At 41.8% G+C, this 144,179-nt stretch overlaps 8 protein-coding genes across 8 annotated transcripts; 4 read left to right on the forward strand and 4 right to left on the reverse strand.

The window, feature by feature from the left end:
• Positions 1-25,629: 25,629 nt before the first annotated feature.
• On the forward strand, positions 25,630-29,611 carry LOC306734579 (E3 ubiquitin-protein ligase TRIM39-like; the record flags this gene model as incomplete). Its single annotated transcript, XM_079215939.1, has 8 exons — positions 25,630-25,674; positions 26,205-26,777; positions 26,869-26,964; positions 27,800-28,033; positions 28,202-28,349; positions 28,466-28,492; positions 28,915-29,060; positions 29,180-29,611. Exons 2-8 carry the CDS (start codon positions 26,208-26,210, stop codon positions 29,609-29,611), a joined length of 1,653 nt encoding a protein of 550 aa, XP_079072065.1. The 5' UTR covers positions 25,630-25,674; positions 26,205-26,207.
• A 698-nt stretch (positions 29,612-30,309) lies between these two features.
• Positions 30,310-42,315, forward strand: rpgrip1 (RPGR interacting protein 1; the record flags this gene model as incomplete). Its single annotated transcript, XM_079215280.1, has 29 exons — positions 30,310-30,342; positions 30,906-31,017; positions 31,385-31,438; positions 31,513-31,633; positions 31,971-32,176; positions 32,278-32,380; positions 32,532-32,672; positions 33,013-33,118; positions 33,295-33,318; positions 34,240-34,386; positions 34,471-34,544; positions 34,830-35,050; positions 35,258-35,367; positions 35,485-35,535; positions 35,619-35,798; positions 35,923-36,045; positions 36,244-36,402; positions 36,495-36,822; positions 37,027-37,187; positions 38,771-39,003; positions 39,244-39,359; positions 39,547-39,740; positions 40,009-40,065; positions 40,555-40,609; positions 41,115-41,209; positions 41,347-41,536; positions 41,625-41,709; positions 41,850-41,977; positions 42,092-42,315. The coding sequence occupies 29 exons, from the start codon at positions 30,310-30,312 to the stop codon at positions 42,313-42,315; spliced, it is 3,831 nt and encodes a 1,276-aa protein (XP_079071406.1).
• A 3,301-nt stretch (positions 42,316-45,616) lies between these two features.
• LOC306733963 (PC-esterase domain-containing protein 1A-like) lies at positions 45,617-50,088 on the forward strand (the record flags this gene model as incomplete). Its single annotated transcript, XM_079215281.1, has 6 exons — positions 45,617-45,689; positions 45,873-45,952; positions 47,593-47,825; positions 48,209-48,359; positions 48,896-49,136; positions 49,949-50,088. 6 exons carry the CDS (start codon positions 45,617-45,619, stop codon positions 50,086-50,088), a joined length of 918 nt encoding a protein of 305 aa, XP_079071407.1.
• Positions 50,089-53,867: 3,779 nt separating this feature from the next.
• On the reverse strand, positions 53,868-65,686 carry LOC306733964 (dynactin subunit 1-like; the record flags this gene model as incomplete). The annotated part of the gene is made up of 27 exons (XM_079215282.1): positions 53,868-54,420; positions 54,520-54,609; positions 54,703-54,776; positions 54,895-55,090; positions 55,184-55,305; positions 55,646-55,812; positions 55,901-56,043; positions 56,160-56,285; positions 56,399-56,530; positions 56,844-57,005; positions 57,281-57,493; positions 58,405-58,473; positions 58,761-58,929; positions 59,065-59,225; positions 59,387-59,539; positions 59,631-59,744; positions 59,863-60,054; positions 60,289-60,393; positions 60,633-60,792; positions 60,945-61,023; positions 61,134-61,338; positions 61,470-61,667; positions 62,168-62,191; positions 62,404-62,541; positions 65,152-65,346; positions 65,471-65,536; positions 65,624-65,686. The coding sequence occupies 27 exons, from the start codon at positions 65,684-65,686 to the stop codon at positions 54,283-54,285; spliced, it is 3,654 nt and encodes a 1,217-aa protein (XP_079071408.1). The 3' UTR covers positions 53,868-54,282.
• A 4,302-nt stretch (positions 65,687-69,988) lies between these two features.
• tdrd7b (tudor domain containing 7 b) lies at positions 69,989-87,960 on the forward strand (the record flags this gene model as incomplete). Its single annotated transcript, XM_079214905.1, has 19 exons — positions 69,989-70,195; positions 70,447-70,591; positions 74,307-74,556; positions 77,724-77,806; positions 78,942-79,150; positions 80,104-80,472; positions 80,580-80,890; positions 80,969-81,161; positions 81,265-81,376; positions 81,468-81,670; positions 81,758-81,892; positions 83,504-83,587; positions 83,807-83,941; positions 84,111-84,221; positions 84,363-84,511; positions 84,626-84,849; positions 84,931-85,114; positions 85,248-85,408; positions 86,305-87,960. The coding sequence occupies 19 exons, from the start codon at positions 69,989-69,991 to the stop codon at positions 86,523-86,525; spliced, it is 3,486 nt and encodes a 1,161-aa protein (XP_079071031.1). The 3' UTR covers positions 86,526-87,960.
• A 482-nt stretch (positions 87,961-88,442) lies between these two features.
• Positions 88,443-90,805, reverse strand: LOC306734953 (calcium-binding protein 2-like; the record flags this gene model as incomplete). The annotated part of the gene is made up of 7 exons (XM_079216366.1): positions 88,443-88,471; positions 88,662-88,809; positions 89,019-89,128; positions 89,212-89,355; positions 89,536-89,566; positions 90,391-90,517; positions 90,744-90,805. The coding sequence occupies 7 exons, from the start codon at positions 90,803-90,805 to the stop codon at positions 88,443-88,445; spliced, it is 651 nt and encodes a 216-aa protein (XP_079072492.1).
• Positions 90,806-98,191: 7,386 nt separating this feature from the next.
• On the reverse strand, positions 98,192-103,866 carry tmem88b (transmembrane protein 88 b; the record flags this gene model as incomplete). Its single annotated transcript, XM_079214860.1, has 3 exons — positions 103,834-103,866; positions 100,784-101,188; positions 98,192-98,476 (listed from the first exon to the last, which is right to left on the reverse strand). The coding sequence occupies exons 2-3, from the start codon at positions 101,180-101,182 to the stop codon at positions 98,192-98,194; spliced, it is 684 nt and encodes a 227-aa protein (XP_079070986.1). The 5' UTR covers positions 101,183-101,188; positions 103,834-103,866.
• A 4,799-nt stretch (positions 103,867-108,665) lies between these two features.
• kdm6ba (lysine (K)-specific demethylase 6B, a) lies at positions 108,666-120,953 on the reverse strand (the record flags this gene model as incomplete). Its single annotated transcript, XM_079215617.1, has 20 exons — positions 108,666-110,228; positions 110,386-110,556; positions 110,751-110,877; positions 111,131-111,272; positions 111,359-111,546; positions 111,890-112,004; positions 112,126-112,274; positions 112,421-112,489; positions 112,578-112,693; positions 112,894-113,099; positions 113,461-113,566; positions 113,819-113,945; positions 114,172-117,809; positions 118,394-118,957; positions 119,231-119,404; positions 119,564-119,737; positions 119,912-119,989; positions 120,111-120,396; positions 120,561-120,656; positions 120,835-120,953. The coding sequence occupies 20 exons, from the start codon at positions 120,951-120,953 to the stop codon at positions 110,214-110,216; spliced, it is 6,660 nt and encodes a 2,219-aa protein (XP_079071743.1). The 3' UTR covers positions 108,666-110,213.
• Between the last annotated feature and the right edge of the window lie 23,226 nt (positions 120,954-144,179).

A 144,179-nucleotide genomic window follows, 5' to 3' on the forward strand; every position in this document is an offset into this window, starting at 1 on the left:
AAGTGAACCCCAATGTCAGCTTCATTCTCCAGTTTAATGGCACAGAGATAAATATCAGTGCACCAGATGGAGACGGACCAGTGACTCACACAGTCTCATCTCTCAATGCTGGAACTAAATACACATTCACTCTCTTCTCTGTGTTTGAGGGCGTCAGAAGCAGTGGAGTCAACATTAGTGCAGTCACTGGTAAGATTTAGGATTTCAAAAAGATGCACTGTATTAGCTCAGTTAGCCATCATGCTTTTTTCAGTGTAACAGTGTGAAGCTAACATCTATTTGCGATGTGTGCCATTGTGTCACTAAGTTTCCTGCTTCTCTACTTACAAATAGTATGAATTTCAAATCAAGGACTGTTGCACTTTTCCATCTCTCTTTGTGCACATTCAATTTCATGTGATGCAAAATAATTATTTGAACACCCAGAGGGTGTGAATTCATCAAATCCTTCACTGTTCTTTTTCCACTTTAGCTCCTCCAAAAACAGAAAGCTTCAGGTCAACAGGACAAGATGAGATCAGTATCACTCTGCAGTGGATTCAAGTGAACCCCAATGTCAGCTTCATTCTCCAGTTTAATGGCACAGAGATAAATATCAGTGCACCAGATGGAGACGGACCAGTGACTCACACAGTCTCATCTCTCACTGCTGGAACTAAATACACATTCACTCTCTTCTCTGTGTTTGAGGCCGTCAGAAGCAGTGGAGTCAACATTAGTGCAGTCACTGGTAAGATTTAGGATTTCAAAAAGATGCACTGTATTAGCTCAGTTAGCCATCATGCTATTTTCAGTGTAACAGTGTGAAGCTAACATCTATTTGCGATGTGTGCCATTGTGTCACTAAGTTTCCTGCTTCTCTACTTACAAATAGTATGAATTTCAAATCAAGGACTGTTGCACTTTTCCATCTCTCTTTGTGCACATTCAATTTCATGTGATGCAAAATAATTATTTGAACACCCAGAGGGTGTGAATTCATCAAATCCTTCACTGTTCTTTTTCCGTCTCAGCTCCTCCAAACACAGAAAGTGTCAGGTCAACAGGACAATATGAGACCAGTATCACTCTGCAGTGGATTCAAGTGAACCCCAATGTCAGCTTCATTCTCCAGTTTAATGGCACAGAGATAAATATCAGTGCACCAGATGGAGACGGACCAGTGACTCACACAGTCTCATCTCTCACTGCTGGAACTAAATACACATTCACTCTCTTCTCTGTGTTTGAGAGCGTCAGAAGCAGTGGAGTCAACATTAGTGCAGTCACTGGTAAGATTTAGCATTTTAAAAAGATGCACTGTATTAGCTCAGTTAGCCATCACGCTATTTTCAGTGTAACAGAGTGAAGCTAACGTCTATTTGCTATGTGTGTCATTGTGTCACTAAGTTTCCTGCTTCTTTACTTAGAAATAGTATGAATTTCAAATCAAGGACTGTTGCACTTTTCCTTCTCTCTTTGTGCACATTCAATTTCATGTGATGCAAAATGAATTATTTGAACACCCAGAGGGTGTGAATTCCTCAAATCCTTCACTTTTCTTTTTCCACTTTAGCTCCTCCAAAAACAGAAAGCTTCAGGTCAACAGGACAAGATGAGACCAATATCACTCTGCAGTGGATTCAAGTGAACCCCAATGTCAGCTTCATTCTCCAGTTTATTGGCACAGAGATAAATATCAGTGCACCAGATGGAGACGGACCAGTGACTCACACAGTCTCATCTCTCACTGCTGGAACTAAATACACATTCACTCTCTTCTCTGTGTTTGAGGGCGTCAGAAGCAGTGGAGTCAACATTAGTGCAGTCACTGGTAAGATTTAGGATTTCAAAAAGATGCACTGTATTAGCTCAGTTAGCCATCATGCTATTTTCAGTGTAACAGTGTGAAGCTAACATCTATTTGCGATGTGTGCCATTGTGTCACTAAGTTTCCTGCTTCTCTACTTACAAATAGTATGAATTTCAAATCAAGGACTGTTGCACTTTTCCATCTCTCTTTGTGCACATTCAATTTCATGTGATGCAAAATAATTATTTGAACACCCAGAGGGTGTGAATTCATCAAATCCTTCACTGTTCTTTTTCCGTCTCAGCTCCTCCAAACACAGAAAGTGTCAGGTCAACAGGACAAGATGAGACCAGTATCACTCTGCAGTGGATTCAAGTGAACCCCAATGTCAGCTTCATTCTCCAGTTTAATGGCACAGAGATAAATATCAGTGCACCAGATGGAGACGGACCAGTGACTCACACAGTCTCATCTCTCACTGCTGGAACTAAATACACATTCACTCTCTTCTCTGTGTTTGAGAGCGTCAGAAGCAGTGGAGTCAACATTAGTGCAGTCACTGGTAAGATTTAGCATTTTAAAAAGATGCACTGTATTAGCTCAGTTAGCCATCACGCTATTTTCAGTGTAACAGAGTGAAGCTAACGTCTATTTGCTATGTGTGTCATTGTGTCACTAAGTTTCCTGCTTCTTTACTTAGAAATAGTATGAATTTCAAATCAAGGACTGTTGCACTTTTCCTTCTCTCTTTGTGCACATTCAATTTCATGTGATGCAAAATTAATTATTTGAACACCCAGAGGGTGTGAATTCCTCAAATCCTTAACTTTTCTTTTTCCACTTTAGCTCCTCCAAAAACAGAAAGCTTCAGGTCAACAGGACAAGATGAGACCAATATCACTCTGCAGTGGATTCAAGTGAACCCCAATGTCAGCTTCATTCTCCAGTTTAATGGCACAGAGATAAATATCAGTGCACCAGATGGAGACGGACCAGTGACTCACACAGTCTCATCTCTCACTGCTGGAACTAAATACACATTCACTCTCTTCTCTGTGTTTGAGGGCGTCAGAAGCAGTGGAGTCAACATTAGTGCAGTCACTGGTAAGATTTAGGATTTCAAAAAGATGCACTGTATTAGCTCAGTTAGCCATCACGCTATTTTCAGTGCAACAATGTGAAGCTAACATCTATTTGCGATGTGTGCCATTGTGTCACTCAGTTTCCTGCTTCTCTACTTACAAATAGTGTGAATTTCAAATCAAGGACTGTTGCACTTTTCCTTCTCTCTTTGTGCACATTCAATTTCATGTGATGCAAAATGAATTATTTGAACACCCAGAGGGTGTGAATTCATCAAATCCTTCACTGTTCTTTTTCCACTTTAGCTCCTCCAAACACAGAAAGTGTCAGGTCAACAGGACAAGATGAGACCAGTATCACTCTGCAGTGGATTCAAGTGAACCCCAATGCCAGCTTTATTCTCCAGTTTAATGGCACAGAGATAAACATCAGTGCACCAGATGGAGACGGACCAGTGACTCACACAGTCTCATCTCTCACTGCTGGAACTAAATACACATTCACTCTCTTCTCTGTGTTTGAGAGCGTCAGAAGCAGTGGAGTCAACATTAGTGCAGTCACTGGTAAGATTTAGGATTTCAAAAAGATGCACTGTATTAGCTCAGTTAGCCATCACGCTATTTTCAGTGCAACAATGTGAAGCTAACATCTATTTGCGATGTGTGCCATTGTGTCACTAAGTTTCCTGCTTCTCTACTTACAAATAGTATGAATTTCAAATCAAGGACTGTTGCACTTTTCCATCTCTCTTTGTGCACATTCAATTTCATGTGATGCAAAATAATTATTTGAACACCCAGAGGGTGTGAATTCATCAAATCCTTCACTGTTCTTTTTCCATCTCAGCTCCTCCAAACACAGAAAGTTTCAGATCAACAGGACAAGATGAGACCAGTATCACTCTTCAGTGGATTCAAGTGAACCCCAATGCCAGCTTTATTCTCCAGTTTAATGGCACAGAGATAAACATCAGTGCACCAGATGGAGACGGACCAGTGACTCACACAGTCTCATCTCTCACTGCTGGAACTAAATACACATTCACTCTCTTCTCTGTGTTTGAGAGCGTCAGAAGCAGTGGAGTCAACATTAGTGCAGTCACTGGTAAGATTTAGGATTTCAAAAAGATGCACTGTATTAGCTCAGTTAGCCATCACGCTATTTTCAGTGTAACAGTGTGAAGCTAACGTCTATTTGCTATGTGTGTCATTGTGTCACTAATTTTCCTGCTTCTCTACTTACAAATAGTATGAATTTCAAATCAAGGACTGTTGCACTTTTCCTTCTCTCTTTGTGCACATTCAATTTCATGTGATGCAAAATGAATTATTTGAACACCCAGAGGGTGTGAATTCCTCAAATCCTTCACTTTTCTTTTTCCACTTTAGCTCCTCCAAAAACAGAAAGCTTCAGGTCAACAGGACAAGATGAGACCAATATCACTCTGCAGTGGATTCAAGTGAACCCCAATGTCAGCTTCATTCTCCAGTTTAATGGCACAGAGATAAATATCAGTGCACCAGATGGAGACGGACCAGTGACTCACACAGTCTCATCTCTCACTGCTGGAACTAAATACACATTCACTCTCTTCTCTGTGTTTGAGGGCGTCAGAAGCAGTGGAGTCAACATTAGTGCAGTCACTGGTAAGATTTAGGATTTCAAAAAGATGCACTGTATTAGCTCAGTTAGCCATCATGCTATTTTCAGTGTAACAGTGTGAAGCTAACATCTATTTGCGATGTGTGCCATTGTGTCACTAAGTTTCCTGCTTCTCTACTTACAAATAGTATGAATTTCAAATCAAGGACTATTGCACTTTTCCATCTCTCTTTGTGCACATTCAATTTCATGTGATGCAAAATAATTATTTGAACACCCAGAGGGTGTGAATTCATCAAATCCTTCACTGTTCTTTTTCCACTTTAGCTCCTCCAAAAACAGAAAGCTTCAGGTCAACAGGACAAGATGAGATCAGTATCACTCTGCAGTGGATTCAAGTGAACCCCAATGCCAGCTTTATTCTCCAGTTTAATGGCACAGAGATAAACATCAGTGCACCAGATGGAGACGGACCAGTGACTCACACAGTCTCATCTCTCACTGCTGGAACTAAATACACATTCACTCTCTTCTCTGTGTTTGAGAGCGTCAGAAGCAGTGGAGTCAACATTAGTGCAGTCACTGGTAAGATTTAGGATTTCAAAAAGGTGCACTGTATTAGCTCAGTTAGCCATCACGCTATTTTCAGTGTAACAGTGTGAAGCTAACGTCTATTTGCTATGTGTGTCATTGTGTCACTAATTTTCCTGCTTCTCTACTTACAAATAGTATGAATTTCAAATCAAGGACTGTTGCACTTTTCCTTCTCTCTTTGTGCACATTCAATTTCATGTGATGCAAAATAATTATTTGAACACCCAGAGGGTGTGAATTCATCAAATCCTTCACTGTTCTTTTTCCGTCTCAGCTCCTCCAAACACAGAAAGTGTCAGGTCAACAGGACAAGATGAGACCAGTATCACTCTGCAGTGGATTCAAGTGAACCCCAATGTCAGCTTCATTCTCCAGTTTAATGGCACAGAGATAAATATCAGTGCACCAGATGGAGACGGACCAGTGACTCACACAGTCTCATCTCTCACTGCTGGAACTAAATACACATTCACTCTCTTCTCTGTGTTTGAGAGCGTCAGAAGCAGTGGAGTCAACATTAGTGCAGTCACTGGTAAGATTTAGCATTTTAAAAAGATGCACTGTATTAGCTCAGTTAGCCATCACGCTATTTTCAGTGTAACAGAGTGAAGCTAACGTCTATTTGCTATGTGTGTCATTGTGTCACTAAGTTTCCTGCTTCTTTACTTAGAAATAGTATGAATTTCAAATCAAGGACTGTTGCACTTTTCCTTCTCTCTTTGTGCACATTCAATTTCATGTGATGCAAAATGAATTATTTGAACACCCAGAGGGTGTGAATTCCTCAAATCCTTCACTTTTCTTTTTCCACTTTAGCTCCTCCAAAAACAGAAAGCTTCAGGTCAACAGGACAAGATGAGACCAATATCACTCTGCAGTGGATTCAAGTGAACCCCAATGTCAGCTTCATTCTCCAGTTTAATGGCACAGAGATAAATATCAGTGCACCAGATGGAGACGGACCAGTGACTCACACAGTCTCATCTCTCACTGCTGGAACTAAATACACATTCACTCTCTTCTCTGTGTTTGAGGGCGTCAGAAGCAGTGCAGTCAACATTAGTGCAGTCACTGGTAAGATTTAGGATTTCAAAAAGATGCACTGTATTAGCTCAGTTAGCCATCATGCTATTTTCAGTGTAACAGTGTGAAGCTAACGTCTATTTGCTATGTGTGTCATTGTGTCACTAATTTTCCTGCTTCTCTACTTACAAATAGTATGAATTTCAAATCAAGGACTGTTGCACTTTTCCTTCTCTCTTTGTGCACATTCAATTTCATGTGATGCAAAATGAATTATTTGAACACCCAGAGGGTGTGAATTCCTCAAATCCTTCACTTTTCTTTTTCCACTTTAGCTCCTCCAAAAACAGAAAGCTTCAGGTCAACAGGACAAGATGAGACCAATATCACTCTGCAGTGGATTCAAGTGAACCCCAATGTCAGCTTCATTCTCCAGTTTAATGGCACAGAGATAAATATCAGTGCACCAGATGGAGACGGACCAGTGACTCACACAGTCTCATCTCTCACTGCTGGAACTAAATACACATTCACTCTCTTCTCTGTGTTTGAGGGCGTCAGAAGCAGTGGAGTCAACATTAGTGCAGTCACTGGTAAGATTTAGGATTTCAAAAAGATGCACTGTATTAGCTCAGTTAGCCATCATGCTATTTTCAGTGTAACAGTGTGAAGCTAACATCTATTTGCGATGTGTGCCATTGTGTCACTAAGTTTCCTGCTTCTCTACTTACAAATAGTATGAATTTCAAATCAAGGACTATTGCACTTTTCCATCTCTCTTTGTGCACATTCAATTTCATGTGATGCAAAATAATTATTTGAACACCCAGAGGGTGTGAATTCATCAAATCCTTCACTGTTCTTTTTCCACTTTAGCTCCTCCAAAAACAGAAAGCTTCAGGTCAACAGGACAAGATGAGATCAGTATCACTCTGCAGTGGATTCAAGTGAACCCCAATGTCAGCTTTATTCTCCAGTTTAATGGCACAGAGATAAACATCAGTGCACCAGATGGAGACGGACCAGTGACTCACACAGTCTCATCTCTCACTGCTGGAACTAAATACACATTCACTCTCTTCTCTGTGTTTGAGAGCGTCAGAAGCAGTGGAGTCAACATTAGTGCAGTCACTGGTAAGATTTAGGATTTCAAAAAGGTGCACTGTATTAGCTCAGTTAGCCATCACGCTATTTTCAGTGTAACAGTGTGAAGCTAGCGTCTATTTGCTATGTGTGTCATTGTGTCACTAATTTTCCTGCTTCTCTACTTACAAATAGTATGAATTTCAAATCAAGGACTGTTGCACTTTTCCTTCTCTCTTTGTGCACATTCAATTTCATGTGATGCAAAATAATTATTTGAACACCCAGAGGGTGTGAATTCATCAAATCCTTCACTGTTCTTTTTCCGTCTCAGCTCCTCCAAACACAGAAAGTGTCAGGTCAACAGGACAAGATGAGACCAGTATCACTCTGCAGTGGATTCAAGTGAACCCCAATGTCAGCTTCATTCTCCAGTTTAATGGCACAGAGATAAATATCAGTGCACCAGATGGAGACGGACCAGTGACTCACACAGTCTCATCTCTCACTGCTGGAACTAAATACACATTCACTCTCTTCTCTGTGTTTGAGAGCGTCAGAAGCAGTGGAGTCAACATTAGTGCAGTCACTGGTAAGATTTAGCATTTTAAAAAGATGCACTGTATTAGCTCAGATAGCCATCACGCTATTTTCAGTGTAACAGAGTGAAGCTAACGTCTATTTGCTATGTGTGTCATTGTGTCACTATGTTTCCTGCTTCTTTACTTAGAAATAGTATGAATTTCAAATCAAGGACTGTTGCACTTTTCCTTCTCTCTTTGTGCACATTCAATTTCATGTGATGCAAAATGAATTATTTGAACACCCAGAGGGTGTGAATTCCTCAAATCCTTCACTTTTCTTTTTCCACTTTAGCTCCTCCAAAAACAGAAAGCTTCAGGTCAACAGGACAAGATGAGACCAATATCACTCTGCAGTGGATTCAAGTGAACCCCAATGTCAGCTTCATTCTCCAGTTTAATGGCACAGAGATAAATATCAGTGCACCAGATGGAGACGGACCAGTGACTCACACAGTCTCATCTCTCAATGCTGGAACTAAATACACATTCACTCTCTTCTCTGTGTTTGAGGGCGTCAGAAGCAGTGGAGTCAACATTAGTGCAGTCACTGGTAAGATTTAGGATTTCAAAAAGATGCACTGTATTAGCTCAGTTAGCCATCATGCTTTTTTCAGTGTAACAGTGTGAAGCTAACATCTATTTGCGATGTGTGCCATTGTGTCACTAAGTTTCCTGCTTCTCTACTTACAAATAGTATGAATTTCAAATCAAGGACTGTTGCACTTTTCCATCTCTCTTTGTGCACATTCAATTTCATGTGATGCAAAATAATTATTTGAACACCCAGAGGGTGTGAATTCATCAAATCCTTCACTGTTCTTTTTCCACTTTAGCTCCTCCAAAAACAGAAAGCTTCAGGTCAACAGGACAAGATGAGATCAGTATCACTCTGCAGTGGATTCAAGTGAACCCCAATGTCAGCTTCATTCTCCAGTTTAATGGCACAGAGATAAATATCAGTGCACCAGATGGAGACGGACCAGTGACTCACACAGTCTCATCTCTCACTGCTGGAACTAAATACACATTCACTCTCTTCTCTGTGTTTGAGGCCGTCAGAAGCAGTGGAGTCAACATTAGTGCAGTCACTGGTAAGATTTAGGATTTCAAAAAGATGCACTGTATTAGCTCAGTTAGCCATCATGCTATTTTCAGTGTAACAGTGTGAAGCTAACATCTATTTGCGATGTGTGCCATTGTGTCACTAAGTTTCCTGCTTCTCTACTTACAAATAGTATGAATTTCAAATCAAGGACTGTTGGACTTTTCCATCTCTCTTTGTGCACATTCAATTTCATGTGATGCAAAATAATTATTTGAACACCCAGAGGGTGTGAATTCATCAAATCCTTCACTGTTCTTTTTCCACTTTAGCTCCTCCAAAAACAGAAAGCTTCAGGTCAACAGGACAAGATGAGATCAGTATCACTCTGCAGTGGATTCAAGTGAACCCCAATGTCAGCTTCATTCTCCAGTTTAATGGCACAGAGATAAACATCAGTGCACCAGATGGAGACGGACCAGTGACTCACACAGTCTCATCTCTCACTGCTGGAACTAAATACACATTCACTCTCTTCTCTGTGTTTGAGGGCATCAGAAGCAGTGGAGTCAACATTAGTGCAGTCACTGGTAAGATTTAGGATTTCAAAAAGATGCACTGTATTAGCTCAGTTAGCCATCATGCTATTTTCAGTGTAACAGTGTGAAGCTAACATCTATTTGCGGTGTGTGCCATTGTGTCACTAAGTTTCCTGCTTCTCTACTTACAAATAGTATGAATTTCAAATCAAGGACTGTTGCACTTTTCCATCTCTCTTTGTGCACATTCAATTTCATGTGATGCAAAAATAATTATTTGAACACCCAGAGGGTGTGAATTCATCAAATCCTTCACTGTTCTTTTTCCATCTCAGCTCCTCCAAACACAGAAAGTCTCAGATCAACAGGACAAAATGAGACCAGTATCACTCTGCAGTGGATTCAAGTGAACCCCAATGCCAGCTTTATTCTCCAGTTTAATGGCACAGAGATAAACATCAGTGCACCAGATGGAGACGGACCAGTGACTCACACAGTCTCATCTCTCACTGCTGGAACTAAATACACATTCACTCTCTTCTCTGTGTTTGAGGGCGTCAGAAGCAGTGGAGTCAACATTAGTGCAGTCACTGGTAAGATTTAGGATTTCAAAAAGATGCACTGTATTAGCTCAGTTAGCCATCACGCTATTTTCAGTGCAACAATGTGAAGCTAACATCTATTTGCGATGTGTGCCATTGTGTCACTCAGTTTCCTGCTTCTCTACTTACAAATAGTGTGAATTTCAAATCAAGGACTGTTGCACTTTTCCTTCTCTCTTTGTGCACATTCAATTTCATGTGATGCAAAATGAATTATTTGAACACCCAGAGGGTGTGAATTCATCAAATCCTTCACTGTTCTTTTTCCACTTTAGCTCCTCCAAAAACAGAAAGCTTCAGGTCAACAGGACAAGATGAGATCAGTATCACTCTGCAGTGGATTCAAGTGAACCCCAATGTCAGCTTCATTCTCCAGTTTAATGGCACAGAGATAAACATCAGTGCACCAGATGGAGACGGACCAGTGACTCACACAGTCTCATCTCTCACTGCTGGAACTAAATACACATTCACTCTCTTCTCTGTGTTTGAGAGCGTCAGAAGCAGTGGAGTCAACATTAGTGCAGTCACTGGTAAGATTTAGCATTTTAAAAAGATGCACTGTATTAGCTCAGTTAGCCATCACGCTATTTTCAGTGTAACAGAGTGAAGCTAACGTCTATTTGCTATGTGTGTCATTGTGTCACTAAGTTTCCTGCTTCTTTACTTAGAAATAGTATGAATTTCAAATCAAGGACTGTTGCACTTTTCCTTCTCTCTTTGTGCACATTCAATTTCATGTGATGCAAAATGAATTATTTGAACACCCAGAGGGTGTGAATTCCTCAAATCCTTCACTTTTCTTTTTCCACTTTAGCTCCTCCAAAAACAGAAAGCTTCAGGTCAACAGGACAAGATGAGACCAATATCACTCTGCAGTGGATTCAAGTGAACCCCAATGTCAGCTTCATTCTCCAGTTTAATGGCACAGAGATAAATATCAGTGCACCAGATGGAGACGGACCAGTGACTCACACAGTCTCATCTCTCACTGCTGGAACTAAATACACATTCACTCTCTTCTCTGTGTTTGAGGGCGTCAGAAGCAGTGGAGTCAACATTAGTGCAGTCACTGGTAAGATTTAGGATTTCAAAAAGATGCACTGTATTAGCTCAGTTAGCCATCACGCTATTTTCAGTGCAACAATGTGAAGCTAACATCTATTTGCGATGTGTGCCATTGTGTCACTAAGTTTCCTGCTTCTCTACTTACAAATAGTATGAATTTCAAATCAAGGACTGTTGCACTTTTCCATCTCTCTTTGTGCACATTCAATTTCATGTGATGCAAAATGAATTATTTGAACACCCAGAGGGTGTGAATTCCTCAAATCCTTCACTTTTCTTTTTCCACTTCAGCTCCTCCAAAAACAGAAAGCTTCAGGTCAACAGGACAAGATGAGACCAGTATCACTCTGCAGTGGATTCAAGTGAACCCCAATGCCAGCTTTATTCTCCAGTTTAATGGCACAGAGATAAACATCAGTGCACCAGATGGAGACGGACCAGTGACTCACACAGTCTCATCTCTCACTGCTGGAACTAAATACACATTCACTCTCTTCTCTGTGTTTGAGAGCGTCAGAAGCAGTGGAGTCAACATTAGTGCAGTCACTGGTAAGATTTAGGATTTCAAAAAGATGCACTGTATTAGCTCAGTTAGCCATCACGCTATTTTCAGTGCAACAATGTGAAGCTAACATCTATTTGCGATGTGTGCCATTGTGTCACTAAGTTTCCTGCTTCTCTACTTACAAATAGTATGAATTTCAAATCAAGGACTGTTGCACTTTTCCATCTGTCTTTGTGCACATTCAATTTCATGTGATGCAAAATAATTATTTGAACACCCAGAGGGTGTGAATTCATCAAATCCTTCACTGTTCTTTTTCCATCTCAGCTCCTCCAAACACAGAAAGTCTCAGATCAACAGGACAAGATGAGACCAGTATCACTCTGCAGTGGATTCAAGTGAACCCCAATGCCAGCTTTATTCTCCAGTTTAATGGCACAGAGATAAACATCAGTGCACCAGATGGAGACGGACCAGTGACTCACACAGTCTCATCTCTCACTGCTGGAACTAAATACACATTCACTCTCTTCTCTGTGTTTGAGGGCGTCAGAAGCAGTGGAGTCAACATTAGTGCAGTCACTGGTAAGATTTAGGATTTCAAAAAGATGCACTGTATTAGCTCAGTTAGCCATCATGCTATTTTCAGTGTAACAGTTTGAAGCAAACATCTATTTGCTATGTGTGCCATTGTGTCACTAAGTTTCCTGCTTCTCTACTTACAAATAGTATGAATTTCAAATCAAGGACTGTTGCACTTTTCCATCTCTCTTTGTGCACATTCAATTTCATGTGATGCAAAATAATTATTTGAACACCCAGAGGGTGTGAATTCATCAAATCCTTCACTGTTCTTTTTCCATCTCAGCTCCTCCAAACACAGAAAGTTTCAGATCAACAGGACAAGATGAGACCAGTATCACTCTGCAGTGGATTCAAGTGAACCCCAATGCCAGCTTTATTCTCCAGTTTAATGGCACAGAGATAAACATCAGTGCACCAGATGGAGACGGACCAGTGACTCACGCAGTCTCATCTCTCACTGCTGGAACTAAATACACATTCACTCTCTTCTCTGTGTTTGAGAGCGTCAGAAGCAGTGGAGTCAACATTAGTGCAGTCACTGGTAAGATTTAGGATTTCAAAAAGATGCACTGTATTAGCTCAGTTAGCCATCGCGCTATTTTCAGTGTAACAATGTGAAGCTAACATCTATTTGCTATGTGTGCCATTGTGTCACTCAGTTTCCTGCTTCTCTACTTACAAATAGTGTGAATTTCAAATCAAGGACTGTTGCACTTTTCCTTCTCTCTTTGTGCACATTCAATTTCATGTGATGCAAAATGAATTATTTGAACACCCAGAGGGTGTGAATTCCTCAAATCCTTCACTTTTCTTTTTCCACTTTAGCTCCTCCAAAAACAGAAAGCTTCAGGTCAACAGGACAAGATGAGACCAATATCACTCTGCAGTGGATTCAAGTGAACCCCAATGTCAGCTTCATTCTCCAGTTTAATGGCACAGAGATAAATATCAGTGCACCAGATGGAGACGGACCAGTGACTCACACAGTCTCATCTCTCACTGCTGGAACTAAATACACATTCACTCTCTTCTCTGTGTTTGAGGGCGTCAGAAGCAGTGGAGTCAACATTAGTGCAGTCACTGGTAAGATTTAGGATTTCAAAAAGATGCACTGTATTAGCTCAGTTAGCCATCACGCTATTTTCAGTACAACAATGTGAAGCTAACATCTATTTGCGATGTGTGCCATTGTGTCACTCAGTTTCCTGCTTCTCTACTTACAAATAGTGTGAATTTCAAATCAAGGACTGTTGCACTTTTCCTTCTCTCTTTGTGCACATTCAATTTCATGTGATGCAAAATGAATTATTTGAACACCCAGAGGGTGTGAATTCATCAAATCCTTCACTGTTCTTTTTCCACTTTAGCTCCTCCAAAAACAGAAAGCTTCAGGTCAACAGGACAAGATGAGACCAGTATCACTCTGCAGTGGATTCAAGTGAACCCCAATGCCAGCTTTATTCTCCAGTTAAATGGCACAGAGATAAACATCAGTGCACCAGATGGAGACGGACCAGTGACTCACACAGTCTCATCTCTCACTGCTGGAACTAAATACACATTCACTCTCTTCTCTGTGTTTGAGAGCGTCAGAAGCAGTGGAGTCAACATTAGTGCAGTCACTGGTAAGATTTAGGATTTCAAAAAGATGCACTGTATTAGCTCAGTTAGCCATCACGCTATTTTCAGTGCAACAATGTGAAGCTAACATCTATTTGCGATGTGTGCCATTGTGTCACTAAGTTTCCTGCTTCTCTACTTACAAATAGTATGAATTTCAAATCAAGGACTGTTGCACTTTTCCATCTCTCTTTGTGCACATTCAATTTCATGTGATGCAAAATAATTATTTGAACACCCAGAGGGTGTGAATTCATCAAATCCTTCACTGTTCTTTTTCCATCTCAGCTCCTCCAAACACAGAAAGTTTCAGATCAACAGGACAAGATGAGACCAGTATCACTCTGCAGTGGATTCAAGTGAACCCCAATGCCAGCTTTATTCTCCAGTTTAATGGCACAGAGATAAACATCAGTGCACCAGATGGAGACGGACCAGTGACTCACACAGTCTCATCTCTCACTGCTGGAACTAAATACACATTCACTCTCTTCTCTGTGTTTGAGAGCGTCAGAAGCAGTGGAGTCAACATTAGTGCAGTCACTGGTAAGATTTAGGATTTCAAAAAGATGCACTGTATTAGCTCAGTTAGCCATCACGCTATTTTCAGTGCAACAATGTGAAGCTAACATCTATTTGCGATGTGTGCCATTGTGTCACTAAGTTTCCTGCTTCTCTACTTACAAATAGTATGAATTTCAAATCAAGGACTGTTGCACTTTTCCATCTCTCTTTGTGCACATTCAATTTCATGTGATGCAAAATAATTATTTGAACACCCAGAGGGTGTGAATTCATCAAATCCTTCACTGTTCTTTTTCCATCTCAGCTCCTCCAAACACAGAAAGTTTCAGATCAACAGGACAAGATGAGACCAGTATCACTCTGCAGTGGATTCAAGTGAACCCCAATGCCAGCTTTATTCTCCAGTTTAATGGCACAGAGATAAATATCAGTGCACCAGATGGAGACGGACCAGTGACTCACACAGTCTCATCTCTCACTGCTGGAACTAAATACACATTCACTCTCTTCTCTGTGTTTGAGAGCGTCAGAAGCAGTGGAGTCAACATTAGTGCAGTCACTGGTAAGATTTAGGATTTCAAAAAGATGCACTGTATTAGCTCAGTTAGCCATCACGCTATTTTCAGTGTAACAGTGTGAATCTAACGTCTATTTGCTATGTGTGTCATTGTGTCACTAATTTTCCTGCTTCTCTACTTACAAATAGTATGAATTTCAAATCAAGGACTGTTGCACTTTTCCTTCTCTCTTTGTGCACATTCAATTTCATGTGATGCAAAATCATTATTTGAACACCCAGAGGGTGTGAATTCATTAAATCCTTCACTGTTTTTTTTCCATTTTAGCTCCTCCAAAAACAGAAAGCTTCAGATCAACAGGACAAGATGAGACTAGTATCACTCTGCAGTGGATTCAAGTGAACCCCAATGCCAGCTTTATTCTCCAGTTTAATGGCACAGAGATAAACATCAGTGCACCAGATGGAGACGGACCAGTGACTCATACAGTCTCATCTCTCACTGCTGGAACTAAATACACATTCACTCTCTTCTCTGTGTTTGAGAGCGTCAGAAGCAGTGGAGTCAACATTAGTGCAGTCACTGGTAAGATTTAGGATTTCAAAAAGATGCACTGTATTAGCTCAGTTAGCCATCACGCTATTTTCAGTGTAACAGTGTGAAGCTAACGTCTATTTGCTATGTGTGTCATTGTGTCACTAATTTTCCTGCTTCTCTACTTACAAATAGTATGAATTTCAAATCAAGGACTGTTGCACTTTTCCTTCTCTCTTTGTGCACATTCAATTTCATGTGATGCAAAATAATTATTTGAACACCCAGAGGGTGTGAATTCATCAAATCCTTCACTGTTCTTTTTCCGTCTCAGCTCCTCCAAACACAGAAAGTGTCAGGTCAACAGGACAAGATGAGACCAGTATCACTCTGCAGTGGATTCAAGTGAACCCCAATGCCAGCTTTATTCTCCAGTTTAATGGCACAGAGATAAACATCAGTGCACCAGATGGAGACGGACCAGTGACTCACACAGTCTCATCTCTCACTGCTGGAACTAAATACACATTCACTCTCTTCTCTGTGTTTGAGAGCGTCAGAAGCAGTGGAGTCAACATTAGTGCAGTCACTGGTAAGATTTAGGATTTCAAAAAGATGCACTGTATTAGCTCAGTTAGCCATCACGCTATTTTCAGTGCAACAATGTGAAGCTAACATCTATTTGCGATGTGTGCCATTGTGTCACTAAGTTTCCTGCTTCTCTACTTACAAATAGTATGAATTTCAAATCAAGGACTGTTGCACTTTTCCTTCTCTCTTTGTGCACATTCAATTTCATGTGATGCAAAATCATTATTTGAACACCCAGAGGGTGTGAATTCATCAAATCCTTCACTGTTCTTTTTCCGTCTCAGCTCCTCCAAACACAGAAAGTGTCAGGTCAACAGGACAAGATGAGACCAGTATCACTCTGCAGTGGATTCAAGTGAACCCCAATGCCAGCTTTATTCTCCAGTTTAATGGCACAGAGATAAACATCAGTGCACCAGATGGAGACGGACCAGTGACTCACACAGTCTCATCTCTCACTGCTGGAACTAAATACACATTCACTCTCTTCTCTGTGTTTGAGAGCGTCAGAAGCAGTGGAGTCAACATTAGTGCAGTCACTGGTAAGATTTAGGATTTCAAAAAGATGCACTGTATTAGCTCAGTTAGCCATCACGCTATTTTCAGTGCAACAATGTGAAGCTAACATCTATTTGCGATGTGTGCCATTGTGTCACTAAGTTTCCTGCTTCTCTACTTACAAATAGTATGAATTTAAAATCAAGGACTGTTGCACTTTTCCATCTCTCTTTGTGCACATTCAATTTCATGTGATGCAAAATAATTATTTGAACACCCAGAGGGTGTGAATTCATCAAATCCTTCACTGTTCTTTTTCCATCTCAGCTCCTCCAAACACAGAAAGTTTCAGATCAACAGGACAAGATGAGACCAGTATCACTCTGCAGTGGATTCAAGTGAACCCCAATGCCAGCTTTATTCTCCAGTTTAATGGCACAGAGATAAACATCAGTGCACCAGATGGAGACGGACCAGTGACTCACACAGTCTCATCTCTCACTGCTGGAACTAAATACACATTCACTCTCTTCTCTGTGTTTGAGAGCGTCAGAAGCAGTGGAGTCAACATTAGTGCAGTCACTGGTAAGATTTAGGATTTCAAAAAGATGCACTGTATTAGCTCAGTTAGCCATCACGCTATTTTCAGTGTAACAGTGTGAAGCTAACGTCTATTTGCTATGTGTGTCATTGTGTCACTAATTTTCCTGCTTCTCTACTTACAAATAGTATGAATTTCAAATCAAGGACTGTTGCACTTTTCCTTCTCTCTTTGTGCACATTCAATTTCATGTGATGCAAAATAATTATTTGAACACCCAGAGGGTGTGAATTCATCAAATCCTTCACTGTTCTTTTTCCGTCTCAGCTCCTCCAAACACAGAAAGTGTCAGGTCAACAGGACAAGATGAGACCAGTATCACTCTGCAGTGGATTCAAGTGAACCCCAATGCCAGCTTTATTCTCCAGTTTAATGGCACAGAGATAAACATCAGTGCACCAGATGGAGACGGACCAGTGACTCACACAGTCTCATCTCTCACTGCTGGAACTAAATACACATTCACTCTCTTCTCTGTGTTTGAGAGCGTCAGAAGCAGTGGAGTCAACATTAGTGCAGTCACTGGTAAGATTTAGGATTTCAAAAAGATGCACTGTATTAGCTCAGTTAGCCATCACGCTATTTTCAGTGCAACAATGTGAAGCTAACATCTATTTGCGATGTGTGCCATTGTGTCACTAAGTTTCCTGCTTCTCTACTTACAAATAGTATGAATTTCAAATCAAGGACTGTTGCACTTTTCCATCTCTCTTTGTGCACATTCAATTTCATGTGATGCAAAATAATTATTTGAACACCCAGAGGGTGTGAATTCATCAAATCCTTCACTGTTCTTTTTCCATCTCAGCTCCTCCAAACACAGAAAGTGTCAGATCAACAGGACAAGATGAGACCAGTATCACTCTGCAGTGGATTCAAGTGAACCCCAATGCCAGCTTTATTCTCCAGTTTAATGGCACAGAGATAAACATCAGTGCACCAGATGGAGACGGACCAGTGACTCACACAGTCTCATCTCTCACTGCTGGAACTAAATACACATTCACTCTCTTCTCTGTATTTGAAAGCGTCAGAAGCAGTGGAGTCAACATTAGTGCAGTCACTGGTAAGATTTAGGATTTCAAAAAGATGCACTGTATTAGCTCAGTTAGCCATCACGCTATTTTCAGTGTAACAGAGTGAAGCTAACGTCTATTTGCTATGTGTGTCATTGTGTCACTAAGTTTCCTGCTTCTTTACTTAGAAATAGTATGAATTTCAAATCAAGGACTGTTGCACTTTTCCTTCTCTCTTTGTGCACATTCAATTTCATGTGATGCAAAATGAATTATTTGAACACCCAGAGGGTGTGAATTCCTCAAATCCTTCACTTTTCTTTTTCCACTTTAGCTCCTCCAAAAACAGAAAGCTTCAGGTCAACAGGACAAGATGAGACCAATATCACTCTGCAGTGGATTCAAGTGAACCCCAATGTCAGCTTCATTCTCCAGTTTAATGGCACAGAGATAAATATCAGTGCACCAGATGGAGACGGACCAGTGACTCACACAGTCTCATCTCTCACTGCTGGAACTAAATACACATTCACTCTCTTCTCTGTGTTTGAGGGCGTCAGAAGCAGTGCAGTCAACATTAGTGCAGTCACTGGTAAGATTTAGGATTTCAAAAAGATGCACTGTATTAGCTCAGTTAGCCATCATGCTATTTTCAGTGTAACAGTGTGAAGCTAACATCTATTTGCGATGTGTGCCATTGTGTCACTAAGTTTCCTGCTTCTCTACTTACAAATAGTGTGAATTTCAAATCAAGGACTGTTGCACTTTTCCTTCTCTCTTTGTGCACATTCAATTTCATGTGATGCAAAATGAATTATTTGAACACCCAGAGGGTGTGAATTCATCAAATCCTTCACTGTTCTTTTTCCACTTTAGCTCCTCCAAAAACAGAAAGCTTCAGGTCAACAGGACAAGATGAGATCAGTATCACTCTGCAGTGGATTCAAGTGAACCCCAATGTCAGCTTCATTCTCCAGTTTAATGGCACAGAGATAAACATCAGTGCACCAGATGGAGACGGACCAGTGACTCACACAGTCTCATCTCTCACTGCTGGAACTAAATACACATTCACTCTCTTCTCTGTGTTTGAGGGCGTCAGAAGCAGTGGAGTCAACATTAGTGCAGTCACTGGTAAGATTTAGGATTTCAAAAAGATGCACTGTATTAGCTCAGTTAGCCATCATGCTATTTTCAGTGTAACAGTGTGAAGCTAACATCTATTTGCGATGTGTGCCATTGTGTCACTAAGTTTCCTGCTTCTCTACTTACAAATAGTATGAATTTCAAATCAAGGACTGTTGCACTTTTCCATCTCTCTTTGTGCACATTCAATTTCATGTGATGCAAAATAATTATTTGAACACCCAGAGGGTGTGAATTCATCAAATCCTTCACTGTTCTTTTTCCATCTCAGCTCCTCCAAACACAGAAAGTGTCAGATCAACAGGACAAGATGAGACTAGTATCACTCTGCAGTGGATTCAAGTGAAGCCCAATGTCAGCTTCATTCTCCAGTTTAATGGCACAGAGATAAATATCAGTGCACCAGATGGAGACGGACCAGTGACTCACACAGTCTCATCTCTCACTGCTGGAACTAAATACACACTCACTCTCTTCTCTGTGTTTGAGAGCGTCAGAAGCAGTGGAGTCAACATTAGTGCAGTCACTGGTAAGATTTAGGATTTCAAAAAGATGCACTGTATTAGCTCAGTTAGCCATCGCGCTATTTTCAGTGTAACAATGTGAAGCTAACATCTATTTGCTATGTGTGCCATTGTGTCACTCAGTTTCCTGCTTCTCTACTTACAAATAGTGTGAATTTCAAATCAAGGACTGTTGCACTTTTCCTTCTCTCTTTGTGCACATTCAATTTCATGTGATGCAAAATGAATTATTTGAACACCCAGAGGGTGTGAATTCCTCAAATCCTTCACTGTTCTTTTTCCACTTTAGCTCCTCCAAAAACAGAAAGCTTCAGATCAACAGGACAAGATGAGACCAGTATCACTCTGCAGTGGATTCAAGTGAAGCCCAATGTCAGCTTTATTCTCCAGTTTAATGGCACAGAGATAAACATCAGTGCACCAGATGGAGACGGACCAGTGACTCACACAGTCTCATCTCTCACTGCTGGAACTAAATACACATTCACTCTCTTCTCTGTGTTTGAGGGCGTCAGAAGCAGTGGAGTCAACATTAGTGCAGTCACTGGTAAGATTTAGGATTTCAAAAAAGATGCACTGTATAAGCTCAGTTAGCCATCATGCTATTTTCAGTGTAACAGTGTGAAGCAAACATCTATTTGCTATGTGTGCCATTGTGTCACTAAGTTTCCTGCTTCTCTGCTTACAAATAATATTCATTTTTAATCAAAGACTGTTGCACTTTTCCTTCTCTCTTTGTGTGCATTCAATTTCATGTGATACAAAATGAATTATTTGAAAACCCAGAGGGTGTGAATTCATCAAATCCTTCACTGTTCTTTTTCCATCTCAGCTCCTCCAAACACAGAAAGTGTCAGATCAACAGGACAAGATGAGACTAGTATCACTCTGCAGTGGATTCAAGTGAAGCCCAATGTCATTTTCATTCTCCAGTTTAATGGCACAGAGATAAACATCAGTGCACCAGATGGAGACGGACCAGTGACTCACACAGTCTCATCTCTCACTGCTGGAACTAAATACACATTCACTCTCTTCTCTGTGTTTGAGGACGTCAGAAGCAGTGGAGTCAACATTAGTGCAGTCACTGGTAAGATTTAGGATTTCAAAAAGATGCACTGTATTAGCTCAGTTAGCCATCATGCTATTTTCAGTGTAGCAGTGTGAAGCTAACATCTATTTGCTATGTGTGCCATTGTGTCGCTAAGTTTCCTGCTTCTCTACTTAGAAATAATATTAAATTTTAATCAAGTACTGTCTTCGGCAAGACAATAAACATTTTCATTTCTTGTCGTCATCAAACCTAAAAGGATAGTTTGGGTTTTTGGAAATGTGATTATGTGAGGTGCTTATCCATAATCAGTGTATTACTAGAATATTTTAACGGGCTCACCACCTGTTTCACTTTTCCTTCTCTCTTTGTGTGCATTCAATTTCATGTGATGCAAAATTAATTATTTGAACACCCAGAGGGTGTGAATTCATCAAATCCTTTACTTTTCTTTTTCCATTTTAGCTCCTCCAAAAACAGAACGCTTCAGATCAACAGGACAAGATGAGAACAGTATCACTCTGCAGTGGATTCAAGTGAACCCCAATGCCAGCTTTATTCTCCAGTTTAATGGCACAGAGATAAACATCAGTGCACCAGATGGAGGCGGACCAGTGACTCACACAGTCTCATCTCTCACTGCTGGAACTAAATACACATTCACTCTCTTCTCTGTGTTTGAGAGCGTCAGAAGCAGTGGAGTCAACATTAGTGCAGTCACTTGTAAGATTTAGGATTTCAAAAAGATGCACTGTACTAGCTCAGTTAGCCATCACGCTATTTTCAGTGTAACAATGTGAAGCTAACATCTATTTGCTATGTGTGCCATTGTGTCACTAAGTTTCCTGCTTCTCTACTTCCAAATAGTATGAATTTCAAATCAAGGACTGTTGCACTTTTCCTTCTCTCTTTGTGCACATTCAATTTCATGTGATGCAAAGTAATTATTTGAACACCCAGAGGGTGTGAATTCATCAAATCCTTCACTGTTCTTTTTCCATCTCAGCTCCTCCAAACACAGAAAGTGTCAGATCAACAGGACAAGATGAGACCAGTATCACTCTGCAGTGGATTCAAGTGAACCCCAATGCCAGCTTTATTCTCCAGTTTAACGGCACAGAGATAAATATCAGTGCACCAGATGGAGACGGACCAGTGACTCACACAGTCTCATCTCTCACTGCTGGAACTAAATACACATTCACTCTCTTCTCTGTGTTTGAGAGCGTCAGAAGCAGTGGAGTCAACATTACTGCAGTCACTGGTAAGATATGTCACTTCTTCATTGCGTTTTCAACCAGGCGTAACACTGATGTTCTCTTATCCATTTGGCAGTTTACCTGATGATTAAATATACATTTGCAATGCAAGTGTAACACAGTAGTGGTTTTAATGGATAACTCGTGGTTAAAGGTGTTAGTAACCATGTATTATTGGTCACCACCTAATGAGTTCAACTGGCATCAACAAAATTACTTTGGATTAACAAAAGCTGAAATGGAATAAAATGTTTGTTAAAGGGGATTTTTTTTTTCATGTTTTTCTTTAAGTATGAAATGTTTTTTTTCATGAAACTATTTTATTGTATTTTCACGAAAGATATCATGAAACAAGAGTTTAGATAATATTATTATGTTTTATTGGAGATTTATATATTAGACTTTCAAGAGTAATTAACAAAATATTAATTATTCTTTCCGTTTTCCTCTCCATGTAAACAAACACCAACTCTCTGACTGTGTCCTACAACAAAAGGGCCTTGTAAGTATATGCATTTGATTTTTGTTGATATCTTAATCACAAATATATTATTTTCACCTTATACTTCTGGTATTTGTCATTATTTCTTTGGATCTACTTTTGCTGTTTCCAAAAAGAGAAACTAAGCCTCTCTTTCCTAGGTTTACATTGAACCAGGAAATAAATCCCTGCTTTACAATTTTGTAACTACATAATATCTAAAAGTGATTCTAAAGTTTTTTAAATGTTATTGAGTACAGAAAATCAGACATCTTTGGTAAAGCTACAGTACAAATATTTGATGTGTGTCATTTCTTTTGGGAAGCATCATTTCTTTAATTACAATACTGTATTGATATTATATTCATAATTATGTTGAACTTGGTTATATCAATGGAAAACTACCCATTTTATCATCGTGTGTTTTATTTATTTTTTGTGTCAACAGATTATGTTGTTGGGTTGAACATCAGATTAAAGTCATTCATTCAGCTGTCAGATTTGGACATGAAGCGTTTGTTGACAGAGGTGAGACTAACAGCTGTTTTATGACTTTGCAGTTAATTTGAATATTGTACAAATTATTTTGCTCTATAGTAAAAAAAAATAGCCTTTTTTGACTGTCTGTTTTTTTGTTTTTGTTTATTAAATCTAGTTCTTAAAACAAAACGGATCGTCGCCACAGTTTTCCCTGAAGATTCGATCTGTGAAGCCATGAGACCAGCGGATGAGATTACATACCTGCAAACTTGTCACCTTACGGCGAAATTCGCCGTTTTGAAATCAAAATATGTCATCCACGTGAATCACGTAGATCCGAAGAGTTTTTGTTTTCGGTAGAGAGAGGGGTGTGTTCAACTGGCCGCCGTTTCTGAGATTGGAGTGGGACACGGGAAAAAACTGAGTTTGTGATCATTTTAGCAATAGAAGATCTGTGACGTGTCAAGTCTTGGCCAATCAGCATTAAGATGTCTACAGCGGCTTCATTTCCCTCCCACCAGTTTTTAATGGCAAGCTAGTCCGCTTGCTAACACGTTAGCTAACGTTGTTGAAGAGACAGCGAGTGAGATTACTGGCAGCGGCGAGTCCGTGGCAGCATGTGACGTCAGTCAGGAGAGCGCGAGTCAGCGGCACTGCAGTTCTATCTACCGACACCTCACTACATATAAGGAGAGGACAAGTGGAGATTTTATCCAACTTTTATTTTAATTAAAAAAACGAAATTAGTTTCCTCCGTAGGGTGGCCGGGCTACTGTTTATATTTAAGGGTTTAAAGATAGATAGATATACATACACAGACAACCGTTAAAAAGTTTGGGGTCAATTTCCTTATTTTTCAAAGAAAAGCACTGTTTTTTTCAATGAAGATAACATTAAATTAATCAGTAATACACTCTACATTGTTAATGTGGTAAATGACTATTCTAGGTTTGGTGCTTCCTTTCGGTGCCTGAGCCGATTAAAATACTTTTTTTGCACTACTTTGTAATGTTAACGATACTAAAAAGGTAGGGCGGACCCCTACGTTAAAAAGGATACGATTTTGCATATTTTTAGTAATGATTTTCTCTTAAAATAGCGCGGATCAGAGGCACTCACTGCTCCCTCTCTCTCATGCAGAGACGGGGCTCAAGGGGGCGGGGCTGCGTGCGCACACAGCAGCTCGCTCACAGAGTGATCAGGGGAGACATGCAGGAGCTTTTGCCGACCGTCCTCGGCTTGTTGGAACAAAGCTCTCCCAGTTGATATTAATGATGACATGTAGTCCAGTAAAGCAGGAGAGTTTGCAGAATCCAACAGTTTCTGAGTGAAGTTCTGTTGCACACGGTCCCAATCAGGCCACCTGATGCTTTGTGTTTGTTTTTTTAAATATATTGTTTACAGTTTGAATTTTAAAAGTTTGAAGCTGTAGTTTGAAATCAAGTGTTTTGTATTTATTTATTTATTTTTATAGTATAAACAAGAGGAAAAAATTGCACCGGTTTAGGCACCGGTATCGGAAAAAACCCAAACGATACCCATCCCTAATAATAAAATACTGAATTGTATTAATAAGATGTCCTTATTATGTCAGTGTTGGAATAAATGTTAAATATTTAACTGCAAAGTAGTAATGCATGATATCTTTTTTTTGCATTGAATCATACTGGGATTAGATGGCCCTACCAAAAAAAATTGCCACCAGCCGCCACTGGTTGTCTATTCCATTCTCGGGAACATGATATCTCAGAAACGCCTCGAGGGAAGTTCTTTGGCACAAATCTCTACTCTACTCTCTACAAACAACATCTTCTATCCTTAGACCCTCGACTTGTGTTCGGAATAACACTGAGGCTTTAATCTTGTCCTTCATCCTTCTCTCTGCAACAAGCTGCCAATCTGCCACAGCTTGTTGTACAGAGGAGGAGAAGGATTATCCAAGATGGCTTTCATTTAGTCCCTCATCCTCCTCTGCTCTGTTCCTTCTGAAGGCTGGTCAAGTCCAGTTTTTAATTTATTTAGCCCCTAAGGTAATTGTACGTATGAGTCCACCAACTTAACCTCCTCTCCCTGGGTGATAACCACATTTTGACATTTTTTTTTGTTGCCTCATTTGGCTTTCTACCACAAGCTCATTGGTTTTGCTGTTATTGAGATTCAGGTGATTATTGTTGCACAATGTCATAAAGCTCTCTATCAGTCCTCTGTACTCCTTTGTATAAATAGTTTCTAAGTGTAGACAACATGTTTGTCACTGGATATTTTTTACTGGAATCTTACATGTCAATACAGTGATAACTTTCATTTCCCCAAAAATACACTGAGTATCTTTTAAATAAATGTATTATTGTTACAGTTTTGTGAAAATGTGTGTGAATATGTGTTGTATGTTTCTGTCCATTTGAAACAAAGAGCCTTGGAATGGTGAAGTGATGAATGTGACTGAGCTTTATTCAAGTACTTCCTTGTTGTTGCTCAGTCCAATACAAAACAATACAAAGAAAATGTATTATACAATACAAAAAAATTCTATACAAACCCAGTAAGGCACCTGATCTAGGCATTACTCCTCCCACCCTGGAGCAACATGGCGGTTGATAGCTCTAGAGGAAAAAACGACCCAGAGGGAGTGGTAACAGAGAAACCCGGGAGGACTTTGGCTTCACAGCCGCAGTGCCAGTGTTTGCCTTTGCTACCTCAGAGGTCACGTTTCACATTCAGCGACAAGGTAAGACCAGGACAATTAAGCAGATGGTATATGTTAAAATGTTGATAACACAAATACAATCATTTCAAGAATGTTTCAGTTTTTGTCTTGTCAGCCAGATTAAATGGAATATAAAAGGGAATAATATTTGAGTGAATTATGTGGGGTACTTTCAAACACTCGCAGGCCGATGCATGTTAGTCTTTGAATTTTAACAGACCGGTTCAATCAATGTTTCAAGCTAAACTTACAAAGTTAGAGAGGCTGAGTCATGTGACCATGTAGCTGGACTTTGGTCAGTGTGCTTTGAGTTGTTTAAAGTTAATGGTAAAGAAGGTAAGCTGTTTATGTTATTAAAGTAATTACATTACCTGCATTAAAGACCATAAGGACAACAGTTCTTAAATGTTCTGTGGCCTACACTGTATGTTTTGTAGATGTCTTTATTTTTGAGAGGATTGTAAATCTCACCAAAACACATTTCCTCTGTGACTCAGAATGTAAATAATTAATTTCTTATTCATAATCAGTGAACAGATCGTCTTTCTGAGGCCATGGCCTCCCCCAGCGTTCTCCTGTCAGAAGTGCAGTTTAAGTGTTGCATCTGTCTGGAGGTTTTCTTTGAGCCCGTCTCCATCCCCTGCGGTCACAGCTTCTGCTTCCCCTGTATCACATCACACTGGGACAACAGCCATGCCGTCAGTTGTCCCAAATGTCAGACAGCCTTCGAGGGACGCCCAGAGCTTTGTGAAAACTCCTTCGCCAAAGAAATGTCAGAGCAGATCCGAGCAAGAAGGCAGAACGGCGTGATGTCAATGGCTGGAAAATTCATATTTTGTGATGTGTGCGTGGGGATGCAAACGGAGGCCCTGAAGTCCTGCCTTGTATGTCTGACCTCATATTGTGAGAGTCACCTGGAGCCCCATCTGAGAGTTGCCACCTTGAAGATACACAAGCTGATCGAACCCGTGGCGATGATGGAGAACCGGATGTGCAAAAAGCACCAGAGGCTTCTGGAGTTGTTCTGCAGGAGCGACCAGAGATGCGTGTGCGTGCTGTGCACCGAGACCGACCACCGCTGTCATGACACCGTCCCGGTGGAGCGAGAGAGTAGGGAGAAGAAGGTGAGGTCCTAAAGTCCTCATCATCATTGTGCCATCATCCCATCAAATACATTAATATATTTTTGGTTTGAATTTCCGTTGTAATATTCAGGCTCGGATGAAAAGGATCGAGGCTGATGCTCAGCAGATGATTCAGGACAGACTGCAGAAAGTGGAGGAGATCAGACACTCGGTGGAACTCAGCAAAGTGAGTGGACATAAGATCATAGAACAGCTTCAGTGAATGTTACCTGTTGGATAATTTTGGCATTTGCAGAACAGTAAAAGCAACCTTCTATATATATCCTTCTTATAATCTATAAGAATGTAAGAAAACAGGCTGAACACATTCAAGAGTGTATACATAGCATAAAAATCATTATTCTGCTTGGAAACTGTGCATTTATACTAGTACTACTGCTACGTATTCTTCGTATTGCCTCTACTTAAAGAAGCTGTATTTAACATTATGAACATTAATATAGCAGCAAACAGCTCTCATCTATGTAAAGTCTACCTGAGCAGAGAAGGACGTCACTCTCCCTCTGTGTGTCATGTTATCCAAGCTTCTCCTTGCTTGGTCAACAACTTGAGGAAACCAGACAGGCAGTTGAATGTTAGTCGCTAGTCGACATGTTGAGAGCCGTTGAGAGGCAATCTGAATGCTCCCAATCTCGGATGCTGCACTTTTTAAATGTCCCCTTCAGACATGTTTGAATACTTAACAATATTTTTTCAATAACAATGCTAAGTTTCAAAATTCCACATTGCAACATGGAAGGGCTCTTACTCTATTGTGAAGTCTGTTTTCAATGTATGTGCGCTGGAGATTTCAAGTGTCCTCAAGAAACTAAGTTGCATACTGGACCATGGATGGCTTCCACTCTAGTTGTGATGTCAAAAAAATCCTCCTTGTACATCCAAGTTATAAACTGAGCACAGAGAAGCTTTCCTCCTTTAGCAGATGAATGTAAAAACAGTTTGCTGGTGTCAAAGATGAACTTCAACAGTCAACCTTTTTTTTCATTATTCAATGTCTTCAGGAAAGCTCCAAGAGGGACATAGTGGAAAGCCTGGAGGTCCTCTCCACTCTGTTTCGCTCCTTGGAGAGTCGTCAGGCAAAGCTGGTGGAGATGATCCAGAGGAAGCAGGCAGCAGCAGAGCAGAGGGCAGAAAGGCTCATCACAGAGCTGGAGCTGGAAATCCATGAGCTAGAGAGGAAGAGAAGTGAAATGGAGCAGCTTTCTCACACTGAGGACCACCTTAAACTCCTGCAGGTGAGGAGTCGTCTCACAGCAAGATATTTAGTAGTCGTACAAACAGAGATTCCAAAGAGCGTTCAAAGAAAATGTACAGACTGGAGTGAAGTTATGTTTTATCTTTATTCCCATCTCATCTGGTCTGGCCTCTTTTCGGCTTGTTTTTTCCCTTATTTGACTTGTCAGAGGTTTCCAGTTCTGAGTTCTCCTTCATCTGCCAAAGCCTGCAATGACATCATCGTCCATACAGACGCATGTTTGGGGATTGTAAGGAGCGAGGTTGCCAACATTGAACGGCAGCTTCAGTCAGTTTTGAAAAAGCTTTCCATTCAAGGTCAACCTCTAAAAAATTTTTTTTGTCAGCATCACTACATTCTGTGAGGAAACAGCTACTTACATTTAATACAAAAAATAGCATTTGTTTGATCATGTGTTCTTATTAACTTACAGAGCATAAGAAGATGCAGCAGTATGCAGGTACAGTGAAACAATAATAGTCTCACATCGTTCAGCATGTCAGTGTTCTCTCTCTCTCTCTCTCTCTCTCTCTCTCTAACTCTCTAATATACATTGTGTCCTGTTTCTTAACTAAATTAAAACATAGTAACTTGAATAAAAGCAACGAGAAGGCAAAATTAGTATAATGGACTAGAAATCGGACTTAGTTACAATAACATCTGAAAAAGTTTAGAGCTGAAAGTAACAACGATTTTCACTTGATCAATCCATTTTTTTTTATCATAACAATGCATGCCACAGGATACTTAAAGATACTGCTAGCTGGCGTGCAACCGGATATTTCTGAACACCTCAACTAATGGATACAACCAACAACAAGAACAATTAAACCTTTGGAGAAAGGGGATAATTAAGTTAAAATTCCTATGTCTGTCTAACAGTTGATGTTCATCTGGACCCCAAGACAGCCAACCCTTGGCTGGTTCTATCAGAGGATGGGAGACAGATCCGGGACGGAGATGTTGAACAGAACCTGGTGAACATACCAGAGCGTTTTGACACGGCACCATGTGTCCTCGCTACAAGGGTAAATAAGGATGTAGTTTGAATGTGTTTGTCCATGTAGGGATGTTATGTCTTTCTGTTTCACTCTCAGTGAAGAGCTGATGAACAGTGTCAGTGACCTGAGCCTCTCTTGCTATGCAGGGTTTCACCACAGGGAGGCACTACTGGGAGGTGGACGTGGGAGATAAAACAGCGTGGGACTTGGGTGTGGCTCAACAGTCAATCAACAGGAAGGGTTTAGTCACACTGAGTCCAGAGGACGGTTATTGGACTATTTGCTTGAGGAATGGCAGTGAGTACCGGGCATGTGCAGGACAGGCAGAGCTTCTTTGTCTCTTTCAGAGGCCCCAGGTTGTCGGGGTGTTTTTGGATTGCGAGGACGGCACCGTCTCCTTCTATGATGCAGATGCCAAGTCACACATCTATTCCTTTACACAGTGCCAGTTCACTGAGACAATGTTTCCCTTTTTTAACCCAGATATGTGTGACAGCGGCAGCAACACATCACCACTTATCGTCCGCCCGCTCAGTGGAGTCAATGGAGGCAGGGATTTAGATGACATCACAATATGATGTGAAATGTATTTGCAGTGTCTGTTTCTACACCATGGTATTTTATTTCAAACACTATAAAACTGTTCTCTCTGTTGATTAAAAACAATAAAAAATATATTAGAAAAGTTGTGTTCAGTTTCCAAAAATAACTTTCACACATGGATCATACAAATACTGTTTCTGACTTGCACCCCTCCCCCCCAAAAATGTATCTGTTGTATATGGTTTCCACTCCTCCTTCTTCCCTTCACTTGTGCTCAGTACAGATCTTAGACCTGCCTCACTCCAATAATATCCATCCTCAGTCATCACAGGCTAACCACAAAACTGACTTCAGACCACCTCTTAGACTCTACAGTTTACAACTGCTAATCAGATTAGCAAAGGGATAGGATTAGCCTCCAGCCAGATGGAGCACTGAGACAGCTTCAGGATTTAGTCTTTGGTGGAGGCATTATGCACACATGGAGTACTGCACACTCAGGTATGTTGCTGAACAAAATGCATGCACACAAACGCACAGTGATTGCAAGTAATCAATTAACACTCGTGAATTCCTTAAAGAATATAGGAATTCGGAAACATCTGTGAAGAGAGAGCTAAAAGGTGTCGGGGAAGGAGTAAGGGATGAAGAGGGATTAAAGCCGCTATCATTCAAGCACAGGGCAGAGAGCCGAGAGCCTACATGTTGCACTTTACTCCATACTAAAGCAAGAATGCCCCTTAAACCTCTTGGTCGACAGACGAGGGTAAGTAAAATATTTTGTTAATAGTTGTTTAGGTCTGTCGATTACTGTAGGAAGGAATATCAAAATGTAAACCAATGTCATACTATTAGGTTTCCTGGCATTTCTCACTAATTGTGCAGCAATGTAGACCTTAAAATGGCAGACACATATAGGAATTGCTTATTTTGCTAATAACTTAATTGAAAAGTAACAGGGAAGCGTGGGAATGACAACACAAAGTGTTTTTCTGCAACTGAGAAATATACAGACCTTAATTTCCTGCCTTGTCATTAACTGGGTTTAAGTGTATCTGCAGTTGTGTAATAGAACACTCTGACTCCAAGGATCCTTGGATCTGGTTGACCCCCACATTGCTTGAAATACTAGGACAGAGTGATTTTTTTTAAAGCCCTATAATTACACAAATAAAAAGGTGATAAATTACGGTCACAATATTTTAACTTCCTGCAGTCCTTTCATGTATCGTTTTTTCCACATTCCTGTCCGTAGCGTCACCTGGATGGAGGCCAGCAAACCAGCAGTGGAGATCAATATGACAAGTTTACTACTGTGACGTTTCAAAGGCCGGAGCTGAGTGGAGAGGTGTGAAGTCGCCAGTGATGGATGAGACAGCTGGGGACCTCCCAGTCAGAGATGTGGGACTGATGAGGTCGGGACTGATGCCAACTGTACCAGGTTTGTGTGTAGTCTTGGCAATAAGATGAACTATACATTTATTTGCTCTGCTGTGCTATAACTTGCATTATCCTCAAGCCATGACATATATTTACTGTGGAAACTGGAAGGGTTTAATATCATAAATAATGTGACAGTGTTACCATAGTTCAACCGAGCAAATTATCTAATGAAGACACATCAGTGATGTGTATATTCTTAAGAAATATCCAGTGAGCTACAGTATTTTAAGTTAAGGTTAAGTTGGGGTATTTAGTTACAAAAGGGACTTTTATGAGGTTTGGGGCATTTATTGACTCAAAAGTCCTTGTGAATTCTGCAATAGAAGTGCATTTGTTGTTTGTCTAAATCTGTATGTTTTCTCCAGATACTCTACGGGATGTGAAGACATGGAAGAAGCATAATGCCATGAAGACAAAAGGTAATGTGTGTATATATAAATAATTCACCCTTTCACTTTTTATTTATTTTTTGGCTCTCGCTCTCTCTCATCAGCAGAGCCTCAGCGCCTGTTTCGGTTTCCCAGGGAGCACCTGGAGGACCTGTGTCTCAGACTGCAAGAGGAAAACAGTGTGCTAAGACAACACACTCGTACACAGGAGATGAGGCTACGCAGGTAATAGAAACATTGAGACTGACTGTAACTAACATAAGACACTTGAGCAGAATAGGGCACATCAATGTGCCGTCTCACAGTATCTTTCATCATCATCATCTCTTTTGTGGCCCTGGGATGGGATTTAAAGATATATATGATAAAGACAAGTTGGTTGGTTGGTTACTTTATTTGTACCCGTAGGTAGACTTATTTTGCAATAGAAAACGAGGCATCTATATCGATATACATTACAACAGACAGCCAGACAAACATGATAAACGTACTCAAAGCTGCAGATCAGTGCGCAGTCCCCAAATATTGTTGTGCTTGTTTGACCTCCTCTTCCTTGACTCAGGATGTCTACCAGACTGATGCGTCTCCGTCAGCTCCCTTCTGGATCCATTGGTGTGAAGGAGAGGGACATGGAGGATACCATACAGGAGCTGGAAGCCCGTGTGGCTACGCTGGAGAGCCAGAAAGGCTTGCTGCAGAACAAACTCAGCCTGGCCAAGCAGCACATTATGGACCTCGGAGGACGCACGCCATACAAGTTCAGTAAAGGTGTGTATGTTTTTACATGATTGTAAGCTAGGGTACTACTGCGTCCTCTTCCATCTCTGACCTTCCTCTCTTTCTCTACTTCTTCTTCTCTTGCTTGTCAGGTAAATGTATGGAAGTGGAGGGCGGAGTAAGGAGGGCAGCCCAGACTGCCCCGCCACGCTACGGCCCCACATTGGAAGACACCAGGGAAGAGATGGAGAGATTGTACGTGTGTGATGTTCAGAACACTGAGCAGATGGTTTCTAACCTCTGATCATATCGTCATCCTGCTACCTGACTCTTTCTTTCTCCTCTCTCCCACCCTTACTTCCAAACCCCCTCATGACTCCATGCTGATCTCCCTCTAACCTCCCAGCAGATCCAGTGTAACCGAGCAGGTGAGGGCTGCAGAGCTGGACCTGACTGCGCAGGCGCTCCGAGACACGCTGCGAGAGAAAGAGAAAGAGATAGAGGGAACTGTGAGAGACATAAGGAAGCAACAGGCTGACAGACACAGGTGGCTACAGCAGACATGCAACTGTTAATATAACGGCTTTTCTTGTGTTTTCCTACTTTTTGGAGTATACAGGATAAGCGGTTAAAGATAATGGATGGATGAATACATTTCAGTGTACTTTGCTAAAGTTGAAATAAAATATAAATCATACCATTCTCAGTCAGGCAAGAGGAGATGTGTAATCTGCTTTTACTGCCAATTTCCCTCCTTAAACAATCCTGTTTAAAAGCTGTTTTCTACTACATAAGCAGAACATTGCAGTACTCTTTCCACGACTAGACAGCCGCTTGTACAACACCCATGTCAATTAAAATAATAAATCCTGTTGTCTCCATGTCAGAATAACTATTAAAGAGAATGTGGATCTGATCCGTCTTCAAAAGCAACTTTCAGACAAGAGCACCGCTCTGAGAGTCAACCAGGAGAAGTTCAACAGCCTGCAGGAGGTTAGATGACCTTATTTGTCGATAAATCATGAATTTATTTATATATATTATTATATGTATTTATTTAGTTACAGTAGATTAATAATTTGGGTTCAGTACTTTAGTCACTTACACACATATATATCATTGATGCTCAAAAGACACATGTTTAAATGTCCTTTCTTCTTTCCTTCCAGGCATATGAGAATCAGCTCGATGAGGTAACTGCCTCGTTACACAAACAGTTTTATCAGAATCAGAAACCGTTTATTTGCCAGGAATGTTTACACAAACTAGGCGGAAGGTGAATACATTAGACATGAGACATTGGATGAGACAAACAACAATCAACAATCATCGACAACAACAGTGCAATGGGTATTAAATTAAGCATAAGATAAAGTGCTCATACAAACAGATAACGTTAATGTAAGTGTATGTTAAAGTGACATGTGTGTTTAAGTTAAAGTGCATGTTAAGTGACATGAGTGTTTTAATATGAAGTGTGGAGGGGAGTGACCGGTAAGAAGAAAGAAAAGAAAGAGTCAGTCAGCGGGGGGGACACTGACTGACTCCACAGCGTCGACGGGGGAGTCACACAGGGTGAGAGGGGCGGGTGGAGCTGCGTTCTTTCTGAAGTCCACAACCATCTCCACTGTCTTTAGAGCGTTGAGCTCCAGGTTGTTTTGGCTGCACCAGGTCACCAGGTGGTCAGACTCCCACCTGTAGGCGGACTCGTCCCCACCAGAGATGAGTCCAATGAGGGTCGTGTCATCCGCGAACTTCAGGAGCTTGACGGACTGGTGACTGGAGGTGCAGCTGTTGGTGTACAGGGAGAAGAGCAGAGGGGAAAGAACGTAGCCTTGTGGGGAACCGGTGCTGATGGTCCGAGAGCCTGAGACGTGTTTCCCCAGCTTCACGTGCTGCTTCCTGTCAGACAGGAAGTCTGTGATCCACCTGCAGGTGGAGTCAGGCACGTGCAGCTGGGAGAGCTTGTCCTGCAGCAGGGATGGGATGATGGTATTAAAGGCAGAGCTGAAGTCCACAAACAGGATCATGGCGTCCAGATGCTGGAGGATGTAGTGGAGGGCCTGTAGTAGTCTGATACTTAATTCATTTTGAGTGTCATGTTTTCACCCCAGCGTCAGAGGTCACTGAGGGAAAGCCAGGGAGCTCTGCTGGAGAAAGTGGAGGAGCTGACTGAACAGCTGAAGCAGGAGAGACAGAGAGCACTGGAACTGGAGGGACAACTTACCACTACTACCCTGTCTCTACAGACCCTGGACAAGGTACCGCATCTGGCATGTATAAATCCCGACTAAGACTCGAGATAATGTAACGTGTTGTACATTTTTAATATAATTCATTTTCAGCTACAGGACCGTTTATCAGACCTGGAGGGAGAGAGGGATCTAATAAAAGAAAACTATGACTGTCTATTAGAAAGGTGAGAGTTAAACTCTTCTAGGCCCTAAAATACAACCTTTAAGATGTTATGGTGCACATCAACCGGGAGGTTTTAGAGATCATACCTTGGCTTCTCTGGAAATTGAGATGAACGCTCAATGCATGTTGCCTTGCAGAAGCAGCAGAACCTGACTTTAGATTTGGTTCATGTCCTAATGAAAATGTCTTTATTTATTCAAGGACTACACATGTACAGAAGTCCTAACAAATTATAATGACTTCTGAACGTAATTTGTATGTTTATAACCACCCTTTTCCTTCCTAGTACTTTATCTGTGCAAAGCAATCACGATGGCAAGGTGGAACGACATAGAGAAGTGAACCAAAGGAGGGAGGAACAGGGAGAACACACCAGCAGGATGGATATCCAGAGGCTTGAAGAAATGCTGCAAGCAGAGAGGGAGGAGAGAGGCAGGCTGGAGCTGGAGAAGGAGACACTGAGACAAGAGAAGGAGATATTGGAGGACAAGAGGGAGCGAGAAAGAGGTAGGAGTCTCAGCATGGTGGTACTGCATCTTCTCCGGTTTGACGACGAGAAGGAATGAAGTTAGTTAAGGAAGAAATACTTCATTTCATTTTATTTAAATTAGACCCCAACACCTAAAACCTCAACTCTTCCAGTGCCAAAAGCAAACAGTATAATCATCTACAATCCCATTTATTTACTCATTCGTCCTGTGTTGTTTCATTTAGAGTGTTCTTTTGTGACCACGATAGACAAGCGAGAGCATCTGGAACAGGAGGCTTTCCAGTACAGAAAGCAGATTTCTGCTCTACAGGACAGACTGGACTCTGTCACAAAGGTCGGAGATGAAGGACTGAATAATATACTGCTGAACAGCTGTTTCACACATCAGTCTCCTATTTATTTTCTGGGTGCTATCCTGCACCCTTTTCATCATCTCTCTTTTCTCTTCCAGGAGTTTGACATGAGTGTTGAGGAGCTCAGTGAAACTCTTTTACAGATCAAGGTTTGCACAACCTTTTTTTTTTTTTAATCTGTTCGAACTTAATTGCATTTAAACCTTATTGCATTCTTTCCCTCCAACTACAGACATTTAGGATGCAGCAAGAGAGCAGGATGGGTCTGGATTTTCTCTGTGCTAATGGAAAGGTGGAGGATTCGCAGCGTGAGCTGGTAAACATCCAGGCATCGCATGCTGAGACTGTGCTGCAATTACAGAAAACCAGAAACCTTCTACTGCTGGAGCACCATATCAGTAAAGACCTTCAGGTACACACACATACACAATAAACACGTTTGTAAAATACATGTACAGTACACAAAATTGTAAATCAGCATGTTTTCTCCTCCCATTTTAACTGAACTGGTCTTTGATCAAACTCTTGTTCCCAAGGAAGAGTTGAACACAGTCAACCAGAAGATGGAGAGAGAGAGGGAGGAGACCCAGAGGAGGATCTCAGAGAAAGACAAACTTTTATCAAAAAAAGGTCTTCAGATCAATGTTTTACAAGGTACTGTATGAGCAACACTCATTTCTATAGTACTAGGAGAGGCAAGATAACCCAATATAATTCCTAATCTGTTTCTTCTGTGCTCTATGTGACTGAATCATTGACATGCAGAAGGTGTTTGTAGTTTGTTCAGAAAGAAATCTGGGTAGTTAGCATCAGAAACTCAAAACTATTTATTTTTCTACCTGTACTTTAAAGCTCAGTTGAAAGAGTTAGCATACAGCCCCAGGAACTGCAAGCGGACCATACCAATGCAGTACACCTGGCAAGCTGGAGACCAGGAGGTGGTAGAGCCCATTGAGGAGGACATGTCTTTTTCTCAGCTCAGGGCTGGGGAGTCACTGTTGGAGATCCACCTTAAGGTCTAAAAAAAACTTTAGATGTTGTACCTGAATTAGTTTTTTCATTTCAAGTTTCTATGGGGCTGAAATCTTCTTCTTTTTTGTACCTTCAGGCCGCCACCTTCACCCCGACAGGGCTTCGTACCATGGGCAGCATCCACCTTGAAGACATTGTGACCTTCTGCACCTACAGCCTTTTGGACTTTGAAGTGCACTCTACACCTCTGGTGTCAGGCAGTCAACCAGACTACGGCTTCACGTCACGCTATGCTCTCACAGCCCGAGATCTGGGGAGGCTGGGAGCTCAAGGGTCAAGGGTCAGAGTGGAGCTCCACCAGGCGTTAGGAGGGGTCAGGTTTGTGACACATGGAAGTGGGCAGATGTCCCTCATGGGTGCTATGGAGCGGAGAGGGGAGCTTGTCGGTGGACATGTCAATATAGGTGGGTGTTCTATAAATCGAGGTAACATACACAGTTTGTCAACAAGCAGTCATTGCCAGTATGATACATTTCCTGTAATTTTTCTTTTGCATATTATGTTGTAATTGCTGCTATTTATGACATATTGCACTGTGTGTGGTATTCTTCATTATTTTGATAATTACTTTTCTGAAAAATCTGCCTGTCTATCTGTCTCCGTCCAAGGCTCCGAGGGTGCACTTGTTGGTGTTGTGGATTTCTGGGTGCGCCTGTTTTATCCTGCAGAGCCCATTGACACTATGGCAGAGAGAGGAGCTGACAAGAGAACAGCGGCACGGAGGAGTCCTGTGCACATCTCTCTTGGCTGGCTGGAGGCTGGTCATGAGGTAAAATAGATGATATTTTGTCACTTACCGTAAGTGGTGTTTAGCCATGGAGGTTGTTTTGGCTTTATTTTCTTCTGAGTGTGATTTTCTGTTCCGCCCGGTCTACCTGGCTTACTGAGTTAGCCGGATCATTTTCAGGATTAGAAGACGTAGGTCAGGCTTTTCGGTTCCTTGAATCAAGTTTAGAAAAATCACCATAGCAACACATCCAAAAATTTGAACCTGCTCCAGCGCAGGCTAACTGAAATTCACTGGATAAGCTGTCGACTCCCACCAGACAAAAAAGGCAGCTCCCTTCCTCATTGATGAAGGAGCGATATTAGTTATATTATTTTGTTAGGGAGAGAGTTCTTGGAGATCGCCAAGATACGTTCTCACATCAGGATGACTTCCTGTACGAGCGCTATCGATTCTGCCGACAAGGAATCATTTATTTACGAGTGCTTCTCGAGCCGTGGACATTGATCACCACACGCCCATTGCCCGTCTCACAGACTGTATAGACTTTCAGTCGCTGCATGCCGTGCTGTCCCTAACGTTTATTTAGTGCTTAAGAAATGTATGGATGTGTTGAAAGCACTCATAATTATATGACAGTGTTATTAGTACACCATACATATCATTATTGTAGAACATGATTAAGGTATACAAGGTAATGCAGAGAATCACACACAATTTCTTTTCACTGCTTCAATTGATTGAATTTCTGATTATGAATAATACATACATACTGATCCGCCCATACACATATTCAAACTCCTAGTTATATGGTAATCTACACCTGCATGAATATACACATATATTATACATGTATTGCGCATATAGTACATACATCCTCATAAGTATATATTTATCCGTATACTACTGCCAGCAGGCACATTTAAATTAATATAATCTGATTGATTTAGGTGATGAAACACTTAAAAATAGCCGATACATTTTCCCAACACTGACGCATTTAACTTGTCTGATATATTCATTATTAGTGACGCTTATGTCTCGCAGCAGGGGCGGTGTTAAGCTGCCTTCACACCAAAAACGTTGCAAAAACGTGTTTTCTGTGAATGATTAAGGTCTTGACTTCTTGACTTCCTCATATGCGTTCATGATCATCTCCTGCTTCTCAGCGGAGAAAAAAAAAGGTTCCTCTGAGTTTATTTGCCATTGTAATGTTAGAATATCGTGGTGTCAGTGCTCGATTATTATCCCTTCTGAAGTGGAACGGGCGCGCACATTTATCCAGATGACTGATGTCTGGTTAGAATTAACGAGACCGTTTCAGCACGGATTTGCCGTTGAGAAACCCAGATAGCCTGGTGTCAATCATCTCGCTAATTTCAGATGGATAATAGGACATTTGATCGACTTTGTTGAACCACGTACGAGAAATATGGCCCTGGCAGGCTGGAGAATTTTTTAGAGACGGTCACGGTTACTCAACCTCACAGTGAACATTTTAAAAAACGTGTTTCTTCCAAAGAATAGTTCGGTAGCAAACGGTTCACAGTGAGGTCTGTGGTTTAGCCAGTGTATTTGGAAATCAGCACAATTCATTTAAATTTTTTTTCCAATGCTGTTTGCAGGAGTTGCATGACTATGGTGGGGGGATCCCCAATGAGTTGATGGTTGTGTTGGAACGTTGCGTGGGTCTTAATGCTCGCTGGCCTGGACTTCTTCCTGATGCCTACTTGACATACAGGTTCTACGACCTGCCGCCTCACGTCTCTCAAACAGTCCAGTCCACCGCTGACCCGGTGTTCAGTGATGCTACCAGCTACCCACTAGCTGTAACAGCTGATGTGTTGCACTACCTGAGGTATAATCACATATGTAATATTTTGGAAAATATGTTTGAAATTCAGATATATTAAAAAGGCAATCACTTGTTGGTGAAGCTTTCTTACATTTTCCAGTGTTTTGTGCGTGTCTGTTTTTAAATGAATATCCAACTGAACTTGAGGACAATCTTAATATTTCAGTTTTTTTTAAGTTAGTGCTTTAGATAATCCCTATTTTTGCAAAGATATTGACAATATTCAACTCCGCTTTTGTCCAGGTCCAGCAGTTTGTGGGTGTATGTGTTTGATGACAGCGAAGACCAGATGCCGCCAGCCTATCTGGCCAAGACCCCCATCCCACTCCGAGCCCTGGCCACTGGCAAGGAGATCAGAGGTGAGGCAGAGAGAACAGTAAAACAATTACATTATTATTCTTCATCTCCAACTAGAGGATGCATTCATTTCCATGAAAGTGGAAGCCAACATCTTATATTCACATGATTACATCACACATTAACACCTAAACTACCCAAACATCAGTTTAGGAGTGTTTTTATCTGTTTTTCTCTCGCTCCGGCCAGGTGACTATGTTCTGAGGGATCCGGCTGGTGGACCTCGGGGCATGGTCAGAGTCTTGATAAAATGGAAGTACCCCTTTCAACCATCGGTGGACTCTGGGCTGGGTAGACAGGACATGGAAAGATCTGAGAAGGAGGAGAGGAGGAGAGAGGAGGCTAAAGCATCACAGAGGCCTATAGCCAAGCCCAGAGTGAAGGTGATCTTATTTATTCTTGTGAGTCAAAAGGTTTGGGAGTTATTGGTGATGCTGTGGAGAACTGCACGAGTATTTCATGAACATTGGTTTGAAAATGATGAAAAGCAATGTCACCCTTAACCCTCTTCCAAAGTAAATGTACCTCTAAGAAACATTTAATTTGCCGACAGTATGACTTTTAATGTGTAAATGCTAAAATGTATCACATGCTCAAAGACAAATTCCTGTGCCCCAGCTTAATGCCTGTTATTCGGTGGTTTTACCGCAGATTCAGCTACTTGAGCCAAGAGAAACCAAAGCAGTGCAGAAAGAGACTAAAGCTCTGGTAAGGTTTTAAGCATCAACAAAAGTAGCACATTTACAACTGAACTGTGTGTTTTCATCATCATTTAAGCACAGCAACTATTTTATTCACTTGTACATTCGTCTGTTTTACAGCCACGGCCTCCAGCTGTAAAACAGAAAAGTTCACAGAACATACTACCAGACCAACCCACCTCGGTGAGACTGCTGGCCAGAGGCAGGAAGAGAGCCACCAAGAGGTCACCTGACCTTTACCACGACACGCCCCATCTCACGCCTGAGCCTAGACTGACCACACCCTCTCACTTACCAACAAGAAAGTAGGTTTTTTTTCTTTTCAAAAATGCACTTCATTATCTTATTTTAGAACTTGGTGAGCTCGATGGAGTTCTCTCAGATTTAGAATTTATATAGAAGGACAAAAAAGGGAAACTTTGTAGAAACAACCATCACAAAAAAACGTTAACAGATTGTAATTGTTAGAAATTGTTCTGTTTTAATCTTTTTTAAGATCTTCACCCACCACACTGTCGAGGACAAGCTCTGCCAGCGATGCCAGGATTCAGGTCATTCTCTCTCTCAAAAGGCCTTAAAATAAAATCTGATTACAAATGTTTAAACAATGTTGTGGAATGAGGAACACAGGTAATTAGAATTGGAAGAGAGTCGCAGGTAAATGGGCTCATATCAAATTTGTTTTACTCAGGAGCTCACCTCTGTGGATCAGGTGTCAACGGATGAAGAGGAGGAGAAGGCGGAGGAGGAGGAGGAGAGGAGTGAGAGTGGTAACTATTAATGTAGCCTAGATTGTAGGCTTTCACATTGGCTTTGAATGTCTTGCATTAATTAAAATACTCACTATGCCATTGTTTAAATATTCAAAAATGTTTTATATAAGAACCCATTTGACCTCAAAAACTTTACAAAATATTGATATTTACTTTACAAAATATACCTGGAACACATATGACGCTGTCGTATATTGACCAGGCTTTTGTTTTCAGCCCAGCCCGTCAAATTGAGAATATAATTAATCCAGTTCTTTCTGGGTTTTTTTGTTTTATTAAACAGCTGCTGCAGGAGTCAGTGAAGTCCAAGAGTCTTTAGAATCAAGTTCCTCACAAAGCGACATTGTCGTCATTCCACCAAAACGGAAGATGAGGAAGGTACGAACAAAGTAACTGTGTGAGTGAGAGAAAATGTATGAATGAAAGAAAAAAAATATTCTGCTATTATTGTCATCTGTAATCTACTATAAGGTCAGATCACATGATATATATAGGTGAATTGTTCTATGTTTCAGGGCAACAAGCTGAGAGTTGAGATTCTGTCCCTGTCGTTTGAACCGTCCTCACGCGTGGCGCTGGACAAGTCAGTGCAGCGTGTTTATGTGGAATACCGGCTGCTGGGCGTCCCGATGGAGACGACAGAAACACCCATGTCCCTCCGCAAACCCACAAAGGGAGAGGAGATTCACTACAACTTCACACGAGGTGAGAGTGGGCGAGCTTTGAGAATAGTTGTTTCTGGAAAGTTTTAATTGTTTTACAACTTTCAAATCCTCTTGTTTGTCTCTCTCAGTGATATATGTGGATGGTTCACAGTCAGCTCCACTCAGACACCATCTCTACACCATGTTGGAGGGCAGTGACCCCAACCAGGGCAGGTAGTGTCATCAGTGTCTTTTGAGCCATCTTAACAACTTAAAATATGAGCGAATACATCAGTTTATTTCTCTGCAATTTATGGATGTGTCCAGACCCAAACCACAAAAATGAGGTGTCTATGTTTGTGTGTCATGATAAGGTTAAAGTTCACAGTAGTCAGTGAGCCGATGGACGACGATGAGGAGTGTGTGGATGTCGGACACGCTTTTCTGGACCTGCAGGAATTGCTGCTCACTGGAAATGATGTCAGTGACCAACAAATTGATGGTAGGTGTTGTATTTGTGTCATACCTTTCATACCTTTTGATGAAGACTTAAAGCAAATCAAATGTGAGGACAACGTGTGAGTCGGCCTGTCCCTTTGTCTCTGTTTTCCTCCAGTAGTGAGTGTAGATGAGGACAAGGAGGTCATAGGAAATCTGAAAGTGTCTCTGGAAGCAGCGAAAGCTCTGACTGGGATATACCAGGAGTTTCACCAAAGAAGCGAGATGAAGAAAGAAGATGACACAGATGAAGAGGAGCAGGAAAAAGAATTAAAGGAGCAAGAGGAAGAGAAGAAAAGAGATCAAATACAGATAGATGATGATGACGATAGTGACTTCTGAAAGCAATTAGTTTGAGATTAACCGAGAGGTTATGTTCTGTATGAAATAGTTTTATTTCACCGTTTGTAGCCTCTTTAACATTTTACAAAGCAATTAAATAAAGAGAGATTTTTTAAATGCATATGATGCTGTTCTCTGAAGATTATTTATGGATGTTTATCAATTTGATGTCCAGGTCTTTCAATCTCCAAGTTTATCCAGTACATCTTTATCATGTATCTGAGTGACAGTGTCTTCTTCTTAGTAAACATTTTCCTGGGTGCATTTGTTTCTCAACTAAACTCTAAATTGTTATTCAAAAAGTCCTGCAATTGAATTCTGTTTTGTACGCCTATTCTAACAATGAGAGTAACACAATAGATTAAATTAGATTAGTGTTAAACGGATGATGATCTTGATATTTGTCATTTCAGGAAGACGCTATTTGCAGTGCTTGACAGGTGATGAAGAGTTCTTCATCATATCTAAAAATGTTGATTATTCCTTCATTTAAATTTATTCAACACACCATTAACTAACTGAGACCTGTAAAACCTGGAACCAGGTTGTGTTATTCCAGCACAGGAATACTGCTTTGTCTCCAGGCATGCCATTTGAGTGAGGGCATTTCGGCAAAAAACATACAGCGGTGCAACTGTGCCTCTTCTTGCAAGAATTTTGTCTGTGTTTTCAAACAACACAACAATTAAATACCACTAAAACATTTCAGGTTTCTGAAACATAAATCATCACATTGAGATACTCTACTTCTTATTTGTGTCATTGTAGTACAACAGAATACTGTGAGAATATAGCAAAACGAATGAAGCCAGATATGGAAATAATTAATCTGTTATTATTGAATATGGCAATGATTCTCAAATGGGGGTATGTGTACCCTTGGGGGTACGTAAAGGCACTCCAGGGGCTGAAATCATTCTGAAATTAGACATCAATTGTCTAATAATAACTGATTTGAATTCAGCTCGTGAAGGAGAATTTGAAGGGCTTTTATTTTGTAATTCAACATCAGAATTACTTGATTGTTTCTGAGTGACATCTTAAGGTGGCCTACGATTAATCTAAAGTGGAAATAGTTAGTAACTATGGGTCATTTCCTTTCTAATCTAATCTGAAATTAGACATAAATTGGCTCATAAATTGATTTAAAGTTATCTCATGAATGTCATTTTCTATTTTTATTTTGAAGTGAAATTAGTTTGTAACTATGGACCATTTCCTTTAAATGTCCTTCAAATTAGAGACACATTTGTTTATGAATGTGATTTTATAGAGCTATTATTTTGAAATTCCAAAACAGAATGTCCTTGGAATACAGTTTGCCTTCACCGGAAGTTTGTTCTTATTTTGAAGTCAGTTCTTACACGCTCGTACCGTAATACCGAGTACAAACGCGTCCAGAGAAAATACGTGCGGACTGGCCCGACGGTGTTTTTAGAAGTGGAGGCTGGCTTGATCGCAGTAATTGGAGACACCTGTGGTTGGCGAAATTAAAGTCAGAGTCAAGTAAGTAAGTCAGTTAATACGTTTAAGTTGAGGATGCAAATTGAACCGGCAAGCAAAACTTCTAGTTGTCAAACTACTTTCAAACTGAAGCCGGGGACCAGTTGATTAAAAACGCGTGTTAAGCTATCTAGTTGTCAAACGTTTAGGTTAGCTATCTAGCTAACTGACTTTAGCTTCAACTGCCTAAGTTCAACTGGTAAGTAACGTTAGCTATGTGTTTGCTTATATATATTTGTATAGACTAAGGCTAGTTTATTAGTCTGCTATCTTATTTCTTAGCTTACACTAAATAATGAACTAAGCATTTAGAGCAGAGGTGGGCAAACTACGGCCCCGCGGGCCGGATCCGACCCGCGGGGCGTTTTAATCCGGCCCGCCGAGTATTATAATTATTATAACATTTAAAAAAAAAAGTTATAGTAAAGACCGCTGTAGCGCTTCTCCGTTACAAGTTCAGTTTCCCGAAGCACGATGACCACAACAGACCAGCGTTGATGTTTCTTCATGCTTATTTATTGCACAGCGCTCTTTTAGGCTTTTCGTGTGTGTTCTTCTGCAGCAGAAAGACCGCAGTAATGCCTTCTGCTGCGCACACGGCTCTGCTGCAGAAGAACACACACACACACAGCCTAAAAGAGCGCTGTGCAATAAATAAGCATGAAGAAACATCAACGCTGGTCTGTTGTGGTCATCGTACTTTGGGAAAATCAAGTCGGGAACAGAGAGGCGTTACAGCAGTTTGTACCTGATGCAATTTCTTGATGCCTCCTGCATTGATCCCTTCTGTCACAATGAGTGGACCCAAGAAAAGACAAGTCGACAGTGAGTGCAGAGTCTTTAGTGAGGAGTGGACTGCTAAGTATTTTTTCACCGAAGTACGATCAGAGGCAGTATGTCTTATTTGCCAAGAAACCATTGCAGTATTCAAAGAATACAATATTAGCCGCCACTTTTCCGCCGAGCATGCTAACTATGCTAGCCAACAGTCAACGACAGAACGGGCGGCTACTGCTAAGAGGTTGGCAGCCAATTTAAAGAGTCAACTAAATGTTTTTCTCCGCCAAACTGCTATACAAGAATCAAGCACCAAGGCAAGTTTTTTGCTAGCATTCAAATTAGCAAAAGCCAGGAAGTCTTTCTCTGAAGGAGTTTTTGAAAGAATGTATGGTAGAAACAGCAGGTCTCTTATGTCCAGAGAGCAAAAACAAATTAGAAAAATTGAGTTTATCACGAAGAACAGTGACTCGGCGTGGAGAACAAATTGATGAAGATTTAACCAGCGAGTTGAACAAAAAAGCTGAGTCATTTACGTTATATTCTCACACCGCCCCCTGCCGGCCTCGCCGTCCTCAAGTGTAGAGCCACGGGTCTCACACCGCCCAGCACCCCCTGTGGCAGACCACAGGCTCCCCACCTTCCCTTTGGCTCCAATAATCTGTTTTACCAGATACTCTCATGTGGTCTGCATTTGGGTCCGCAACGTTGTCCTCCCGTGACACGTTCACACAAACACTCTCCATCCATCTGATACTGGCCCGGCCCGTCTGTCAAATTTTTTTTATTCAATGTGGCCCCTGAGCCAAAAAGTTTGCCCACCCCTGATTTAGAGTGTCGTAGCCACCATTAAGTTACTAATTGTGGCCAAGAAGTCCTGTAATGTTAACTTAACATTAGTAGCACCACCTAACGTTACATTATGCCTTCCTGTTTCATGAGTAAATTGACCTGCCACTCTCATCGTGTCTTAATGAAAACAACAAACGTTTTTTTATTTAGTTTCTAATAACAGGAGATGATGAATTGTGTGAGCCATCAGCAGGCCAGCCAGCTGCTGCACAACAAGTGTGTTGTGGTGCTGGGGGATTCCAGTGAGTAGTAACCTAATTTATCATTTTCAAAATTATATTTTAAAGCAATATGTATGGTTTTAAAGCAGCCCATTTAATAATAAAAATTGTATTATGGCTCGTAGGATTGTCGGCATGTTGATTCAACCATTTAGCGTTACATGTGTATCTATATGTTTAATGCTGTCTGTATTTCACCCACAGTTCAGAGGGGTGTGTATAAGGACATTGTTCTGCTATTGCAGAAGGAAAAGTTTCTGACAAATAGTCAACTGAAGCGCAAGGCAAGTGTTCATATTAATAGATGACACATCAATGTTTTTGTTTTTTTAAAGAGGCAATCTTTAAGATTTCAGTCCTGGTTGATTTAGAATTTCTATTAGAGTGAATACAAAGGAATGGTGCTTAGAGTTTAGCAGTCTGGAAAATCCACAAACCAAGTATGAAATCCTATAGTCTTTAATGTATGGGTGTATAGTACCATTTGTGGTGTGTCAACAGTGTAGACAAACTGTAAGACATCATTTCCCCCTGGGAATATCACCACAGATGGTTTGTAATTAGGGCTGCAACTGACGATTATTTTAATAATCTGTTGACTCTTTTTTTTTTTCATTGAATCGGATAAAAAAACTAAAAAGCATTAACTACAACCCTTTATTCAAATGTGCAAATTCACAGTGCAAAACATCTTCAGAACGTGCACAAACAGGTTGCTCCTTGAACATCCCTGACCTTTTAATTAAAAAAATAAAAATGGACTAACACAAAAAACATACACATGTATGCTTTACCATCTGTCTAATGTGAGCCCTTTTTATGACCTCTTATGACCACGACATCATGTTGTTGGCTAAGCCCAACTATGTGATTTGATTCATTCTACTTTGAGTAAAAATAAAACCTGCAGCCAGTTCCGGGTTAACGAGTGACGGCGTGAACTGAACCAAACATGGTTCAGACACGGCATGTTTCATCAGGTAACGTTTTTTTCCAAGCAAGACTGAACTGTAACGGAACATAAAGTAACTTTAACGACAATACGCAACCCAAACACGTTAGCTAACGTGATAGCAAGCTGACTAGCTTCCATTTAAAAACAAGTTTGAGGAAAATTAAGACTGTCGACATCTTAACACTGATTGGCCAAGACTCGACACATCAAAGATGTTCTATTTTTGCAACCTCAACTTTTCTCCGTGTCTCACTCCAATCTCAGAAATGCTGGCAGGCCAGTTGCTCTGCACCGCTCTTTTTTTTTTTTTTTTTTCTTCTCCGCGACTTATTGACTGGCGTAATAATCGCGCGACGCAACGGCTCGATAATGAAATTGGTTGCCAACTCTTTTGATAATCGATTTTATTGATTCGTTGTTTCAACCCTATTTGTAATACTATAAAAAAAATATATATATAGCTCATCACCATTGTGTCAGCTCCTTTGGCAACAGACGGCCACACTGCCAATTATTGAAATGGACATCTTTGAGATTGCCACTGTCATTTTATCATTATGACGAGCTGTGATCTTAGAAAGTACAATGTCATAACTTGTTACATCACTAGACTTGTGTAACGTGCTCCCGTTACCCCCGTGACTCGGGGCTAGCGCTTGTGGTCTTCAACCGACTGTGTCTCCGACTCGCTCTGACGTTCTCGTAGACTGTGACTGCGTCTTCATCCCTACTGGCGTTTATGTCTGAGGAGAAACACAATTAGTCACAGCTGAAGCCAATTGGGCCCCTTCTGGCACTGTTCCCTGAGCCACTCACCCACTCCCCTCTGCTGCTGAGCCCACCACCACAAGTTGTTTTTTAGTGGGTCCCAGAGCATACTTTATTTAAATGTCTTTTTCTTTTTCCTCATGAAGGTAGTGTGTGTATCCCTCATTTTTTCCTGTTCTCACCCATGTTTTTCTCTTTCAGGGAGAGGAGAGTTTTGAACAGGACTGCCTGGTGGAAGGTGGTTCCTTGACTAGAATGCATAATGGGACTGGGTACAAGGAGGTTCGCCAGTTCCAATCCGACCACCATTTAGTCCGCTTCTATTTTGTGACGCGGGTTTACTCTCCCTACATGCGAAGCATCTTGGAGGACTTTCGCACAGGCTTGAAACCTGATGTTATTATCTTCAACTCCTGTGTTTGGGATATTTCCAGGTGGGTAGGTGAAGGAGTAACTAGTGATAGTACTAATATAACTAATTGCCTTGGTGTTCTGTAAACATCTGGTCATTCAGGGGTGGCTCTACTGTCATTTGAAGGTCTTTAGAGGCGGGTTGTGGATGAGACTGCATGGGTGGTGAAATAGCTGAGCACATTTATGGGGTAGAGGTTTGGGTTGGCAACAACTGTTTACATTTTCAATAGGGTAATCAGATTTGGTACATAATGTTGTGAGACAGCTGAGCACAAAACACTGGTCAGCTCGATTTGTAAAAGGCTTGCCTGATCTGTTCCCTGGTTTAAGGTGTCACTGAATCTCTTTTTGAGTTTGTGGATAGGGATTCTGTCATCCCTTTCTGTTTTTCTGTGTTTTGTAGATACAACTCCAGTGGGCTAGACAACTATAGGGAGAACCTACAGACATTTTTTGCTGAGCTGAGGGAGATTGTGCCTCAGGAAACGCTGGCCATATGGAACCTCACCATGCCCTTAGGAAAGAAGATCAAAGGCGGTTTCCTGGTACCAGAGGTACATCATCACCAAACGCCTGCATCATAAGTTGAAGTTTGATCAAAGTCTATAAAAAAATATAGTATTTCACTTTACTGGGAATTAACATTACCAGTCACCTGTGGTGTGTAACCCATACTGGGATGCATTCATTCAATCTACATTAATTGTCCTCTGAACCAGCTGTCCTGTCAATATACGGGTGGACAAACTGAACTCAAGAAAATTTCTTTTGTATTTATTATGTATATTATCTTTGTCTCCATTCACAGTCAAAGTGGGCATTTTATAGTGAAACTGGGATGATAATAGATGAAGTTAATATGTTCACAACAGACAGCAGGAGAATTTTATGATTTGATCAGGTGCCTGTAGAGTTCAAACTAGTCACTAAAGTGAGTTGCATTTCTAAAACTGAACAAAGGTTGTGTAAAGACCATAGTAATGTGTAAAAGTAGTTTATTTATGTTTTTCTCCACACTGTTTGATGGAGAAAAAAAAAGATTTTTCTTGACTGCTTTTCCAGCCTTAAAACTTTTTCCTCTTCTCCTCAGATTGAGCACAAGGTTTCTCACCTGCGTTATGATGTGATTGAGGCTAACTTCTTCAGCGGTACTCTGGCTGATGCCTACGGGATGGATGTGTTGGACCTCCACTTCCAGTTCCGCTTTTCCTTGCACCATCGAACTCAGGACGGAGTTCACTGGAACGCCCTTGCGCACCGCAAGATAACATCTCTGCTGTTGGAGCACTCTGCACAGGCCTGGGGTATTATTATGCCACTGACTGTTGAGGGTAAGAAGGAATACCGCACGCACGCACACACACACACACACACAGACACACACAGCAATAGGCCTATGGGATGGTAGTGTTTTTCTACACCTTTTGTTCTCCAGAACACTTCAGAATTCACTCATTAGAATTTGGTAGTGAAAGGTCAATGTGACTTTATGGCAACATGACTGTTTGCAAAGACGTACAACTGCAACCCTGTGATTTTTTTTTTTTTTAAAGAATTTATTTTATTTAATTAGGTTGACATGTTCTTTATTTTAGAGCCTACTAAGGATGCTGCTCAGCTGCCAGCCAATGCAAATTCCAAACCTGCAGGTAAGACAGATGATGTGATTTAGATTTCTTCAATTTTTTTGTTTGATATAACAAATATGGGTAAAATATATTGCTAATTATCTTATGGACTGGACATTAGGATGTGTTTGGTTCTGTCAGCTACACTGTAATTGCAGAACATGTCTGTCATCTTAAGGCATCAACAATTAAATGTCAGGTTATTGTGCAGTAGAAGTAATTAAAAAAAACAGGATCATGGCAAAGTGTCCATCTCTAACGCCACCCTGACCTTCCTTTTACAGAGCGACGTAGAAATTACAGCTCCAGAGAGGAGTTTTCTAATGATTCCCAGCCTTCTAGTTTCTTGAACAACCCACAGCCAAGTGCATATCTCCTACCGACACCCCTCCTAAGAAATGGCAAGTGTTTTTAAGACCAATGCATCTGTGGGTCTTCGGATCTAGTTATTGCAAGTATCTTTGAGCTACCATGTCTGCTTTAGAGCCTATTAATATTTACTTTATGTTCCGCAGAGTTCGACTACCGGCTGCCCGACAATCACCATCAACAGAACGTGATGAGGAGGCAACATGCCAGACGCCACTATGCTCCATACACCCATCCGAATCATGGCCACCATGGCCAATACAGCCATTACTACTACTACTACTGAGGCAGGTAGTTCTTACAAGATTCAGAAATGGTCGAGTTCCACACATTTTTATTACTGCAGTTTCTTTCCTCAGCTGCAGTAAATTGTTATTTCACAACAGGCTTGTAACTAGGAAGTATTAATCCTCAAATTACACCATTCATACTCAGATTTTGATTTATTTCAGTAAATGACATGTAGGTCATTTTTCTTATATTGTGAATTTGTTGTCTTTTAGTTGAATTTTAATTTTTGTAGTTCTGGCGTTTTTAATTCTGCACTTAAAATGTTTCTGTGTTCTATTAAAGCTGATGCTATGGTTTCAAGAGTACTGATTATTATTATTGTTTTTTTCAAAGAAGGTAAAAATAAAGAATATTGTGAATCTTATTGCCCAATCTCTATATCGAATGTAGATTACAAACTGTGTACATCTATAATCTCAAAAAGAATGGAACACTTTCTTCCCAAATTAATAAATGAAGATCAGACAGGATTTATAAAAGGTTGGCAAACACAGGATAACATTAGATGAACCCTACATATTATAGAGCAGGCTAATAAACAACATATAAGTGCAGCGCTGGGCCCTGTTTCTCGTACCTGGCTCAACAAAGTCGAGCAAATGTCCTATTATCCATCTTAAATTAGCAAGATGATTGACGTCAGGCTAACTCTGTTTCTCCATGGAAGATCCATGCTGACACGTCTCGTTAATTCTAACCAGACGCCAGTCATCTGGATAAATGCGCGTGCCCGCTCTTCTTCAGAAGGGATAATAATCGAACACTGACACCACGATGTTCTAACAGTACAATGCCAAATAAACTCAGAAGAACCTATTGGTTTCTCTCGGCTGACAAGCAGGAGATGAACATGAACGCACATGAGGAATTCATTACCTTAATCATTCACAGCAAACGTTTGCAACGTTGTTGGTGTGAACGCAGCTTAACACGGCCCCGCTGCGAGACACAAGCGTCGCAAATATATCAGACGTTAAATGCGTCAGTGTTGGGAAAATGTATCGGCTAATTTGAAGTGCTTCATCACCCAATTCAATCAGATTATATTTATTTAAATGTATCTGGTGGCAGTAATATATACTTATGAGGATATATGTACTGTATGTGTGTATGTATCACGTACTGTATGTGTGTATATGTATGTATGTATGTATGAATGAATGATAGTCTATGTGTGACGGGCGATCGCCTGCGCCTGTGGTGATCAATGTCCGCGGCTCGACAAGCTCTCGTAAATAAATGATTCCACAGTCTCGTTCATTCGTCAGTCATCTGGATAAATGCGCGTGCCCGCTCCTCTTCAAAAGGGGGAGGAGTCGAACACAGATTGCATGATCTTCAAACGCTACAATGGCAAATCAACTCTGAGAAAGAGCGTCTCTTCTCTCCGCGGAGGAGCAGGAGATGATCACGACTACATATGATGCATTTAAGTCCATAATCATGGCAAAGTCTAATGCTGCGTTCACATCCAAAGCGTAGCGAATATTCGCAACACTTCCTGTTTGTGAATGCAGCATAACGGTGCCCCCGCTGGTCGGGGTAGAGTCACATAAGCATCGCAAAATATCAAGTTAAATGCGTTAGTGTTGGGGAAATGTATCGGCTATTTTGAAGTGCCTCATCACCTAAATCAATCAGATTAGATTTATTTAAATGTGCCTGCTGGCGAATTAATATATACTTATGAGGATATATGTACTGTATGCGCACGTATGTATCATATAACATATGTGTATATACATGTGTCGATTACCATATAACTAGGAGTTTGAATATGTGTACTATAGTGATATGTATGGTGTCCTAATAACACTGTCATATAATTATTTATGAGTGCTTTCAACACATCCATAAATATCTGATAGTCTGCATACTCTGAGACGGGCAATCGGCTGCGCCTGTGGTGATCAATGTCCGCGGCTCGAGAAGCTCTCGTAAATAAATGATTCTTGTCGGTAGAATGTATAGCGCCGCATACAGGAAGTCATCCTGACGTGAGAACGGATCTTGGCGATCTGGAAGAACTCTCCCTACAAAACTAATATAACTAATATCGCTCCTTCATCAATGAGGAAGGGAGCTGCCTTTTTTTGTCCGGTGGGAGTGGCCAACTTATCCAGTGAATTTCACTAAACCTGCTCTGGAATAGGTTGGATTTCGATGGGTTGCTATGGTGATTTTTCTAAACTTGCTTCGAAGAACCGAAAAGCCTGACCTACGTCGTCTTATCCTGGAAGTTATCCTGCTAACTCAGTAAACCAGCTACGAAGAATAGGGCCCAGGTTTAGACCAGGACAGGTAGATAATACTTTTGTACGCTGGAGAGAAAAGGGGAATAACGGCTGTATGTATACTTATAGAGGGAAAAACTCAAAAGAGAATTTAATTTAGAAAACAGGGACCTGTTCAGATATTTACAGCTAAGACACATCTATGATGCAGAAAGTAAAAAAGGAATATCAGCAGAAGGTAATGAAGTGATCGAAGTGTTGATGCTTCTTTCAAACAAACCCCCTCAAAGTTGGTCTCCAAACTGTAGTTTACAAAAACGAAACGGAAGAAACACACTATATGTCAAACTGAAATGGGAAGTATAACTGAATATTAAACTGTCGAAGAGTGATTGGCATTCCATGTGTAGAATGCACCAACCTTCCGCTAGTTCTAGAAGATGGAGGGAATTTGGTTGGAAGAACTTAATCCGTTTTTTCATTACATCCCATACAACATATAAACAATTAGGTAAAGAGCAGCCATGCTGGAGAGAGTGTGGGCAGATGAATGCCAACCACTCAGACATTTTTTGGACATGTATAAAAATTCAAACATTCTGGGAGTTATTCAGACTCTGGAGGAGATCTTATGCTACAAGATCCCCAGGGACCTACGGACTATTTATCTGGGACCGATACCTGTCGATATAATTCAGAAGAAGGACATCTACTTCTTTAAAATTCTGATACACATGTAAAAAGGCCATCAGAAGGAGCTGGCTGAAAAGTGATCCTCCAAGCACAGGACAGTGGCTGGACATTGTAGAGGAGATATACTATATGGAAAAACGGACAAATTTTGTAAGGATCAAAGCAGGGACCCATGAACAACGCTGGGTAAAATGGACTTCATTCAAGGGAAAAGATGAGTAATGTTCTCAGCTGACCTGAAAAGAACAGACCAAAAATTGTAATGAGCAATTGGTGACCCCCTATTAATTTACTTTATTTATTTAGTCCTCTTTTTTTCTTTTTGTTAACAGGAAAAAAATATATAAATTAAAACAATAAAATAAAATTTTAAAAAAGTACTGTTTTGGACTCATTTTAAAATGAATCACATATTACAGTGCTATGAGCCTTCTGATGATTTTCCCTGTCCCACAGAGCAAGTATGGTGTAAAGATGTAATTTCCTTTATGTGTTCACAACTTTAAACATTGTCGTGGAAATAAATGTGAATTATATACTATCAGAGAGGTGGTAGAGAAACTGCTTTGGCTGATTGCCCAAGCCTGTACCACTTTTAATATTGCTACATTTTATTTATTAATTTAGAGCTTTGGAACTTTAGATGCCTTTGTTATTATTATACCCAACTGGTTACTAATGTTGGAGGGAAAATGTATTCTAGAGATTAGTGATTACCTTGACATGAATATAAAGAGCTATGCATGTACAAAGACATCAACTCCCACTTTATACTTGTGAACTGGCAGTGGACCTTCATATTAGACTACAGATATATTTCATTGGTCGACACCGTTTCTTGCTCTGAAGTGAATTGCTTGCTTTTATTGTCTGAATTATTACAAATACAAAAGACAAGGAAAAGGGACAAATTATCAATGGGTAAGAGTACAGTAAAGTGACAATGCTTTCTTCTATTCCCAAAGTTGGTAAAATTGCTGCATACAAACAGTTTCAGTTAAAACATGACCCCTTCAAAATGTGACATTCCGGAGTCATATCCAGTTGAACTTCACTCAAATCACGATCAGTTTTACATTATATAAAGTCACTGCTGTGTCTCAATTTTATTAGTGCTTTAGGCATTACTTTGAAACTATCGGATATGATTTCCTGAGAATAGTGAAAAGCAAAAAGAAATATAAGAGAATGCTGGAAAACTGGAATGAGAGCGCAAAAGCATTTAATGTACTGTCAATCATGGCTGTGCGCTAACAGCATGCTTAGGTCATGAGGAGGCGGTGCACTTTCTGCAGCTGCTGCTGTGATAGGATGAGGCGGTGGACTTGTTCCTGTCCACGGGTGCATGGAATGGCAACACGTCCTACAAACACAGTTTCTCCCTGCTTCTCTTCCTTAGCCTAGGCAACCACACAAATAAGTTAGAATTGTACATGTTTAATGTGCCATTTCTTGACGTATTGGAACTGATGGCGATTGTATGTACTGTATGGTTTTACCTTAACAAAACCGGACACAGGGAAGGTGGCAAAGTCAGAGGAAGCCTTCGCCCCAGACTGACTTGAGACGACATGTTCAGCTACTTCTCCCTGAAACCCCAAAAATTTAAATGTTTTGTATTGCTGTCAGAATCAGCGTATTGACATGGTGAGGAGAATAGAATACGGGTCGGAAGCTGTCACCTTGAGTTTGTCCAGAGCATCACTGAGGTACTGCAGTCGAGCCGTCTGCTCCAGCAGCTGTGCGCCGGCACTAACTGGAAGAAACACAGGCGAGGAAAGACCAAATGAACCAGGACACTCGGCCAGACACAGACACACACACAGACACACACACACACACACACACACAGACACACAGACACACACACACACCTGCTGTCTTTCCTGTGATGTCCACCACTTTAACTTCTGAACTCAGCTTGAGCAGGGTAGCCAGCAGTTGGTCAGTCCTGCGATAGATGCCTGTGTTTAGTCCATCTGGTGGCATGGAACTTTCTTTAGAAGCTTTTGGAAGTTTTGGAGGGCAGAGTGGAGGCAGGGAGGCCAGCTGGGCTCTCATCTTCTCCGCCTGTAAGTAAGACATAATCTTAAGTCAATAATACCAAACTTTAAAGACAGCTGGCATAATACCACGGTATTACCAACTCCAACCCCGGTGTACCTTGAGTCTGTTGTTTTCATTCTTGAGGTGTTTAATGCCCAGTCGCTGGGCTTCAACCTGCTGCCTCAGGAGAGGAGAGTCCACCACCTGCACCGGTCCAGCTGGGGATGGAGGCAGACCTGCTGGAGAGAGAGAGAGAGCGAGAGAGGCATGCAATCATTACGTGAGGCCGTACTCCTCCTTTGACAGTCGTGTGTTTTTTTTTGACTCCATAAATCAGATTGGTGTCAGGAAAGAATACTGTATTTAGTGATTGTACACTAGTACAAATTACACCAACTACAGGAAAAACATTATTTTTTATTTTTATTTTATTAAATCAAACTTTTTATCTGCAGTAGTTGTAGTAGCTCAGTTAAAATGTGATTTCAGGGGGTTGAATTAGAGGCCATCACATTAAACATTAAATGGCAACGGTTCAATCTGCGTACATAAACCGACCACAACCACAAAGTAGTTCACCTCCTGCAGATCCCTGAACAATGGAGGCAATTCCAGAGGCAGGCGTGGCTCTCAGGCCTTCGATGGTCATCTTCGATTGGTTATTGATGCGTTGTTTAAGCTCCGCCTTCTCCGCCTCCAGCTGGTCGATATCAGCTTGCAGGGCATCCATTGTCTCCTCAAACTCCCTGGAGATGAGGAGAAAGGAAGGTGAGCGAGCGGGGAAATGTGTTGGAATGCGTTAATTTCTTCTGTTTGCTTCTTTATCGCTCTTACTTTTCTTTCTTCTTTAGCAGGGCGAGGTTTTCGTCCAGTTTGGTCTGAATCTTCTCCACCCGCTCATCTGCGTCTTTGGTGGAGGTGTCCAGCTTCTTCTCCAGCAGGCTCAGACGGACGTTGGCCTCACTCAGCTCCTCACCCTGGGAAGAGGTGAGGTACCTCAGTTAAGCATTTTCCGTTACTGACTCTTTCGATTTCAAACTGGCAGACTTTTGTACAACTGAAAGGTTGAGTGATATTTGCTTGAGTGTGTCACCTTGATCTTCAGGGACTTCTTGACCTCCTTGTTGACGGTCTCTCTATCTTCTAGTTTAACTCCTAGACCCTCAGCGTCGGTCAACTCGGCCCTGACGGTGGATGCTCTCATCTCCACTGGAGGAGTCTGAGGATGTGATGGATCAAATAGTAAGAATTGGAACAGGGAAGACGTGGTAAACGGCAGTTTAGTTTGCTCTAAATTATGTTATTAATCAATCAGAAAACGGCCTGGCATACCTTGGCCTGTGGTTTGTCAGCATCGTACTCTCCTTCCTGCATGGCTGTGGCCATCTTGTTCATGGTAGTGATGATGGAGCTGCAGGACTGGCGCAGACATTCTGGGCCATTTAGGCCTTGAGAACCATACACCTTGTAGAAAAGAGTGACGATTTAGACAAATACAATAACAGCTTCAACCTAAAACCAACCACCTATGTCTACTTGCCCCAAAACAACAATAACATACTTAAATTCAGCAAAAATCTGTATTTTATTTCTACTGTAGTGCTGAAAGTGCAATCAATTCAGTATACTTCTGACAACCCTAATGTATTTAAATTCTTGATAGAATAATCCTCAACCTCTAGCTGAATTACAACAAATGCCAAGACAAAAACTGTCGATGCATGGACGACGCAGTGCTCAGAGGCTCGGGCAAATGGTACGATTATAGTTTAACTACCTGCTCCACAGCCTTGTAGGCAATATCCTCCAGTTTGATAGCGTTGAGCCCCTCCTGTTCCGCCAGCGGAGCAATCATCTGAGCTCCCGCTGCAGCCACTTCCTGCAGCACAGCCACCACACGGGTCTGCTGGCGCCTGCACTCCGTCAGTGACTCCGACACCTTCCATAGGAGACACGATAGTCAAATATGTACTGTAGAGCCATCATTTGTGTGTGTGCATTCGTGGGTCAAACGTATTTAGACAGTGTTTGAATAAATCATGTCGCATTTTCCAAAATGGGGGCGTTGCCAAGCGCCATCTACTGTAGGTAGCCGTCTAAGGACAAATACTCCAAACTGTCACACTGGCACAGTGACGCAAAAAGGAATCATCCAAGTTGCTCTAGTCTTATACAGCCATTTACTTTTTTCTTTTCTTTTTCTGTATCCCATACCTGTGGTCCAAAATTGAGAGCAGCAGGAACTCCAGCTAAATCTGTTCCAGGCATGCGACGGCGGATCTTCTTACAGAACTGTTTGATATCGGAGCAGGAAGTGTCCACGTCCTTTAGAAGGACAGCGAGGCCAGAGCTCTCCTGACCTGCTGCCATGAAGGCCCGCAGACGAGATACCTCCACTCCCATGCAGTCCAGGACATTTTGGGTGAACTGGAGGTGAGAGGATGGGATTAGTGAAGTTAGGAAACCTTATTGGTATACTCTCATTTCTGTTATACTTTGCTCATCATAGGGATAATATTGTTAGGAGGGAAAAAAAGAATATTAAAAGTAAAAACTACAATGCCGAAGAACCTTTAAAAGCCCTAGGGTTCCCCAATTAGGGGACCCTAGGTGTTCTACAGCTCATATGACCTTGATATGAATACCAGACCCTATTATCCTTGATCTCTAACAAATCCGCAACTCCTTCCCTTTAATAACAAATTTAACTTATCTTCTGCATAAATATGATCAAAAGTCAAGAGTCTGAGCAAAAAATGACTCCTCGATTGCTCCGGGAGTTTTTATTGTTAGGTGCCTTTCCATCATCCCCCAGAGTAATACTACACCTCTTTAGAAAGATTACGACCTAAATCATCTCAATCTGCAATAATAATCACAATAAACACAAGCCTTGACAGGTTTTGAAGCATTTTCAGTCCAAAAAACATATTTTTCGGTTCAGAAATAGAAAAATGACCGTCTCCTTCCGCGCGTGTCATCTGACGCGCTTTCAGACGAGTCAGAGAACTAATGAGATCACAGGACCTTGAAAAGCAGGAAACAAAACTCCGGTTCTTGCTTCGCAGCCAGAGACTCCAATACGCTCACTACTACTAAACATTATAATCGCTTAGTCATGTTGAGAAGCTAATGAAATTATTAAAATGTAACAATCTTTAAAAAGAAAATTAAATGGACACGTATCTTCTCACAAGGGTTACTGTACTTTAGCACTTTAAATGAATTAGATCGGAACTGTGGATGAGAAGTTCGTAGAGTTTTAGTTTTGAAAAAACACACTTCCTCATTTCCGTGAGATCAGAAAAAAGTGGCGCGGGCTAATGAGGTTTAAGTACCTTAATGTGGTCAGCCAGCTGCACTGTGCAGTCTTCAGTGTGATCTGCAAGATGGACGCTGTACAGTTGCTGGAAGACAAAATAAAGTTAGAAACTTTGTTTGAGAAAAGATTAAAAAACATTAAAAATTTTAATTTTTTTTTAAAAACATTAAAATTACATGTCTATGTTTCAATGTCCATTTCATTGAGTAGACGGGTTGCACCCATGTACATTGACATAGTGGTTTAGCATATATTTTTATTTGATCTATTTTTTGTTAAAATCGAAAGATTTGCACAAATCATAATGTTAAGACATTGGATTGTTTAGAAGATTGATTTGAAATATAATACAAATAAAACAATGTTGGTTACCTGATAGTACTTGATGGCCTTAGTCAGAGGTTCCACCTGAACAGTCTCATCTAGCTGATCTTTATGCAACAGGTCGATGAAATAATCCAGAGAGCGCTCATGGAAGTTCATTTCAGAGCAGAGTGTACCCATGCGCTTAAAAACCTCCACGCTGCAGGTATTCAGAGCCCTAGAAGGAAAACAGACAAGACCAATGTTGGAACTGAAATAGGTTTACAGTATCACAGCCAAAGATGATTGTTATTCTGGAGAAATTATATTGCAAAAAAAGGGGACACATTTGTGATGTAGCAGCCGTGCTTACTGTTCATATTTGTGCAGAGTGGCCTGCAGCAGGCTGAGGGAGTAGATGAGTCCTGAGGCAAAACTGCGCTGTTCTCCTGGAGGTCCTCGTAGCCCCGTTCCCTGGGCCAAGTTCCCATTCAAGTCAAACTTCTCCTGGGCCTGTTTACTGATCAGCTCAGCCTACCAGGCAAATGACAAACACACACAGAAGCATTAATTATAAGAACAAACTAGGCACAGAAAAATAGCAGTAACAACAGGAATCCGGAGTCTACAAAACAAATGCTTGTACACCCATTTTCCCACTTCTCACACACATACACGCACACACAGCTCCATACTTTGCAGATGAGCCTGGGGATGAGCAGAAGGACCAGAATACAGTCATGATCTCCACCATGGCGGAGGAAGGAGTCCGGCATGAAGGAGGTGAGGAGGGATACCTGTCTGTTAGACTGGGCCACTTCCATTTTCCTCAGTTCCATCTCAATGGCCTAGAAACACAGATCATAAGCAAATGCTGTTTAATACGCAACACTGGTAAACTCATCATTCCTGGCACAATAACACATGAAGGTCTCTTACCTTGGCATAAGCCTTGGTCTCTGCAAACTTAATCTTGAAGTCAAATAGTTCAGCAGGCGGTTGTTGAACTTCAGCATTCACATTCTGCTGGCTGATCAGCTCTCTGTTGGCCTCCTGAGGCACAGAGAAAAAGCACATAGTGTCAGGGCATGGACTTGTAGGCCTCCTCATCCAGTGTGTACATCCTCGGGTTATTCCCTTGAGCATGTGTGTTTCCCTCTTCTCCACCCACCTGTAGGCTGGCGGTGAGATCTCTGTATTTGTTGATGGTCTGCTGGTAATCAGCTACAGTCTCCTGGGCAGCCTCCACCCTTTTTTCAGCCTCTTTGACCTTCGCTGCACTCAGATCCACCTGCTCCCTCAGCTCCATTTCCGTCTCCCGGGCGTTCTCCTGGAGCTCATCGTTCATCTCGTTGATGGCCTCCTATTGTTTCAGGAAACGGTTGTCAGTGACAAAATCCTATTTTCTTTCCTTTTTCGACACATTAAACACATTTTCTGGTTACTTATATCATTATGTTGGTAGGAATGTACCTTAAAATGAGAATCGTAATTGTGGATACTTAATTAGTTTGTAAATAGTTTGTATTTGTTTGTAAATAGAAACGTCAGTGGTGTTAATACTGAAGATAGGAATCATGAATGCCGTTGTACAGACCAAATCAGTGACGGTTTCTCTCAGCTCTCTGACTTTCTCCTCCAGGTCGAGGTTCCTCTCGGTCAGGGTCTCCACCATCTCCTCTGACCCCAGAGCAGCATCCACCTGGTACAGTTACACAAACATATTTGTACAGTGAAATTCTGAGATGGCAAACAAGCAAAAACAGTCCTAGTTACTTTTAAATGTACCCAAGCCTAAACCATTCTGTTAACGACAGTATTTGACTTTGTTTCTTTCATATGTACTGTAGTGTAACCCCCAGAGAGCAGCATCAGAAACTCATAAAACACCTCCTCCCTGTAATCATATTTGTCTTCTTTCTTGCAGCTCGCTGACTTTACCTGCTCCTTGAGTTCATCGATAGTAGCCTCCGCCTGCTTGACTTCCTCCTGTAGTTTCTCCTTCTGAGTCCTCAGAGTCTCCAGCTCAGTGTTCTTCTTCTCCATCTGCTTCTGCAGCTTCACGTGCTCCTGCTTCTCTGACGTAGACAGGTCCCGCATCCTGAGGAGGAAAAGAAAAATGTAAACAAAAACGTTGATCTAAAACTGCCAAAAAACAATTCCAGGCCTGATCTTCATGGATCTGTTTTCGGAAGTGCAAGTGCGTTCTTTTCTTTATACTGTAATCAAAAACAGCTTAGACATTTGACTGACCGAACCAACGCCTCCTTTAGTCTGCCATTCTGCTCCTCCAGCTGTTTGACATGGTAACTTGAGGCAGCTCCATCTGAGCCTGCAGGAGACGTAGAAGAAACGAAAATACAGTGAGGGAAAGCAATGCATAAAAAAGGAGCGGGAGGGAGAGACCAAGATAAAAGGAGCCTTTGTGGATCAAGTACAGACCTTTCTCTGAAATCTCATGTCTAAGGATCTCCAGGTCCATGGAGAGCTCCTCCACTTTCTCCTTCAGCGTGTCCACCTCCACTTGCAGTGACTCTGCTCGCTCTTCAGCCATCTCTTTGTCCAGTGTGGCCATCTCTATGGCGTCTGCCGTGTCCGACATCTCCTCCATGTAGTGGTCCTTGGACTCCTGTGCCTCACGGGCATCCTGGGGGGAGGAGGTACAAAATAAAGCTCTAAAAAGTCATATATGAAGACAGTGGAGCTGCTTCTTTCATTCTTGCAGGCTTGGATAACATAAATCACTTTATATTCTTTGAAATTTGTTTTCATTTAAACCTTCTTGGCCTCTTTGAGTTGTTTCTGCAGCTCAGACTGCTGGTCCTGCATTTTGGTCTTCCACTCCTGAAGCTGCTCCAGCTGGATCTTGGCTTTCTCAAGCTCTTTCAGCTTGGCTTTGTCCTCGCTCCGCTTTATCTTCAGTGTTTCCACCTTCTCCTCCAGGTCCTTGACCTGAGCGCGCATTGATTCCTCGTCCTGAGAAGGATGTATGGGCGGAGAGGAGAAGTGGAGAGGAGAAGCGGAAAGGGCGGTTTAAATGTGCTGCGTTTAGAGGACCTGGATTTCATGTACACTCCAAGATTTATCTTAATAAGGCAGTAAAGAAACAGAAAAACATTGATCAGGTCCCACCACCAAAGAGTCCAGATGATGATAAATGTAATCTTAGTTACCCCAAATGAATTTGCTAATTATTTTCTCGATCAATTGACTTTAACCGCTGACCTCACCACCTAAACAGGCACCAAGCAGATTAATCTATTCCCTCCAAGCACAATGGTGTATTTCATTTAGTGTCTCAGATAGTTAGGCCATGCATAATCACATATATATCACATATTTCCCCGTGACAACATTACAAAACAGAAGTCAAGTATTGAAAAGGTGTGCCGAGGGTCATCATGCCCTCTGATGAGTTCGTTAGTAAACTCGTGTCAGGTATCATCAGCATGCATGTAGCCATTAGAAAACTCTACCTGCTTGAAAATGGCAGCTTGCACCTGGTCAAACAGTGACAACATGGATGAAGTGGGGAAAAATGCAGAATATGATGGAAAAATAGATCGTTGATCTTTTGTGCTGTTGATATTGTAATGAGGTCCAAATGAAAATATGAAATGTGAGATTTAATACCATGCGATTATACGACTTCATGGGCATATTTATTTTTTTAGGTCACTAAAATTGGCTGTTCTTGTTGTCAGTGACCCACCTTGCTTGGAGTAGCCGGGACCGGGGCTGCCACTGCTGCAGGCGACCCGCTGAGCTGAGGTATAACGGGAGCCGCCAGTGCACCCTGGCCTGCTTCACTGACATCAGACAGAGAGGACACCAGGCTCTCACGAGATGCCTGTTGACCAAGGCAGGTACGTGGAGGAGATTTGCAAGAGGGATAAGATGTGGGATGAAACAGAGGAAGAAGGGAAAGACAGCGTGGTGTTAGGTATTTGAATATCAATAAATAAAACAAGCGCTTTTACCCCACACAACTTTGGGAAAAAAAAACAAAAAAACAAAAAAAAAAACAGTAGTATAGTGAACATCCCATGTTACATGCTGTGCGTCCAGATTCATCTTATAGCTTATGTGCTTAAATATAATCGTCCTGACTTCATGCATCTTTCAAGACTAAACAGTTCACCTCCCAGTGTCCCTCACTAAAGATGTTGTTCACGTTCACACTGACGCCACTTTGAGTTCATTTATCTGCACCTGTGCACCGAAGGACAACAAATCACCAGTTTTCAGTGACTAAACAAATCACCATTCCCAGGGAAGTGACAGTTGTACCCTGATATGACAGATCGTACCATGAGGCTGGAGCGACCGGAGTGACGTCCCAAGAGGGAGGGGAGGGAGGTGGCAGGTGAGAGACGACTTGGAGTGTTCCACTGACACGGTGCATAGAGACTGTTAGGACTCTCAAAGAGGAATTTGTACAACTCAGCTGCACTAGACAGAATGAAGCCTTGTAGTACCTCTTAAATTATACATGTTATTTACAACAATCCTGTTTTTTTTTTTTTAAATGTATTATGAAAGTTGTACAAGTGCAGAGAAGTATTACCAGCTTTCGAAAACGTACATTCTGATCATAGTTTTAAGGGTTATGGAAAGCTCTAAATAATTACATTAAATTACTTACAAATATTTGTCTCTTAGTTGACTATCCAAATTACCAAAGGACTATTAAAACTATTCAAAATGATCTTCCTTAGAGGCACAAGTGACGGAAGTGCTTGCTGAAGGTTCCATTATTCTAAATCTCAATATTACATGTCTCAAACTAATGTGATCCTGTTTATCTTTTCGACTATCCTATGCACTTCTTATCATACAACACAAAAATGCATGGTGTTTGGAAAGATTTCAAACATTTGAAGCTGTGCCCTTGATTAAACTTGCAAAGCAGAAGCACCCACAAAAAGTTGGAACCAAAAACCAACGTTTTTCAGAATCAACTGTGGTTTTAAATCATTCTGTTTTCCTCCCCTGTCTGCTGTAGACAAGCTCACCTTGGCAGAGCGGCGGGTAGAGGACTGGAGAGGAGGAGGAGGAGGAGGGTGAGTTGCAGAGAGAGGGATGGACACACGCGTACACACACGGATATTCGCACACACACACATCCAATGGTGAAGCAAGATAAGAGATTAGCAGCAGATAAGAATCATACCCACTGTTAGTCCACATCCACTGATCATAGCTTTGACAGCTGCATGCACCATTTAACACCATTTTATAGAATAGTTATTCTTGATAACTCGAGCCATAAAAGCAGAATATAGTGTCAACTCATGCAACTGACAGTGGTGAAATATCACTGGCCACAAGCAAAGACAAAAGGCACCATCATTATGATATTACAACAGTTGTAATTTCACCTCTACGTGTGGATGCCTTCACCAGAATAAAAAATAAAATGATCAAACAAACATCTGGTATACAAAATAAAGTGTGGCCACAGAAAACCAAGCGCAAGTACAGTGAAAATGACATCCATCAACAACAAGTGATGCCTTAATATCGCGTGCAAGCGTAAATACCAAAGAGGAGTTGCCATGTTAGTGTGATTAAAAACAACCAAGGCAAAAAGCAAATGTGTTGAATTTAAATATTTCTACCTTCTTAACGCTCACAGGTGTCTGCAAATGGTATTCAGAAAAACAAAAATAAGAAGTCAACCCAAGGGCTGAGGGGCAAAAAACTTAAAACCATTTACATTTCACAGAAAAAAAGAGCAGAGGAACATTTGTAGGACACAAAGCACATCTAGTCAGGCAAACACCTGCAGAGGACAAGTCAGAGAGAGAGGCTCATAGTCAAATCACCACTCTTTGAATTAGCAGCTTAACTGGTCTGAGTTATCTTATTCAACACAGTTAAGCCTACATAACTGGTCTGGAAAGGGCGGCGCAACTTTAAGTTGAGTGCATATATTGACAAGCAATATTTCTTCCTAAGGAATCCAACAATCTTTGAAGACAAGTCATGGAAACACTCCAAAATGTCTAAACTGACAAAGGATGAAAAAAAAAGCAGTGAGGTGCAAGTAAAGGTTGCCTACCTGCTTGGTTGGCCGGGGAGTCTCAGGAGTGTCTGGAGGAAACAAATTAACATGTTTTCATTACATATTTTCTAATGTTATTATTATTAACTTCAAGTTTAAAAAGTATGAATTTCAAACCCAGCTGTGGTTCACACTCACCTTTCTGTCTGGGTATCTTTGAAGTGCCTGATTCAGGAGTATCTGGTGAGGTGGCGCCGGAGCCATCTTCCACCACCTGGAGCTGTGTGCGTGTGTGTGAGATCAGGACAACACAGCGATGAGAGGAGGAACAAACAAATGTTAATTTGTAATCATAAATTCTGAAAAATAATAAAGGATCCTCAAACATCCTATGAAACTACTGGCACTACAGGCATCAATCCTTCCATCACACATCCCATTTATGCCACTAACCTGGGACTGTCTGACAAATATTCCGTGATTTTCGTCACAGGTGAAGTAGCGTTTCCCCTGCACAGTGCCATCGTTCTTGCCCTTGGCATCATCCAGTATGACACCCACCCATTTTCCAGAGGCAAAGAGGGTGGCACCGATATAGGCAACAGTACCACGCTGACCCTTCCCTGTCACCTCCACTATAGAGCCAATCTAGGAGAGGAGGAGCAGAGACAAGATGACAGACAGTGAGTTATCATGTACAACTAGTTGATAGTAATTTGTTTATTTCCAGCCATTTCTTCCTTGCTTGCATTTGTGTTGAAAAGTGACCTACCTTTGGAGGTTTGGTCGTCTCCACTGTTCCTGCGCTGCTCATTCTGCTGATCAGTGGGCTGGTCAGCTGGAGGATTTGGGAAATACGGATAGTCAGAAGTATGAGGAACGATGAGGAAATATGGGAGAGAGAAAGTATAGGAAGGTTGGTTACCGATGGAAATGAGTGGTGAGGTGTGGGAAGGAGCGAGACGGTGAAGGAGGAAGGTGAGGTCATTACATACTAGAGAATGTATTGTTTAAATTTCTGAATTCCTGAGGCATGGTATCTTTTTATATCGTCATCTTGGTCAAATAGACATAGTTTAATAGGAATATGTAAATTATTTGTAATACTGTACATTAGACCTGCAAAAGACCCAAACAAACATTATTGTTTTATGTGTAACAATAATGCCCCGCTAATTCTCCCTGTTCCAGCTATAAAGAGCAATCTTAAGACTACAAAATAATCAATAATCAAAAAGAGTCTTAAGGCTATAAGCAAAAAAGCACACTCATGCAACCAGTCATGTGTCATGGACCACAATACACTTCCTGATAAACAAGTCATATCCCTGCCTTGCTCACACAAAGATGCTCATTCAGAGTAGAGTGTAATCCTTTTATGAAGCTGCAGGGACATGTGAATTCACGCCGCCTCATTTTTAAACCACAGGGCAGAAATCTGGGTAGGAACTTTTTTATAGCCTAATGACAGAAGCAGAGAGACAGTTGTAGTCATCGAAATTGAATGATATTACAGATTATTGGAAGAAAAAAGCTTGCCTATGGGTTAAACACAAGGACACTTCGTCATTCTCTACAGGATATCTGGAGTTATCCAAAATATATTCTTACTCGTTCTATCCGATGAGGATAGAGGACTCGATATGCAACAAAGTGAATTCTGCATCCACTATATGGTGAGTGACACAAACAGAACCTTTTTATAGGTTTAGGCACTATAATGTAATAACGTATATTGCGTGCCGGTGCACCAAACAAAATTAACAATGATGTTCTAAATGATATATTATTCAATACCGAGTGTCCATGTTACTCACCCGCGGGGTATAAGAATGTCGCCTGTTCAAAGCCATAATATCAAGTTAAGATGTTTCACCTCCAATACAAAGTCTCAAGTGCTAATTTCTCTGCTTTCACATTCCTTCCTCTTTTAAAAGGGAGAGGAGAAAGCAATACACGACTGACTTCAGGGAGGGATCCTGGGTGCTGCATCACCAAACGTCACAGCTGATTTGAACTGAGAAAGGGAGGGTGATATCTAGCTGTTGTGTCTCCCTACTCACAAACAAACAATACACCACATGGATGCTAGCTTGATACTTTACATGGAGTCACTTCAATGGTGACGAGAGGATCAATGCACAGGCCTGCATTTATGTAGCTATAATTATATAAAAACAATTGAGAATGACGTGTAGAGACATTGCTCCATTCCCCTTTCTTTAGTACATTTGATCACAGAATATGCAGTGTTGAGCGTCACGTCATCTTTAATTTAGTAACATGTTAACAAGAGCTCGTTCAATCAATTCACCCCATACCAGCTGACAAACAGTAGCTAACTCTAGCTAACATTTCTTAGCTAGAAACGTGGCTGTTATTTAGGAGTGGATGTTCTTTCGCAAAAAACAATATATCAATCAAGTATATCACACTTAATACGCAAAACAATACAAATAACACGACAGGAGGAGAGGGTGGACAACCTGCGATCAGTAGAAAAGTCCTGACAGACATTTAAGCTATTTTGTTTTCACGTTGCTGCATTATTAGTTATATCTACGTACGAATTAATCCTTACATCGACAGCCATAAACAACATGATTTAGACCGCATCATTTAGTTAAAGCCAGAGTAGCTTTATAGCTAACGTTCAAACTCAGCTGAGCAAGCTAGTCAGAAAGACAAGTCGCGTTACTGTTAAGAAGCGAACACAAAATACCTGTATTTTGTCACTGAGCTTACCTGGCATACACTGAGATTCCTGCCTTTAAATGCAGCACCTTGAGGTGTTCATGCAGACAAAAGAGGATCCTCTGTTGTTGATTTTTTTTGGCTACCTAGCTTGGAAATCCAGTAGTCTTTTCCGTTTTTTGACAGGTCACTTCCGGTGGTCTGACGTGTCAGAGATAGAAATAAAATTAGCGCCCCTAGTGGCTGCTCCATTCTTTATTAATAAGCTTTTTGCCCTCTGCACATCTGGGATTTTTTTTTCTTTACAAGGTCTATATGGGAGTGTACCATCTTCTTCCTCTCGAGGACCTGGAGTTGGTGATGCCGTTTATTTGTTAATCATAATGCCATTACTGTTACAAGTATACATGTAAATTGAATGTGCAGGTCAACAAAAAAGATTGGAATTAAAATATGGATAAGGCCGATTGGATAAAAACTGTGTTTAAAGCAAGACAGTTGATGAGAGGTATGGGTAAAATTAACACAATATCTTATCGTGGTACATTTTTTTTATCAATATTACCGAAAGGTTTTAAACCAGCATTTGGATGACTAAATGAAAACTTACTAAATGTACAGAGTGATATAAGTTAATGACAGAGGATACATCACATCAAATATTTTTGAAAATGTGGAAATAAATAATCCAATTAATGTATAATAACTATTACAATATATATATATATATATATATATATATATATATATATATATATATATATATATATATATATATATATATATATATATATATATAAGACATTCGAAATACTATTTTGCAAACGCAAAACAACGAGTTAACCATACACATAGATAAACACGCATATTGTATTGGTATTGTTAATTATAGTATATATTATGAAGAATAACATATTTATATAAATATATTAAGTAGTGGCTTGACAAAAAAAAAGCAAAAGTGCTTCACGTTTTCTTGTCCCAGATTACCAAATTCCCAAACTCTTCTTGGTGCGGCTGGTTGGGGTTGGAGAAGACGTGTCTTGTGCTGTGGCCCCTGGATGAATATATTGACGCGTAATTAGCCAGAAGCCCATCCACAGCCGACCAATCAGGTGGCGGAGGAGAGGCTGTGCCTGGACCGGCCGGGCTGGCGGACACCCCGGGGACAGTGCCTCTGCTGCAGCTCAGCTCGTGGCGGTGACAGCACTGACGGCGACTGGAACAGGTCCTCCCTTCACTATCCCGTCTGGGTAGAGCAAGGTAGAAGGTTTTATTTTTGCAGCTTTCCGACTTACATGGACTTCTATAACACTCGCTCTTGGTAAAGTTGTTGTTGGGTGTTTATTTTACCTCTTTCTGCACTATGGGCTAGGATGGCTCGAAAGTTTTCAAGCTAGCTAGGACACACACATTGCTTCCGGTAGGCCCTTTCAAATTAATCTTTTTTGTGACTAGAACGCGTGGTAAATAATGTCCAGTGAGTCTCTGAAGTTTTATTATGAAGGCAACATGTACAAGCTTCCGGTCTTTTAACGGTCCCTTAGCTAACTTTACGAGCCGCTGTTCCGGAGGTGCCACTGAAGGATTTAAGTCGATGTTAGGCGCACTATCGTTCCCTGAGCGGACTGTATACTGGCTCTTGTACATTCCGTCGGTGTCATTCAATATGCCAGGACTATGTTATTGCAGTTTTGTTAAGAAAACGAAATAAGACAAGGAAACTTCACCCAACTAGTTTGGTCCCAATGGAGGGTGTGGAGTCGAAGTGTGACGAGTTACGTCATTCACAGTTTCCCTGTCCCGTCTGCTGCCTGCGCTGCCAAATGTATCAACAAGTGGCCGAAATTCATCAAATGCTGAATCATTTCTCTAAAAATCAGTAGGGTAAATCATGGATATTTCACTTTACAATACAATTGTATTCACCTTTCCTTCGTTGTAGCACCTCGGCCCAGTGCGGAATAGCATAGAGCCTATATTTCTGAATTATTCATTTCAAGGCATAGACTTTACAGAGGAAAGTGGATACAAGTTCATAACAAACAAGGACGTCTTTACAAAAATAATATTAACACTTCATAACAAACTGCTGACATAGCAACCATTTTAGAGAATCACTTTCGGTTAACCACTTATCACGTGTGGCAGACCTCTTTGCGTAAAGATTCATGTTTTATACAAAATATATATGTGTGTATATATATATATATATATATATATATATATATATATATAATTTTCACGTTATTCCAGGGAGATGGGCTGTAACAGGCTGTACACCACCAAGGGGAAATTATCATCTTGAACCTAAAGCCCTTAAGCAAAATGTCTCTACAGGGATAGAGTAGTGTCTTTGGAAAACAAGATAATTTCAGAGTGAGTAAAATTACCAATAAATACCTGCTTATCAGACAGAACAGGGAATTGCAATTCATAATTAGCTCCCCTATCCCTTGAGAAAAATAGATGCATGCTTGTTTTGGTCATATAATATGACTATACTGTATTTTTATTTATTTATTTACTACCGCTGTGACTATCCATAAAAACAAACTATATCCATTCAAAAAACATTCCATTTATTTATTTTCAGATGGCTGACGTGGAACTGGTGAAGAAGATGCTGCGGGCCGTCCTCCAGGCCAACAAAGGCGGAGTGACACTGTCCCGCCTGCAGTTAGAGTACAAAGAGCTGACCGGGGAGCAGATACCACACAAACAGATGGGACACAACCACCTGGATGCACTGCTAGCCAGCATGACCTCTGTAGTGCGCACAGAGCGCAGCCGCTCTGGAGAGGTGTGTGTGAGGCCTGTGCAGGATGGATGGTTTGAGGGATAGATGTGGACACATATTAAGCCATAATTAAATCATATTAGACTTTAAATATAATCATATGTTTTAATATCACTATGTATTCAAAATGTTGTGGGCATAATTTGGATAATATGCACACGTGGGGGTTAGTAGGAGGTAGCCTAATAACTTGCTCCTCATTGTGATGAATCTCTTATTAATATCCGTCTGTTTACGCTTCTCTCTCGCTGCAGATGGTGTGTTTTGCCTCACGTGTCCATGAGACAGCCCACATAGCTAAGGTTGTGGCTCGTCAGCGCAGCTCCAAGAAGACTGGCCGACCCCACCTGGTCAACACCCAGATGAGGGTCAAACCGGCTGCTCCACTCGTCCTCAATGGTAAGATTTTGCACCGCCATTTTTGGAAGTTGGCAAGCATAAACACGGCTACATGGCCATTTTCTTTAGCCGATGTTAACAACAATAATACATTCTCTATGTATTTATTATTATTTTTATTGGACATTCCATTACATGTAAAGCTTTCGGCTCTTCACTCAGCTATTTTGGTTTCACCTAAAGTCCAAGTTAAATCAATGTATGCAGGGTTTGAAAAACATTATAATTTGTGCATGTGGGATTTCACAGTTTCTGTATGGGAGACAGCAAGGAAATATATTTAATAATTTAGGGGGAACTGAATTGGGAATGCAATGGCTTCACCGTTACAGTGTTCAACGGGAAACTATAATCCAGTTTCACAAGATGCAAAATACATTTAGCTCTATCCAATTACATGCATGGATGTTTACTACCGAGTCACAAGGTGGCCTGCAATTAATTAGGTATTGTATTAAATGTCATTGCAGTCACTGCTAAAATATAAGGAGGATACATGCAACATCTGCTTAAGAGTGTGTATTTTAAAGCTAATTTGAAATTATTACAAATGCCTAATCGATAAAAATGTGTCGTTGTACTTTTGATTCTCAAAGAGATCTCTAGCGTGCTGAAAAAGACTCAATCAGTAATTTATCATTTTCATTTAACATGGGAAAATAAATATGGACACGGATTAAACAAAATAATGATAATTAACAGTCTGGCAGCTCTGTGACACAGTTCTGAGCACTGTAGCCCTTAAACTGCAGTGCAGGAAAACCGGTGTTGGGTGTCTCGTGAGTGTTGGAGTATTGTGTGTATCCAACAAAGGTATTCAACAATACATGTTTATAAAGGACTTAAATAACAAATGTGTATGTAAGACTACTTGGCCGTACTATTAAAAACATGTTTGACTACATAGCAAAGGGCCCTCTGGATTAACATCAGTACTGATATACAGTACATGTGGTGTGATGCAAAAATTATTTATATAATATTTTCCTAACATTTGTTTTTCCAACATGCTAAATGCTGTTTGAAATCCTTTTTCTACTCTGCCAGGAATAATATCATAAGACTATATATACATATAGGATGTATATTATATAAACTGTGTATATGTTATGAGAATAAAAACAAACCTATTCTGTTAATAATTTCCTCAAAATTAACCAAAAGGCTTTTTGAAATGTCCATTTGATAAGGGCAGCACTGTATATAACTCCTCCTGTTTGCATATTAATGATGACCAAGCAGTTTTGTTTATACTCTAACTACAGTAACTACACACGTTTACGCGACAAAATAAAAGACTGATGAACTAATTCAGTCTCAGAAAGCTGTGGCCTAGAAATATATATTTAGTTCCAGTCAGCCTTTTCAATTAAATATTTCCAAACCTTTTCTAGACTCCTCTTGGGACTTGTGCTACAGTGCAGCAGTGCTGCAGCAGGAGAGACATAGGAAGTGTCCAGTGTCACAGTATCAGGACTGTGACAATGCAACTTGAGCAAATGCTTTCTGTGTTTGCGCCCAGTTTTTGCATGACTGACTGGCCTGTTTTAACTGTTGCTCTGTGGAGACCCGCAGTTCTTTTGGCACTAAGACAATTACACATACAACCCTCAAGGAGACACACCACACAATGTTAAGGGTTGCACATGTGTATCAGGTTAATATGTGAACAATGTATTTTACTGTAGATCCACACACAATTGTAAACATTCATCCATCTTTTTCTGACTTTATTAGCTATTAACACACTAATGAACCATACCTGCACACATGCAAAATAAACATGCAATCTCACAGACTTCTTCACACACGTACGCACACACACACACACACACACACGCACACACACACACACACACACACACACACACACACACACACACACACACACACACACACACACACACACACACACACACACACAGAACCGTGTACACAATTGTCTTTTTAGCGCATATACCTCTGCTAGACTATGATGCTGCAGAGAGCCAGAGGAGGAAGTGGGAGGTGGTGAAGAAATCAAGAGAGGAGGAGTGTCAGCAAGAGTGTCGGAGGAAAAGAAAAGAAGACGGATGGTGAAATGGGAAGGAGGGAGAGGGTGGACAGATGAGAGGGAAGGGGGGAGTCAGAGAGAGAGAGAGAGAGAGAGTAGGAGAGGGATAGAGTGGGGTTGCGTGTTCAGATTCGAGGCTAATGCAGCCGATAGCCGCTGAGACTGCAAGCAAAGAGCAGCTGATTCACAAATCAACCTCTACACCTCTCATTCTCTCCTTTTCCTCCGCCTCCTCCTCCTCCTCTTCCTCCTCCTCCTCCTCCTCACCAGGATATTGATATTCAGGCAGAGGCAGACCAGGGATTTTGTGTCCATGCTGGTGAGGTGACGCGCCGTCTGCTCGTGCGTGTAATTGTCCTTGCCTATGATTGCATGTGGATATAAGCTTGCGTCCGCCTGCGTTTGTGAATGCTGAGTTTCTGTTTGGTTCAAGTTTTATTGATTCATTAATTGGCCAATTGATTGATAAACTGCTAGTAGCTCATCGAGAAAAGAATACAATTCAGACATTGAAATGGCCTGTTGGTGGTTTTTGAAGACGAAGGCTGGTGAAGCTGCTTGTTGTGTTTTTTCTCCGGATAGATTTAATGAGATTCGGCAAGAATGTAAAGGATCAGAAAACAGGGGAAAGTTCTAGAGCTCGCTGAGGAAAAGAGAGATTAGGAAACGAGTTGAGATAAAACAAGAGAAAGCATGCAGAAGAACTGAAAGGGAAGAGGGAGTGTGGGAATGACTAAGGGTTATGCTCAACAGAGCATATTGGTGACGTCGCATTGTGATGTCATACCAATCACAATGCGCTTCAACCTTGTAACGTGTCAGTGATGAGGGAGTGTGTTAGAATATTTGTTTTTTGACTTTTGCTCTTTTTACTGAACATGCAGTGGCCACAACAGATGACAGTTACTGGCTGTTGTAACAATGTAAGAATAATCCTGCCAGTCTTAAACTGAGGAGATAACTGTTAAGAAAAATCAATCATGCAATGTATAATATATAGGGAGTTAGTATACAGAATGTATATTGTACATGCATAATAGAAAATAATGTTATATTATATCGTTATCTCTTCTTCAGTAGAGCCCCACTTATATTTACACACACATGTTCATTCACCTAATATTCCTAGTGTAATCACAGTCTCCTGAATTGCTGTATTTTTTTAATTGGTGAATATTTAGGGACATACACTTATTCACATTTGTGTGGAGAGTTAGATAAGAAGATCAATACCATGTCTGTACATGGGAATGGTATCAATCTTCTCATCTTACTGTCAAATCAAATAGGTGTATTTCCTTGACCTTTGTCACCCATTTATTACACAATCCAATCGGGAATTGAAACTACAATAATTATAATAATAATGTAGGTACAGAGGACTTTTTTCAACTTCTAATTTGCGATATTGTGTTGTTGATGCTTGCTGGCTCGCTTATTTGAGCAATGATGTTACTCATCAGTTCTACTGTGTCTACAAATATTGAAACACTCTATAACACTGTGCCCTCCAGACAGACACACTGCCCTGTCCCAGTATCAATTTGAGCTGAGTCAGGGTGTGTGTGTGTGTGTGTGTGTGTGTGTGTGTGTGTGTGTGTGTGTGTGTACGCCTTAAGTCCGTAGTTTTACTTTTCTTTTGCTTTCTCTTTCTTTGTGCAGCCAAACCTCAAACCTCTCTGAGGCAGCCGAGCCACCGCAGGGGAGGCGGGGGTAGAGGAGGAGGAGGCGGAGGCGGAGGCGGAGGAGGAGGAGGAGGAGGAGGAGGAGGCGGTGGCCGGGGGGCGGGACATGGAGACTTCAGACAGGCGAAGGACATGAGGGATGGCCAGTCAGAGGGCAAGACTGGGGCGCATCCGAACAAGATGAATCAGAACACACCCAACAGGAAAGGAAACCCACCTGCCGAGAAGTAAGCAGTTGGACACAGTTGCTTCACTTCAAATAAGTTCATACATTTTATGGTGCATGGACCAAAAAGCTATCTTTATTTAAATGTAGATTTAGCATTGAAGGTCTGATTTGTTGCAGGCCTTTGGGATGAAAACACTACTTTTGCTCACATTCTAGTGCTGTTTGTGGGATTTTTTTAGCACGATAGCAATTATACTGTATGTGGAAGTCACCATCCAGGCTACCACACTGCTTAGGAAATTCAAGTAGAGGAATGCACAAATGACCAACGTGCAAGTACATTTCCTGTAGATTCTCTCGCTGCAATGCAACCTGCTTTCAAAATTCTTTAAACTATCTTCGACAAAAAATTTAAAAATATCTTTCGGGACATTGATTTACTTCAAGCCAGTTTCTTAAATTGTCTCGTCACTCTACCATCCAATATCTCTGTCTGTCTGTCTATCTGTCTGTCTGTCTGTCTGTCTGTCTGTCTGTCTGTCCCCCTCCTCTCCTCCCACCTGTGTGGTCTGAGCTGAATCAGAATAGGTTGCTGGTGAATGGGAGCCTAGTTGAACTCTGCTTGGTTTCTGAGTGCAAACAGCCTCCATGCTGCTGCTTATTCAGCACTGGACTGATGATGTGCTCACCAGATTGTTCTGGTTCTCTCTCTGCCTGTCTCTGTCTTTATCCTCACTTTCTCACTTCTTGTCTATGTGTCTGGCATGTTTTCATTGTTCATGTTACTACCCATCACTCTTCCTCCTCTTTCTTACACCCTCTGTAAGTTAGTTAGTTAATTTCTCATTATGCTTTAACCCCCCCGCTCCCCCACTTCCCCCCTCTTCCCCCTCCTTTCCCCCGTAATTGGCCCAAATCTGTTTTTCCTATACTATAATCAATATCTATTCCAGTAGACAATGGCTTTCAATTTCTACTGTCAATCACCATGACCTGGATTGAGCTTACAACCTGATTCTATGTTATTGAAGCCATCTAGTAACATTGCGAGATATTATCTATCTGCATTGCTTAAACAATGAATCATGTTTATCCCAGCTCATTGGATGGCTCTCTCACTTCCATCCATCCACGGCCATGTTCGTCTGTCTACTGTGAAAACAACTGACATCAGTCCTCTGTAAATTGGGGTCCAGTGTACCACTGGCCCTCAGTAGCACAATGGGGCGGCAGGGTGGGAAGCCCGGTGTGTTGGCCGGGGACACGAGCCCAGAGCAGGGGGGACGTGAGCCCTTTCTAATCCCTGTTCTATTCTCTGGTAGATTAACACTTCTAAACCGACACAGAGTGAATCAGCAGATCTCTCTGTATCCCTCTAGATCTTCCATTGGACAGTACACTGGCGTTATCATCGTTTGTGTGTGAGTGTATGTGCCTGCAGGTGTACTTTGGGATGCATGGCAGTACAAGTGGTAAATTCCGCAAACAAAATGAAAGAGCCAACATAGCATTACATGCTTTTTTTAAAACATTTTTAATCTAATAAAAAGTTGAGGTTGATGAGTTGAGGAGACTAGTCTTTACCTTTACAGTACTGTCGCCACTTAGGGAGAGAAAGTATGAGGGTGAGGTTGTGTGACAGGCTGGTAGCTCTAACGTTCCTTTATCTAGAAATTACACAGTAATGGAAACCAAATCAAAATTAAAGTGTAGTCTTCAGAAAACTGTTTAACCAAAAGGTAAGACTAGAAAACAATGTCACTACAAGATGCAGTCAGTGGCTGTTTTGGGGTTTTCAATTGTATCACACTATATATCCTTGGAGATATTTTCCTTGAAGTAATCAAAATATACAGTAGATATTAAAATCTCCATTATTTTTTTGTACTTTAAGGACTTCTGCTTCTTGGCTGAAGACCAAAGGATAATTGTCCTCGTTATACAAGGGCTTAAATTAACAAACCTAATAACCATTTTGCTATTTTATAATAACTTTAACTGACAGGCACTGCTTGTGCCAACTTAAATCCTACTTTTTTATACTCTCAATGTTTTCTGGAATAATTGGGCAAATAATAGAGGAATTCAACCCCATTGCTATCATTGAGCACCTCAACATTTATTCTATTGGACAAAGATTACATTATAAAGCCAATTTGGGTCTTTGGCTTCCTTTAGAAAGTGACAAATTGAAGCTTAAAAATAAGTTAAAAAATGAATTTGTAAGTTATATAGCAGCAGTGTGTTTGTGTTTTGTCCAGAGAATCATCAGTGATGGTGGATCCTACTGTTATTTGTTTTCACTAACTCAACCAGCCATATAAAAAAGTGGAACTGAAATAATCAGATTGCTGACGTTATTATTATGTTGTGTGATCTATGTATGTATAGTAAAGTCCTTCAAAGATCTGACAGTCATTCAGGACATAAAGAAAATTGCCTTTTTGCTCTGTTTATCGATTGCTTGCTTATATTTTTAGCTGTGTGCCAGGGCGAGCCAGGAGTTGAGATGGAGAAGACAGGAGACAAGAGGGAGATAGCCAGGGAGAATGAGGAGAATTTGGAGGAATGTTTAGACAAAGCAGTTATTGTTTTATTGAGGTGACTGATCTGAACTGCAGGCACGGTAAGGATGGGTAGAAGAGGTTATGGGAGGGTGGAAATATATAAATGGTGTTGAAGTTATAGATACAAAATGTAGAAATATTTACATACCTTATTAGTTTGTTACTGAATAGCATCTACAGTGTATTGTAGTACCCAATGTGCTGTATCTCACAACCCATTGTTCTAGACCAATGGGGTATGAAGACAGTTTGATTAATGGGTTGTGTTACTGAGGACAGGGGGAAAAACACTGAACTTAAGCTGGTTATATTTCATCCTTCCTGACCGTGAGAGGCAGTGCTGAACACGGTATATCTTCCGTCTCGGGCACACGCAGGTCGAGTCTTTATACCAACAAACGTGTGACCTTTGATGGAACCGTAGTTACATCAATAACTTTTGTTTTCTGGTTAGAATTTGGCCAGTCCAGAGAGCTTTGCCTAATAAGAGACCAAGGATCGGACATGCAGCACAGAGCCAGGCCAAGCCAAGCCTTAAAGCTGAAGTCAGAAGGGATTTTTCTTTTTTCAACTATGCACAAAACAAATGGATGTAAAATGCTACAGCTTTTGAAGGTTAAAAAAAAGAGAAAATAAATGTTGTTTTTGTTGTGTCCAGGTCAGACAAGAGGATGACCCTCCCGTCACGGTTTCAGAAGGAGGTGCATGCTCACCTTTCTAGAAACTCCCAACAGACCGGCCGTAAGTAGAACAGGCTCTTTTTCATAGCGCTAAAAATACATTTGTGTAGCTTTTGGTCCTCTAAACGAGCAGAAATGTCTCCCAGACCTCGATAACTTCAAACAACTGAAATGCTGGTTAGCTGCTCTAAGCATCACCAGAGGTAGTAAAGACTCAACTAAGTAAATAATGTGTCCTACAGACCTACCTTTGTTCTGTGATGTGTAAAGCAAACAAACCTTTTATTTTATTGTTTCTAAGGATCCTGTAGACATCAGGTGTCATCTGTCAAACACCCTACTCTTGACCTATTTTACTCAATTCAATTTCAATTCCCTGTCCCAGGACCTCACATCAGATCAGGGGAAACTCCCCAAAAAACTGAGAAAAATAACTTTCACAGAGAAAAAAGGGAAGAAACCTTCAGGAGAGCAACAGAGGAGGATGAACACATGGTCATGATCTGTATAGCCTGGGGGATCGCACAGGAATGTAATAAACTACATAGCACATATTTTCAAAGGCTCCAGCCATTTTAGATGTTTATTTCAGTCCCGTACAGACAGAAGAGACTGTTTGAGTGTGATACTGACCGGTTTAAGAGTCTATGCTTCATTTATGTAAATATGAGACTCATGTTTAGAAAATGTGCAAGACTTACAGTGCTGTATGCCTCACAGTGTTGGTATAACAAAGCTCCATTTGATTATTGGAATTCTAGAGATTCACACGTTCAATACTACATTAGAAATGGCTTTGGCAATAGCCAGCACTAATATTCATATTTGGATGAATACAACATTAAGATGTTTCAATTGGAATATTTGACAGTCTGACCAATTTTGCAGTTAAAGTTATAATAAAGGAAAGGAAGCCCTTAGGTTAATGGGTCAGTTCTTCTCAGTTTATTACTTCTCTTACTTCTTATTTCAATCTTTTGAACCAAAAGACAACTTCAGTTAATAAAAAAAAAGATCTAGAGGCAAAAGGAGGCATTTATTACTCTTCTTTTTGATTCAAATCATCCATCTCTTTCCAGATTAAATAGCTTTCGTTTTGACAAAGGTTTGCCACACAACCAGCAAGTTTCAGGGTCCAGAAGATCAAAGCAGTAATTGCATCCATGTGTATTTGTAATCTCTCTTCTACATTCCAGCACCCTTTAATCTAAACGAGAGCCTCAACTCGGGGAAAGGAAAGCCCTACAATCCTCAGCAGGTCCAAGGTCGCATCAGGGAGATTCTGGGGAAGTACAGCAACGGGTTCTGGGTGTCAAAGCTGCCTCAGATCTACAGGGAGCTGTATAAACAGGACATGCCCACTGAGGCCATAAAAGACTTGGAGACCTGGACACACATATGCACTGTATGTACACCTTATGTTATGTTATGTTATGTTCTGCCTGTGTGTAATGTATAATAAGAAGCATTTCTGTTTTTAAATGACTATCTTTAACAATTACTTTTTTGATAAGATGACAATAGAGCGAGGCTAATGAAAGGCTGCATGACATCTTTATGCATGCTTTCTTCTGGCAAATAATTATCTTTTTTTGGTTGTCTTTTGCTATTTACTTTGTATACCTTATGGCATCACATGATTTAGTACATGTTAAGCAGCAGTTATATATCAGTTTATGTTTTAAGTTTCACATGAAAGTTCTCTTTTTCTGAGAGTTTTTTTTGAGAGTATAATCAAACCCACAAATGTGATGCTCCAGATACTCAACTAGCTCAAAGGAAGGCCAGTTTATAGCTTCTCTAACCAGCATAACTGTTTTAAGCTGTGCTAACATAATTGCACAAGGGTTTTCAAGGGTTTTCTAATCATCCATTAGACTTCTATGCGATTAGCAAACACAATGTAGCATTAGAACACTGGAGTGATAGTTGCTGGAAATGGGCCTATATACGCCTATGTAGATATTTTGTTTCCACATAGAATAGTCATTTACCACATTAACAATGTATAGTGTATTTCTGATTAATTTAATGTTATCGTCATTGAAAAATGAAGTGCTTTTCTTTGAAAAATAAGGAAATGTCTAAGTGACCCCAAACCTTTGAACGGTAGTGTAAGTCACAAGTCATAAATCAGAGAACATGAGAAAGAGGAATTTCTGAACCACTCACAATTCTCTAATTAGTTCACCAAAGAAACATTTTGGTGCTTGGCAGAGGTACTCACAACAAATGATTACCAATCCTGATAACATATTGGAAGCAACAATGTCATGAATATCTGGTCATATTCAGTCTGTATTACCTGCAAAATGGTTTTAGAATATATCATTTAAGTCCTTCCATTCATTCTCCTAGGTAGAGAAAACCTGCAGCAGCAACCCATCAGAGTTGCTCCTCTACCCTGCCAAGGAGCAGACCACCACCTCCTCCCCTCCACCCATCCTTAACCCAAACTCCACCCCTGCCCCTGTGCCAAATTCAAACACTCCGACAGACAAACCTGTGCAGTCACCCACCCAGAAGAGAACCCCCAGCACCCATCTGACTCGCTCTGGTTCCTGCTCTCCCCAGACTACAACATCATCCTCCTCGTCCCCCAGTCCTCCCTCCTCTCCTGCCACCCTCAGCCCCGACCTGAAGCTGAAACTGGAGGAGCTGCTGGTAAAGTACTCCAACGGCCTGTGGGCCCACGCATTGCCCAAGCTCTTCCAGGACACGTACAAAGTCAGTAACATTTTGAAACACTATCATATTAAGGTCATTGCCAAATTCAGGAGCTAGGTGTATATTTTATATATATATATATATATTCAATTTTATTTATTTACAAGTTCAAACTGCCCGGACATGTCCTGGAGAACCTTCACCTCCTGTCCGACATCTGCACCATCGACTACCCAATGCCTGACAACCCAAAGAGGGCCATCTTGTACAAGGGGAGTAGCTGTTGTGGTGGTGGAGGAGTAGAGGATGAGAACTGTAATAGGAGGAACTCCTCAGCCAGTGAGGAGGAGCTGAGGGTAAGGCAGGAGCTGGGGAGGAGGCTCAGTAACCATGCGGTGCCCTCTCTGCAAATACCCAAAGAGGAGTACCCCTCTGTGCTAGTAGTGGAGGCCACCAACACCAATGGAGTTATAATCCGGTAGGTAGGAGATCTGTATGTGTGAATGTACTGTAAGACTTAACACTTCAGACTCTCCCTGCCTATCTCCCCTCCCAGGTACATTGGTGAGGGTTACTCCCAGGCCCAGGAGTCCATGGAAGATGAAATGAGGGCGTTTTACGGTGTGAACCAAAGAAGTCCAACTCCTTTGTCATCTCTATCCTCTGGCCAACTTGTTGCTGTCAGGGCCGAGGAGGAGGAGGAGATTCTTCGGGCGCAAGTCTGTGAGATCATGGCTGACAAGGTCAAGGTGAGAATTCAAGAAAGATAACTTGGTATACTAGTCATTGAATGCCAAATGATGAATCCAAGACAAACAAATATATATTTTTAAAACTCTTTCACCCCTGTAGGTACACTTTGTGGATCATGGCTTCTCAGAAGTGATCAGCAAAACCAAAGTGTTTGAGCTGCATGAGAAGTTTTTCCAACTGCCTTTCCAGGCAACCAAATGTAAACTAGCAGGTGAGTCTGAGTCTTATCCTTCCTTTTTCACTCTCCTAAATTCTCCATCATATATTGGCCTATTGATATAACTGTGTGTGTGTGTGTCCAGGTCTGGAGCCATTCTGTCAGGAGCCTGCTGTGCTGAAGAAGTTTGAGACAATGGCAAGTGGAAAGATCCTATTGGCAGAGATCCTAGAGAGAGGGCAGACCCCTATTGTCGTCCTGTATGACACGTCGCAGGACGATGATGTCAACATCAACGCTGCCTGTATGAAAGCCCTGCAGGACAAGACGCTTGCCAGCCCGTTACAGGTAGATGAGGGCAGACAGTGTGTTTGTGCGTGGTTCAGTCAGTGTGTGTGTCTAACACACTAAACTCTTATCCCTGGCTCTCCTCAGGTGAACAGCGCTTATATGAACGTGACTGTCAGAAGCGTCTGCTCCGATGGGACCATCTACTGTCAGCTGCCCTCCAGAGGCCTTGCCAAGCTGAATGAGATACTGGAGAACATAGAGACATACTTCCACTCACAGGTTAACACCATGCTATATTTGTTGAGCAAAAACTTTATAACTCCCACTAATGAGCTACATTGTTACAGGGTCTTTTATTACATTAAACATGGGCACCTAAGTTTGCTCTATTTACGTTTCAAGTTTGAAAGATGGAAATATTTATTGTCACTTTTGGTCTTTTCTCCTTTTACTGCAACACAAATGACACTATGGGTTTGGTCTTTTCATAGGATATAGTGACAATAAGAACAATATAGAATTACACAAGCCTCATACCTTAACATCACTAAATCATTATATTCATGATGCTACAATTAACATAAACAAATAGAACCATAGCTATGAGGACCAGGCTGTCTTTGTTGTCATTTTTAGTTTATATACCGATAAACAGAATACAATACAGTTTGAAGAAGGATGACTGGCTGTGAATTAATGTGATCACGACATTGGTCATAAGAGTCATGTTCTTGGAGAAGGAGGGTTTTGACGGGTGACGATTGCTCTACAAAATGTATATGTAACAAACACTGCATGTATTGAATTAACCTTAAGATTAATCCTGGGTCTGGAACTACAACTCTTATTCCAGTCTTCAAAGCAGCCCATTTCATTTGCTTCTCAGGGTTTTCATGCTTGTCTGCCTTTTGTTTGTGTTGCTTTAGATGCTACCCGTTTTAAGTTTAGTAGATCCCGCGGTTTCATTAGCATTTGTCTGTATAATAATTCATTCATATATAATTATTATTCCTAAATAGGACACACATGGGGTGCATACAGATGTGTTGCACATTCCTGACTGGAAATGAGAAGAGAAAAATATAAACCTTCCATGCCATGTCCTTATCTGTCTGTTGAGATGAAGATCTGTATGTATTCATGACACACAGTTTAGTTGGGAAATAAATGCAGGAGACTAGGACTCCCACAGTCGTCTTAAAAGCCTTTTGTGAATATATCTGTGTCGTGTTGCTTCTTTCAGGCAGAGTTGTGGACAGATTGAGATTAGTTTGATAATCTTGCCAAGCCACTTAATCTGTTAGCAGCACAGTGGAGCCGATGCTTTTTCTAGGTGTGCCACTGCTGTCCTTTAAAGGTCATAGTTGCAGCTCAGTAATGCTTTACGTCAGTGTTGAGGTAAACAGTGTAGAGTCTGGTCTTGTTTCTTACCAATGCGAGACTCTGGAGTGTGTTTGAATACATCAAGCATGCGGGGGAGTAATATGTTTGTTCCACATGCCATTTACATTACATACTTCATACCAATGATTTCCACAACCAGTAACAAACCAGTAATATCCAGTTTGGTAATCCATAGTTGAGTCCAGCAAAATGTATATAGTTTATCTGTTAGGGTAACTCCCTCTGCTAGGATTAAATTAACTATTCATAATTCTTTAAACATCAACAGCCACTCTCCCACTAACACAGATATAAAGTCTTAATCTTTGATGCCATTGCAGTATACTGGGTATACAGCAGACTGGGTGGACCTGTGAAATGTTTGTGTGAGCTTTTACAGTATAATTTGTTATTGCAGTCATAAAGCATCAGTTACACATACTCGGTAACCTCACCACTGTCAGATTTTACAATACGGGTTCTTAATGAAACATGTTTCTGTTCCAGGTAACATCAGAGTTCTTAGTATCTCGACCCTTCTGTGGGAAACGGTGTCTGGCTCGCTACAAAGGCAAATGGTCCCGTGTTGAGGTAAGATGGCACTGCAGCATGGACAGGGAATTTTTAAGCAAATCCAAATATTATTGATGCTTTCAAAAGGGATAACGTCACATCACAGTTGCAGAGGCAGGCATTACCCCGAGAGCAGAGATTGCAAAGAAACACCATCCAAATTACTGCATTCCTCCCCGCACATTTTGTTAACTTTAAAAAACATGTACATTTCCCTGTCTATGTTTCTGTTTTTAGATCACCAACCTGCACGGCAGCAGAGTGCTGGACATCTTGTTCATTGATGTTGGTGTCCAGGCTTCTGTGGAGGTGTTTGAGCTGAGAAAGATCCCACCGCCATTCCTCCGTGACCTCATGGCCATCCCGCCACAGGTCAGCTATGTCTTCAAAACACAGCTCGTCAAGAGCAAATCTTATGCTGAAAGGATTTTTATGTTATGCTCAAAATATTTTTATGTTATGCACTGTTGTAGTGAGAGCAGCATCCTCATGCAGTCCGACAGATTATCTGAGAAAATGACTTTCAGCAACTTGTGTTTAGGCTGTAAAGTGCTGTCTAGCAGACCTGGCTGTCAGTGTTGGATCCTGGACTCCAGATGCTGTCCAATGGCTTCGAGAGAAAGTGCTCAACACCACTGACTGTAGCATGAAGGTAAATTGCTGCCAATTCTTCCTTAACATTTAAAATCTTCCGTTTTGATAATGATAATTATTTGTTTTAGAAATCATTGGTTCCGCCCCTCTGTTTTTCTTCCCTATGTATCTCCACACTAATCTTGGAATTCCTCCCAAGGTTGCCAAGGTAGATGAAACCAAACGCTGCATCTACGTCCACCTCTTCACCGACAAGAACTTCCACGACCCGGCCCGCAGCCTCAACCATCAGATGGCCCAGTCTGACCTGTTCAAACAGCAACCAGATGTTTTCCTGACGAGTCACAGGTTACTGCTGCTTTGAGATCCCCCTGTATTATCCTCTCAATATATAGCTAATGTTCAGCTTACATTTAATTTATTCACTCTATTTCTCATTTGTTTCTTAATTTAATTTTACAGTTCTGCCAAGATCTTCACAACCACTTTATCTTCCAAAACTCCCAGCACTGGTGACTACACCAATGGGAGTCCAACGTCAACCTCTTCCCCAGCCAAGCCTCATCTCAGGAGGGCTCCAACGGGACCCAGAGGAGGCAGCACGACTACCACCAGCCCACCACAGACACCATCACCCTCCTCATCCTCTCTCCAGCTTCCACCATTACTAGAGCTTCCGCCAGCAGGTAATACCTATAGGCGAGGTCTTCTCTGGCCTTACTGTAGCCTAGAATCATGTGTTCACGTGTAATTATTTTCCTGCTCAGGAAACAACATAGACGTCTATGTATCAGTGGCGTGCCATCCAGGCCACTTTGTGCTGCAGCCCTGGAGAGATATGTACAAACTGGTGGTGTTGATGGGTGAGATGATTCTCTACTACAATAAAACTGAGGCGAAACCACCGAACATAGAGAAGAATCAGATATATGCTGCTAAAGTGGAGAACAGGTGAGTTACTCTTTCTGATTTGTGGTGCCTTATGTCTTTGTTTCTGTCCGTAGTGGATGTTCAACAACATGCCTAATGGAGGCGGTTGCGCTTTGCCTAAATAGATCCACTCTTCCTTCTTCTCTTCCCTCAGCTGGCATCGTGTGTTAGTGAAGGGAGTTCTGACCAATGGGTTAGTGTCTGTGTATGAGTTGGACTATGGTAAACATGAGCTGGTCAGCTGCACACAGCTCAGACCTCTGATCAAAGAGTTCAGACAGCTGCCGTTCCAGGGAATCACTGCTCAGCTGGCTGGTGAGTGTCATTTATTTACTTATTTATTATTATTTCCATTTGCTGTTAATTCATTTTGTACTTTACAGTATCAGAGGCAGGTATTGTACTTCTTACTCAACTATATTTACAGATTAATATTTTATAAAACTGCCCTATTCTAACTCTATATTATTATCTCAAACTACTTTATGCATATTTAGAATTAGCTCCACCTCAACCTACTATCATGTACCATTGTATTTCTGCATTATGAGTACATTTACCTTTAATACTTTAAGTACATTTTGCTGATAAAACCTCTGGACTATTTTTTTTTTCTCAAGAATATTTGTTATTACATTTGAAACAAATGAACAAAATATACCCACAATATTTGTGAGAACAACAAATATCCTTTAACATCTAGGATAGAGGAGCACATCATCCCTCACTCCTAGCTCCATCTACAAGATGTAATTATATATATTAAAGGGTACTTTGTTCTTGGAGTAATACAGGAAGGTGCTGGTAGTTGTTTTTTATATTTAGCAAAGAGAGAAAGGAACAATTAGTTTATAGATAAAGTAAGTGGGGTTTAGAAAGCTATACAGATTATTTGACTGAGAGAGCAGCAGAAAGACAAAAGAGAGTGAGGAAATTAGTCTTTAGTTTGGCTGAACGTTATGGAAGTATTTCAGGAAAGGTCCACACACCTTTTGGAACTTTTTGTTAGAGTTCAAAACTGAGTAGCAGATCTGATCCACGTTTAGACATAATGCTCCTCAGCCACTGAATGTGGCAGGGCGGCCTCTCTCCATATTACTAATAATACATGTATGTCCAAAAGAATTTAAAATGTCCACGAGGCGTTAAATCTTAACATTGTATCGTTAACATAAAAGTGAGCTTAACCTTCATCTTTGTGTCCCGGGCAGTACTGAAGCCGAGGCAGTGGTCAGAGGAAGCTTCTATCGTTTTCAGGAACCACGTTGAGAAGAAACCCCTGGTGGCCCAGCTGGAGGCCGTACAGGAAGCCACTAACCCGTGGGACAGGAAGTTGGTGGTCTACCTGGTCGACACGTCACAGGAAGAAAGGGACATCTGGGTGCATGACATCATGGCTGAATTTGCTGATGAGCTGACCAACGAGCTGTAGGCAACCGGAGATTATTGACACATCTTACTAGCCTAGCAGTTGTCCTGCTGCTCAATGAAGACACTGGGAGTTGTGGATAGACAAAATAGAAGAAGCGTATCCATCTTTATCTATCCACCATGAAGGGGGACAGAAAGAAGAAAGGAAGGAAAGATGAAGGAAAAGTTACAAGTAGAAAGGAAAAGGTTTGATAGCATATAGAGACATTAACAGAAACTCAAGAGGTGTAGGTGTTGTAGCCACTTGCTTGTTGTGTTTTGGGCTGCACATGGAGGGATGCCGTGATGTGATTTTGAGTGACTGCAGTGTGACCACTGGACAATACACCCATGCATGATGTTGGTCCAACCTTGCCACAAATACTCTAAACATACCTTCAGCATACAGTAACAAACTGCTGAATTTCTCCATAATATCCTCACAAAGCTGTGGAAGGGACACAACATGCATTCTTATACCATTTGCTACAGTACCGTGAGTGCATCCAGTTATAGTGTGTGTCATCCAGGGGATGCCTGAACACTCTTAACCCTGCCAATGTGAGCACCATGCAAAGTGCACAAAACGTTAGAATTAGCTCTTCTCACATTCTAGGAAGATTTAAATTCATTTGTTTACAAAATCTGCTTTTTGGATAGTATTTGTGATTGTCATGAAGTTTCCAAAAGTTAGACTTAACATTCCCCTGAGAGGAGAAGAAACAGACAATAGGTAGTTTACACTTTTTGTAAATGCTTAAATAAACCGTTTTTGTTTTTGCAGTTGGTCTCTTTTTAGAAGATGCATGCTGACACACAGTCTCCTGTATGGACCAGAAGAGCAGAAACAGAAGTTGATAGAGTTTGTTGAGGAAGTATATACTTGGTGTGAGATATGTTTGTATCCTGACATTAGTTGTTTTTTTGTGGTGGTACATCCTGGTAGAAGGGCATATGCTTGGGACTTTACATTGAATTGAAAGAGTACATTGACACAGAGACACAGACCGTTCCTCAGACTTTTTGACTGCATTGCTTAAAAGCGCAGTTACCTCTGACTCCTGCGATGGCTTGACCATCTCTTATCCTTTGAAACACAGAGTTGAGAAACTCTCCGTTATTATTCTGTGTCTTGTCTTACAATGAGACATTCATGTCTCCACATCCCCTGCTGCATGTTGCAGATCTTTCTTAATCGTGCACATATAATTTGATGTTATAATAATGAGCAGATTAAGTTTCCAGTAGTGTTAAGCTTTTAGAGTTCCAAAAGAAGATAAGTTGTGCTTATGATTGGTTCCAGTGCTACCTTCAAATGTTAGCCGAATGTGGGATTTTATTCTGAAATGTGTGTGTTTTTCTTCTGGCACACCTACACCATGGCTTTGAAAGTGCAAATGCTTCTCCAATTCTGAAGACAGTAGACCTGACAGAGCTCAAAGCTGCATTGTTGTTAACAATTGACAAATAACATGAATTTAATTTATATTTAACTTATATTCTCTAGAGGATGATAAGTGCTTCATTCATTTCCATTTTGTTGTTTGACAATGACCTGGAGGTAATAAATTACTTGTTTTTGGAATAAAGTCTGTTAAAAGGTTAAAATGTCATTTATTATTGATTACTTCTTACATAACAAATTACAATAGTGTTTGTTATTTTAAAAACTCCCATCATCATCATTTCTTTATTAAAATAGTAAAACATCTCAGTCTTATTTACATATTATATCGCTGCAAAACATTCATCTTTCTCTCAGAATACCAGCATTTCCCACTCCTTTAACAATTCACCATTCATAAAAATCAATCCAGTTAGGCACAAATTATGTTGTAGATGTCTATACCTACATTACAAAAATTGCTGAATTATCAATATTGGATCGTAGTTGTGTTAACTATCGATGGAGGGATTCAGAAGCGGTGGTGTGGAGCCGCTAGCGAATGGAGAGCATCATCACAAACTCTGAAGAGGAGGAGAGAGAAAACCAATCAGTAAGTGGAGTCAGTGCTGAGTGTTTTAGTGCATAGTACACACAAGCACAAAATGTGATACACAATTATGACCAACAATGTGAAACACACACACACACACACACACTCACTTCTGGTCAACAAGTCAAATGTATAAATGTGCCTGAACTTCTTAAAGTCACCTTCAAAGTCAATGCTTCCATCTGCGTTAATGTCCAGCTCCTTTATGATGTCCTCCAGCTCCCCTTTCTTCAGCTTCTCCCCCAGCATCGACTTGATTGCCTCCTTCATCTCATCCTGGTTGATCTTTCCATCCCCATTGAGGTCAAACTTTTGAAAAATAGAAAGGTTGACAACTGTAAGAAAAGCTGGTTTCCCTTTGGAATTGTCAGTAACTCAGAGTGGAATCTGTTTCGTATACAACCTGACTAAAGCTCCCTGTAGGTCTGGTATGTCATAAGCTCGTTATAATAAACTAACCCTTTCCTTCCTTTTTCTGTAATTTAGCGTGTTTAATCATTTAACATCAGTTGACTGACATGTACAAAGGCCGACTGGAGCTCTTTGAGTCCCAGCATGTCAGCAGTCTCTCCCATCATCCTGGGTCCCATCAGTTCAGTAAAGTCCTCAAAATCCATTAACCCGCCCACTGTGGAGAGGAGAGATGCATATTTTAGAGCCATGCTGTGCTGGAGCTCTATGTATTCTTTAACGGGTCTCTTATCAGCTCACTTCTCATCTTGATCTGTTGAACTATTTCCAGCAGCTCCATTTCTGTGGGCATGTATCCCATTGTCCTCATGCATTCAGCCACGTCTTTGTAGTTCAGATATCCATCTTGATCGTAGTCAAACTCTTTGAAGGCCTCTTGCAACTCTGTCAGAAAGGTCAGGGGTCACAAAGAGATTGGAACAGTTCCAGAAGTGGTTTATCAGATCAAATAATGACTATGGCTTTCTTATATTATGAATCAAGATGGAACTATCAACATGTTAATAATTGCAATGATTGTAATCTACTATAACATGGACACTGAGTTGTGGAAATGACACTTACCGTCCAACTCAGCCTGAGCTAGTTCTCTCTCCTGCAGTAACAGATGCAAGAAAACACACATTGAACTGTTAATCCATTTGTATTATTATTTTGCAAAACAAAAATGGGAACTGTGCAAATGCTACCAAAGTACCTTAGCACCAACGTCTAATTAAATCCATGCATTGCGTTTAATGTTGAGGATTTGTGGGTACTTAGCAATTCATTAGCATCTGCATTATGCATGTTAATAGAAGTGTACGTCATAAAATGACAGAAGGCCTGGTCATAAAGGACAGTCTCCAGTATGACCAGGTATACAATGGAAAAGATAAATATTTTCTTGTTGAATCAACCCAGTGTTTCGGCAGTGCTCGTCATTTGGATAACCCCAATGAAGTGTGGCAGTAAGCTTCAACTAATGAGCCACTAATACTGCGGACACACCAGGCTTAGTAACTGCTGCTTGAGAAAGATCAGGGGGAACACTGTGAGCACACTGCCTGACTTCTGCTTCACTTCTGACGTTATAATGTTGGGCATACAGTGCCTTTAACTGGAAATACCTGGAAATTAACATCCACTGTATTGTATAGAGATGTTAATCATTTAAATGATTGATTTATAAGTACCCCGAGCCTTTCTCAGCCTGTGGCTGAGGGCAAACACACATTTTATTGAATAAATGTGTGTCTAAATGTTGCAGGAATGGGGAAACTGGTGTTGAACGTAAAAAGCCATAACTTAAACTGTTTCAAGAGTAGAGGTCAAAGGTCACGGGGACAGAGCAGTGTCCCACAACAGCCACGAAGAAGATGGTCACCGCCTGTTCAACTATATAGATGAAATCACAAAATGTGGGTGTGAGCTACTTACCGCCCCAAAGACACTGTTGAGCACAGAGTTGTAGACTTTGTTCATGCTATCAGGGTCTTTCCTGGACTTCTTTGATGATTTCTTGGGTGTTTCTGAGACTGAACCTGATGGGGATTCACCTTTGGTACTACATGGACAAATCAAACAATAAATAGCAAAAAGGCAAATGCATATGCTTACATTTGAAGCATATTACTTTTGTTAAGACACACTTAACATGTTTTTTTTCCTGGGTTATATATTTAGTGCTAGGTTGACTAACTATGACATTAGGGCTATGCAAAAGGTAGCTATCTGTCACACTCACAGACTGCTAATGTGGGTTCCTGTGAGAACCGTACCGCTAAACTTACCTATTTGTTGTGGCTGAGTCGACAGAAGTGGAAGAGGGTGTCCTCTCTCCTGCGTTGGGCATACTGTGGATAAACAAAGTCACGGGCCTACAGTTACAGTACATGCGTAGATGATCAACATTATAAATGCTTTTTGGGATGCAAAAGGAAAAGTTGCAAAAAGATCAAAATCATGTTTTCCAAAGGTAATTTATTTGGTTTCACTGCAAATCTTTGATCTCCAACATCTTCAATGTAAACCCAGTTACTTCACTACAATTGTCTTACCTTAATTCCCTCTCCTGAATGGGGAGAAAAAAAGAAAAAAAAGAAGTCAAGCCCTTCTTGTCCTCCTTGCTCCACTTGTGTTGTGAATGGCTGCGTACTATCCTGTCCCTCTGTTTTTCCTTCCTACTCTTGACCTCCTTCAATCCCAGAGGCTTAACAATTACCTGGCTAAACTTGCCAACGATTAGAGAGCAAAACCTGTAGCGGCAGTTTGACTGATGTATCCTCCCAGAGGTCAATTTCCTCTGGTTAAAACCCCAGCTTTAAATGTCTTTATTCGGAGGTTCCTGCAAATGCATGAGTCTCTCATTTCAGTAAAGTTTTCACATTGGCCCTTTAGCCTTGTAGAGTTGCTCCTGGCTCTGCAGTGAGAAAGTGTTGTCCAGTGTTTCTGGTCTGGTGACATTATCAGACATATTGTGTTGGAATAATCATTGTGGTGGCAGAACTCATAAGGGAACAATGGCAGACTAGATATGTTAAATACAAACACAATATTTGATCACAGATGTCATGCCCATCCAACAGGGATGTAAAAACTAAAAGCATGTTAAATGCATCCACATATTATTGGGTCCAGTGGTGACTAGCCTACGGGTAGGTTTATTGTTGGACTGGGCAAACATTGTTTTATTGTTTATCACCTCCACCAGCTCACAATGCAGTCTGCTACACAAACTGTGACCGAGTGTACCATATCTCACTTATGTAAAGGCAGAGCGTTGACTTGTATTATTTTATTGTTGTATTTTTTTATTTTCTCTTTTGTTACAAAGTGTGTTTAACAACCGTATTGTTTGTAATTCCTCAAGAGTTAAGAGACTTTTAAACTTTCTTGGGGGCTTTCTTTCTACCTTTGTGCGACACAGGCAATGTGAACTTAACTCTATTAGTAACTTTATGAGCTCTTTTAAATACCTTGACCTGGCTTTGAGACATTTTTTTGTAGTTTAGGGGACGACATGTTCCATCATAACCAAGATGTGAACCAATTCAACAAGGCACGTAAAATGGTACGGAGCGGAAAAAAAGACAATGTACAAACAGATCCAATAACACAGAGTAATGTGGTAATAGAAACATATAGAAATGTATACAAATTAACAGCAGTTTTGGGGGTCCCAAAATATTTAATGTATTTAAATTCTTTGAGAATAATGGCGTGAGCTGGTAATTGAAGATGCACATATTTGCATATCATGTCGCAACTCAGAATGGCTGCAAATATACTTTCCTCTTTTTTTTTTAAAGAGTCACAGCATCTAAGAGACCTATCAAGATGCAGTACCCTCTGTTCTCCGCTAGAGGGCCCAGAGATCAGTTGGAAGTCCGTCTCGGCAGGTAAACGATCAAACATTACTTTGCTCCCTCATCTCGTATCAGACCGGACTGATTATAGGATTTGAAAAGTTCAGATCGCATTTATAAGTCAGTTGACACTATATTTGTCTAAACTAAGAAGTTACACATCTGTTAGTAAATAAGCTGTTGCGTCTTGAGTTCCCATTGGACGAGACTGCGCCACGTGACCAAAAACGCTATGTGGCTGCTCACGAGACAACATCATTTTGTTAAAAACAACCGATTTCGCAGTTTTCTTAACTTTTTAGTCATCTTCTGTGTTTTGTTGTTTTTGTTTCTGTCCCGTAGAGTTTAGTTGTTACTGAAACATGTATTAGACCCGTGAGTGACGCTGACTGTGCAGAGAATGGCGTCCTACGCTCTGACATCACACCGGCATCGCTTCTCGGCCTTTTGGCTAAGATCAAGTGTAGTATCTGTTCTTATCAGTTTAATATCTGATACGTCCCCTACCCGGGGACCATATATTAAATTGATTTTTGGAATAGGGAGATGGAATAGGGGCTTGCTCCGTCCACTCCACGCATCGACCTGGTATTGCAGTACCTCCAGGAACGGTGCACCCCCAAGAAATGTCGAATACAAGCCAGTATTTAGGGAACATAAGTGTTATCAAACACATTCTGGACTTGCACTCTTGCACGTTCTGTAATTTCAACTCCTCCCCTCTGGTAGGCGCTACAGAGCACTGTACGCCGTCACTCTGATGAACAGTTAATCACTTTTCCATCTGCACTATCTGCACTTTTTTTGACTACTTTTTTTTAATCTTTTTTATATTTATCTTGTTTACTGTATATTGTGTGTGTAAAAGTACGAAGAGCAAAGTGAAACCGCAGTCAAATTCCATGTATGTGCAAATGTACATGGCCATTAAAGCTGATTCTGATTCTGAAAATAGTGGATTAATTCACATGCACTTAGTCGCAGCAGTTCTGAAAATATTCATCCAGATGAAGTTAAATGAATGTATGAAAGTGTATTTATTCAGCTGCATGATACTTTATTTGGCTGCAGATCGTGTTGTTGTCAGTATTGTGATTATATTTAGAAAACAACCGAGTTGATCACATTTAAGACAATAGATGTCAGCAACAGGAGAAATAGGAAGTGGCTTTAATTCTAGAAGTGGGACTTTATGGTTTCATCTTAATCTCAAATGTTGATCATACAATTTTTTTTTTTTACTGCAGTATGACTCATTTTCAGCTTATTTAAACCAGCTGTAACTCATCAGTTTTAGTTAAAAAAATAGGGTGCAACCGATGACTTTAGGTTAGCTTTTGACATGACAACATGTTGGGAAATGGGCTGTCTTTTCTCAATTAACATGTTAAAAATCTTTGTCAGCCTACATTTTAAACTGGTTCTTCTGTATTACATTCCTGTATATTATCTCCCTCCTTATATTTTCTGATTTTGGTCATTTCTATATATTCAGCACCATGGAAGGGTTATGCCTGTGAAATGCTCCCCTGTCTCTTTGTTATCTACAGTCTATGTTCATTACATACTGTATATAGATTATTTTAGGGAGATATCATGATCTATAATTTGGTTCATCCACTGGACTCAGATTTATTTGACATCTGTCAATTTCTCTGATTGATTTCTCGTAGAGAGAGCGAGTGCCATTTGTTATTTGTTATTTGTTCTTCCTCAAAAAACATCCACTCTCTGTAATGAGAGCATGCATGTGACAGAGGTTGGGGGGGTTCCATACATTTAGGATAACTGACACATCTCATTCCTTATGAAACTTATTTAGATCAATCCAGGAAGGAAACATTACTCTTTGGCAGAACTTTAGTTGTTTTTCAAAGCATAGACACATGCAACCTGTGAATGGCTGCACATAGACATTACTTTATTTATTTTTTTTAAAGTCAAAAGCCCAAATATTTGGAAACCATAGGCCTATAGTATGCAGCATATAAGAGAGCTATCAAGATGCAGTTCTCTCTGTTCTCCGCTAGAGGGCCCTAGAGATCAGTATGATGTCCGTCTCGGCAGGTAAACGATCAAACATTACTTTGCTCCCTCATCTCGTATCAGAGCGGACTGATTATAGGATTTGAAAAGTTCAGATCGTATTTATAAGTCAGTTGACACTATATTTGTCTAAACTGAGAAGTTACACATCTCTCTCTCTGTTAGTAAATAAGATGTTGTGTTTTGAGTTCCCATTGGACGAGACTGTGTCACGTGACCAAAAACGCTCTGTGGCTGCTCACGAGACAACATCATTTTGTTAAAAACAACCGATTTCGCAGTTTTCTTAACTTTTTAGTCATCTTCTGTGTTTTGTTGTTTTTGTTTCTGTCCCGTAGAGTTTAGTTGTTACTGAAATATATATATATTAGACCGTGAGTGACGCTGACTGTGCAGAGAATGGCGTCCTCCGCTCTGACATCACACCGGCATCGCTTCTCGGCCTTTTGGCTAAGATCAAGTGTAGTATCTGTTCTTATCAGTTTAATATCTGATACGTCCCCTACCCGGGGACCATATATTAAATTGATTTTTGGAATAGGGAGATGGAATAGGGGCTTGCTCCGTCCACTCCACGCATCGACCTGGTATTGCAGTACCTCCAGGAACGGTGCACCCCCAAGAAATGTCGAATACAAGCCAGTATTTAGGGAACATAAGTGTTATCAAACACATTCTGGACTTGCACACTTGCACGTTCTGTAATTTCAACTCCTCCCCTCTGGTAGGCGCTACAGAGCACTGTACGCCGTCACTCTGATGAACAGTTAATCACTTTTCCATCTGCACTATCTGCACTTTTTTTGACTACTTTTTTTAAAAATCTTTTTTTATATTTATCTTGTTTACTGTATATTGTGTGTGTAAAAGTACAAAGAGCAAAGTGAAACCGCAGTCAAATTCCATGTATGTGCAAATGTACATGGCCATTAAAGCTGATTCTGATTCTGAAACTAGTGGATTAATTCACATGCACTTAGTCGCAGCAGTTCTGGAAATATTCATCCAGATGAAGTTAAATGAATGTATGAAAGTGTATTCATTCAGCTGCATGATACTTTATTTGGCTGCAGATCGTGTTGTTGTCAGTATTGTGATTATATTTCGAAAACAATCGAGTTGATCACATTTAAGACAATAGGTGTCAGCAACAGGAGAAATAGGAAGTGGCTTTAATTCTAGAAGTGGGACTTTATGGTTTCATCTTAATCTCAAATGTTGATCATTAGTACTCTTTGGCAGAACTTTAGTTGTTTTTCAAAGCATAGACACATGCAACCTGTGAATGGCTGCACATAGACATTACTTTTTTTAATTTTTTTAAAGTCAAAAGCCCAAATATTTGGAAACCATAGGCCTATAGTATGCAGCATATAAGAGACTTATCAAGATGCAGTTCTCTCTGTTCTCCGCTAGAGGGCCCTAGAGATCAGTTGGAAGTCCGTCTCGGCAGGTAAACGATCAAACATTACTTTGCTCCCTCATCTCGTATCAGAGCGGACTGATTATAGGATTTGAAAAGTTCAGATCGTATTTATAAGTCAGTTGACACTATATTTGTCTAAACTAAGAAGTTACACATCTCTCTCTCTGTTAGTAAATAAGATGTTATGTTTTGAGTTCCCATTGGACGAGACTGTGTCACGTGACCAGGGAGCGTTATGTGGCTGCTCACGAGATAACATTACTTTGTTAAAAACAACCGATTCCGCAGTTTTCTTAACTTTTTAGTCATCTTCTGTGTTTTGTTGTTTTGGTTTCTGTCCCGTAGAGTTTAGTTGTTACTGAAATATATATATTAGACCGTGAGTGACGCTGACTGTGCAGAGAATGGCGTCCTCCGCTCTGACATCACACAGGCATCGCTTCTCGGCCTTTTGGCTAAGATCAAGTGTAGTATCTGTTCTTATCAGTTTAATATCTGATACGTCCCCTACCCGGGGACCATATATTAAATTGATTTTTGGAATAGGGAGATGGAATAGGGGCTTGCTCCGTCCACTCCACGCATCGACCTGGTATTGCAGTACCTCCAGGAACGGTGCACCCCCAAGAAATGTTGAATATAGAACTTATGTTGTCGATGAGTTTGATTCATTGTGCCAGTTTAACAATTCACAGGCAGTTGGACTCAGTAATTCTGGAACTATTGATCCCGGTGAAGTTAAATTAATGTTAATGTGAAGTTGAGCTGCATGACCATTTATTAGGCTGCAGTTATATTCAGCACCATCAGCACGGTGACGTCATGCCTGTAAAACGGGACCCCCATCTAACTTCTGTCTACAGTCTATGTTCAATACGTATCTAGATTATGTCGGTAGTGGAGATATTATGATCCAGAAATTGGCTAATAGGCTCAGCCACTGGACTCAGACTTATTTTACATCGGTACATTTCCCAAATTGATTTATGTTCGTGAGATTGAGTGTCATTTGTTATTTGTACTTCTTCATAAAGTATTCACTCTCACGTGTTCATGTATAAATTAAAGAAATAATCAAATGAGAGCATGCATACCTGACACATTTAACTTATCAGTCTCTAAGTTTCTGAGAAAGTTATTCAGATCAATCACTTCTGGAAGGAAACATTACTCTTTGGCTGATTGTCATTTTATTTTTTTCCCAGTGCAGACATGTGCAACCTGTGAATAGCTGCACATAGACATTACTTTATTTGAACAAGCCAAAATGTTTGGGAACCATAGGTGAATAGTATACTCATATTCATCTCAGAGTACTGCAACTTTTTATACAATATATTACACATGTTCCAGAATCATAAATCATTTACAGAGAACAGTCACATGCCGTTCCACGTTCTCACCGCTTGGGGGAGACAGAGAGGTGTGCATTGTTTACTGAGGCCAGTGTTGTTGCACATGATCCTTTACTTTCCTCGTAGTAGTGGACTCATCCCATTCCACCAAATGCCAATACAGGACAGACACGACTTCAGCTGAATCCCACAACTTTATTTATAAAAATGAAATAACACGAGAAAAAGCAACTACTTAACAGAAAACTACATCAAACAAACACGTTTTTCATAAGAAAAACATCAATGTGATGAGATACTATTATGTTTAGTGTCAACGTAACTTTTGAGAGGTGTTCTATTTTCACTTTGACTATTTCCTGTGGTCCATTCAGGGAAGTAAAGGTTGAATGCAGGTCTGATTAGATGCTTCTGTCTTGACAACTTGCTCATTCCTTTAACCCTGCAGGCAGTGAGACGTGGTTAGGTTCTTTTGATCGTTTTAATTAATTGCTGATTTATGGGAACACTGTAATTTATTGATTCGAATAATTCAGCATCTTAGTAGCATGCTGTTAACTTATTTCTACAATTACACATTTTACCTGATGTTTGTGTTTGTATATATATATATTTATGTATATGTCCTCTGCTCAAAGAAACCATGCTTGTTACTGGAAAGTGACAAAATTCCAGTAACGGCCAATGTGTCCAGTGGAATAATACCAACAAACACCATAGTAATTATTATTTATTTTGTATTTATTTGTAATTATACCAAAAAATACTTTAGTAGCAATACCATGTACTCTTCCCCCCAGAACAATCAAAAATGTTGCACTGAAGTTAAGCCATTAGTCAGTATTTGTAACAATAGCTATCTTCCAGGATGTTCAGCTGCTTATTACAGTCGTGTACAACTTCCTCCCTCTGGCTGGTTTTCTGTTCCTGTCATCCATTGCCTTTTAATCATCAAACACCCCACCCTGTTCTCTTGTTCCGTTCCCTTCATATTCTTCATCTGATGGTCTTCCTCCCCTCCCCTTCCCGTTCCTTCCATCTTCATTTCACACCCAGACCTTTCCCTTTCCACCTCCATCGGCTCCGTCTCGGCCGCCACAGCAGCCAGTGCCCTTGCCACGGTGTCGGTTGGCTGGCAGGTTCTTGTACACGGCCCGGCTGTACGGGATGAAGCACAGGCCCAGCTGGAGGTGTCGGGCCAGGCGGCAGTATGCGGCCAGCGCCAGGACCAGCAGAGGGGTGACCAAGAGGAAGCCCACCACCAGCAAAGCCACGCAGCCTCCGTCGGTCAGCAGGTCTGAGCAGTAGCGGGTCGTCCCGTGAGGGCGGACCTGGTGAGACCAGAGGAGAAAGACGACTGGTTGGAATGATGTGGCGGCAGACAAGATCCTGCAAGTTTGTTATTCAACGAGCCACTTATTTAAAATCTCTCTTACGAGAGTGGCACACATTCATACCTGGAAGTTGCCCAACAAAACCCCAGTCTGAGAGGCCTTGCTCAAGGGCAGCTTTGATAATAGGATAAGAAAAGTACCACCCTTTCTCTTGTTTCAATCAAACCTTGCTCTGCCGTCCGGGCATCAAACGGGCTCCTACCCAGTCGTAATCATGTTGATTGTTATCTAAATATTTTATGAAATTGTGTTTATTAAACCTTCCTTCAGATTGAGGTCAAAGGTCAGCTGCTGAGCAACTTGGCCTGCAGATTTAATAACCGGTGAGAGTTTTGGCCCTGTAATTGTGTTTTATTTAGTATTTTAAAGTTAATTTTGCACACATAGAGCACCAGTGATGTAAATGCTTTTGTGAAGTGAAGGGAAGAACAGATAAGGATGACAGATGATGTGCTCTCTGTATGCATGTCTGAGCTTAGGACAGACGCCAGTAGGTAGTCGGAGATCTCTCACTTGCTCACATATATGGCTGAATCAGTTGGTCACTAAATTACGTTTTGGCAAAAATAAATAGGAACTTGGTAGAAATGACTGTTGATGGTATAAACACAGTGTGTCAAAAGCATGTACACTTGTTGCTGAGCTGAACACTGAGGGAGTGGGAGAGGAGGTAAAAGGGTCATTTCAGTGTGGGAGAGGAAAGGAGAGACAGCGGGCCTGAATCATCCTTATCACACCATGAAGGATGAAGTGAACACTCAAGTGCATGAGAAAAGTGCAGAAAGTACTTTTTGCAGAACTGTGGGCGCTCAGGGGGGAGAAGAGTATTTATCATTATTATATTAAAGGTTTGATTCAGAAACATTATTGGAGAAAACAGAGCATACACTTTTAATAGTTATATAATATAAGGGATCTCACACTGTTGCGAAAAGCCTGAAAATGGTAATTTCCAGTTCTTGCATATGTTTTACACGAAAGTACAGAAACTAGCGTTACAGCTGGTCAGAAAGAAATCCCAGCTGGAGATGGAATGCAAAACAAGGAGGAGGGAGTGTGAGGAAGAGTAAGCAAATGAGCCCACTAAGAATGTGCTTATTTTTCCTCGTGTGAAATATTGTGCTCGGTGTGTCTTATATATGTGTTATAACCAGAATTCCCTCGATTAATTGGAAAATGTTCTCATTCTTGCCTGTTCAATTCGAAGAACCCTAAATACTTACCTCACCTGTCTTTATACTTTTTCTTCTCAGCCTCATTTTTTTTTTTTCTTTTGATTCCTCCCCCTCTCTCCATCCTCCCTGGTCCTGGTTAATCCCCCTCTAAGCTGCTGTCACATGAGGCCTAATTGTGAGGGAGCAGGGGAACAGAGAATCCTGGTCTCTCTCCGGACATTAAGGAGGTTCGTCGGCCTGCAGAAATGCCATCAGTATGCATTAAAAGTCCTGAACCGCGATGACATTTTGGGGTAGCACAGGTTAATGCTTACTGCCTAATTGGTCAAAAAGCTTGTTTTGTTTGAGTTACATGTCTTCTTTTATGTTTTTAGCTGTCCACATCACATTCTGCACATTGTTATAGTTCGCCTGATCCCAAGAGCCATTAAATCCCCCGTTGGATACCAAACAGCCTTTTAAAGTTTTTGTTTTTTGATGCCTGGCTCCCTAGACTCCTGACCCCTCACCCCCTCCAAGTTCTTACATCTCCTCCACATCTAAAAGAACCTCCGACTTATCAGATTATAAAACTTCTCATCGGTGGTGGAGCCAAGCCCCACCCTAAGCCCCAGGCACAATGTTTGGAACTTTCGGATCAAAGTTATGAGATTAGGACTTTTAGATGTTATGTAAAAAGATGGATACAGCTATTTCTTCATTCCTCTCATCTTTTGTTTAGATGGAGGAAAAGTGTGTAAACATTCACCCTCGCTAACACACAAACACGTTTAATGGGTTTTGGATGTTGAGGTCAAATGAAGGACAAATATTAGAACAGGCGAATTGTGTATCTAATAAATTACTATATTTATGCAAAGCACTTTGCACCAAATGTCTGATTGAGGTTGAATATGTCCAATCAAGTGAACCAACACATTCTGTAAAATGCTCTTGAGTGAGCCCTTAGTCAGCTACATTGTCATTTCCCATCGGCCAGACGTAGACTGGCAGAAAACGAGCCTCCACCCTCGACTTGAACACGGCGCTCCCACTCGCCCGCCCTCTCCCCATTCGCCCCTTTCCTTACTGTAGAGTGGCACAGGAAGCCAAACACGACCATGACGATGGCCGGCGTCAGGATGGTCCCGAACACCAGCCCCGCGAGGCAGGCGTTGATCGTGGCGATGATCAGGTTCTGGGCCGTCACCAGCACGGAGCAGGCCCAGCAGTCCAGGGACCCCCGCAGCTCCAGAGGCGCCTCGCTGCCCCCACCGCCGCTCTCGGCCGCGGAGTAAGGAGGGGGTACAACGACACGGGAAGGTGTTTCTCTGCCTCCGCCCACGGCGGTGGTGGAGGCTAGAGAGTTGGAGTGGTGGAGATACTGGTGGTGGTTGCTATGGTGATGGTGGTGATGCGGCGGCAGTTCCTCGGAAAGGTCCAAGGCCTGGTGGTGGGCCCCCTTCTCTAGAGTACCAGTCATACTCATGGTGAACTGTGGGCAGGAAAATAAACAAATTAAAGGTGTGAAATGGACATTCTATGCAGTATGTGAAAGTGCCACTGCAGATGTTTTGACCCAATTGACATGTTTAGGGGCTGTGTTTGAGGGACACGGCTCTTGTGAGTACAGTAGTTGGATGCCATAGCTACACAATACTTCTGTACCTCATCAAATGTCACTCCACAAAGGCTTATTTGCTCTGGGTTCACTTAGAGGTCAGAGGTTTTATCATTCAGGAAGCAAGCCGTGTGTGATGCCGTCTGTGAGGTGATGCTTATCAGAGCTGATTGTCCAAAAGGAAAGGAGCCATAATTGCTCTAGTAGGAGAGATGAAGGCCACTGGCATCAAAGTCTGTGTGTGTACGACCGTGTGCTTGTGTTTACGTGTTGCCTTGTCTGTGGGTGAATCAGAGATGGTGCAACCACTGTTGGCATATTGGTTGATTTGAACAAAACCCACAGTATCATGCTGACACTGCTGATGCTGAAATTAAAGGTATTAGAAATCGTAATATATATATATATATATATATATATATATATATATATATATATATATATATATTAAAGATGATTAACTGTAAAATTGTCCTCAACAGTACTGTGTATGTTCTTCACAACTAACTCATTTAAGGGAGCCTTATTAAGAGAAACAAAAACGAGTTATGGCCCATACAGTATATCCTTGTCAGATTTTCTTTCTCTAAAATATTGATATTAGCCTCAAAGATATAGTCTTGCTATAGCGTGAAGACGAGTATGTCTGAGAAACCCTTGATAATTATTTCACCAATAAGTAATGGCACAACTCTGACTGTTTTAATGTGGATTTAATCAATAATATTACTCTTAATGAATCTGCTTATTGGTTTGGCGCCATATAAAAAAACTAAAAATTAACATTGCTTTATTATTCTTGTATGTATACATATAGTCTTTCTGGGGCAGCAATACAAGAAGTTCTAAAATCTTTAAAATACATTTGCAGCTAAACAAGTAGCTAAGTGATTAGCTTTCTTTTATTAAACTATTCATTTAATCAAAGACCAGCACAGAGACGGAGAGAGGCGGTTTGAGACGCTGCTATTTTCCGCTAAAGAACTGATGGCAGAACCGCTAACTCTGGATCTTATCAATACTCAGGGTTTTTACTCATTTGTAACAGAGTTTCGGGGGGCATCCCAAGGTCAAGTTAATTTTGCTTTATGACAGATTCAATGTGGTGTGCAGCTGTGTCTGGTGAAGGATATCCGCACCTGTCAAAGGTCAGGAGTCGGGGGACGTTTCTGAGTAACCAGGTCAGCTGCCAAAAAACTACAGTCATGGAAAAATCCAAATAGCAATGACAGAGTGGACATGTCAGTGTTTCCTCTTCGTTTACACGACAGACGGATGATGGTTGCTTTCATATCTGCAAAATGAAGATATTTCGCTCTTAATGGGGCATGCATGGCTTTTTTTATTATATATTATATAATTAATTGCTGTTTGTTGTAAATCTCATAGTTTGATCGTTCAAGTATTATTACTGCTAAAGTACCATATTGGCATACTTTTTTGAACATGTACAACACAAGGTTGCTCTGATGTTCAAGAATCTAGAAGGACCAAGAGAGGACTGTGCCTATTATTATTATACCATTATATTATTGCATTATTTGTTGCTGCTTTTGGGAATAATGGCTGCCTCATCCCGCCTTATAGCTGTTCAGTGTCTTTCACTCTGATTGATATATACGCTAGCATGAGATATAACATCACTTCTCTGAGCAGAGACATTACACTTTACACTCATTTTGGGGCATTTATTGGAGAAATATGCACTTGAAGCTGAGTAATTCAAAATAACAACCAAATTGTGCTTTCATTTCACATTCACTGAATATCATAATTGACAGTGGGAGACAATATTTACAACGCTGTCCTGGGTGCTTGAGCGTCGTTTTTTTTCCATGTCAGTTTCCCATTGTTGTTCCTAATGTTGTTTTAAGGTGGAAGGTCGTATATGAAGGACTAGCAGGAAAGTGTGTGACTGACTTTGTGAGGTGACTCATTGTGCCCTTTACTGAAAATACATTTCGGCTCCCACCCAGTTTACTCCCTGATCTTAATATGGGTTGAGTAGCATTTCTTTTGAATAATGTGTCAAACCATTGTTTGACCCAAATTAAGGAATTCTAAATCGGGGGAATATTTTCCAATATCCTCTCTCGAACCTTTTCGTCTCCGAACTGTTGCCTCCAAAAGTAATAAAAAAAATAATAATGAAATCAAAAAAGAGACCCTCTTCTGTGTATTTACAGTTCACCCAATACACTTCTTTATTGATTCAAAACTCTTCAAAGTGCGCTTGCCATCACATAGAATAGATTCTCAGCGAGTACTTGCAGTGTTGTCATGCTTAGATGCCGAAGGGAGGTTTTCTATTGTTACATCGTTCTATTATTCTATTGTCTGGAACAAAGCCACTGCGATAATTAATTCCATGTCCCTCAGACCTCTTAGACTTGTTGCTTAATGCCCATCAGCAGTAAATGAGATCTTTTGCCTCCTTTCAGTTCAGAGTGCTCAGTTGTATGAATGATAACGACGTGGTTTTGAATATGTCTGAGTGATACAGCGGTACTTGTACTCACATTGTGCTGTGGGGACCGGTGCGCCTCTTGCTGTTCGTTCTCCAGATCCAGGCCGCTTTTCTCACTTCTCCTCGAGACTTCTTCCGTCCAGTCAGTCCTCGACACACATTAACCCCCTTACGCTTCAACGAAGTCCTCTTCCCCCCCCTTTTCCCTCTCAACTGGTTTCTGGAAACAGGGCTACTTTTCCCCTTCTTCCCTTCTGTCAAGTTGAAAGAGCGTGGGTTTTTTTTTTAAAGGTTTCCTCTTAAAGCCTTGTCTATTGAGTGGTGGTATGTCGGTATGTTGGGTTCCTGCTGCTTCTTCTCTCCACTATCCAGAGTTGTCAGTGGAACTGATTATGCCTCAGAGTCTATGTTTCTTTTCCACATGCAAGATCAAATGCCTATGCTGTTGGGATGTAGTAGTAACACAGAAATGCTCACATTTGCTGTGGTCTTTGTTTTAAGTATGAACTTTTGTCTGTCCGCCCTCCTCTTTGCACCTCCCCATCTGATCGAGTCTGCAGTGCTGTCTCTCCTTCCCTCCCTCCTCTTGCACTCCCCGCATCCATCCCACTTTCTCTCCACCCACAAGGCTTATCAGACCCCTGCCTTTCTCCTACAACTCCTCTCAGCATATGCATTCCCCCTCACATATCCAGGACATGTCCCCCCCCCTTTGCCCTGATGTTGCAGTGGGGGCTGGGTGTTGCGTATTGGGGGTCAGAGCGAGGCAGTTTGCCTGATAAGTTGAGATTTAAGAGAGCAGAAAATGAGGGGGAAGGGTAACAGAGACAGACTTTTGTTGAGAGTAGTAGGGAAGAGGTACCATGGTGCTGGACTCATTACTCAGGTTGTGTATTTTCTTATGTTTAGTTGTAAAAGGGTCCAAAGGTGTTGCTTTAGTGTTGAAACAATTACAACAGAATTATTGCGATGACACGTCTGACAAAATTAAATTTGTCTATGAGTTAAAATGGTTCTGTGCATGTGTTTCATCAGACTTTTACTGCTTTACCTGCAGCTTTACCGCCTTTTGAACTATCTTCCATAGTTTGGATTCTGGTTTCACTGAAGGCAGCATTTAGTTTTAAATATTCATATGGAGTTTATTTTTCTCTCGGCTGCATTTTGCTATTAGCTGATGTACTTAATGAATATATAGGGGTATTTAGAATGATTGCACTCTGTTTATTGATTAATGTTATGCACCATCCGCCATAACAAATTCCTTCTATGGGAAAACATACGTGGCAATAAATGGTTTCTGATTCTGATTCTGAAACCGGGCTAATTTATCCCTTTGGGTGTGTGCGTGCGCTCCTGAGTTTGAGCTGAACGGACCTCACTGCATGTAAAGAAGTAGAAACAGTATATTATACCCGTTTCCTCAACTTGAAGGACATCGTCTATGAACGCCAAGTCAGCATGCGGTTCTAAAACATCCTGTTGTTGGGACTTGACAAAGCCTTTGAAGCATAAATAACAACATCCACAGAGCTTTAGGTATGTGTAGTTCAGATTTAGTTAATTAAGACTTTAATAAATAAAGATTAGGTCTTGCTGAAATTTACTGAAGTTGTCAGAAACTTCTTATTTAGTGGTTTGGAAGCAGTCTACGAAGCAATATGGGCTTTTTGAGGTTCAGATGGTGATTTATTATAGCAGAGGTCAAACCTCGGGTATGAAAGTCGTTGCATTATGAAAAGATAGGAGATGTTGTTTGTCTGCACTGTTTACAACCTGTGATTAAATATATACTACCAGGAGATGTTTTCAGATAAGAGCTTGGATTCTCTGGCTTATAGAATTAAAAAAGGAGGAGGATGAAGTAAAAACTACAAAGATATCGAGGAAGGCGGTAATTAGTTAAACGATAAAAGATCAGAGCATAAACTAAATAATTAGTGTTGTCTGATCCTGATATTTCTTTTCCCGCTGCTGTGAGATTGCAATGTTTGTTTACTTCCAGTCCGCTGGTCCTCCTGCTGTCCTTTTTCTGCCCTCTGTGTGGGTGTCATAGAAACTATGAAGACATTTATGTTTATTCATGCTCCTGCAACAAAACATCGGTCTGAAAGAGCAGGATTTTAATATCTACAGGCCAGCATGATGGTTTACAGTAAAAGGTGAGGAACCCATTGGTATTAATAAATGGACTTCATATTTTATGTCGATAATTTTTATCATTTCATTGTTGGCATTGCGGTCTTTGCTTTGCTGTTACGTCACCGCCTCTGGGGAATTTTTCATTAGAGATGAAACAGTGAATACACAATCTTTCCGATCGAGTTCAACAAGAGCAGCATAAAAAAAACCGCAACGTTTTGTCCATCATTATTGCATTGTTGTGGTGTTGATTGGACACCACCAAATTTAGTCTTCAGCGGAGGGAACAGCATTCATCCCCTCATCACCACCTGCCTGCAGAGGGGTGGACAAAAAGACGGACGGAGGTGGTTTTCCTGTGTGGTTTGAAGCAGGATTTCCTCCAGTCTGTCCAGTAATGCTGGGCCCTCTGCCGGCCCTGTGGCCCCCAACTTGACCCGAGGACACAGTGACCTGCCAATGCTTTGTCACACCGTCTGGGCTTTGTCCGGCATATTGTTATACATATTGTTTTCCATCCCCCTTTTTTTACGTATACATCCAGACACAGATTTGTGTTTTATAGTGTAAAGAGGACATCTACATGGGGAAGTCTCTGACCTTTCTGCCCTTTATTAACACATTCCCTCACACAATTCATGTGCAGTATATATATGGAAGTGAGAAGGAAATTGTATGCGTCGTGTTCGGCAACATAGTTTACATTCTGCTAGTTTACGTTACTGGTTTACATTACGGCTCTGCTCTTTGCGTATGATGTTTAAAGGTGTTGTTTGACTCTTGTTAATTAATTATCAGTGAGGAAACCGAACTCGTTACGGCTGCCTGCTACTTCCTGCTCTATCTGTGAAGTTGTGCCGCCCGTACAATCTCCTTCCTTAGTTTACCCTGGATCTTGATGTCTAAATGAAAACTTTTATGTGGACTTCAGCCTTCTATTTTTTTTTCACACGCATAGCTAACAATAGCAATCTCAAGTTTGGGACGCAAATGACAAATCTGTGAAAATATGCTTGGCACGGCTAAGGGATATGACTTGTTATTGTAGGAGTGGAGTGTAAAGGGGCTTAAGGTGGGCCTCAGAAGGTGAGAAGGGATGTGTAGTAAAAATAAATAATACTCCTTTTGGAATGTTTGGAGAAAATGCAGAAATTGACAGTTGGCACTTTGAAGTTCAAGTTTTAAGCCTTTAATGTTGTTTATTTCAGCCCTTAATAACACCGTGTCACTATTTTAAGGTCAAGCTAAACTTTTGAAGTTATTCAGACTCTTTTTAGTGAAGCAGTCAGAACACTGAATGACAACGGAAAAATTATATATTAAATTCAGTACAAAACAGTAAAAAAAATATCGTATTTTTTTTTTTTTTTAACGGCACCATGTTTTATTTCTTTTGATTTCTTTTCTCTTATAGGGGCGGACAACGTGGCAATACAGTGAGACGAATAAGTTCACCAACTGTCAAATATGTTGCCATACTGTTTATACCGTGGTAAGCTGTCCTTGAAATGTCTCCTGATTTATTAGTTATGTTTTATGGCAATATTGAATTTTCACAGAATTCTTGGGGTACTACGATGTGTCAGGTATTGAGTGTAATTCAGTAGTTTAGCCAAAACCAGATATTCCTATTTGGCTGGATTATTCATAAACAATTTAATGTATTTTTTAAAAAAACATTCTCAATACATATTTATATTGTGATAGATAAAGAGAATTGTATGCATATTGCACTTCCCTAAGTCCTCACCTCTATCAGATGAGAGCAGTTCAACGTTTGTTGTGCTCTGGATTCATGGTGTGATGACAGAAAAGTAAAGTGTGCTTTTCGAGTGTGACCAAACTATCTGTTGAACAACCCTAATTTAATTTGAGAACTTTAAATAACTTTTTGTGGACCCGTTGCATACATTATACGACCTCATGCCACTTCAAATTCTGACCAGTTACATCAGTGATACACGTGAACTTTATTTATTATAAAATGGCACAACATAGTTTGCCATAAGTCCATCAAGGAAACATAACTCAGATAGCCTAGTGGAACAAAGTAAAAGACGATGATCTGAGTGACTAACCTAATGCTAGGTGTATTACAAGTATGGATACATTCTTTGTGAGTGTTATGGCACAAATTAAGGGATTTGAGGTCAATAATGTCCCGACATGTACTTCGATGACTAGTATTTGACCAATACAATCTCATGTAGAAGCTCCTTCTTCACAAACATTGGGGTTTCTCCCAACCTTTTATATCACTTACTGTGACATTACATACTATACAATATTTAATGACTTTTTTCATGACATACTTTGTTTTTTGCCATAATATATGACATTTTTAATGACTTACTATAATATTACTATTTTCTTTTTAATGGTACACTAACTTTTTGTATTATGTGTTTTATGTCGCACTATGCTATGAAGCAATTTATGACATTTTATATGGCATACTATGACTGAAGAATGTCATGAGTCTTATTTTTGTATGTCATTAAATAGTCTGTAACATTTGTAAAATGGTGTCAAAAAGTCCTAGTATAGTATGTAATTTATTTTTGAAAACGTCATAGGTTGCGTTTAAATCCCCAAAAATACCTCATAATGTCTATTCCTAACCACTTTCCCATTGGTGCATCAGATGTCACGGAACAAGTCGATTGGAAAGAAAATCAGATGTTTACAGTCTCTTTTGGATTTATCAAAAAGTTTTTATTATTAATAGTAATGTCACACAAATTCACAAGTGTTTAAGACGTCTGGCTCAGTTTGGTGTGTGTGTTGTGTGTGTGTGTCTGCAAGTATGTCTGTGTGAATTCTCTAAACAGTGCAGTTATAAATAAATGACCACAAAGAGAAGAAAAAGGATAAGGTAATATTGCAACAGGAAAAATAGAATTCTCATTTTAAGAAGATGAAGAGAAAAAGAAGTTGTTCAAAGAGAACATTTAGCACCATCTATCCCATTATCATATTCAACAGATAATATCATAAAATCATTAAAATCTCGTCTAAAAGCCCCTACATAATAAAAAAAATTACCATTTCTCAAAACACTTTGGAAACAGTTGTTTTCCTTAATGAGCATACAAACACAGCATTCCATTAGTCATCTTCTCTACGTGAGCAGTGTGCCTATTGTCTACAGGAAATGTGGTGTTATATTCAAGATAAAGATATCATTTAATATATATCAGAAGGAAAAAGGCAGGAGTCATGAGAGGCAAGCACCATAGAAAACAGCAGCCTCCACTCCCGTGGACACACAACCCCAAATTTCAGTTCTTACAGAGCAATTGCTTACTATAAAAAATAAAGAGGGAAAAAAAACAAATCGAAAACTTGTACAACCCTTTAAAAAAGGGAGCCATTGATATCCAATAAATAGAAGAAACATTTTAAATTAAATGTACAATGCAAAAAGAAAATCCAGGAAATACTAAGTCTGCATATTGGAACAAAACAATCAGAGGTACAACACACAAACACCAGATGGCAATGATTTTTTTCTTTCTTTTTTAAAGAGATACTCCATACAGAGATGGAAGAAATGAACAAAAAGACCTGATGCGTGACAACTTATTATTCTCCAGAGGAAATTAAAAGTATAATTCATACAAACACAAGATTTACAACACATACAAGAATTTTAAAAACAAAATGAAATCCCCCCCAAAACAACCAAAGTCGTTAAAACCCGTATGTTTTGAAGCATTCCAAACATTTGTATTTTTTTTAAATTCTTAATGCTCTAGAAAAATTTTCATATCTCTATTATTAGTATTTTTCATTTTCTCTCTTTTCTAAATACAAGGCCAATGTGGTATATATCTAGGTTGATCTAGTTTAGAAAAAACAAACCAATAAATTATTTCTTAAAAAAGACAGCACCCCACAAAAATTGCAAACAGCATGTACAAATCTCAGTATTCAAGACGACAACAACAGGAACAAGTTCTCTGGTATTGACACAAACGCACCATTGAAACCATCATGTACCCTCTGCAGTTTGTTCAACGGCAGCACCAACTGCCCCCTTGTGGGTGTCTGGTTAAAAGCACCATCTGAGAGTAAACTGGTATTGTATTGGCGGCTTGGTATTTCTTTTTGTAAACAGTAATGATGAGTAAACGTATTCAACTGGCTGTTCGGCAAGTGTTAGCAGTAGTAGCAAAAATTATTTTAAATAATGAAAAGTTAAGTTGAGAACCAAAGTGAAACTGTGTCTTTTGTCCTGGCTTGCAGGAGTTTTGGTTATGGCTGAGGAGACGCAGGAGGGGAGCTCTGTCACCGGGAGGAGGCCTGGTGAGACACAACACACACGGATTCAGTCACAAACATTTTAATTGACAGTTGTTTTCTCTAGTCAGAAACTCAAAATTCATGGAGATGAATGGACCAACGGGAAACCTGGACCAAAGACAGCAGGAGCATTGAACAGAGGGACGTGTCTGCTTACCAGATTGAATGAGTCGTATATGTTCATGAGCTCCTCTATGCGGTACTGCTCCAGCACCACCACGTTCGTCAGGTTGGGGCTACGCTGACGTGCGCAGTCCTCACAGTGAACCACATACGTCTTCCTGCTGTTGCTCTCACTTGTCACAAACAACAAATTGAACACCTCCAACTGTAGAGGAGAGAATAGGTTGCCATTATTGCTAGAAAATTACTTTAATATGTGCACCAAGCGTACGGTTATGAAGTGTAGTGCTGGTGAGTTTGTTGATATACTGAGTTCACTGTTTACTAGTCACCAATAAACTGGCAAGTGACTGATAAAGAGACAGACTTTCATGGTTGGAGGGACTAATGGCTACTCACGTCACACTCATTGCAGTAGTAGGCAGGCTCGTCCTTGACCCGACTCTGATAAGATAACTTCTTCCCGCCAGCCACCAGTTGGTCCCGTAGGATCTGGATGTGCTTCATGGACTGCAGCAGGCAGTGTCTGGCAGAAAGGAAAGGATACAAACAAGTGTTATCATAAGGAATCCAATACAACAACCCAGCAATAAATACTTGATCAATGTTTTAATGTTGATTGTGAAGTAGTGCTGTTGACTTACTGAGATATTTATCTTCTTCCACATCTCTAACATGTACTAAACATTAAAACCTTTATGAAGTGAGATGTATTGCAGGGCTGCTCATTGGTTGTAATTTGGTGTAACTAATACACAGGCAAGTTGATGTGTACTCACTTGACCAGCTTGAAGGTGTCTGGGTCAGTGATCTTGACAGTGCGGGCCGCGTTCCAGGACACATGAATCATGGGGACAATGGATTTCACCTTCTTCACTTCGTTCCACTCAAACCTCTCAAGGGCCAGCTGGTACTGGTAAGCTGCATGAAACAACATGGAACTCTGTTTTACAAATATTCCAACTATTGTTGACGTGATCTGTATTTGGTCACCAGAGGCTCCTTACCATTGAGGGGACCGACATTCCATGCGATGTTGTTGCACCAGCCAACGGCTTGAACCCAGTGAACGGTTCCAGCGTTGATCCACACCAAATCTCCAGGCCGCTGAATGAAGCGGTACACTGGGATGTTTGCTTTGTAGAGGTCTTCCAACACTGGCCACCAGGACCCTGTGAGGTAGTCCACTCCATGCCTGAGCACATAAGAGGAAAACGCACTCTGTAGAAAGGTGTTGGGCAGTGATCAAAAAACCTCCCAGCCGACATTCTAGAGGGTGAAATTGAAGCACTAGTCAAGATCTATGAACTGTAGTAGGCTTGGCTCAACTGACAACTATCTGTGGATCTTCTTCAAACCGCATCACATCAATCTTTTTTTTTTTTACCCTTGGAAATATTCTTGCCCTTGGACAGATGCAGTTGATGACCCCTGTTGTAGGGCTAAGCATCGTAAATACACCTTTGCACTCCTACTTGTATTTAATACTGGTGTAAATGTCAAAAATGAATAATGTCAGCCTGTCTTTGTCTACTCACTTTACACAGAAGTCACTGATGGCTTGCCAGTGATTCTCATGGACAGAGAACCACTCACAGTCTCCAGGGCCAATGTTGATGTTCACAGAGCAAAAGTTATTGTTCTCCTGGTGACCTGTTGATTAAGGAAAGAATATTCTCACATGAATGGTATTTCATGGTCTTTATTTTAAGTTAAAAACTGGTGTTTCATATTGTTTTAACTAAAGGTCTCTTCCACCTATTGAAGACATTACCTGGCGTTCGGCTCCCTGGAACCTTCATGTAGAGCTGGACAGTGTTCATGCCGAGGATGGTGTGTCCGACATGGCTCAGCATGTTTCCACTGGATGCCACGCGCATAAATGCCGGCAGCTTCTGCAACTCCTGAAGCTGGGACTTCCACCTAAAGTAAAGAAGTCAACTTGTATCTTTAGTAACGTATGAAAAGTGGCATCAATATGCACGTGTAAGCAGTGTAGTATTTATTGATCACCGTATTTTGCCACATAAATCGTTATTGTCTAAAGGTGATCAGTTGAAGTTGCTCACCTCTTGGGGTCAGAGAGGTCAATGTTGGTGCCAAACTTAATTATCTTCCCCACTTGTTTCTGCTCACCACTAAGGAAAAGGAAAACATTATTATTATAATTAAGTATTACTACAAATTGCAAACCACTATCAGTACATTTTGCATCAATATCCTTACCTGCTACTTTCTTTAGAGCAGTCCTTAGTTGGAGTATCAAAACTGTTTGATGGCTTCTTCTCCTTCTCCTTCTCCTTCTCATCTTCATCATCCTCGTCGTCGCTGCCTTTCTCCTCCTGGAAACACAAATCACAACATGTTTATCAACTTTATCACAGCACATAATAAAAAAGACATGAAAGTCCTCATATATTAAAACTATTAAACAAAATGTTCAGTGTACATGGATACAGAAATTGTGGAAGCTCAACTTGTTAGAAAAGGAGAAGTACTAACAATATCGCTATTCGTGGCAGGGATAGTAGAACATATTTACCTGCAGACTCTCTTGGAAGCTGGAGGCCTGGTACTGGGCATACTTGGCAATGGTGGTGTGAGAGCGACTGCTCTCACAGGGCCACGTCTGGCCGGTCCCACTGGGGTCCCAGTTCTCATCAGCAGGCTGCTGTACCTGAGTCCTCACCTCTACCGCCTGCTCTGCATTAGCTTCCACAAGTGACTTTGTAGAAAACAGCCCCAGGCCTAAAAACAATGACACATTTACATTACAACCAATTGATGCAGATTCATAGTATATTGTTTGCAACTAAAGGGTCAACGACTATTTGAAGTAGCAAGATGCTTAAACATATGATTCACTTTTGCAAAGGTAGTTTTCAAATTGAGGCTGGAGATACTCGGATGGGGGTGTATATAATGAGCCTGCATATCAAATCTGATGGGCTTGTTGAATCACACATTTCCTGATCTAGGCTGCCTTTAAAATGCCTGGATTGTCTTGTTTCTTTTCTCAGTTGGAAGACACTTTAGGTGTATCAGGAGAGCCTACCACGAGTATGTAAATAAATGTAAAGCATTAACAGTCACACGAGTGGAAACATACTGAGTCGCAGAGATCCAGCCAGGCCCCTGATGACAGTAACAGGATTCTTGGGGTCTGTGCAAAACTGCAGCAGCACAGGGGAGAAGGCATCCCTCTTACTCTCCAACTACGGAGAAGAAAAATAACATCAATACACAGAAAGTCCATATGTCTTCATGCACAACACATCACCACAAGAGGGCAGCACATGCATATTGCATCTAAATAACTTTATGGTCCGTTATATGTTTTTGTGTGTTGTCTGATTAAACAGTAATGGGCCTTCCCTTATTTGTTGGTTCTTTTTTGTGTGTTATAAAAGATTAATTATTCCAAATATAAGACTGTAAGAAAGCTAGTATGAGATATAGGGACGTACATATATGCTGGGTGTAGGAGGGTTGAGTTTCTCTCTGGGAAGGGGTTCATCTGAGGTCATGGTGGGCTTGACAGAGAAAGCTGGGAGCAAGTAAGATTCTCTGAACTTCTCTTTCACTCTGGCCCCCCTACAACAGGAAAAAAAAAACAGAACATATTGACAGATGCAAACACAAAGAAACAAAACACGTGTTTGTTACTAGTCCTGTGCGCATGCTATCTGATGGGTCGGTTTCCTTTGCTCAACACAAATATACAACTCTAACCTGTTCATGACGGTATATGCCTAAAAAAGGCAGACTGAAAGATCATGTCAAGTATTTTTAGAAGAGCCTTCCTCCGCAGTGCACTTACTTGCATGACCTGATGATTTCACTGGCAGTGTTCTTAATGTTGATGTCCTCCAGTGGGATTCTCTTTTCCTCCACGTCGGAGGCAATGAATGTCTCCCTGTCCCCGCTCTCCACTTTGATCAGGCGAATCTTCAGCTCTTTGGGTGGCCCATCCGACAGCGCTTTCAGTTTCAAGAAGTCCGTTGAACCCAGCGAAGAGCCAGATTCAGAGTCTTTTTTGTCCTCGGAAGATCTTTCTCCCGAACTTCTCGAGGTCCATTCTGCTTGCTCCCCTTCGCTGGTGGAGCTGGCTCCAGATGCGTCCTTATGTTTCGTTTTTTCTGCGTCATAATGACCCCGATTCTTCTCAGACCCCTCCTTGCACTGGAGGTTGAGGTCACCGAGAATTCTGCGATCTTTCTTTTCTTTGTGGCTCTTGCCATCCTTGTGCCGCTTATGACTGGAGCTGGAATGAGTGGAAGATGAAGATGATGATGACGACGACAACGATGACGACGATGAAGAGCAGAAGATCATCTCCTCTCTCTTTTCTCTATGCTTCTTCTTTTCTTTCCTGTCTTCATGCTTCCTGCTGTGACCATGCTTCCTCTTTTTATCTTTCTCTCTGTGTTCCTTTACTTTATCATGGTTGTGTCTGTCTTTCACTTTGACATGGTCATCAGGTTTATCAAGGGAGTTCGTGCTCGGAAGTGACTGTCGACTAAGCATGACCTCGCAGCTTTTGCCCAGTTCTGCCAGAGAAGACTCAGAGATAGTCGTCAACAGCTGCTCCTCTTTGACCACCTTCATGGGTTTTAGGGTAGAAATACTCTCCGTTTTGATAGAGTCTATTCTGTCTTCTGTTGTCTCTACATCATCTCTCCAGTCATGAGTGTCCTCTATTTTCATTTGTTTGTCTTCAAACAGAGGAGGAAGGGAGGACTTTAGAGATGGGAAAGCTGGACTCAATGGTGGGTTTGTTGAATCTGACGTCGGAGAACTGCCTTGCTGCTGGCAGCAGATATCGGGGCCCAGTGACAGTGACGAAGAATATTTGACCCCGAGAAGAGCTGATGGAGGGGGTCTCCCAAAAGGACCACCGCGGTAGGCATACTTCTGGCTCTCTAGGACTGTCGTTAGGGACTTGAACATGCTGTTTACACCTGTTTGGTGGAGATGGGGTCTTTGGGGTGGCGGAGAACAAGATGGTGCCTCAGAGTCCTCGTCATCTTCCTCCTCATCAACCTCACTTTTAGTCTGCTCGGGTAGGCCATAAAGTTTGGCCAAGTCGCTGTGGCGGTAATTGGTGTTCCCCACTCCCATGTCCATTGGCCGTTTGGGGTTCAGAGGGACATTTGGAGAAGGTTTAAAGTAGTCCTCGTCCTCCTCATTGAGAGATGATGTTCGGCTGCAAGGGGATGCCAGAGAGCCTTGGCGACTGAGCACAGGAGGGCTAGAGTGCGGATTGGATCCAAAGTCTTCCTGGTTGGGCTGATGCTTCATTGCTGGAATGAGGTCTGGGGCACTCAGGTAGCTCTTGATAGGCAGGACACAAGTAGTAAAGTTGTCAAGGAGACCTGTGGACCCAGCCTTTTCACTGTTATACATCTCCTCTTCCTTTTTGATAGATTCATCCAGCATAGCCATAATGTTAGCCAGACCATCGGGGAGCAGTGTGGACAACTCAGAGGGCTCTTCCTCAAATTGGGCAGACTCAGCAGCACAGCTACTGGCCTTTTCCAAACCACTTCCGGTCATCTGCTGGTTCAGGATTCCCCTCATAGAGCTGGAGGTGGAGACTAAAGGTGGTGTCGGGTTTTCTCTGGGAAAAGCCTGATACAGTTTGGGGGGCTCTCTAAGTGCCAAGGAAGGGAGAGAGTGTTTGCTGCCGTCTCTCTCCCTGGCTGAGTCTTTGGATAGGTTGGGTGCGGCTTGCATTGCCGGGGGCTTGTTGGGGTATACCGACTGGTTCATCCCTGAGGTATTGTGTGTTGATGAGGGGCTGAATGTCGTTCCGCCATTGTTGCTCCACATCTCCCTCTGCCTCTGCTTTTCTCTGGCATACTCAGTCTGAGGTGTAAGAGGGGGCGGCCGCAGCCTTTCTACAGGAGTAATGGTGGTGGGTGTCTGGCCTGGTGGACAGGGGAGTACGCCACCACGGCTTAGCCAGGGGTAAGGAGGTGAAGCCTGGGAGCTGGGGGGTAATGGACCTGAAGAAGGTGCAGTAACAGAAGAGAGGCGAGGAGGTTGGGGTGTTGGGGAAGTGCTGCAGGAGAGCAGTCTCTCCAGATTTTCCATAGCGGTCTGCTCTTTGCCTTTTGCACTGCATAGTTCCAATCTCTTTTTCTCCTCCTCTTTCCTCTCCAACTCTTGTTTTTTCTTCTTTTCGTCCTGCCGCTTTAGTTCCCTATTCTTTATCTCCTGCCTCTCTGCTTCTCTCTTCTTCCCCTCCTCCTCTTGCCTCTCCCACTCTCTCCTCTTCCTTTCCCGCTCCTTCTTCTCCCATTCTCTCTTTTTCCTCTCCTCTTCCTGCCTCTCCCATTCTCTCCTTTTCCTCTCCTCCTCCAGCCGCTCTGCTTCTCTCCTCCGTCTTTCCTCTTCTTGCCTCCTCTTTCTCTCCTGTTCCTGCCTCTCCCATTCTCTCCTTCTCCTCTCTTCCTCCTCCTGTCTATCCAGTTCTCTTTTCTTCCTCTCCTCCTCCTTCTTCTTCTCCAGCTCCTTCCTCTTCCTCTCCTCGTCCCGCTTTTGTCTCATCTCCCATTCTTTTTTACGCCTCTCCTGCTCCTCTCTGTCCTTTTTTCTCCTTTCCTCAGCTTGCATGTGACCCTCTAGCTCTGCATCGAGCTTGTCCAGAGCCTCTTCAATGGACTGAGGGACAGAGGTCGGAGCTGGTGGACGAATCTGGGGCTGAGCGTACGCCTGTGTTGATGCAAATTCTGACTGACCCAGTCTGGAGGAGAGGGCTGGATTGGACAGCTGAGGTGCAGTATTGGCAGTGGAGCGTGGAGTTGATTGGTATTTAATAGGAGAACCAGGGAGAGGATTTGAAACTCTACTTGTAATCACACTGTCCCCTACCCTCTGGTGCCGTGAGGAGAACAGAGAAGAGGATGAGGAAAATGCAGGGGGTTGCTCGATTTCAGCCTGAGCATAGCATGATGTCTTCCCCTTCATAGGGCGGGACTTGGTGGGTTCCTGTTGTTGTGGTCTGGGCAGCCCCTGTTGGTGAAGCTGGTTGGCAGAGGCAGTTTGGCCTCTCTGACATCCTGGCTGCAGCAGAGTATCCAGCTGGGAGGTGGGACTAGTGATACCACGGGAGGAGGTTTGGGGTACAGGCTCTCTTCCTCTCTGCCAACTGCTATTACTGCTGCCATTGTTCACCGAGCAACCAGCAGGGGGTGAAGTGATCACCCTGGACACACCAGCCATAGTTACGCCACTAGATATCCTGCTGTTGTTATAGCCACTGTCGGGGCAAGGGGCCTGGGCTATGGGAAGATTGGCAGTGATGACAGGTGTTCGAGTGGAGTTGGTTGGGAGCAGAGGAGGGCCGACATGATGGTGATGCTGGGAAGGACCAGGCACACGACTATCCATGACGTGATTGTGGCTCTGCTGGCGCTGAGGTAGCAGTCCTGGAGGCCTGTAAACGCCCGACTCCTGAAGAGACACACACAGAACCGTTTTCAATTAATACATTTATTAATAACAGGGTTCATACACATTTTGACCAATGGATTTCCATGACTTTTAACCAAATTTCCATGACCAAACATTTTGTGTATACATGAAAAAGTGAGAAAATGTAAACTAACAATGATAATTCCAAAGCATACAGTATACCTTAAATGACACAAATGAATGAGACAATAGTTTGATTCAAAGAATAAACATTTATATAGATGCCTGTATGTATGCCTGCTTAAATTTTGAGAATCTTTCTTTTTAAAGCATATTAATTATTTCAAACTCAGCGTAAATGAACGTCATGAACACATGAATATAACACATTTCCATGACTTTTGGGATTTCTTTTTTTCCAAGAACTTTTCCAGGCATGGAAATACCCATTTTAAAATTCCATGACTTTTCCAGGTTTTCCATGACCGTAAGAACCCTCTAATAATCTCTCTCATTTTAAGCCTGTTTATTTCAGAGTAAAACGCCTGCTGCCTCATATCAAATAACCATGGCACTCATAACTGTAGAACAAAACGGATGCAGTATGACTGACTTATACTCACTGCAGAATGACTGATGGGCCTGCTCTGGTATCTCCAGGCTTCATGGGGCCCACTTTGCAAATGCTGAGGTACTGAGGTGCTGCTGGCAGGAGGAGGTGGAGGAGGAGGGGGACCCTTGTGCCCCAGCCCTGGATGAGGCTGGAAGTGGCTGTAAGGCACACTGCTGCTGTTGTTGTTGCTGGTTGCAGGAGGGTTTGCTGGTGACGATTGGGCATGTAGGTGTTGATCTCTGTCTCCCCTGGTTGGGGTTGATGCCGAGTGAGAAGTAGCTTGGCTGCCACCTTGGATCCTAAAAGGAGGGCCTCTCTGGTTGTGAGGACCACGAGGCTCCATGGCCTGGCAGGATGGAGCTATCCCTAGTTTGGAGCTTGGGCTGGGGTAGGACGAGGGAGGGGACTGCTGGTTTACAGCCTGAGGTTGGAATGCATCTTTCTGGAGTTGAGGAGCACATCCCTGGTTGTAGCTCCCCGCAGAGGAGTTTAGTGGAGGGGAGAGGTTTGAAGGGGCGGAGGAGGCAGGAGAGCACTTTTGGCCATAGCTACCCATTCCTTGTTTGTTGGATTCCTGTTAAACAATACAGAACGAGCAAGAAAGCAACAGCGGAAGATTAGAGTCATATAAAAGAAACCGGATGTAATCAATTTTGGGCATGGCGCTATTCACAGCCCCGCAAACAATACTCTGTCAGATTCAGACAGTTAATAGAATCAATACATATTTATGACACCACTCCATCCAATAAAGGTGTTCCCATTGATTAAGGTCAACAGGAAAACATTAAACCCTGGCTTGAAGAGCCATATACGTAATGAAAGGATATTTTCTTACTATTCGGAGCTGGAACTCCTGCGATTGTGGGTTCTTGCGGTCAGAAGTCTGTGGCTGCCAGGGAGTGCTGTTTTTATGAAGGGGGTTCCAGAAGGCAGCTTTTGGAGGGAGGTGGTGCACTGATGACTGGTGCTGAGATAGCAAAGACTGGCCAGGGAAACGCTGCAGACCAGGATGGGGTACCTGCCCAGAGAGTGGGACATTACAATAGTTAACACTCAAAGGCATGACTAATGAGGACAAACAAATTGTAGAGAAAATGTATAATTGAGGTTATAAATCCCCACTCAGTGTGGCTGTTTTAGTATAGCAGAACATTTTTTGTTTGTTCCATTCTGATACCTGATCCGAACTCTTTTTCCGCTTGCTGGGGCTGGGGCAGTCCTCTACAGCTGGGCGGGAGGATGGGTGCATGGATGGTGGAGGAGGAGTGTGCTGGATAACTGAGTGCTCTCCCAGTGGAGGGCCTTGTCTCTTCAGCTGACCCCCAAGCATCTTCCCTGGGTAGCCCCTCTGCTATAAACAGACAAATGAAAGGGTCAGTTCAAAAATATTCCATTGGTGAAATATTTAGCCAAAGCTCAGTGACAGAGGCTCTGTCTGGTTGCAGCGGAAATGACAGCCGGAACAGAGTCTTCTATGTCTATATGGATGATGAAACATGATCACAGACAATTAGAGAGCTCCTACCTGATGCACCTGAGTCCACATCTCATCTCCCAGCAGTGATGGACCCCGGGGAACAAGCTGCTCTTGGGGACCCCCAAACTAAAGCAGACAGGTATGACAACACAGAAACTGTGAACAGAGCCATCTACATATTGTTTTTCATCCAAGAAAAACTGGTGCATAAATCCACCATCATATCACTGGTAGCATTGTCACTCACCTTCAGCAGTTGGTTTGGTCTGCTGGGGGGAAGGTGGGGGTTGGGGGGAGGGCCGCCACTTCCTGCATAGCCTCCATTATGGATACGAAGTGAGTGCTCATTGGGCAGTGGCACAACAGAATGTCCTTGAGGAGGGAGATGGGATTCATACAGCTGACCGAGTTGCTCCCATGCTCTGTGGGGAGGTGGAGGGTGAAGATGATGAGGAGGAGGTCTCTGCTGTTCCCTCTGCAGACCTGGTAACATTGGCTGTGGGAGCTCAAGCTTCTCACTTCCTCGCATGGGTCTGAAGAGTCAAAAAAGACAAACGGAATAAACAATATTACAACAAAGAAACTGAAAACTGATCTAACTTACAAAACAAGCTTGCTTTCTCATGGTCAGTTGCTGAAAACAAAATTACTCTGTTTTCACAAAAAAAAAATTGTGATGATGCTGTGCATGACTTACCCATTACCGAAGAATTTACTGGGATGGTTCAGTCCAGCCATGGGACCAGGAGGTAGATGGGAAAGGAGCTGGTGTTGGTTCATTCCAGGCGAACACCTGAAGAGTAACAGAGACAGCACACAGTACAATCAGTTGACATTTTCTGGCAGTTTTTAGTACATTCAATGTTTTCCTTCAGTTTGTCTGTAACAACATAATTAAAGGTTATAGCTGATGGATTAAAGTGGAAGAGGTTCGTAAAAGTGTGTGTGTATGTGTTGTCATGGTCACAAACCTGGCAGATGGCTGCCAGGCGCGGCCGCCCACAGGAGCCCATGGTCCCCGGTTGAGTCCGTCCAGAGGGAAGGAATCCCGTGTGCCACGCCCGCCAAACTGCTCTACTGCGTGATGCATCCAGCCTGTGGACGATAGCAATACAATCATATAGCTACTCACATGTTTTCATAGAGAGAGAAAACACTATGTGGAGTAACAGCATAATGAGTTACATGCTGAAAGTTAATTTGTAATAATTAAATAAATGTCAAAACGACCTGAAGCGTTTTATTGAATAACTTAACACATTTAAAATATAATCACTATGTGTTGCTGTTGTAAAGCACCAATATCGTTTCAATGTTGTGGCCTTCGTATTGGATTTGTGATCAAATGACAGACTTGTCATTATGCAACAAACCCCAGATAATTATTAGTTTTTCGTCACAATTATAGGCTGTACCCAGATGATGAATTGAATGAAAATTCACTTAGATACAGCTTTTTGAAAGAGATGTATTTGACATTGCATGCTTGAATTTAAACATATTTCCACTTGCACTGCTACATATTTCTATAAATGTGTGGTCTCTTTAAAGGTTATATAACAGCAGTATGCACGTTATATCATAAACTTACAACACAGTGTCTTTCATTGAGTGTAATTAAAGTAAATAAGAGAGCTCCTACTCACCAGACTAGCTGTATCTGTGAAGCCCTCCACTGCAGCACAGAGAGGGCCTCACTCCAACACTGAGAATATCTGTACTGTCCGACTCCTCTGTCCTAAGCACCAGGAACCCAAAGCCTGCTAGCTACAGAGAGAGAGAGAGAGAGAGAGAGAGAGAGAGAGAGAGAGAGACTATGAGAATGAGCGCGACATATAAGTCAATAAAGGCAAGTGGGCTCTCTTTTGAATAGGCTTGTTGGTGCATGTATATGCTTGAGTTGGAGAGCATAGAGGGAGGGGTGTAAGAAAAAGGGGAGGTGATGGTTTCCTGCAACCAGAGGCAACCTGAATAAAACCCTGAATTTACGCTTATTTAAATCTTTATTCTCATCACTAGAGTTTCCTGATTCTGTTCTAGCTGGATCATTTCCCAAATTCTCTAGAAGTCTCAAATCATGATGGATGTCTTTGTCTGTAGCTGGCCAGCTATTAGTCAATCCACCTCTAGGAGGCGCCAGTAAGCCAGTCTGCACAGAACAGGATTATTACCGAGGCCCAGATGGCTCAGTGGGGAGCTCACCTACAAGGACAGACCTGGGGTTACTGTAATCCTTACCATGGGCCTCCTGATAACAAGAGACAGAGGGAAAGACTAAGAGTGAGAGGCCTTGGTCACGTGCCAAGTGTGTCTGTGTGAGTGTGTGCGGCATCGGAGGCAATGCCAAGTGTGCAAGCTGCATGGTCGTGTCAGGCTTGTGCTGATTTAGTGCATGCGAGAGAGAATGGTGCGCTCTCTTAAGTGGATAATTGTGTGTATGTGTGTTGTGTGTGCCGCAGCACTCAGACGGGTGTGTGTATGAAGTGTGCGTGCATGTGCATGCCCAGTGGATACACTAAGGTTTAATCTCATTACGGCAGGCGTGATGGAGAGGGAGAGGGGGGCAGCAGCGACAGACGGTCGGAACAGGATGGAAGGATAGATTAAGGAGAAAAGATGGAAAGGAGGGAAGGGATGGAGGGAGTTGGAGTGGAGTGGAGAGTAGGAACGCTGCCATGAAAACGCCCACACACCTTCCAGCACACACACACACACACACACACACACACACACACACACACACACACACACACACACGAAACCGAGATATATCTCCCTCCCCTTCCTGCTTTTTGAAACACTGCACACACACGCACACACAAAAGACAGAAGGTGTCACAATACAAAGAAGACCGTGTTTCAAAGTACCTTGATTAAAAACAAAAGGCAACAAAAGAGATCCCTGACAAAACCTGAGAAGGATGGATTCGCACCCACTCATTCACCACTGCTGTTAAAAACAAGTCTTAACACATACAGAAGATGTAACACATTCAAATATCCAAAATCCTAATGTCTTGTCACCTCTCTTAAATTGATTGTGAGATCAAAACGAATCCTCTGAAAACAGCGCCTCAGTCTCCCAACTACTTCACTCTAATTTGGATGACACCAATTTAAAAAGGTGACAAGACCATGATCTAAGAATATTTGATACTGAAACGTAAAAGTAACAATCTGTTCAGTGGCAAGAGAAATGAAACATGGAGGGAGAGAGAGAGAGAGAGAGAGAGAGAGAGAGAGAGAGAGAGAGAGAGAAAGAGAGAGAGAGATTATGATTCACTTCTCTTGCTCAGCACAGCACTAATCCACCAGTTTTCCTAAAATTAGCTCTGGTCATACACAGTCCCGCTTCCCACTAGTTCCTCTTCTCTGGCTTTCTTACTCCCACCAATTCTGGATCTCTCTGTCTATTTAAAGCCCAGTAGGGGATATTTCAATCGCTGGACACTTTTAGCTTTCCAGGAGGGATGTTTTACTATGACACATACACAAACACACATCGCCCTCTCTATCTCTTCCCTTCCGACTTGCGGTGATCCTCATTCCAGCCGGCTCTCCTGCTATGTGAAGATAGGCTGTTGTCAACAGTCAAGGCTGCACACGACATGCTTTAAGATACACGGACACACACACACACACACACACACACACACACACACACAGTACCTTTTAGAGTAGCACCAAGTTATTGATTCACACTTGTGTTATGGCTCAGCTTCGGCTGCCAATCATCTCTCTTGGGTCTCCTCGACCCTGAAAGACAGAGAAGACAAAACTATTCATGTCAAGCTGTTATGAAAACAACATGAAGCCGCATCAAACACGAAAATCAAGAGGCATGATGATATATGAAGCCTATATTTGATGTAGTTCAGGGCTGAGGGTAGTCTTTGCTTGTAATGTGGACCAAAAACCTCTTTGTGCCGCTTCTCTCCTCTGACTTTCCAGAGAGAATCGTCACCAAACCCGCCTGACTTCTGAGGCGACACCTGGTTTCAGAGCAGTGTGGAAAGCTTGAGGGTGGGCCGATAAGCGAAAAGGGTAAATCACCAGCGAGGATGACACAATCGGAGCGAACGGGGCTCTTGATCGCTCACTCTCTTTCGCTTCCCACACAAGACATGATGGGGAGACTAACGGTGCAGCTCAACGATCGGGCCGACACACAAACAAGGCTGATCTCGCTCCAACAGGAAGAGCTGGGCCAGCAGAGTCAACTATCACATATGAAAAGAGTAGCGCTGGGGAAACATGGTCAAAAATAATTAAACACATGGCATATTGGAGAAAGGAGAGAGGGAAAGAAAGTGTGACTTTGAAAATAGAAAACAAAGAAGAAAGAGAAATCGAGCAAGAGACCCAGCTGTGACTTGTGAGTGCAAACGGGGACGCAGTGGCGAGGTTGTAATTACCACTTTTACAGAGTGTGTGTGTGTGTGTGTGTGTGTTTATGTCTGCTGTGACCAAACGGCCGTCTATTCCAGTTGCTACCCTGGCTATCACATTGCTCACAGCCACGCTACCAGTACAGTTTGAGAAACTCAGTACTCTGAAACCAGAGAGTACACAAACGACAGACAGTGTTACTTACCAGCTTGGGTTCTATCAGATGATAGCAAAGTGATGACATGTGGTTTTGCCAGCTATGAGTTAGTGTTCAGTACTATCTTTGTACAGGGTGTGTGGGAGCGAGCATTATGCTCCCACACACACACTTTCATTTTTCGGGGAACCCCCCCCCCGATGACTCAGCGCCTCTGTGAGAGGACTTACCCCAAACCGCTAGCCTTAAACTCCGCCCTCCTGGGACACCACTTACAGTCAGGTGACCCGGGGGCGTGATACTGTACCGCCACAGATGTGACAACAGTGGGAAATTTTTGGACTTTGTGATGTCATTTCTGCTTCCTATTCAATGCGCCTCATGGGTCGAGTGTGTACGTGTGTTTAGACAAACAGGATGTGATGACGAGCTGCGGGGGTGGATCACGGTCGAGAAAAGAATCAAACTTCCAGAGTCGTTGAAGAGAAAAGATGGGGCGAATTCCTAGAACCTGCCGATCTATCTATTGATTACATTGCCGTACGGGTGTTGTGAAATCTGAAAACTTAGAATTGAATTAATATAACTATTATTCAGCTTCAGTGGTACTGTGCATGCTGCACACACTAAAGTCTGATTTGCTTTCACTTTTACCACAACAAGCTGTCGGGTTTCTCTGTACAGCAGTGCAGTGAAGTCAAAGTCATGTAAGGACTGTTGTTACTGCTTTGCTAGTCTGGGAACATTTGTCAATTTCAGATGACGCAATTCACTGTAAAAAAATACCCCCATGGTACTTCTTCAAGTAAAATCCCACATTGACACAAGACATCAAAGGGCTGCTCATGTCAACATCCTCGTTGTTTGGTTGTTGTCTGAGCAACACCAGCTATCAGCTGGGAGGCGGGGCCAGGCCGGAGGCTTTGGCAAAGAGACAGAGCTGTGCCAACGGTTGACAACCACACCAACCTAGGAAGAAAAGGAGCTGTCTTGAATGCCCTGTGGCATCTAACAAAGAAACACACACGCACATGATCCCACATGACACAAAACCATATACAGGCATACACAACAAATGGCTGAAATTAAAACGTTCAGATGAAGTCCATCTCTGTGCAGTAGTCTATTCACCACACCCCTCCCTGTCAACTACTCTCTGCATCTGGTGTCCAGCCAGACAACCACACTGAGGCCATGAGAGGAACATACAGGGGACGCAGTAAATGCAAAGTTAGTGGTGGTAATCAATATTGCCTCAGATAGACGGGTCAACAAACAGCTTCCACTGAGAATGCCTGAGTGACTTTATGACAAACCCCAGAGGAGGAGACCACTGACAACTAAACGTTTGAGGTGGTTGACGGCAGGCAGCTGGAGAGTGTTACTGTCCTGGTAAAGTCACTGAAGAGTCAGTCTTATAAGAAATGACCAGATAAGGCTGGGAGTAGTGGCAGATAACAGAAAACTGAGTGAGGGAAACGTTCTGTCAGCGATGAGTTTCTGGCAGAGGATGACGGAAAGGCCATGCAAGGCCCTGTCTCTGTCTCTCTCTCTCCATGTCTCGTTCTGTCCTCCCTCGCCCTCTATAGTCCATTTGGCCATTACATAATCATCCCAGATAGAGATCGTGTTCTGAAGGAAACACCATGCATTTCTCTCTCTCCCCCCAACACACACAGAGGAACACCCAGCCCCTGCATCCGTCCTCTCTCAGCTTGTTGTGTGTGTGTGTGTGTGTGTGTGTGTGTGTGTGTGTGTGTATTTGTTTGCGCATGTGCAAACGTCAGTGCGTGCCGTTCCGTGACGATGATGCAGTTCCTCACTCACACAGAGAGAAAATCAGAGTTCTTCCAGGCATCACACACACAGACACACACACAGACACACGCACGCACACACAGACACACGCACACACACACACACACACACACACACACACACACACACACACACACACACACACACACACACACACACACACACACACACACACACACACAGTGTGGGTCAGACGAGGACACGGCAAGCAAACATTGTTTCTGCGCACAAACACCGAGGCGTCCAACCTCCATGACGGACGATTATCTCCTGCAAGCATCCAACCAAACAACACAGCCCTTCTTTCAGGGTATGGAGCTTGGACCTTTCATCCAGTTACACATAGAACCTCCACGCTCAGCAGCAGCAGCATGCCAGCACACCATAATAGGCCAGATAAAAGCTCTTATTTGTCTTACTTTGTGTCCTCTGGCATATATGTGTCCTCTCCCTCACATCTGCTCCACATGCAGGCCAACGCACAGGGGGAGGAAGGGCAAAAATCGTCACATTTTGTCTCCACATTTGGTCGATTTTGAAACAGCGATAAGCTTTAGGTTAGCAGCAACTACCAACACAACACAGACTTGTTTTGGGCCATTGGCTGTCACCTGTCAACCCGACCTGTTTTCCGGACCCTAAGTGACACACTTACGAGAAACAGTTGCCGTACATTTTTATCTGTTAGTGATAAAAAAACAATAAACAGGACAAGGAGGAAGGGGCCTGGTAGAAAAACATGAAAACAAGAGGCCCCATTTGTCTCCTGCAGTCACCACCTTGACATCTGGGTCTGTGAATGACAACACACTCTGGGTTAGTGTGGTGCGTTGCTTTCTCACACTCACTCACATACAGGCACGCAACGTTAAAAAGAAGGGGAACCGAGCTCGGAGGGGAGAGGAAGCTCTCGTCACAACTGCAGGAAGTAGGCCTCCCAAAGGGGTGTGTATGTGTGTGTGAGAGGCCTTGGGGGAGGAGGCCAGGGGGGGTTGAAGGCTGAGTCTTCCTGTTGTAAAGATATGACCTGTATGTGTATTTGAGTGTGTCTGCTTTCTGATTGTAATAAAAGAGATGAAAGTGATCTTGTGTGACTCTTGTATGAGTCGCTGATTATGTGAAACAAGGAGAGTGAACTTAAAAAGCCTGGTCAGTTTCACTCTAAAAATACACCTCAGACACACAGTCATCTTGTGCGAACGGCACGTGTGACCAACTCATGACTAACACAAGCCTCGTCAACACAAACGAGACAGTCGGACCCTGGGTGTTAAGTGAAAAGCCTTGTCTGCTCTTTTTTTTATTAAACTTCTGGTAAAAGTGAATGACAAAACGTGTGTGTGTGTGTGTGTGTGTGTGTGTGTGTGTGTGTGTGTGTGTGTGTGTGTGTGTTGGAGAACTCCTCCCAGTCACTTGTGCTCCCCGCTTAATTTTCACAGAAACTTTTTGTTACAGAGGAAGCATCAGTCTGGATTTTCTCGACAGACTTTTGGGCACGCCGTGGTTTGAATTGAGGTGTTTGTGTGTGTGAGACTAAAAGAATGACTCAACACCTGGCGTGTAACTCTAAAGAAAGGAAAGTGGCGTGTAAATCCCGACAAACCGGAAATATTCAGGGGATGTGGGCGATAACAAACAACTGACGATGACTTGATCGTCGTCACTCTCGATTTCCACACTTGAGCCGCCTCAAAAGCCCCTAAACATTTCTTTCTGCGTCTCTGGGCGATCGTTTTCGATAACAAATCTAAGACAAGTTTGGGACAAAACAGAACATCACACTGTGTCTTTACATAGAAAAAAAATCATCCTCAAAGTCAGAACTGATAATTAAAAAATCCCCTCCCTCCAGGTGCTTCTATTCCACATGCAGGACTCTCTCATTCTCACACACACACACACACACACACACACACACACACACACACACACACACACACACACACACACACACACGCTCCCTTGGCAACAGTTGCCAAGGGCACCGATCACGTCTTTGCAAACAGTTATTAAACTAAGCTAGAGAGACAGAGATGGACAGTGAGGAATTCATATTTGGTTTCATGAGAGGTCTTTACCGATCAACATGTTTACTGAGGCAGGCTGACCTCATGCACCATCCTCTTCCTCCATGGTCCACGTCAGAATGTCTCATCCGCCGTCTTGTGTATGTGTGCGAATAACAAAAACAACAATATGGACATGTGTGTGAGTCCTATTTGCTCGGTAATGACAGAATAAGTACAGATGGCCGGTGTAGCGTTTTTCTTAAAGTGGGCTGATTGCACACATGTTGGACGTTATCAGAACGGTGACGCAGGCGGACCGTGTTGTGTTAAGACGGCGCTATATGTTCAGCTTGTCCGAAGAAGCCAAGGCCTATTTACAGATTCCTCAGATACCAATGTTCAGGCATTTCAAAAAAATTATAATAAAATCTCCCATGATGCACTCAGGCCTACTCGCTGGCCGAGTTATCATTTATTTTGCCGACGTGGTTGAGGTGGGTAAAAGTAGTCACAGGAGGTGTGGGGGGGGGAGGAAAAATAAATAAAGGAAGAACATTCTTTCCACGGAGTGTGTGTAACTTTGTGTATGACACACACACACACACACACACACACACACACACACACACACACACACACACACACACACACACACACACACCATTGCCTCATTATCAGTGGCAAAGAGCCAGAGATAACAGAGAGGAACTGAACTCAGAGGGAAAACTTTCCTTTTTTCTCTCACTGGCTGAATAGGCAAACAGGACGTAAACACCCCGCTACTCTCTTACACATCTCTATTCAACCTTGAGACAATATACTTTTTTCTTCTTCTTCTAATATCATTTTTGGTTCTCTGTTCAAAATGTTGACCATGTTTTACACCAGCCTATTTGCTTGGCCTGAGGCTGCAATTTAATTGCTGTCCGCTCTCAGGATGTTCACTCTTCAGCTTCTGGACTGAATTATGCCGTTTTCCTCCCTAAAACCACAGCAAGTCCAGAGCTGCATTTATATAATCAATATTTATAGTAATGGATTTCAAGACCTCATGGTTGGCATTATCACAATTTATCGGTTTTGCTCTTTTCACAATTTTTTTGTCTTTAATCTTTGTACACCTAGCGGCAGCTACAATGCCTGAAAAAAACCTTAACATGGGGCAAACACCACTGAAGTCTACAACTTCCTGTTTTTAGGGGTCTGCCTCACATTTTGAGAAACCACAGCAGATCCACAGCAGGCAGACTAACACTGCAGTGCAGAATTCCACACTTGGTTGACTGAGTTTTTGCCCCTCCGACCAAACTCTAAGGCCCAATCCCCACACTCACTGACCGCCCTAAACCCTTATGGACTTTGCGGGAACGCACATCAAAGTCCACTCAGGTTTAGTTCTGTCCCACGGTCAAACCGTCGACTGTTTGAGCGCTCTCCCTCAGCCATTTTGAGCCCTTTATGAACCTCTTTCCCGTAAGTCCCCATTTCTGCAGACTTTGCTCGGAGGGAATTACCCACAATTCATAGCAAGGTGACGTTAAAAACACACGGGGGTAACCAGTAGAAGCATGGCGACGCAAGAAAAAAAAAGGCAAATAAAGAGGAGGCCACATAGGTGTTCAGTCTGACATATTACAGAAACATTAGGGGTTAAAGATGGAAACACAAACTATATTACACAGCTGGTTTATTCATTCACCATTGCTTTTCTTTTTGCTGTTAATGCTAGTTTGACAAAAGCGAGTAAATAGATCATATGACATGACACATAAAAAGTATAAAATAGATACCCACAATTGTACATACCATGATAGAAGTGGTTATGGTAATGTGAGTGTTACAGCAAAGTACTGTCCCATTTGTATTTACACCATTTTAAGCCTTTACAATCTTTCACACGTCAGATAAGTCTCTGAGGCTTCGGGGTGCAAGGCTTTTGGGGGAAGGGCGGGGTCATTGGGCCTAACGCCTTTACTCCGCTACCTTGAAAAGCTTGGTGTGTACTGTACTTAATACATACAGTGTAAATAGGGGAATTCGACTAGTTCCCCTTTAAATGTTCGGTGTCTCCGCTGACATTAAAGGTCGGAAATTCCTCGACTGGTTTCCAGCCATTGTGCCAGCTAACACTTGGAGGAACTCGTGTTTTCGCGCCTGACCTGTTGGGGTGTGTGGGGAGTGTTTGAGAAATCATCAGCGGGGCAGATGTTGTCCTGTACCTCCCTTATTTATTTCCCTCTCTCTCGTTTTGAGTCCCCGTCAGAGAAATGACACCCTTTACTGGAAAGGTTGCAACAGCCTGGTGTCACACAAACAGACGCTTCATTATGACACCCAATCACTTTCCCCACCCGCTTCTCTCTCTCTCTCTCTCTCTCTCTCTCTCTCTCTCTCTCTCTCTCTCTCTCTCTCTCTCTCTCTCTCTCTCTCTCTCTCTCTCTCTCTCTCTCTCTCTCTCTCTCTCTCTCTCTCTCACACACACACACACACGCACGCACGCACGCACACACACAGTGTATTTGTTTTCTGCAGCAGGAGAACCCCCCCAAAAGCTGATGGACTGCCACACGGCCAAGACACGAACAGGCTTTTGTTTCATCACCATCAACTGTCTAAGTAGCGTTTGATGAGTAAGCACTTCAAGCCAGCCTACTGACCCATTTCCCATGCTAGCCAATTAGATCAAAGTAATCCTTGATTTCCTTGGGACATCTGTAAAACCCCTATCAAAGCTTGAATGGGTAAAGAGGGTGTGGGTGGGGGAACTGTCCTCTTCTGCTTACTCAAGTTGTGTGACTCACTCGCACTATTGTTGAGTTGGCAGCCTTATTTCCACCATCATCTCTCGCTCTCTTTCCTCCTCTTCCTGGCCCGTGTATCACTTTAATAATCTTCCATGTTCGTCATCGCTCATAGTAAAATGGGCGGCGATTGTTCATTCACCGGCTCGCGCACACTCTCATTGAGATCACGGGACAAACGGGGGCGGGACGGAGCCGAGGCAGCGCGCGCCGCCTGCCAAGAGTGCGCGCGGAGCGATTTGGAACTTTAACTTTTTTACAACCCCCGACATCAGACGTGGAGACAAAACGCGCCGTTGGTTTCAGAGCCGATCAATCGGACTGATAGGAAGTAAACCTTCAAAGGCTTTCTTGTTTTCTTCTCTTCGCGACCCCATGCCAGCAGACCTTGCTCTTCCTGATCTGGGCTTCTTTATTGAGGGCAATAAAGTGACAAATAGCCACACATTCTCATCAACTGCTTGTCCAAAGACCAGTGGGGGGGAAAGGTGGTTAAAGGTGGTTTAACGTGTTTGGGGCGTTGAGGTAATAACCACACTTATCAATAACTACTCCAAAGGGTATTACCACGCCCACCAAACTACTCGAGACCTCGTTTAACTTCCATGTTTTATTGACATTTCGTATACAGTGTGCAATTTTGGTGCAGGCGATCAAAAACAAAGACGTGCGCGCAAGCTGCGCGTGTTTCGATGCGGCGATCTGCCGTAAGTGAACCCAGCTGACTCCAGTGGGCTGTTATCGGCATGGAGGGCATGGATCAGGATAAAGGTGCCAAGAATGTGTTTGAAAGTCAAAAAGTCACTAAAGTTAGGACTGGTGATCCCTGCAAAAGTAAATAATTAGATAGCAGATCACGTTGACCAAACAATACTGGTCAGACTTTGGCGCACTGAAACCCAGACCTAAAGGACAGCCCAAAACACCGCCCCTCCCCCTCCCCAAATCGAGAGGTGATGCAAATCACTTCCTTTCAATCCGGCCCTTTGTGTGCCTAAGGATTGACTGGGGGGTGGCAGCTATCCATTCACTTTATACGGCTGCCGACCTCAGTGATCCTGCCCACCCCCCCACTCTAACTCCAGCAGAGCCACCACTCCTACACACACACACACAATGGCGTGAGATCTCCTTACACAGGCAATTTTCTCTCCATGTCCTCTAGCTCTCCTTCCCTTTTCTAGCCATGGGATGATCAGAAGTTTTCAAGGTAACCATGACCAAACTAGGACCCGGGCTGTCCCACAGCAATATCCCGGTTTTATGAATAGATTCAGCTTCTTAAGACAGACCCACCAGTGTATATGGGCTAAATTCTACACTGGAAAACATATAGCTTAAAAGCCCATGAACCCCAAATTCACAACCAATCCAATTTACAAAAATGACTCCGATCCACGTCCTCTGAATGATTAAACATGTCCGGTAATGATGATCGAGCGTGAAAATTAAAAACAATTCTCCGAATTGATACACACACGCGGTGGATTTAAGAGTCACCTGCGGTTGAGGGAAAAAACAGATAATCCCCCCCCCACGAACACCTCATCGATTATAGACGATCAAGGGTTCTGCTTTAATCAATTACAGTAGTCCTCTAGTCGCTGCCCTGAATCACAACAAAGCCTATTTGAAGTATAATGAAAGTGCAATATGCCCATCTGATGTCGGAACAGCTCGACACATTGAACAATATCATGTTTCTAAACTTACTTTTCTATGCCCACTAAACTTGCCTTCTTACAACCAAAACAAAGTAGTCTTGACTCTGAAATGCTCCCCCTCCCGGTCCACAAAGCAGCACTCACCGGTCATTGAAGGAGAAGACAACAAATGGACGCTCCAGAAAACAAAACAATTTGTCCGAATAGAAATATATCCGGTTCCTTGAGGGTATCCCTTTGTGGTCGGTGTATCCGCAAGTTTGGAGCTCCGAGTCTGCAGAGAAATTCCCGACGAGCAGCTCCAGCCCCGTAATCCCGGTTAGTCTCTGTCGCTTTCCTCCCGAAACGACCGTGAAATATGAACCGCCCGACTGCCGGAGAGAGCGTCTCCGGTGTGTCCGTGGCGTGTATATCGGGGTTATTATTCCGTTTGATGGCCGCCTTTGCCGTGCAGCGACAGCCCCGCTCGCTCGGGTCTCCGTAGCTCTCCGCGTCGAGCTCCTTCCCTTTTCTCCTCTGTTCTCCTCCGCTTCACACTCACGATCAGCCAGGCAAGGATCGTATTGCGCTGAGCTCTGTTTTAAAGGGACAGAGCCGCGCACACTCAAACACACGCAAATCGTAACAGAGGCGCGCGCGTGACGTCACCGCACGGCCCCCGGAATTCCCTGACAGCGCAAACTGGCATCGAGTCCAGCTCCCGGTACCGGAGAGGGTTGCTCATTTGTACCTTCCTTTATGTATTTATTTATATTTCCCTCCACAGTTTGTTTTGGGCAGACTCGACTAACAGCACCACGGCATATTTCCGCGTGCCTGTCTATTTTTGGAAGAGAAAGAGTACGTTACCCACTGACGCCATATTACCACAGGAAGTCAGATACAGTATCACAGTGTTATCATTAGATTTAGTGGACTATAAATAGGTCCATCTACGGGCTGTACGGGCTTGAAGTTCTCAAATAAACGTATACCCCCTGCATACGTTTATTTATATTTTATAAATATATCATTTATTATATACATTTATATTTTTTAACATTCACTGTAGATTGTATCCTTGTGGGTTTATAAAGCATACACACTGGAAGATAAATATGGATTCATAATTATTTTAATGTAAGCTATAATGGAAGGCATTGGGGACAATTTGTAAATTGTATTTTACATTGTACCTGATATATTTAATACAACATATTTAGTTCACAATTTCTATGCAAGCACCTTTCATTAAGGATGAGTTGTTACTAATAGTGTCACCATGATTTATGGATCAGTTAAGCATCGTCAAAGAAACATTTGGGTTGCCCGGTTGGCGTTTATCATTCGCTATTTGTTAATAACAGTTGCTGTCATAAATAGCTTATAAATTATACACAAAGTATACATGCATGATTAATTAGCCAGCAATAAAGTCATTAGTTGCAGCTTATAAACCACTTACAAAAGGTGCCATGTTAAAAGACAGGTGTAGCCTGTTTTTCTGGATGCAGTGTTACTCCTATGCCATACTACTCCCCTGTTTTGTATTGTTTAGTGTTAATTTGTAAAAAAAAAAAAAAAAAAATCTATATAGATATGGCTGTTTATATACTGAAGTTGATTTTTATTGTGAGATATATAATCCACTGTGAGGATTTGTGCACAGAGTATACGGTACACAATATGTATACATAGAGAGAAGGCTGAATAAAATCTATGTAATGTTTTCTATATTATTGTAATACAGTACACATGGCTATAGACTATACATTAAGCCTGAGTTATGAGGCTCATATATTTTCCGTCCCCGTCCAGTGGGTGACATTAACATCTTACATCTCATGACACACAGAAGTATGTATGCTGTGTCCTCACGGGCAGCCAGCTACGATCCTGTGTGGGATAAACAAAGCTTTGAAGAACACAAATGGGCCTTTCTGAGGCCGGAAACATTTGTTCCAGCTCTTTCTCGCCAAAGTAACCACCCTGTACTCTGTAATAACGCCAAAAAGAGCCACGCTGGTACAACCAACAGTATGTGTCACCGACTAACACACAAACACAGACACACACGTGTAGCGGATATATTTAGAAAGCCATGTCTCAGCAGGACAACAGGAGGCTAAATTAGCTGCAGCAGGGAGGTTGGGAATGTGTCATGGATGATGCGGAGACGATGACACGAGGACACACAGTTTATTTATGGTCATAACAATTCCAATAAAAACAACATAAACAATACAATCGGAACATAATGAAACCTCTCTGCCTCAGTACAAATCAGTGATGCTATCAGTCCTTCACTGTCTGTTCTTTCTCTTATCAAAACAAGTTACTCACAGTCTATTTTTAGGTAACTGAAGGCATTTCTATTTCTCTTAGTATGCAGTGAAGAGTGACAAGAGATGTGTGTGTGCCCGATTCACACCCCCAATGAAGTAAGTGCATGGCATGTGTGGTATGTGCCACCATGGTGGATCTGGAGTCTATTGTCAAGTGACAATGAATGTTCAATAATGTGTTTTGTGTTGTGAAAGAGGAGGGATGCAGCACAGTGGGGGTCTTTATGACACTGGGAGGCAGCGTGCTTTTATATGGATGTTTTGTTTTTGTGTGTTAAAGGCTGTGTTGAGAAACCAGTAGCCTCTTGGGACGGATCCAGTTCATACAGTGACAGGGATCCTCACTGCAACTCTTTAAAGGGGGTTGGCCAAAATGAAAGTATTCTCAGCTGCTAATGTGCCTAAAAAAGTGAGAAAAAGCAAGGATCTGGTTCAAAATCTAGAGGCCGCTTTAATTTGTAAGAGACTGAACAAAAACTTGTAGCAGCTGCGAGTCTGGATGGAAGTTTTGTCAGAAAACTGTTAAATCCCATATGATGTAATTACATACATAGAAAACCTGCACTCTGAATGTTATAATCAGTATGTGCATTATAATACATCAAGTCAGCTGGAAAGACTTTTTATAACATCATCTGGAAGCTATTATACCCTAAATTGCTGCAGTCCTAATTACCCATCATGAAGTTGTAAACTCGTGCATTCTGTGTGTAGGCTATATATTATGTGCGTCTCATAACCGTAGTGTATTTTGTCCAGTCTATTTCTGCCCTAACAGTACTATTTATGCAAATGTTATGCTGCCGTGCTGCTTGTTTCTTTGTGTGTGTGTATATATATATATATATATATATATATATATATATATATATATATATGGAGTTATGTTTTCAGTTTTGTTTTCATTTTAAATTGTATTGCATTCTCCTATTGCTCCCAGTGCATGATATTATTACACCATATCCTCCATTAGGTGTGTGGATTGTCTCAACTGTGTGATTCTGAATGTGTTTGCGTGTGTGTGTGTGTGTGTGTGTGTGTGATAACACTTTAAAGAGTGTGGTGAAAGACCATTAGTTCTCAAAATTGAACAGGAAGAGGATTGCTGAGGGCATGGGTGGTATACCTACCACACACACACACACACACACACCCACACACACCCACACACACACACACACACACACACACACACACACACACACACTTCAGCGGTTTCTTTCATAGATGTACTATAATGTATATAATAAGAGTCTGAGAATATTAAATGTATGTCTGAGCTCAATTCCCAGCCTTCCTCTCCCACAACAAGAGAAGCCAAAGCAGTACATTCTGTCCCAGGGTTCCCAAGTGTGTGTGTGAGCAGCAGGAAGGGACAATAAGGAAACATGATTTGTGAAGCACTGTGTTTAAGTTCCCGTGGCTCATAGGCAATCCTGTATTCATGTGTGGAGTGGAGGCAGACGTGTGGTGGAGACTTTGTGTGTGTGTAATTAAAGAAATTGGGGACAAGGACGGCTCTGTTCTCACACACATACACATATATATATATATATATATATACATACATATATATATATATATATATATATATATATATATATATATATATATATATATATATATATATATATATACACACACACATTGAATTTAGCAGCTATCCCATAAGTACGAGCCCCAAGAATTTCTGTCATTTCAGCCTCACAAACACATCAAAAATAATAAACAGACAGTATGCAATGCTGATGAGGTCCATACAGAGCAGCAGTAGAAAAGAGAAAGGAAGCATGAGTGAGTGAGTGTGTGTGTGTGTGTGTGTGTGTGTGTGTGTGTGTGTGTGTGTGTGTGTGTGTGTGTGCGCGCTCTGCAGTCGTAGGAGACTTTGTCCCTGGTACAGATGGTACTTCTCAGCCTCCGATATGTAGGATTGTGTGTGGGACTGTGTGTGTGGGACTGTGTGTGTGTGTGTGTGTGAATGTGGCATACTGTGAGTCAGCCTTTTGGGTACACTGAGAGACCGACAGACACGATAATAATCATCTCCACGCACATACTCAAACCACGAGGAGACAGAGAGCCACACATGCAGTCAGACTGGCTTAAGCACACCCACATATAGTCGCAATGTAGCCAGCCGAAATGGAGCGCCACAGCTCTAATAATTAGCGCCTGTATTCAAGGGGAGAGGGGTCGATAGGGAGCCCGGCTTTCCGTCTAGTTCCTCAAACAACCGGCTAATCCTGACTGTAGCTCTATGATAAGATGAGCACTCCAGTCCTGCTCAACATACTCACTATCCCAAAGTTAGACATCGTGAAAAGCAAACTCCACTTAGAGAAGCTTAAAAAGCTCAGATGGCTCTAAAAGGAATACATCGCATTTTCAGGAGCTTTGGTGTCCAAGCTGAAAGCATGGACACCAAAAATCATCCCTGTGTCCCTGGTTGGTAGAATCGTCATTGGTACTACATGCTAATATTTTTAATTTGCACGATGTGAAGTACTACATAGTAGTAGTAGTAGAACAATCGTGAGGGCCATATCCCTATTGTACTTGTTGTGGAGAGTATTGTGAAAACCTTTCAGGTGCGTTCATAATAAAAAATGGGCATTAGTGGTCTTTTTGCTTCACAATACATTCAGATAGTTAACTAATTTCCGCTCTAATTATACCAAAATAGATATGTATTCCTAACATGCCATTCTACACCAATGTGACCATTTTTCTGGTATCCAAACTCTACTCACACACTTGAACGCTGGTTGCGTGCAGAAAGGGCGAGCGAATGATTGACCGTTTTCTTTCTGATGTGGCTTTGAAGAGCAAAGAGTTAAATGTTTGATATCTGACTCAGAGGTCTTAAACAACACAATTCTCTAAGGACTTACAAAAGACCACACACACACGCATACAATATTCAAAGGAATAGTTCATTTTGTGTGTGAGAGATTGTAAAAAGCAGCAGCGGTCCACTCACACCCATGATTTCACAACACACTCATTCCTTGAATGAATGCGTGCGTGTATAATGCACTCTCTCTTTGTTTTACTACAACTGTCTTACTCACTCTCCTTTGACACATCTCACCCTGTTTGCTACCTGTAGCCTATACTACACAATGGAGCTTCTGTGCGAGTGTGTGTACATGCATGTTTGTGGTTTTACCTGTTATTACTATCTAAATGCAGAGGGTGGACAAAACAATTGGAAAACCACACAACTGTAGAAGTACTTTGAAGTCACTAAATGATTATTATAAATGCATACAATGAGCAGTGCAGTGTGTAGATGAAGGCGGTGTTGTGTTTTTGTGGATGCAAGAAGTAATGCGAAAATAGAAGACAGAGTAAGGAAGATGAAACCAGGAGAGAGGGGACTGTGTGAGCAGAAAGCGTAAAAAATAGATTCTTACCTGGCGATCATGCGTAATGTAGTCTGTCTTGTTCAGCAGGCCACCATGACACCTCCCACCTCCTGAAACCACAACATGGAGGAAGAAAGGTCAGTCTAGAGGTTGAACAGTGTAAACCGCGGGGGGCACACACACACACACACACACACACACACACACACACACACACACACACACACACACACACACACACACACACACTTCCCAGAAAGTATTTCTCTGCACTGAAGTGTGTTGGGGACAATAGAGCGTTTCTATATTCCCCTTTTATCTCGGTCAAACATGTCTGTGACATTCCAATGTGAGTTGAAGCAGCGGTCAGCAATTTATCAGCGCTTTAGTTAAGGGTTGAAAGATCAATACCTTGTTCTGCTCGCGCAGGACAACCAGAACTCATTTTTATTCCAGTCGCTTGTTTCATCATGCTTGTGATGTTTGCCGACTGTTCTGTGGTCATGATGTTGTCGGTATGTAACTCGGTGTGGCTTATGACATGTATGTATGTGTGTGTGTGTGTTGTGTGTGTCAGCCAAAATGCACAGCAGGGCCTGGACCAGCGCTGTGGCCATCTGTATGTGTGCGTTCCTTATGTGCCGCCTGTTCGGTGATTCACGGTGTCAGTGCTGGGCCTCATGACCGAGAACAGGTGGCACTCTGGTGTTTCTCCCCACCCCCAAAATGCGCGCGCACACTCACACACCTCCACTTGCACCCTGAGAACAAACAGTACCTGCGATTGGTGCTCAAACACTAAACCGGACATGGTTACACACAAATGCACCGCACACACCGGACAAACAGAGCAAGAGGGGAATAAGCTGACACACACCTTCTTGCTTCCTAATAGACTAAGAATGTGCCCTTTTAACAAATGGTCGTGGTTGATACTTGCTGCAACATAAATGTTGTCGCCTCACACGTCCCATACAACCCATCAGCCTGTCCCCTCTTCCCTCCTCTCTCCCTCTGTAACATCTATGTGACCTTTGACCTAAAGACTCAAAGACACTGTGTCCATTTTGCTTTGTCAGGAATATGGAAAACCGTGTCTGTACTGTTGGTCAATGTCCATGCTAAGGTGTCAGTCAGCATGGAACAGCAAAGTAAATTATCTACTTATGAAACATGGATGAATTTGGTGTCCGTTTCCACAAACCAAGCTGAAAACCTCTCTCTTTCTTTCCTCTCGTCTATCCCGACTCATTCTTCTATTTTATTTCCCTCTTTGACTTTCTTTCTTTTCTACCTACAGGGTTGCAACATAAAACACACCCACGCATGGCGGCTTCCATATGTTTCTCTCTTGAGCTTGTATACACAGAAACAACGCATTTTACACGTCAGCCTGTGTTTGTGTGTGTGTGGGACAGTTGTGTCAATACGAGTCAAATATAGCTGGCTCAGTCTTCCCTGATCTTGCAGCCTGGTGGTTAAGGCCCCAAACCTTTGAACTCAAGGTCAAAGGTCACACCCCCTAAAAGGCCACAGCTGGCCACACTGTGAAGGTGGACTCACTGTATGTGTGTGTGTGTGTGTGAGAGTAGGTGGGTGAGGAAGAATGTGGGTGCGCAGGTCCACCTTAAAAGAAGGCATGACAGAGAAAGCAAGTGTTTGTGTTGGAGGCTGAATTGTTGCAGGGGCAGACTATATTCCTTCTGACACATCGAATAAACGTCACTAGCTTTTACATAATTATTTGACCTTGATCGATATCAGGACTGAGGGCAGTGAAAGAGGGGGAGGGTTGAAAGATAAAGAGGTAGTTAAAGAGAGATAGAGAGCAACATTGAGAGGTTAAGGGAGGCAGGGCAAAGGCATACGGGAAATACAAATTTAGAGCGAAAGGTAATGAAATTCAATTTTAAACAATACTTGTAATGAAAAAGACAGAGCTAGATAAAGACCATGTGAGAGGGAACATGAGAGAGACAATGAATGGCTGAGCGATCAACAGATAGGAAGATATAGAAAGCGGTGTTTATCTTTTCTCTGTAAAGGTTAACCTGTGGGAGCACCTCCCTTTGACATTAACCAGCACAGGGACAGAGGCAGAGGGGTGGAGCAATGCAGACTCTGCTCAGAGGTGGAGAACAGAAGAGATGTAGAGGAGGAGGAGGAGGAGGAGGAGGAGGAGGAGGAGGAGGAGGGGGATAGAGTAAAGGCCTTGAGCTGGACAAAAGATGAAAAAGGAGGAAAAAACAAGATAGGTTGAGAGAGATAAAGAGAGAGTGAAAGCAGAATAGGGCTGATTTAACAGAGACAGATGGGGGGGGGAAAGAGAGACTTAATTGTTAGAATTGTGCAAAGTCGCCGAACCTGGCATTCGTATCAATCAGCCCCGCATTTAAACGCAGGGGCGTCCGAAAGTATGTGGCTAAAGGCACTGTTAGAAGACGGGATTTGACAACAGTCACAAGGCCAACAGTAGACATATGCAGTCGATGCTACTAAGTAATCAGAAATGGGCGCTCACACATATTTGCCTGGCCAATGCAGTGAGTCGCTGACCCGACGTTTGCTGGAGTTACAGCAAGCCTTGAGTCAGGTTCAACTTATGCTGTGCTTACGCTTGACGCAATACATACTGTGAGTATTACTCAGTGTTGGGGTAGTTACTCAGAAAAAGTAACTAGTTACAAGTTACTAGTTACTTCTGAAAATTGTAACTAGATTACTTTACTAGTTACTGCATTTGAAAAGTAACTTCACTACTAGTTACTTTACTTTCCATTTTTTTAAGCAAATGTATAAATTAACCGCAAAGATACATGGACAAACATCATGGCCCTTTCATCACTTTATTTTCAATAAAGGGCATCTCTTAGCCTTTCCACATAGTGTATTGTAAACATGTAAAACAAAATGGCATATAAAACTCAGCCATTAACTTGAACGAACATTAACCCTGTTCACACTGTCTGACCAAAGAAATATGCCTCACTTTAAAATCCACAAACAACAGGATACAAGAGGCTGTGTATGGTGGGGACATTCAGGTCAAACAGCATAACACATTGAAAACAGGCTTTTGGAAACATGAGACCCCACTAAACCAAATGGGGGCCGACTCCTAAGAACAAAACCAGCTTGTTATAGGAATCATTGTAGTGGTTTAAGAAAAATAGAAAAATGAATGGCACTTTTTCCCATAAAATAGAAACATAAATGCACTTAACCCAAAAAATAGAAACTGAAAATGCAATTAAATAAACAGAAAATCCACTTCATCTTTGCCTAAATAAACAGAAAGTGCACTATATCCTATGAAGTTTATCATTTTTCTCTATTCCCTTACCCTTCAAAATAGCGATTGTATCGCATGAGTAAAAATCTCTGGAATCTTTTACCCGACAGCCTGTTCCTCCTTGGGGTCAGAACAATACTGCCCAGGCTGAAAAGCCTTTTGACAGTGTTGTAACTTGTTTTATTACATGATTTACTCTTATTGTGAAGAGCATGTAAACAGGAAGTGCTTTTACTTTGAAGGCATAAAGTACAATGATACGTGCTTGTTGACGCTAACTAATGTTGATGTTACGTGTGGAAAATATATACATGTCTGGTGCAAGAGCGCGTTCTCAATGCTTTAACAGTTGTAATACTGCAGTTCACCAGTAAAGTGATTCCGTTCATACCAGACGTGTCTTGTCCTCATTAGAAGCTCCGCGTCATTACAGACAGGTGCACTTGATGGTATTGGAGTGTTGTATTGCTTTGCAATATCCTTAATCCTAGGGAACCTGGAGAGAACCTCCCAGTTGGATCCGGGCACTCCGTCTCCATCTCCGTCTCATCCATTCCCCGCTTCCCTCCTTCTACGCACCAGCAGCTACGTCACTCAAATCACTCAGATCGAGTTCTGTGATAGATTGTTCATGCAGGAAGTGTCGTGTGACTCGCGCGCCGCTAAAAGAGAACTTTTCGGACTGGTACAAATGTCTTGAGTAACGTAGGAACGCGCGTTACTGAGGTCTAGTAAAGTAGTGTAGTTACCAATATTTTGAGTGTAATGCGTTACTTTACTTCGTTACCTATAAAAGTAATTACGTTACTGTAATCCGTTACTTTGTAACTCGTTACCCCCAACACTGGTATTACTGCATCATGATTTAAAAAAATATCTCTGCACACCTGAATGCGTGCAAAGTTTCAGTCAAAACAGCCTTATTATCAAAAAATCTATTATTTTGAAGGTTATCTTTTGGGGAATTTTATTCGACAGTCACCAGTGAAAAGGTAGACAGGAAACAAGGGGGCGAGAGAGAAGTATGAAATGCATCAAAGGTCTCTGGCTGGTACACATTCAGGGACATGGAGATTATGTGGTACGCACTCGGACCATTGGCTCCCACCGTATATACATAAATGGTATATAAATGATACAATCTGAGGACCTAAAAAATGAGGTGTACTGTACTGACAGAAAAGAAACACCTTGAGAAAACACACAGTCCTTTAGGTCATTAAGCAAACACACAGTCTTTCCTGAGAAAACTTTTAACCGTCAAACGTGCTATTGTCTCATAAAGGCTACACAGTACACTACACACCCACGTATTCCATACCCGAAACACATGTACCGAACAGACACCCGCAAACTTTTGAACATGCGCTAAACAAATGTAACGCAGTCCGATTGATGCAAAGGCACAGCCTTGCTGTGTGCTGTAAATACTGACCTAGCGTACAGTAAAAATCAGCTTAAGGCATTAACCCAATGGCAAAACCCCCACACACACACCTCAGCGTGTGTGTACTTGCATGGCGTGAGCAGAGTAGCCATGCTTGGGCTGCTCAAGCCTTTAGTCACTAGTGATTCAGTAGGTCTCTTCAAGTTAGGACAGCAAGCTTCACACACACACACACACACACACACACACACACACACACACACACACACACACACACACACACACACACACACACACACACACACACACACACACACAATAGCTGGCTGCTGCAGGAGTGGTGGTAAATGACAGTTTTCTTTTTTCTTCAGTGCCTTTAAGTCTACATTAACTGTCTCCTTGTGTGTCTCTCTGGGCCATTTGTCAGCTGCTGTGTGTTTAAAGGTGGTCCCTCAGAACATGTTAAATCCTTGAATAAAGCGCCAGCAGCCTAGGGGCAGGTACTACAACATGAGCGCTATTCAAGGAGCTCATCGTGAGCGCGGACACTTTGTTTTGTGAACAACTTCAGATCTCCTTGGAATGCTGTCACACCGCATCCTGAACTTGTGTGTGAGATCAGGACGCGGGTAGATAAGGACATTTGTATGAGGGTTATGTTGTTTGAATGACAGGGGGGTGGTTACTTCCCCTCTGTGGTGGTTAATTATACAGTAAAGCAATGACAAATAGGCGTCCGTCTGTTTTGGCTTTTTTTTGTCGGATCTGTTGCTATTTAAAAAAACAAACCGACATGGCTAATATATCAAATGTCACGCCACTCAACACCGATAAACTGGATTTTAAACAGAAATTAATACTTGGTGTCTGTAGGCATTGAAGAAGCAGCAGGTCTGTTTTCTGTCACATTTGCCTGTACACACGTGCATGCGTTCGCGAGGCCGGAGCTGGCAGCACTACAGTCAGCGAGGAGGAGTGTCAGGTTGAGTGTGGTCGGGGCTCCTTGGCTCGGTGAACTTCTGCCACGTGGCTTCAGTAAAAGGTCATGGTCAAAACCACGCCTGGCTCACGAACCGTCACACCCACTCCGACTCCTACACACACACG

Source organism: Taurulus bubalis (assembly GCF_910589615.1).
Source record: "Taurulus bubalis genome assembly, chromosome: 3".
Classification (NCBI taxonomy): domain Eukaryota; kingdom Metazoa; phylum Chordata; class Actinopteri; order Perciformes; family Cottidae; genus Taurulus; species Taurulus bubalis.